Source organism: Carica papaya, chromosome 3, assembly GCF_054855325.1.
Source record: "Carica papaya isolate Zhongbai chromosome 3, ASM5485532v1, whole genome shotgun sequence".
NCBI lineage: Eukaryota > Viridiplantae > Streptophyta > Magnoliopsida > Brassicales > Caricaceae > Carica > Carica papaya.
In genome coordinates this window covers 19,256,497-19,400,675 of record NC_142311.1, presented here as the reverse complement: position 1 = coordinate 19,400,675, position 144,179 = coordinate 19,256,497, and the positions used below count along the sequence as shown (strand labels likewise).

The 144,179-nt window shown below is 34.0% G+C and overlaps 6 protein-coding genes, 1 long non-coding RNA gene and 2 other non-coding genes across 18 annotated transcripts; 5 read left to right on the top strand and 4 right to left on the bottom strand.

The window, feature by feature from the left end:
* The first annotated feature begins 10,360 nt into the window (after positions 1 to 10,360).
* LOC110812936 (transglutaminase family protein) lies at positions 10,361 to 15,080 on the top strand. 2 transcript variants are annotated; one of them, XM_022039870.2, is made up of 9 exons: positions 10,361 to 10,799; positions 10,963 to 11,152; positions 11,303 to 11,380; positions 11,573 to 11,936; positions 12,244 to 12,356; positions 12,552 to 12,716; positions 12,864 to 13,003; positions 14,491 to 14,583; positions 14,791 to 15,080. In XM_022039870.2, exons 1-9 carry the CDS (start codon positions 10,660 to 10,662, stop codon positions 14,951 to 14,953), a joined length of 1,446 nt encoding a protein of 481 aa, XP_021895562.1. In that variant the 5' UTR covers positions 10,361 to 10,659; the 3' UTR covers positions 14,954 to 15,080. The 2 variants fall into 2 exon arrangements, with proteins under 2 accessions (XP_021895562.1, XP_021895563.1); XM_022039871.2 differs by lacking the exon at positions 14,791 to 15,080 and having other exon boundaries at positions 14,511 to 14,571.
* Positions 15,081 to 36,679: 21,599 nt separating this feature from the next.
* Positions 36,680 to 75,895, top strand: EYA (eyes absent-like protein). Of its 6 annotated transcripts, none has more exons than XM_088216191.1 (7): positions 36,680 to 37,527; positions 55,463 to 55,742; positions 55,969 to 56,136; positions 61,021 to 61,114; positions 63,011 to 63,187; positions 75,051 to 75,091; positions 75,406 to 75,642. In XM_088216191.1, exons 2-7 carry the CDS (start codon positions 55,503 to 55,505, stop codon positions 75,490 to 75,492), a joined length of 807 nt encoding a protein of 268 aa, XP_088072317.1. In that variant the 5' UTR covers positions 36,680 to 37,527; positions 55,463 to 55,502; the 3' UTR covers positions 75,493 to 75,642. The 6 variants fall into 6 exon arrangements, with proteins under 6 accessions (XP_088072317.1, XP_088072316.1, XP_088072321.1 ...); XM_088216190.1 differs by having other exon boundaries at positions 75,045 to 75,091; XM_088216195.1 differs by lacking the exon at positions 75,406 to 75,642 and adding an exon at positions 75,179 to 75,398.
* On the bottom strand, positions 41,240 to 44,476 carry LOC148266774 (uncharacterized). Its single transcript, XM_088216061.1, has 7 exons — positions 44,057 to 44,476; positions 43,814 to 43,945; positions 43,208 to 43,717; positions 42,489 to 43,088; positions 42,282 to 42,441; positions 41,930 to 42,179; positions 41,240 to 41,318 (listed from the first exon to the last, which is right to left on the bottom strand). Exons 1-7 carry the CDS (start codon positions 44,474 to 44,476, stop codon positions 41,240 to 41,242), a joined length of 2,151 nt encoding a protein of 716 aa, XP_088072187.1.
* Positions 75,896 to 90,445: 14,550 nt separating the features above from the next.
* On the top strand, positions 90,446 to 92,583 carry LOL1 (lsd one like 1). Of its 3 annotated transcripts, none has more exons than XM_022039893.2 (6): positions 90,446 to 90,591; positions 90,740 to 90,896; positions 91,290 to 91,403; positions 91,595 to 91,708; positions 91,838 to 91,947; positions 92,302 to 92,583. In XM_022039893.2, the coding sequence occupies exons 2-6, from the start codon at positions 90,764 to 90,766 to the stop codon at positions 92,338 to 92,340; spliced, it is 510 nt and encodes a 169-aa protein (XP_021895585.1). In that variant the 5' UTR covers positions 90,446 to 90,591; positions 90,740 to 90,763; the 3' UTR covers positions 92,341 to 92,583. The 3 variants fall into 3 exon arrangements, with proteins under 3 accessions (XP_021895585.1, XP_021895584.1, XP_088072314.1); XM_022039892.2 differs by having other exon boundaries at positions 90,503 to 90,663; XM_088216188.1 differs by having other exon boundaries at positions 90,519 to 90,896.
* Positions 92,584 to 94,587: 2,004 nt separating this feature from the next.
* Positions 94,588 to 102,296, bottom strand: FDC2 (2Fe-2S ferredoxin-like superfamily protein). The gene is made up of 6 exons (XM_088216187.1): positions 101,932 to 102,296; positions 101,655 to 101,718; positions 96,126 to 96,214; positions 95,596 to 95,664; positions 95,312 to 95,356; positions 94,588 to 94,918 (listed from the first exon to the last, which is right to left on the bottom strand). The coding sequence occupies exons 1-6, from the start codon at positions 102,184 to 102,186 to the stop codon at positions 94,874 to 94,876; spliced, it is 567 nt and encodes a 188-aa protein (XP_088072313.1). The 5' UTR covers positions 102,187 to 102,296; the 3' UTR covers positions 94,588 to 94,873.
* A 2,135-nt stretch (positions 102,297 to 104,431) lies between these two features.
* LOC148266773 (uncharacterized) lies at positions 104,432 to 107,405 on the bottom strand. 2 transcript variants are annotated; one of them, XR_015817905.1, is made up of 2 exons: positions 107,202 to 107,405; positions 104,432 to 104,732 (listed from the first exon to the last, which is right to left on the bottom strand). It is a non-coding gene; the product is annotated as an uncharacterized LOC148266773 (long non-coding RNA). The 2 variants fall into 2 exon arrangements; XR_015817904.1 differs by having other exon boundaries at positions 104,432 to 104,678.
* Positions 104,902 to 107,205, bottom strand: IKU1 (VQ motif-containing protein). The gene has a single exon (XM_022039905.2). The coding sequence runs from the start codon at positions 106,546 to 106,548 to the stop codon at positions 105,550 to 105,552; it is 999 nt and encodes a 332-aa protein (XP_021895597.1). The 5' UTR covers positions 106,549 to 107,205; the 3' UTR covers positions 104,902 to 105,549.
* Positions 107,406 to 117,335: 9,930 nt separating the features above from the next.
* LOC148266772 (small nucleolar RNA U3) lies at positions 117,336 to 117,546 on the top strand. The gene has a single exon (XR_015818182.1). It is a non-coding gene; the product is annotated as a small nucleolar RNA U3 (small nucleolar RNA).
* Positions 117,547 to 130,083: 12,537 nt separating this feature from the next.
* On the top strand, positions 130,084 to 130,190 carry LOC148266771 (small nucleolar RNA R71). The gene has a single exon (XR_015818188.1). It is a non-coding gene; the product is annotated as a small nucleolar RNA R71 (small nucleolar RNA).
* Positions 130,191 to 144,179: the final 13,989 nt, after the last annotated feature.

The following is a 144,179-nucleotide window of genomic DNA, read 5'->3' as shown; positions in this document are numbered from 1 at the left end:
CCATGGATACTAGTAGGCTAGTAAATGAGAGGAATTATGCTGTTTAAAGATTTAAATGTGATTTCATGATGATGATAATGTTATTGCTTTCGTATATTGTTTTATGAATTTCACCGAGGTAAGTGGATAGCGATGATTTTATTATTGATAAAAGAATTTGTTGTAAACTATGCTCCATTAGTCTTTTGTATTTTCTACCCACCTTTACCTCCGTGACGGTGAGATAGTATGATGTCTTTGCTGGGCTGGTGTAGCTCATTCCTTATTTAATCATTTCAGATCAGGAAAACATTGTTCCCGAGCCTATTCCACAGGAAGACGGCGAAGGGGATGCATGAAGACTCCGTAGTCATATTTATAGCTTTTATTTTCAAGTTTCTCTTTTAATTAGTTTGTTCTTTTATACTTTGAGGACGTTTTTTGTTTTAGTGTAAGGGATGTTTAATCAAAATTTTTATTTCGCTTCCGCATTTGACATTTTTAATACACATGTTTCATTTCGAATTTCTGGGGCCGTTACAAATTAAATTATGATGGCAGTAAAATTTAGTTTGAAACATTTTCATTGATCAATTAAGTTATTAAATTAAGAAATATGGCGAACTATCAAAATTAATTTTGTAAGACGTTTATTTATTATAATTTGGTTCATAAATTTTTTTATTACAATTTGGTATCTATTATTTTCTATTTATTTTAAATATTCAGTTCTCTTTTATTTATTAATAAAGAAGTTAAATAGTTAAATCATATTTAAATGTTTTATAAACAGTTTAAAAGAATAATTTTAACTAATTAATTAAATTAATAATAATTTGTAAACGAGATTCTTTTAATTTATTTTTTGAAGCATCTAAATGTCGTGTAACTAATTTTTTCCATTAGTAATAAAAGAAAATTGAATGTTTAAAATAAACGAAAAATGTTAAGAGTGAATTTGTAAAGAAAAAATATTAAATAGCCACATTGAAATATATGTCAAACTTTAAAAACTAATTGAACAAATTTTTCAAAGAAATAAATAAAAGTGGAAGACATAGAATATATATAAAAAATAAAGTTATCCGGACTGAACAAGCAACCTTGAAGTGGTTTCAAATGAAAGCTGAGACTTTTAAAAATCTCATTGGTTTTAAGATCGACTTAACATTTTTAAACTTCTAATATGCAGATTAGTATGCTAATAAATTAATAATATCTAATATCACTAATTGCAATTAGTATTGTTTGTGGATGTTATAGATTGAAAAATTATGAATATCTAATTATATAAATAAGAGAGTGGAGAGGAAACAGTATGGAGAATGAAGAAGGAAAATACGATATTTATAGGCGACTATTTTTTCTTTTTCAAAATATCTTTACAATTAGAGGATACATTTTACACTCAAATCTATTTAATTTAACCCGTCCAAATTTGATCCGAAACAATTTTTTTGTTGAAATGAGGATCAGGTTGAATCAGTTTTAAGTTTGTAGGAAAAGATAGACGAATCAGAATAAGTTGAAATTTAATTTTCTAAAATATGTCTGAACCTTACCTACTAAGTATATATATATATATATATTAATTTATTATTTTATATTTTTTTAAATTTATATAAATAAATAAATTATGTTATATTAATAAATAAAATTATATTTATATTGATAAATATAATTAGCATATATTGTTATATATGTAAATGAACATATTTTTAATTTTTATTAATATAAATATATTTACGTATTAATATAATAAATAAAACAATGTAATTTTACTTAAAAGGTAAAAAAGTTCTTACATTATGATTGTTGGAAATGGTAAAAATGAACAAATAAAAGAAAGACAATGATGAAAACGACCAAAAAAGTCCCTAAATTATAGTTTTCTTTGTAGAGTTTAAAAGTAAAAAATGTTTAGTGGGTTGGGTTAGCTCAAATCGATTGTCATAACAGGTCATTCTATGTAAAAGTCTGGAACGTAAAGGAAATAAATTTATATATTAAATGCGGAAGCATACAATAATGTTAGGGTTTACATTCCTTATAAAGTAAATGATAATGTCCAATAACGTTACGAGAATATCCATTCTACACCAGTTCCTAAAAAGAAACGAATAAATGATTAAAATAAGTAAATAAATATCCTAAAGGTTTAACTTCCACTGGCACGTGATGGGGTCTGGGAAGTAATCTACTCACAATTCTCCTGCTGATCAAGATCTGGATCTTGGTCTTCTTAATATGAAATAGTTAATAGAATGGTGAGCTACACTAACTCAGTAAGAATATCACGCTAATCACTGATACGGAAACTGAAGGTTGGTAAAAATAATAAAACAACTAATAGAGCCCTTAATTTAAGTAAATTCATTTAACATCAAACCGTTTATTCCATATTTACCGTTACAAATTTTCCAAAAGTAACCTACAAAGACAAATACTCATATAATATTATGATTTCATATACAAGTGAGCGAGAACAAGAATTCTCTTTTTTTATCTGCTTACTAGGACCTCCAAGGGTCCATATGGATATTCCCTATTCATGAACCCAATATGTAAATTTGTCAATTAACTCGATCGTCCCCATATCCCATCCGGTAATAGGCGCTAAACACAACATCGCTTCGATATCCCGTCCGGTATGAGGGTGAACTATATCTCCTAAACCCTTCCGGTATGGGACTTCTCAGCTCCTTCCGACTGAGATAATGTCCAATAACTTATTTTTACAAATCAATAGTAAATCATGCATATAGAGGATACGTACATCAGAAGATATAATTGAAACATTTATTGCAAAATGAACCAACAAACGGGGAATATGTAGTGAGGTAAACCAAGTAACCGAGAGAGCAATTAGGTCTATCAATTTAATTCACACAATGTAATGATAAGCATTCTAAGCAGTACATGAAAAATAAATAGTAAACTAGAGCAATATGAACTAACTAGTTTCGACTCTATTTGTGATATATAATTATTCTTAAGATTTTTTAATTTTTACAAAATACAGTATTATTTATTATTAAATTTCAATTTACGTAACAAGGAATAAGGTGAGAGATTCTTACACCGGATCAGTGTTCGAAATACTGTACTGTCTACTGTGCCTCCTGTCGATCACCGGATTTCCTGAATTTTTTATATGAAAATTAAAATACCTGTCAAGTATTCAAACATACTCAAAAAGGCTAGAATAGATGTTTTAAAAAATTCTTCCAACAAATTTTTGGGTTCCGATAGAGCGGCACCGGCACCGGCTCCGGTCCACGGCGGTGGTTCGCCTCGGTATGGCTAATTTTGGCCAGTTTTACGCATAAACCTATGGAAAAATGGGTTAGGAAGCCTCAAATGGCCAAAAAAAGCAAAAATTCAAAACTTACTAGCGGGGGGTCCTCAGGTACGGCGACTCTACCGGTTCCTCTTCAGTTAATCGGCACTAAAAAAGGATGATGGACACGGTAGTTAAAAATCACATTAAACGAAAAACGATAAGGGGGTCATCGAAGAAGATTTTGAGTTTTGGCCGCCGCGGCTTGGCCGAAATTTCCCAGTTTCTGGCTCACCCATCGACCATTTGGCTCCAATTTGGGTATAGGGAGACTTGAGATCGAATTCTGAGTGAAAAGGGAAAAACTTAATCTTTTTTAGTAGTCGCCAGTGGCACCGGTGTGGCGGTGGCGGCTTCGCTCCTGTGGCTGGTTTTCCCTCTAGCTGCCTCCTTCTTCTTCTTCTCTAGCTAGGTGTCGGCTAGGTTTTAGGGCCAATTGAAGAAAGGTTTAAATACCTCTCTTTCCTTTGATCATGACTGTCCATTTGCGTCGACGTGGAGCAATGAGAGTCGTCCGATCGTTGCCTATTTAGACTGATTGCGTGGGCGAATCTGAATCATCTATCGCAATCAATCTCATTCGTCTGATCGCGTTTAAAGAAAAAATGCATTTGGACCGTTCATGTGCACAAGATGTGATCTGGACCATTGGATTGCTAGGCACGCAGATCGCCCACATGGCCTCCCGCGTGGTGCCGATGTCAACGTGTTTTCCATGCAGCGTGCTCTAGTTCGCCGTGGCTGCTGACTAGGTCATCCCACATGGCTAAATTTCTCAGTTTTGCGATTTTACTCCCTATTTCAAATTTTCTTTCAGAAATACACCCCTTATTCATAATTTAACCCATTTTTTTTAGAATTATTTTCAATTTCGTCCATAATTTATTTATTTTAATAATTTAAATAAAATTAAATTAAAATAATATTTTTAATTATGTATATATATTTTATAAATAGAAAATCATCCTGGGCCAAATTTCTGGGCCCAGGTGTTATATCCTAAGCTTGGGTTAGGCTAGGATCAATCCTCTTCAAGTTGTTATGGCTCGGACCCAGTAACCTATAATGACCTGTTGTAACAAGTCTAGCTCGGCTTTACAGCCTGCATGTTTTGACCCCTCCAAACTCGAGTTAGGACATGGAAACTTTACCCAAAGTCTAGTTGAGCTTTTGGATCCGATATCTCTAATTAAAAAGAAAACTATTTAAAGGGGAAACATGTTTATTTAAGAACCAGGAAAAAAAATGGAATTGATTCTTTTAATTGAACAGTAATTGTAACGTTGCATTTGTAACTTTCTAACAATTGAATAAAGCTTTTTTATATTTGATTCTTGTATCTTATTTTAACAAGAGCTTAAAAATTTGCATTAGTATAAATTTAAGTATTATTATCATTTAAACCAATATATACTTTCAACATATGTGCTCTCTGAAATCACATTATAAATTAGTGTCAAAAATAATATTAGAAATCTAACATACATCACCGTCAAAATCCATAAAGACATCTCACTTCTTTTGGTGCCTCATGTGTTTCATGTTACCAAGATATATAAGCCCCTCATCATGTTATTTTAATCTCATTAGCTTAGTCTTACACCATAATACAAGGGTAATAATAAGATATTAGTTACTAATGGCTAAGTTTTGAAAAATCTAGACATTTGCTCCTCCTCTTTATCCTCTTAAAACCATCATTTATTTCTTAAAAACCTATTCCATGTTCCTAGAATTCAAAAGTCATATTTCCTCTAAAAGATTCATAATGAATAATACGTGTTTTTAGGAATTTTATTATAATTATTTTTTTCTATGTGATCAAGCTACTAGAAAAATTCAACTTAAAGGATAAACTGAAGACGATCTCAACAATATGACATTAATACTTTAATTAAAGGTTTTTACTATAGTGGCTTCGTGGCAGATTGGCATACTCTTTAGTTATGCTCTCTCTTAAATCATTCATTACATAAAAGATTTTCACTTGTCTTGTCTCAAGTCAACCAGTAGGTCTCCCAATTTATGTTAAGCACGTAACTAAGAAAAATTATCTAAGACAACACTAAAATCAACTTATAATATCTTCAAAAATGCTCTTGATCTAATTTATTGCAATATGTGAGGTCCTACTGCAATCAAATCATCGGAATGCTACAAACACTTTTTTAGTAGTATTCTTTTATTATTATTCTTGGTTAACTTGGTTATATTGCATTAAAAATAAAAGTGATGTTTTTAATTTATTACCTAAATATTTGTTTATGGTTGAACATCAATTCAAGACTTTCTTATAAGGTAGTGAGTCTATAAAATTGTATGAATTTTTATTCTATAAAGGAATTCATCATTTTTATCACGTGTCCTCATACCCATGACCAAAATGAAACTCCGTTTGTCACAATATCGACATTAAACGTACAATACTTGCTTACGGGTCTATATCTTTTAAAGTTTGGCAATTTACTTTTACCACTATAGTCCATTTAATTAATTTTCTTTGTTTTTTCCGTCCTTGATAATATATCTTCCTTCTTCCATCTACTTCACACTCACCTATCACATACATACTTCAAATTTATTGAGAGTGTCATTTATCCTCTTCTTTGACCATATAATTATCACAAATGTGCTTTTCATACTATTATTTACATTTATCTCAATCCTATCCCAAATTGTCTTAGTCACTAATGTCTATATATCAAAAGTGGATGCCTTCATTTTGCTAAACATGATAAATTAGATGAATATTATTTTCCTCTAGCCAAACATACCCTTCACTTAATTCTTAGGCCTACGCCAAGTCATCCTGCCACCTTTTTTGTTGCTCCACCACAACAGTAACACAAACCCAATCTATTCTAGTAGAATCCTTAGGAAACATCGTTAGTGTATCCAATTCAGATGCACATCCAAACTTGAATGCACGTGAATTTTGCAGGGCCCCCAAATTTCTCAGCATTTTTAAACACAAGATTCACGGACAAGGACAACTCTTTCACACATCTGCATATCTACGTACGATCACACCATCTGTGCATAAGTGCACCTACTCTGGTTGAGATATGTGCACTTCTTCTTCAGTGTGTATCTCTGCATTTGTGCATGTCCAGCTCATCCACAGTCCGTCCCTTTCTTGGCACTTTTAGATGACAACAATGTTATGTCAACCCCACACTAAATTTCCTCACCTGATATGTGTATATATGCCTAACAAATCTCACGCTTTTATGTCGCATATTCCTTTCTCAACACTTCTAACTTCTGGCTCGCCCATGAAATCCTCAATATTCTTTTTAGTCTTATCTTTTTTTTTTTTTTTACACTCTTAATTCCACAAAATTCTCTTTTTATTTAATAGAGGATTCCTCTCCTGTTATTCCCACATCTCCATTATCTAAGAATTTAAAATTCAAATTCAAAACTTGTCTCTTCCCAGTTATCAATTCGTTCTATCCATTATCAAATAATTCAATTAATAAGCCTTCATAGCTTTTCTTTAGCGTCTTTTACCATAATTTTAATGTTCTCTTACCAACCCTAACCTCTAACTGCCATTCTTTTGTTTCTAACTTTTTCTTCGTTGTCTACTCTTCCTAATTCCTCCACTTTACATGACCATAGTTCCTTCTCTTCCAATCTCAACCATCTTATTCATTATCACTCAACTACAACTAAGAACCCTCCAATTTACACTCATTTACTGATAGTAAGTTTGTCCACCACTCACCACATTCAAGCTAACATCACTCATCTCTCCTGTTTTTCTTTTCTTGACTACTCACAAGTTTAATTGTCCGTTTATGCCCAAGCCAAATCCCTTGAGGTATGACAGACAACCACGATTGAGAAATTCTATGCCTTCCTTGCTAATCACATTTGGCTTTAGTACCAAATCTCCAAATTGTAATTAACTGATAATAAATGAGTATTTAGAATAGATAGATATTTTGACAACACTATAGATCACTATAAAACTCATCCTATAGCAAAAGGGTTTCATTAACTTAAAAGATTACTTATAAAGATACATCCAATCAAGTAGTCAAGTATACTACATGACTCTTATTTCATTGGAATATTTTGTAATTCCATATTTTAACATTTTTCTATAATGGTATATTGATTAAAAGAATATACATAACATATCTTATTGGTTTTTTTTTTTTTTTTCTTTCTGATAAAGAATTTCTTAATCATGTTTGCTAACTTTAGCACTCCATGTTCTAAAAATAAGTAACTCGGATATGGTTTAATCACCTAAGTTAATTTTTTAAGAAATTGACTTTGTCATTTTAAAAGTTTATTGTTATATTTTATTTCTAAACATGGAAAAACTAAAATTTTTATCCTCATTTATTTTGATGATTTAATTGTTAGAAAAAACTTGACCTCTATTATTTGTGACAAAATTTACATCTTTTAACCTCAACTATTAGACATCTCGGTGAAACTTCATTATTTCTTAATTTGGAATTCTTGTATAATAAAGATGTTGTCATTCTTCCTCAGTGAACATACCTTTGTGACTTACTTACCAAGATAAACATGATTGACTCTAATGGTTATTATACTCTAATGGCCGCTTCTTGCCATTGTCAAAGTTGGAGGTCAGACATTTCATGACCGTGAATGATATTGCCTTGTGGTTAGTGCCCTATAATATATAATCTTAACAATCTTTTAGGATTAATAAATTATGTTAATTCATGCACAATCCTCCTATTGAACATTGAACTGTTATAAAAAGACTTACACGATATGTTATACAAACCATACATCTTGATATAAGATTAATCTCTTTATAACATTTCACTTATACTAATTAGGGTAAATACTAGATGTGTCGATTTACTAATGCCTTTTACGGTATACCTTAATTATGACCTTATCTCTTGGCAAGTCAAGAATTAATCCACCGATGTCCATTCCTCCACTGAAAGTGAGTACGGATGCATTTCTAATACTACCACTAAATTATTGTTGTTACAACCATTATTTAACGAACTTGAAATTTTTCTTATTTCTCGTAAAACATACGTAGGTGTTGTGTATCTCGCTTCTAATCCATGTTTGTATGAAATACATTAAAAATAACTACTATTTTGTTCGTATGTAAATTGTTTAAAAATGATTTCAAAATCATGTTATCTCCTTTAAGAATTAAATTGCTAATTTTACTTCTAAGAAAACCTTTCGCTCAAGTTTTAGGAGAAGCTAGATCCATGTTCCGCACAGACATCAACTTGGGAAAAGGGGTATTTCGGTGTTTATAAATGGAGGCACAATCATAACGCAATATAATTCTTTTTCACTCTCTTAAATTGACAGCAATGTAAATTAGATATATTTACAATTAAATGTTATCATTGTATATGATGTTTCTATTAATGATAATAATTACCCATTTAATTAAGTACAAATCACACAAATTAGAAAACTGCTGAGTATAATAATTACTTAAAACTATTATTCGATATTTTGATAAAAATTGAATTTGAGCACACGTTTTTCAATGTGCATAATTTAAAAATATTAAATTAGTTAAAAAAATAAATAAATTTTAACCTATGTTTTTCTACGTGTAAGAGTCATATAAATTAAAAAATTATTAATTTTAAGAATTTATTTGTTAATATTAAATATTATCATACTATTAACAATAATAAATACTAACATTTATTTTTAAATAAATATATGAGAATACTAAAACATTATTGTTTTTATAATTTTATTTTATTTATTATTAATAACATAGAAAATAAATAACCTTTTATGTAAATATAAAGAAATATTAAATGAATTAAAAATTAACAAAAATATGTTTGTATTGCTCAAAGTTATTCGTGTGCGTTTTTCGTTTGAAATATATAATTAATGCAATTATAGCAAACATATTTGTTCGGTTTTGTAATCAAATATATATAGTATATAATATATATATATATATATATATACACACACACACACACACGCGCGCAATAATAGGTTTAAATATACGTTTTTCATATAATAAGCAAAAGTATAACATAATTTAAAACTTTATTAATTAAAAAAAGTAAAATTATAATATTAATTAAACATAACAATAGAATAATATATTAATTAAATAAATTAGATATTAATTAGATATATATTAACAATTAATGTATACATGATATATAATATACATCAATTAAACTAATTAAATTGTTATACGTAAATAATTAAATTAATTATAAATCAAGAACATATTTACCTTAATTGAATCATATTAATTTTTTTAGTATGATTGAATCCTATCAAATAAATATATAGTTAAAATGTATACATTAAAAAATAATTAAATAATTTTAAAATTTATTTATATTTTATTAATAATATGTCGTAATATTTATAGTAAACTATATATATACATATGATATAATAAGATTTATAACACTTATATTTTACTTTATTTTTAGTGCTAGTGTAATTCTCCACTAAAAATATCCTAGCTTAATTATTATATTTTTTCTTTATAAATAATTACAAAATTATGGATTATCCGATTCAGTATTGATCCAGTGCACCCGATCTCACTTTCTCCCAGTCTAGGCTCAACCCCTTTTGTTTCTTCTGGCCTATAATACTGCCATTTTAGTTTCTACATCCACCTCTAACCTCTTCACCTTAGCCACAATTTGGAGGAGGAAGAAGGAGCTTCCTCCTGCTGATCTGCTTCTGTTAATCTATTCTCAGTTCTATCTGGTCCTTCTTTCTTTTTCCCCCCCATGAATGCTTCCACCTTCAGTTTTTGTTGTTGTGAGTTGAAAACTCCAAGTGTATAATCATCAGATAATCCCCAATCCTTTGATTTTTGGTTAATGCGTTGCCATCATTCAGTGCTTCAGGGCTGGGACCTCAATACTATTATGGAATTGAGGAATTCTTGCATCTATTTCTCTGATCACTCTTCTTCTTCTTCTTCCTCTTCTTTTTCTTCTGCTTCTTGTTCTTGTTCTTCTTGCTTATCTTGTTTCGCCGCTTCTCCTTCTTCTTCTTCTTCTTCTTCTTCTTCTTCTTCTTCGTTAACATCTTCCATTTGGTTTACAAGTCAGTACCCTGACGCCGTGACCGTTGATTGTATCTTCAAATCTTTCTCCTCCAATATTACTGCTGCTCCTGCTGCTACTCCCTCAATCCATACTGACTCAGCTTCAAGAGATGCATGATTGAAATTGACTCCTTATAGTTTTTTTGTTACTGCTTCTTGTCTGATTCTTTCTCTGTTTCCTCACTTTGTCGATAATCCCAAATTAGGAGCTCTTTTAATCTCTCTTCTCCCCAGAAACGGGAATAGAGAATTGGAGAAGAAGGAGATGTGGTGTATATCTCAATCAATTTCACCGCCTCTTTTAAGCAATCTATCCATAGGTTGCCCCACAACGACAGCCATACGAGTAACAATGGCTTCTTCAGCTTTCTACCTGCCTACTGTCACTGAACATCGGCCCATCAGGTAATCAACACTTAAAATGTTAACTAATAATTGCTTTTGCTTTCTAGATCTCCTTTAGTTTAGCTCGTTTGGGGGTAAAATATGTATAAAATTCATTAGAGGTGGAAGAAGGATTTGTGGTAGACAACACCCAATATCCGTTTATATTCTTTACGATCATCAGGTATGATCATGATCAGCCTCGTTGTTCTTGGAATGGAGTTGAAATGAAGAGGAGCAACCGGAGGACCCCTTTTCCTCAGATTAGGACTACAACTTCTTCAACTTCAGCAGCATCTGCATCTGCTTCTGCTTACCCACTCTTTACAAATCAGCTTACCTCAGACACGTCCCGACAAAAAACTTGGCAGGAGGTTGATTTGTTACGATATGATATCCCCATTCTCATCATTTCTTCCTACCAATATAATCTTTTTGCTTTGAAGTTTTTTATTTTTGGTTATTGTTTTTATTATTCTTTACTCCTCTATCTCACTTTGCTTGGTGACTAATACGAATGTCAGGCTATTAAGGCTGCACGTGAAAAGTTCACTCAGGAAATATCATTCCAGTCCAAGGACAAGGACATCTCTCTTGCTAAGGTGCAAAAATGCCCGTCTAAATAGTCTATAATTGCCGTATGCTCATGCCTATAATGGAATTGTCCTTGTGTACTCTTTATTTACGTCATTGTGTTTTTTGCTGAAATTAAGAAATGTCTTCTTTCCCTTCACGTTATGATACTGATTCTTTTATTGCTGGAACATTCTATTTTGTTCTTTTTAATGGTGTAGGCTTTACTGTATATTGCTGCTGAAGATGAAGCTTTTATGGCTTTTAACCGGAAGATGGATGCTTGCTCGCTCATGAATGAAAGGAAAAATGTTCATATCCCATGTGATTCAAAAGAATGGAACACTGTGGAGGAAATGCCTTTGGCTGGAAGAAGCTTGTCTGAATGGATGACTGAGCTTGACACACTTGCCAAAGAAGTTGAAGCAGAGCTAGTTTCGAGAGATATAGCTTGCCACTTGGTTGAAGTTTTGGAAGCAGTGAATGTAGTTCTCTTTGAGTTAAGAGGCTTCAAGAGGACACCTATTCTTGTAGATTCTAAATATTCATACTTGCACTCAGTACTGAGCTGTAGATGTGGCAGTGGTAAATTATCATTCTACTTTTTTTCATACATCTGTATCTAGCTTCTTTACTGCAATTTCCCTGTTATGGAAGAACAGCATTCTCTTTCTATTCACTTTCATATATGTGCTTGTATTAAATTTTTCCCTTAAAACCTTCTCCAGACATTGGAGCTCATAGCTGAAGGTGTAATTCTCGTTTTTGTTATGGAAGCAACAGCATTCTCTTTCTATTCACTTTCATATATGTGCTTGTATTAAATTTTTCCCTTAAAACCTTCTCCAGACATTGGAGGTCATAGCTGAAGGTATAATTCTCTTTTTGACAGCAATTTTGCTTAGCATTATTTACATTGAAGTTTGTCGTCGACTTGGTCTGACAATTCTGGGATCTCGAGTTGGGGAAAATTTTTTGATATGGCCCCAAATGGAGTATCCAGAGGTATTTTAACATTTTTACTTGTCAGTTTATCTATTTTTATGTAGCATATATGATCCCTACTTCTATTTATACGTTTGAACATATTTTCAAAGAAGAACTATTATCTCGACCCAGAGAAATCCAATGTTTTATTTGGACATGGGGGATTGGAGGAGTTGATTGCAGGCTTGAATTCCTTAATTTTCCTCTTTGTAGGAGCTCTTCAAGGTAACTTCTGGACATAGCTTATTTGCGATCGTCAATGGAAAGTGTGTTGAGGATCCCCGGTCGATGGCATCAGACTTAACTAGCAATTCACTTTTAGGGCTTGAGATTGCTACGAACAGAGATATTATCGGGATTGCTCTTGCCAATTTGATTGTAAGTTCTAATTGTGCAGATTCAGAAGTTTGTATCTTTTTCTATAGTGCTTGAACTTAATTATGGTGAATAATAACTGATCATGCTTTGAAGTGTGTTTCTTATGTTTGCCTTCCTAGACATAAAATAGTGATATGAATTTTGCAGAGGCTTCACTGGAAACATGCTTCTAGATCCAATCATGGTTTGATGCTGACTTCTCCCCTTAGGGATGTTAATGATGCTAGTGAAAAGCTTGAAAAGATTGGTGGTTCTAACTTCCCATTGTTGCGACCTCGAGATCTCAGGTAAAAAGTCTGAAGCATATTAATCAGCAGCAAATATCTTTATTGCTTGTGTCAGTGGATGTCATTTTATGTAGTCCTTAACAGGTTTGCAATTAATATGTTCAAGTTGGGATTAATTTGGCAAAGATTCAGCATTGTCAATTCTTAGAATTGTTTTACTAGGCTCCAGTTACATAGCATGTGGTCTGTGTTATCATTCTGTGCTGGTTGAAGTTTTGTTGTGTAGTTGTGACAGACTAGTTCCTTTTATCTATTATCCTGTCCTATTCCAGAATATGGCTCCATGTATGTTAGCTGCATTTCTATTAAAAAATTGCCCTTAAAAACAAGTACATTGCACCTTTAAAGCATGGAGATGAAAGTATCTGCACTGTCCTTTTGAATATGGATGGTAGGTTGTTCCACCAGGTCACATGCCATAAATCTCAGCAATAGTTGCCCCCACAAATTTTAACACCAGAAATTTTGAGTCTCTTATTATGTTGATAAAATGATGGAGGACAATCACAGAATTCAACAGTCTTTATGGACTTTGTGTTTCTGTGGTGAGTTTAGAGACATAGATATGCCTAAAGAGCTGTAGGGCTTAAATGGGGATTGTACTTGTAGCTTTTCACCTTTTTTTTTTCTTTTTTCAAGTTTTGGTACCTCTTTGGTGGAATAATGTTCTTTCTGATCCTTGTTGCTGTTGTATCATGAGGCATATCCCTTGTACAGTTGAGTTGGCTCATTTCTTCTTTGATTCATTTTGTTTGTCATTTTGTTCGTCCTAACCTTCAGCTGCAACATCTTTCCTTGTGTTTGATTCTTCTATTAGATTTATTTTGGATTCTTGGTTTAGATTGTTAGCTCCTGGTATGTAACCTACTCCTACATATGGAACCAGATGATGTTTTCATATTGCTGTTCAAGACAATGTACAGTCATGGCTCTTTTATGTAAGGTTTAGGGGATTTTTTGAATGGTTGGCTTACATATGGCTATATGGTACTTGCACTGTGTATCAGACTAGGATTTTCTGTCTACTTTGAATAGAAAACAATTTCCTCTGAGTAGCGAAGCTGGAATGTGATAGAGTTGGAGGTAGATCTGGACAACATGATGAAGCATTACTCTGTTGATAAGGGAGAACCTGATTTGATATAGACATCAATGTTTAAACTATCCTCTCTGCTATTTTGATCTTCATTGATCCCAGAGCAATCCAAATATTTTCCTTTTGGTCTCTTAATTTTCTTATTTCTGTATGTTGAAACTAAATTGTCTTTCTTTGGGGTTTGATTCCTGGAAATAAACCTAGGTAGCCTAATTGGTTTGTCAAAGAATCTGTCTTTTTTGTTGGTTTCAAGCTTTGTTTATCTAGGTTGCTGGAAGCTAGGATGACTTGCTTGATTGTGTCTAGATTTTAGTGGACATGTTATTAATTGCTTTAGGTCCAGGTATCAAAATATATGATGTGTGTTATGTTAACTGTGATTTATTAACAGACTTGCTATAATGGCCTCAGAAAGATTGTTGATTCTACAACCTCATAATTGGGCGCTGAGGAGAGACCATGGCATGATGTTGTACTACAGCAGGTATTAATTTCCATAATTTGTTGCTCCTGATGGTAGGTCAGCGTAAGTTACTGTGTCTTTGTTTTTGTGTTCTAATTTATAAAGAAATCCAATGGCAAAGAAAGTATGGGTTACAGCTAAAGTTGCTAATCAGTTGGGTGCATTGCTTGTGCACCGTGTTATCCAGTTTAAATGCTTGGTCCTGAGTATTTGATATAAAAATGGCAGGGAGTATGGAAAGGCAGTGCAAGAGCTTAGCATTTGCATGGCATTTGCCCCCGAAGAGGAGGCAGAAATTCTAGAACCATTTGTTGAGAAACTGCACTTGTTGCGGCTCGAATCGTCATGGAAAGCTGCCTTGGGGCATGCAGGTCAACTTGCAGTTTCTTGAATTCATCTGTACATACTGTTTCCTCTCTCACTGTCTCTCTAGTGTAAGGAATACAAAACTCAAAACTCTGTAAGTTGACTGGGTAAAGCTTATACTGATAAAAAGATTTGGAGGCTTTGTGGTTTGATTTGCTGTGTAGTTACTCTAACCGGGTTTCAATGGCATACCATGTTGAGTATGAAAGAAAAATAACAATTTGTTTTTTTTTTTTGTTGGTATAAAGACAAGAAATATGCAGAGGTTGGTTCCTCATAGATTTTTGCCCTTTGTTTCCATCTCGGCTCTTCTATGCGGCCGTAGGCGCTATTATTTGAAGTAAAAATAGTGAAGCATATACATATAAATTTGTCTAAATAAAAATATTATTATTAGTCAATTTGAAAAAATCTAATCAGATTTTAGAGTTGTTATCAAGAATCAAATGGAGAAAACTTTTTTTGTTATCGGACTTCAAGCCTAAATGATGATATGATTCAGTATATCTCAATAAGTGAGACACGTATAAGATTCAGTATATCTTTTTTTTTTTTTTAATTTATTTTTCAGTTATTGACATCTAAAAACCTTAAGGATTATGTTTTTTTATTTTTGTTTTTACATGTAATCGGTTCAGGTCTATCATGCTGACGCTGCAATAAATTCCCTATTCGATTGAATAGAGGTATTATTATGTATCAATTTTACTGCTGTAATATTTTGTCATCAATAAAACTAGAAATTAAATCATTTTTAGTTTATATAGAAGACAAGAGTCTCAGTTTATTATTAAATCGATGATTCATGCTATATGGATTATATAATTAATCATTAGAAATTTAATGAGTTATATACTTGTTTTAAATTACAAAACCCTAATTCTAGTCATAATACGGCGAAAATCGCAAGTTTAAATATGTATTATGAGATTAGGTTTGTACTAATTATTTTTGTTTTTTTTTTTGATAACTTGGTAAATCGAAATTCTTTATAAAAAAAAAAAAAAAAAAAAAAGTAAGATGTTCATTAAACTTACTTTATTACTAATCTCTTTTTATTATAATAGAAATACTAATTTCTAATTATAAAACAATTGAAAATTTAGGATTATGTGATCATAAGTCTAATAAATTTCTAGAAAATAAAAAAAAGTATTTAAAAAAATGTCAACCAATGAAGAAATTGTGGATTAACTTTTTTAAATAAAAAAAAAACAGAAAAAAACAAAAATAAAAGTAAGCAAGAGAAAAATCAAAGAAGAATATAATAATGATTTAGAGAGAAGAAAAAAAAAAAAAAAAAAAAGGCGACAACATGAATGAAAATGACAAAATTTCATATCTACAAGAGAAAGTGGATGCTGATGGGATATTCCAAACTTAATTTCAACTTAATTATATATATATATTTCAGTCATCCTCGTCAGCATATTATCTCCATGTCTGGTAATATTCTGTTCTGTGAAGAGCTGATGATAAAGAGAGAACCATCCAAATCCAAAAGGTTGATGAAGCAAATGTCAAGTGTATTACGCCATCAACCTGCTTTTTGACCCAATAGTTATTTAAATTTATGTTCGTATTTTCAAATTCAAATTTCGATTACACTGTAATATATATATATATATATATATATATATATATGTTATAAACATGTATTTGCTTATGTAACTCACATTTAATAGATTGAGAATCTTAGGTTTTTTTTAACTTTTGATCAAGAAAAGATGAAACCTCTGCTCTTGTTAGAAACCTATAAAGAATTTCATAAACCCTTTAATTATTTATTAGCTATTAGGAAGAATTAAATTGCAAATTTGGTTTCTTAAATGTACAAAATACTTAATGATATAATTTTTATATGCTCTTAAAACATGTGTTGTTTCATGCTCCAAACATGTACATGCGTGCAATACATGTTTAAAATCAACCTTATTGTATCTTGAGATGGTGTGTTATGTTTGCCACAGTGGGAACCTTACTATGTTTGGTATACAACTCGACTAATATATATGATCAGCTCCTCAGTCCATAAGACATGTATGCACACACACACACACACACATATATATATTCAACCCATTGCGTAATAACCAAATATCATTCTTAAGAATATTTTAAAAAGATGAAAATCTAGTTTTTAATATAAGAGAGATTATTAATCAACAACAATTAACTTGAATATTCTTATTCGCCTCTTAATACCTACGTTTATCTTTTTCATAAAATCTCAAAAAAATATGTGAATTAAATTCAAAATTAAATTCCAATTAAATTCAACCCAAACCAACTCATCTGATCAACCCATTATAAACTCTTTCTTAAACCAAACGAAGAACATTAAACCCATCTTCTTCAAACAATTAAGCCCCATTTGAATCCAAAATTCAACCCAAGCAAAAGGTTCCGAGAACCCCATGCTCGTTGCCTCTTTCCTAAACCAAAACGCCACCGTTTTAAAAGGGTGCATGCGATTCGAAGGGGGTTGGAAAGAAGAGAGTTGGCCAAAATGAGGGAAAATTAAGGTATGATAGTTTGTTTAATGATGAATGTCGGCCAAGTGTTTGACGAAAGGTTTAAGAGAGGCTGATTTGGTGTTTTTGGTAGCAAGAGTTCAGTTGATTTTTTTCATGAACCCTTTCTACCACCATGTTGGTTTATTAGAGTGCTTTACTTGACAAGTACGCATGTATTTTTTAGTATGAGAATTACCTCTTTGACATATATGGTTCTTAATTTCTTAAATTTTTCATTCACTTTTTGTCATTTTGTTTTGAGCTTCCTGTTTTCTTTTTGTTAATGTTTATTTATATTATCATTGTCCCATTTTAAGTTCAAAAACATAAAAATTTTTAATCGAACTCAAAAAGTTTATGCTACCGGTAGGTGCATTATACCTTACCTTTCCGCCCGAAACTATTTTTTGAACTTAATTATTTTAATTGACTAGTGTGTATTTTGAGAATTTATCCAACTTTAAATGAGTTTACGATAACTTTCTCTTTGAATTTAAAAAATTATTATTTCATATTGTAATAGATAATTTTTGATCATTTGAAATATCACTTGTAAAAATATTTTTATTAATGACTATTTCTCCTGTCATTAAAAAAATTTCAAAATTTTTTGGTCAAAATTAATTAGGCAAACTTTTCAAAAGGCATTTTCAAAATAAATCCATATTATTTGATGAATTTCTAATAACATTTGTCAATATATAATGACCTTAAATAACAAATATGTAAGTATTGTAAAATTTTCTTGAAAATATGAAAACTCATAAAAATACATATTGGATATCAAATCAAATAACAAAATATTGAGAATTCAATTATTAAATATCAAATCATGTAGAAATATATGCTAAACAATATGTGTATTAACTATCAAATTAAATCTCAATATATTGAGAATTCAATTGTTAATAATGTGTATTAACCTTCAAATCAAATCTCAAAGTGTAAAAATTTTAAAAATATATAATATAATATTAAATCTAATTGTAAATATTGAGAATTTAATACTTAAAAAAAATATGTAGATTAAATATCAAATCAAATATCTAAATATATAAAGCGTTGTCCCTATGTAACTCAATCTATTTAAAAAAAGATTCTATTTTCGAAAATATTTAACTAATTCAAACTAAAAGTTATGACTGATACTTAAAAAATATTCAAATTAATTAAATTCATGCATAAAACAATATATATTAATACTATGATATTCATTAGATCCAATCTCAATATTTAAATATCAATTGTCTATAAATGATGTTCATAATAACACTCTATTGATTTGTCATTTGTTGGCCCAAATAGCAATGTGACTCAAGGGGGTGAATTAAGTTTGTTTAGTTTTATAACTTTCAATTTAAGTTAAAAACCCAACAACTTAATGTAACTTAAGATGTTAATTATATGAAGAGTAAAACAATGAATTTTATCTCAAGTTTGATAAATACAACAAAATAATAACAAATGCAAGTAACAAGAAAAATGCAGGGAGAGAGGGAGAAATAGCACAAAAACGATTTATAAAGGTCTAGTAACTTAATATAGGCCTTGTAACAACCCACTTTGTCTCAAAAGAAATGAGTGTTACCTCACATATAATTTGATAAATTTTACGCAATACTATACTAATATCTATAAATCAACAATACTACGGAATCATAATTCATTAGCCTCACATCAATCTTTTGTAATTACATCACAATAATATATTCATATTTACTTTATAATAAACGTTCAAGGTATCTAAAAGATTCTTCGAAGTCTTTCTTTAATCTTAAACTCACTCCTAACCTGAACTAATATGCACTGATGGGTGTGAATTAGAGTGAGTTTCACGAACTCAGTAAGAATAAAATAGTGTTCAAAACAGAGATATGAAAATGCACATTCATATAGATTTAATAAAACAAATGCAAATTTTATATTTATAAAAATCTAATTTGCAAGACAATCATACTTATCATCATTATCCCAAAGTATAACAAAAAAAATAATCAAGAACCAAATCTTTTTCATTACCCATTCCAACATATTTATATTTAAGTAGCGTACATATCATTCTCATTCATAAATATAATTATATTGTATTGGATTCATATTTAGATAATTTCGTTTCGTTCATAAATACTATCAACCACACCAGATATATAACCATCTCATTTCCATCACCGGTATCACTAGGGGCCTATAGGGATCTCTACTACACGTGGATGTACAAAAATTTCTTTTACATTTCACTGACCGTCCCTATACCCCGTCCAGTAATGGGCCCCACAATTATAAATCGTTTCAATACCTTGTCCGATAATGAGTGCCACAATTATAAATCATCTCAATATCTCATCCGGTATGAGTGTAATTAAACTAATTCCCAACCTTATCCGGTATGAGACTTTTCAGTCCTGTACGACTGAGGACACATCCACAGTAAAGTTCACCCCCTTATGTACCAAGTCTATACACTCTCTCCCATGATACTCGATAAGCTTTTTCATCTTCAAAAATTATCTCTATTTCATATCTCAATTTCAAAAACCCAAAGATTAATCACAAATATACATATTCTCACATTTCTATACTTACTGACTTGTTTGCATATCTATTGTACATATAATTTATATATATGTGGCACACTTCATATTATATATACATACACGCATAACAATATATATCTTAACTACCCCTACATATATTTCACATGTAATCATGTCTACCATTAAAATCTTATAGATTTACACCCACACTCATACAACAACTTTAATCACTAATTGATACATACACTATATTATATATGCTCACACATACACATCACTTATCCACATATTCTTACGTGTGTATACACAAATTTAATATATACATATGTTTGCACTTGCTATTAATACACACAACATGCATCAAAAACTTATATACACCTATACACATCCAAACACTCATACATATGCATTTTAAGTGTAATACTCGTGCCCAAAAATTAGTCCGAGGTAATTTTTACGGATTATAAATATATATATAATAATTAAAATATTTTATTTATTTGATTGAATTTTTGAGAAAAAACGAATTAGAGACGAAATTGAAAATAACTTTGGAAAAAAAAGAGTAAAAATTTGAGTTCATGGGATGTTTTTGAAAGAAAAATTAAAAACAGGGGGTCAAAGTACAATTAGAGAAAGTTCAGCCACATAGGACCGCCCAATCAGCAGCCTTGGCGAATCAGAGCGCGCCGCATGGCCAGGCGCATTAATGTTGGTGCCATGCGAGAAGCCACGCTGGCGATCCGCGTGCCCCGAGATCGGACGACTCAGGATTGATCTCGCGCGCGTGGACGATCTAGATCTACTTCTCCCTTAGGCGCAATTGAACAGTCGAGATCAAACGCGATGAACGGTGCAGATTCATTTTTTCCTTAGGTGTGATCGAAAGGTCAAGATCAAACGCGATAAACGGTTCAGATTCATTTCCTCCTTAGACGCGATCGGACAGACGGGATCGATCGTGATGGACGGCTCAGATTAATGCAAAATGGGTATAAATATTTTGCATCACACAGAACCCGAACCCTATCCGCGTGCCCACCCTGCCGAAGAAGAAGGACTAGACGTTGGAGAAGGAAATCGACTGCCGACCTCGCCGCACCAGAGCCACCTCTGACTGCTAAAAAAATAAAAATTCTCCTACCTGCTCGGAATTCAATTTCGAGCACCCCTATAGCCATATCAGAGCAAAACAAATGGCGGGTAAGCCAAAAATTATGGGCAAAGCCCAGCAGGGCCGCAGCGGCCCAAAGCTGCAACCTCCTCTGATGAGCTTCTTCCCGGTTCCCATTTTGTGCAAATTTTCCACCGTTGTGTTCAGCATTTTGTTTTCTGCAGGTTGACTGAAGAAGGAATCCCAGCTGTAAAGGAGAGCCGGCAGAGCCGCTGCACTCGGAAACGCCACCACCGGTAGGTTTTGGTTTTCTTATTTTTTCGACCAACCGAGGCCCCTTAACGTTTTTTTTGCATGGATATGTGTAAAGTTGGCCGAAACCGGCTTAAACTAGTTGAAAACGGCTAGGTCGAGGCCAACCACCGTGGCAGACGGCGGTACTGTTGCCAGAGCATGGCGCCGCCACTGTGTTGGAATCCCAACATTGGCCGAAATAGATTTTTAACACCGATTTTAGATTTTTTGGGTATTTTTTTAGGTATGTAGAGCGTGTTTAATCTCTACAAAAAAATTTAAAAAATTCGGGGACCGCAAGGAGGTATGGTTGGAAGTAGGGTGTTTCGGACACCAATTCAGGTAAGAATCCCTCACTCTATTTCATGTTATGGAATTGAAGCTTAAAAATTAATAATATGGTATTCTGTGAAATTTAAAAAAATTTAGTAATAATTACAGGTCATTAATAGAGTTAGAACTGGTTAATTATTTATTTGTCCTATTTAACTGATTATTTACTTGTACAGTTTTAAATACATGATAATATATAAAAATAGTTAAATGATTCAGTTGTGTTTCTTTATACATATATTGTTTTTTTTGCGTGATTTACGGTTGATTGTGAAACATGAAATTAATATACAAATGGAAAATTGCTTGATGATGTGAATTAATAAAGAGTTGTCTTACTAGATATCTTGAGAGATGGTGGGCGGATCAGGTACATAGAGAATTTTATCGTGAACATCACCTCATATCAGACGGGATATCGAGGGATGGTATTTTTGGCACTAATACCGGACAGTGTATGAGAACAGCCCGTTTCACTTTCATACCGGACAGAGTATCGAGGGATGCCATTTTTGGCGCTCATACCGAATAGGGTATGGGGACAGCCAAATAATTGACAAGTTTAGATATTGGGTTCACGCGTAAGGGGATATCCCTATGGACTCCCAAAGGTACTAGTAAGCAGATAAAAAATGAAAAATTGTTCTTCTTACTCATTTGTATAAGAAATCATAATGTTATTTGAGTTATTGTCTTTATTGGTTGATTTTAGAAATCTAATAACGGTAAGTATGCAATGAATGATTTTTTTGTGATAAATGAACTTGCTTAAATTAAAAACTCCATTAGTCATTTTATGTTTTTTTACTAACCTTCAGTTTCCGTATCAGTGAATAGTGTGATATTCTTATTGGACTAGTGTACCTCACCCCTATTAACCATTTCAGATCAAGAAGATCAAGACTCAAATCCTAATCAGCAGGAGGGCTGTGAGTAGGTGTCCCCCAAATCCCATCAAGAGCTAGTAGAGGTTAACCTCCCTACAATATTTATTTATTATTTTCATATGTTTATTTTATTTTTTTTATTAACCGCTATGAAATGGACATTTCCGTAACCCTATTGGGCATTCAAATTTATGTGTAAGGAATGTAAACTCTAATGTTATTATACGCTTCCGCATTAAATTTATGAATTTATTCCCTTCTAATTTCGGGTTGTTTCAATTAATATCAGAGTCATATTCCTCGGATCGATTCCTCACATAAAGACTTAAAAATACCAAATATAAAATTATCACTCAACCTTTTTTTTGTGAAATGCAGGTACAAGAAATAAAGAGAGGAAGACATCCACTAAACTGAGCAGCCCAAGATGGTTCACTTTGAAAGGATGTCGATTAACTCTTTGAGATGCTGGAGAGACTCATATTTGCCCAGCAGGCACAGGAGGAAAGGAGAGAGCTCCCTGACCCTCCCTCGCTGCCACAATTTGAGCCATCCTTGTATTGGGAAGATCCGGAGCCACCCCAGTCCCTGCTCCTCCACTGTATTATCTGGTACCACCACAACACAATCTAGTACCTCCATTGCATCATCTAATATTACCACAGTACAACCCAGTACCTCTACCATATCATCCGGAACCGCCAAAGGGCCACCCCAGCACAATTCAGTTCTTTTTCCATGGGATTCAGTTCCACCCATGATGGATCCAGACTACATTAAGAGGCACAAGATACTAAACCCATCTACCTTTGCAGGGGCATCCTCTTTTGAAGAGACCGAGTTTTGGTTAGCTAAGACAGAGAAAGCATTCGTGACTCTTGGGGTGGTTTTTGAATAGAATGTTATATTTGCCACCTACATTCTTGTGGGAGAGGCAAGCCGCTGGTGGCAGCTCAAACAGGCCACCCTACCCGTTCTAGTCACTTGAGAATATTTTCTGATGGCTTTCAATGTAGAGTATCTCCCAGAGCACCTCTGATATTTGAAAAAGATGGAGTTTGCACATATTGTCCAAGGTGAGATGACTGTGTCGGAGTACGCCCAAAGATTCCTAGAGTTGGGCTGGTATTTTTCTAAGATCATAATGAATGAAGGCAAGAAGGTAAAGAAGTTCGAGTGGAGTTTTTGCCTTGAGATCAGAAACAACTGTACGTATTTGAGCTCAGTACTTACTCAGTCGTTCTTGCCAAGACATAGCTAATGGAGAGGGACCTTCGTATCTTTCCTCCAGCAATGGAGAATCCTAAACCCCTGGTTTCACACCGTAGACCAGCACTTACTGCACCAGCTCAGCAAAACAAGAGGCTCAGGCTAGTGACTCAGGCTCCTCCTTAGACTCCAGTAACAGGACACAGTAGGACTTGCCAGCACTGTGGCAAGAATCATGGGGACTGACTCTACTATCGTCTCAATAATACTTGTCGCATATGTGGGAGTACCGACCCAACACTACGTGAGAGAGTGCCCGCGAAACCAGAATTAGGTCAGACCTCTTATCTAGGGCAAAGCTTACAACCTCACTCAATCGGATGTTGAAGCCAACCCGAATGTGATACCGGGTAGGTACACTATCTGTAATCACCTTGAACCTATTTTGATTAATATTAGTAATGCACATTCATCTATCTCACACACTTTTATACAAAACTTAAATGTATCACTAGAAAGACTTATTTCTGTGTTGTTTGTGTCCACTCCTGTAAGTAGGACACTACTAGAGGAGTATATATATATAGAGCTTGTATTATAGACATAACAGATAGAAAATTAAGTGTGGATCTGATAGAGATTTACACAGGGGATTTTGATGTTATCCTATGGATGAACTAATTAGCGGCGTACCAAGCGACTGTAGGTTGCTTCTACAAGAAACTTGTATTCAACCCTCCTAATAAAGAGCTGTTTACAAGTTAATGAAAATTTTAAATGTAATTTCCACATTTCATAGTGTTTAACTCTGTGGTCTTCTCTATATTAGGTAAACCTAAGAAAGAAGTCTGCATTCAAGAGATTCCGGTAGTTTGAGACTTTTTTAATGTGTTTCCTGACTAACTACCCGGACTGCTGGTGGATAGAAAAATTAAGTTCACCATAGATCTCCAGCTTGGTACCCAACCTATCTGGGTGGCCCCTTACTGTATGAGTCGTATCAAGATGGAAGAATTGAGGAAACAGATTAATGAATTACAGGACATTGAATTCATCCAGCATATTGTATCTCCTTGGGATACCGAAGTCACATTTGCAAGGAAATGAGACGGGATGTTATGATTGTGTATTGACTACAAGGGATTAAATAAAGTCACGATCAAGAACAAGTACCCCATCCCCATAATTCATGACCTCTTTGACCAGTTGTTGTCTGTCTAGGTCTTCTCTAAAATAGATTTGCTTTCGGGTTACCACCAAGTAAAGATCATGGCAGATGACATTTCTAAGACAGCTTTCAGAACCAGTTATGGATATTATTAGTTCCTGGTCATACCCTTTAGACCAACTAACGTGCCAGTCATTTTTATGGACTTGATGAACAGAGTTTTCAAAAAATTTCTAAATCAGTTAGTCATTATGTTTATCGATGATATCTTGATCTATTCAAAGAGTAGAAAAGAACACGCTCACTACCTGACTCAGGTTTTACAGGTTCTTAAGGAGAAGAAATTGTATGCTAAATTGAGCAAGTGTAGTTTCTGGCTCAAGCAAACTACTTTCCTAGGGCATATCGTATCAAGAGATCGAATATCAGTAAATCTCGAAAAAGTTGAGATAGTGCTTTCATGGGAGAAATTAACATCGGTTAAGGAGATTCTTAACTTTCTAAGGATGACAGCCTATTACCGCATGTTTGTAGAAAGATTTTTCAATCTAGCTGCTTCATTGACCCAGCTTGCAAAGAAGAACGTTAAGTTTGAATGGAATGTAGACTACCAAAGGAGGTTTACAGAACTAAAGAAGTGATTAACTACTGCACCCATGTTGGCCTTATCGAGTGGGACAGGGGGTTATATAGTGTACAATGATGCCTTCTCCCTAGGGTTGGGTTGTGTTCTGATACAGCACGCCAAGGTCATAGTTTATGGGTCTAGGCAATTGAAGAGCTATGAGAAAAATTATTCCACCCATGACTTGGAACTTGCTGCCATTATCCATGCCTTGAAGACTTGCCGCCACTATCTGTATGGGGAGACTTTTGAGATTTTTATTGACCATAAGAGTTTGAAGTACATATTTACTCAGAAGGATCTGAACATGCGTCAGAAATGTTGGATAGAGCTCTTCAAGGATTATGATTGTAATATCTTGTATCACCCGGGTAAGGGTAACGTAGTAGCTGACGCGCTAAGTAGAAAAAGTGCATGTATGTTAGCTTACCTAATGATTTCTTAATGCAAGGTAATAAGGGTCGTACAATATATACGATATTAGGACTTAAAAAGAGTTGCATACTTAGTCCACCTGACTGTCTAAACCCGAATTGATCCAGAAAATAAGAAAAGTACAATTAACCGATTCCACCATAACTGCCTTAAAAAAAGATGCAGAACAGGAAGTACGTCCAGAATTTCGAGTCTTTGTCGATGGATTACTCAGGTTTTAGGACAGAGTGTGTGTTTCAAATGATAGCAAATTAAAAAGAGACATTATGACAGAAACTCACAGCTCCAAGTTCGCCATATATCCCAAAAGTACTAAAATGTATCAAAGTGTACGATCCCAATTTTGGTGGAGCAGGATGAAAAGGGAGGTAGCCAATTTTGTTATCAAGTGTCTAGTATGGAAACAGGTTAAGGCGGAGCATCAACGCCCAAGTGAACTACTTCAGCCATTACCGATTTGGGAGTGAAAGTGAGAACATATCATAATGAATTTAGTAATAGGGTTGCCTAAAGCACGCCCAGGACATGATGCTATTTGGGTAATTGTCGACTAACTCACCAAGTCTTATCACTTCTTAGCTATCAAGATGACTGACCCATTCGACAAGCTAGCAAAAATGTATATCTGAGAGATAGTCAAGTTACATGGAGTTCCAGTATCAGTGGTGTCCGACAGAGACCCCAAGTTCACTTATCGATTTTAATCTAGTTTTCAGTAAGCCATGGGAACGAATTGGGATGATTACCTACCTCTGATAGAGTTCGCCTACAATAACAGCTACCAGACAAGCATCGACATGGCTCCGTACGAGGCATTGCATGGCTGACCATATAGATCGCCGATCTGTTGGGAAGAGGTAAATGATAGAAAATTATTCAGCCCAGATTTTACAGAGGAGACGCCAACCAAGATAGTTAAAATCAAGAAGAATATCCAGACAGCTCAGAGCAGACAGAAAAGTTATGCATATTCCCGGATGAGGAATTTGGAATTTAGGAAAAGTGACCGAGTTTGTCGACTAGCTCACCAAGTCTTCTCACTTCTTGGCTATCAAGATGAGTGACCCCTTGAACAAGCTAGCAAAAATGTATATCTGAGAGATATTCAGGTTACATGGAGTTCCAGTGTCAGTGATATCCGACAGAAATCCCAAGTTCACTTATCAATTTTGGTATAGTTTTCAGCAAGCCATGAAAATTAATTGAGATGATCATATACCTTTGATAAAGTTCGTCTACAATAATAACTATCAAGTAAGCATTGACATGGCTCTGTACGAGACATTGCATGGCCGACTATGCAGATCGCTGATCTGTTGGAAAAAGGTAGGTGATAGGAAATTATTCAGCCCACATCTTATATAGGAGACTACAGCCAAGATAGTTAAAATTAGGAAGAATGTCCAGACAGCTCAGAGCAGACAGAAAAGTTATGCAAACTCTCAGATGAGGGATTTAGAATTTGAAAAAGGTGATCGAGTTTGTCGATCGGCTCACCAAGTCTTTTCACTTCTTGTCTATCAAGATGACTGACCTCTTGAACAAGTTAACAAAAATGTATATCCAAGAGATAGTCAGGTTACATAGAGTTCCAGTGTCAGTGGTGTCTGACAGAGACCCTAAGTTCACTTATCGATTTTAGTCTAGTTTTCAGCAAGCCATGAGAATGAATTGGGATGATCACCTACCTCTGATAGAGTTCACCTACAATAACCGCTACCAGACAAGTATCGACATGGCTCCATACGAGCCATTATATGGTCGACTATGTAGATCACCGATCTGTTGGGAAGAGGTAGATGATAGGAAATTATTCAACCCAGATCTTATAGAGGAGACTACAACCAAGATAGTTAAAATCAGAAAGAATATCTAAACAGCTTAGAGTAAACAGAAAAGTTATGCAGACTCTTGGATGAGGAATTTGAAATTTGAGAAATATGACCGAGTTTGTCGATCGGCTCACCAAGTCTTCTCACTTCTTGGGTATCAAGATGACTAACTCTTTGCACAAGTTAGAAAAAAAAGTATATCCGAGATATAGTCAGGTTACATGGAGTTCCAGTATTAGTGATGTCCGACAAAGACCCCAAGTTTACTTATCAATTTTAGTCTAGTTTTCAGCAAGTCATGGGAACGAATTGGGATGATCACCTACCTCTGATAGAATTCACCTACAATAACAGCTACCAGACAAGCATCGAGATGGCTCCCTACGAGGCATTGCATGGCCGACCATACAGATCGTCGATCTGTTAGGAAAAGGTAGGTGATAGAAAATTATTCAGCTCAGATCTTATAGAGAAGACTACAGCCAAGATAGTTAAAATCAAGAAGAATATCCATACAGCTCAGAGCAGACAGAAATGTTGTGCAAACTCCCAGATCAGGGATTTAGAATTTGGGAAAGATGACCGAGTTTATCAACCAGCTCATAAAGTCTTCTCACATCTTGGCTATCAAGATGACTGACCCCTTGGACAAGATAGCAAAAGTGTATATCCGAGAGATAGTCAGGTTACATGGAGTTCCAGTGTCAGTGGTGTTCGACAGAGACCCCAAGTTCAGTTATCGATTTTAGTCTAGTTTTCAGCAAGTCATGAGAACGAATCGGGATGATCACCTATCTTTGATAGAGTTCCCTTACAATAACAGCTACGAAGCAAGCATCGACATGGCTCCATACGATGTATTGCATGGCCGACCATGCAGATCATCGATCTGTTGGTAAAAAATAGGTGATAGGAAATTATTCAGCATAGATCTTATAGAAGAGACTACAGCCAAGATAGATAAAATCAGGAAAAATATGTAGACATCTCAGAGCAGATAGAAAAGTTATGCAGACTTCCGGATGAGGGATTTGAAATTTAAGAATGGTGACAGAGTGTTTCTTAAGGTTACTTCCTTCAAAGGGATCAGTAGGTTTGACATAAAGAAAAAAATTGAATTCCTGGTTTATTAGACCATTTGAGATCTTATACTTGATTGGTACGACTATCCACAAACAAGCACTACCTCCAGAGCTATCCAGAGTTCATAATGTGTTCCACGTATCTATGCTACGCAAGTACAACCCAGACCCCTCATACATCCTGTCCCATAAGCCCCTTTTACTTCAAGAAGATCTATCATATGAAGAGGTATCAGTAGGCATTGTAGACCGAAAGAGTAGAACACTCCGCAACTGAGAAATTCTATTCATCAAGGTCCTATGGTATAAACATACGCAGGAAGAGGTCACTTAGGAACTGGAATCAAGCTTCAGGAACCAAATTTCTTTTAAGAGGAGGAGAGTTGTAACATCTGGGCCCGAAAATTGGCTGAGATAGCTTTTAAGGATTATAAATATATATATAATCATTAAATTTTTTTTAATTTAATTTTTGAGAAAAAAACGAATCATGGACAAAATTAAAAATAATTTTGAGAAGAAATGGTGAAAATTTGAGTTTGGGGGTATTTTTAAAAGAAAAATTAAAAACAGGGGGTCAAAGTACAATTAGAGAAAGTTCGGTCACGTAGGACTGCCCAGTTAGCAGCTTTGATAAACCAGAGTACGCCGTGGATGGCGGTGCTGTTGCCGGAGTACGGCGATGCCACCGTGTTAGAATCCCAAAATTGGTCTGAAAGGATTTTTAACACCGATTTTAAATTTTTGGGATAGATTTTTAGATACGTGGAGCATGTTTAATCTCTGTAGTAAAATTCAGAAAATTCGGGAACCGCTAGGAGGCGCGGTAAGAAATACGGTGTTTTGGACACCGATTCGGGTAAGAATCCCTCACCCTATTTCCTGTTATGGAATTGAAGCTTAAAAATTAATAATATGGTATTATGTGAAATTTAAAAAAATATGGAAATAATTACAGGTCACTAATGGAGCCAAAATCGGTTAGTTATTTATTTGTCCTATTTAACTCATCATTTACTTGTACAACTTTAAATACATGATAATATATAAAAATAGTTAAATGATTCAATTGTGTTACTTGATACATATATCGCTTGTTTTGTGTGATTTACGATTGATTGTAAAATGTGAAATTAATATATAAATTGAAAATTATTTGATGATGTGAATTAATAAAGGGTTTTCTTACTAGATATCCTGAGAGATGGTGGGCAGGGTACATAGAGAACCTTACCGTAAACGTCACCTTATACCGAACAGAGTATCGATGGATGATATTTTTGGCACTCATACTGGACAGGGTATGAGAACAGCCCGTTTCACCCTTATACCATATGGAGTATGGAGGGATGACATTTTTAGTACTCTTACTGGACAGGATATGAGGACGGCTGGATAATTGACAAGTTTAGATATTGGGTTCACGTGTAGGGAGACATCCCTATGGATCCCCAGAGGTACCAGTGAACAGATAAAAAAGGAAAAGTTGTTGTTCGTACTCACTTGTATAAGAAATCATAATGTTATTTGAGTTATTGTCTTTATAGGTTGATTTTCAAAATCTTACAACGGTAAGTATACAATAAATAATTTTCCTTATGATAAATGAATTTACTTAAATTAAGAGCTCCATTAGTCTTTTTGTATTTTTTTACTAACCTTCAGTTTCCGTATCGATGAGTAGTGTGATATTCTTATTGGGCTAGTATAACTCATCCCTATTAACTATTTCAGATCAAGACTCAGATCTTGATTAGCAGGAGGGCTGTGAGTAGGTGTCATCCGGATCCCATTAAGAGGTAGTGGAGGTTAACCTCCCTACAATATTTATTTACTATTTTCATATGTTTATTTCGTTTTTTATGAACCGTTATAAAATGGACATTTCTATAACCCTATTAATCGTTCAAATTTATGTATAAGGAATGTAAACTCTAACGTTTTTATACACTTTCGCATCAAATTTATGAATTTATTTCCCTTATAGTTCCGGGTTGTTTCATTAAAACACCCATTGACTTCACTCTCTTTCACATATGTACATATGTCTATATAATAGTGTCCATATATATATATGCATATTTATATATATTTACTTATGCTTGCACAATTAAGTTATATATGTACACACACTACCACACGACTTTCATTACATATAAGTCAACACACACGCACACACAAATGCGTGTGCACCTAATTTATGCATATGCCATCCTGCACACATGCATTCATCTTACCTATATATTGTATATATTTAACATATATCATACATATCCATACGAAATCATATACTGCTCATTCAAAATAATTACCCATATGATCATATGTATATGTATGCCAAGACATACAGTTTGTAAACATACACTCCCACCCTTTATCTCCTATACATGTATCTAGTGGCACACACACATACATTCAAACACACTCAGTTATGGATTCATATAGGTTCAACATTATTTTTAATTACACAACACAATCATAGGAAGTCATTCACACACTTTCATAGATAGATGATAATTTGTAAGAAAGTACATTCTAAAATCATCTATTAAACTTGGGTCTATCATTTTGAAATCAAAAAATTATTTTACGAAAACGTAACATTCCCGAATGAAAACTAACTTAATTCTTACCAGAATCTCTAATGAAAGAAGAAATTAGAAAGCTTTCATACAACTTTAACTCCATACAGTCGGCTCCCTTTTCAGTTTCCTATTCCCAATTTTCCTAAAAATTTCATACACATGATTAAGGATATAATTTAAAGTAATAACCAAATGTAAAGTGGAAGAAAATTTACCGAAATTGGTGTCGAATTTGGGCTCTCTACCTGAAAGAGTGTTGTTTCGGTCTCTCTCTTCGGCTCCCTATTTTTGGCCTCACACAGGTCTTTAAACGGATTGGGATCGCCACACTATGGTCTGCCTCATGTAGATCAGGTCTACCCAACACATAATTTGTTTCTTCTTCTTTTGCAACGCACACCGCGTGCCCGACATCGGGCGCCGTATGCCTAGCACAGCTCGTTGCGTGTCGTGCACCCAGTATCGCGTGTCGTGCACCTAACACTGCGCACCACGTGCTCAACATTGCACGCCACTCTTCCTTTCTGACCGCGTACACCATGTGCCATGTTTACTTCCTCCTTCTTCTCCTTCTCCTTCTCCTTCTCATTATTATTATTATTATTATTATTATTATTATTATTATTTTCATCTTTTTCTTCTTCTTCTTTCACAGCACGCGCCGCGTGCCGGACATCCTCATGTACTTGTAAAAAGCCAATTAGTTCATCAAATGAAAAAATAAAAACAAAATTGATTCTTCAATGGCAGCAACTACATGATCAAATTTAGGAGTCAAACTCCTTAAAAAATTTTCAACAACAGTTTGATCATGAAGTTTCTTCTCATAGGATCTTATTTGACTCACAATTTCTATTGCCCTTGACAGAAAATCTTGCATAGTCTCATTATTTTTCATAAATAAAGTTTCAAAATCATAATATAGAGATTGAAGTTTAACTGTAATTACCTTGTTGAGCCTTGAAATTCCTTCTTTAATGTCTCTAATGCTTCCTTTTGTTGTAGTTGTAATTGAAATCCGTGTAATTTTTTTTATCATGAATAGGTTATTGGATGAAGAACAATGTCTTTGAGTTCTTCTTCTTAGCTTCCCTCAATCGATTGTCCTCATCTGGGTTAGCATACCCATTTTTCACAAGGTCCCAAAGGTCTTAAAACTTGAATAAAGTCATCATCTTGATGCTCCAGAACTCATAAGAGTCTCCTTTGAAGATGGGAACAAAGAGTATAACATTCATACTACTCTCATTTGCTCCCATGAAAGCTTTCTCATAAATTTTATCAAACAGCTCCTGAACAGTGAACCTGATGTGCTATAATAGCAATTTTATTAAAAAATAAAGATAGATCAGCAAAAAAAGTAAAAATCATAAAGGAATTTTATAGAATATTGAAATAGATTTTTTTAAATATTAATCAATGAAGGAAAATGTCTATTTATAGGCTTACAAAGAAATTGCATATTCTAAAAAAACACTGCACAAAACCTACCACTATGCTCACTATCTAGCTAAGAAATGCCCAATAATTAGGAAAAAACTTATCACAACTTACTAGACTAAGTAAAAGATACTTAATTGTAATAACTGTAATTTTGAATCATTCTTCAACATAACCCTTGTCGAAGTTGAGAAAACTTGAGGAGAGAGAAAAATTGAGGAAAGAAAAAGCTAGGGGAGAAAGGAAGCTCAAGGATTGACTTTTTGGATGCACATGGAGGATAAAAAAACCTCGATGAGAGAGATAAACAAAGTATAAGGTTGACTTGCTCGAGGCACACTAATGAAGGAGAAAAAGCTTGAGGAGGAGGAGGAAATTGATGAACATGGGGTACTATAGGTGTGAGAAGGGATGAGAGAGACACATGAGGAAGCATCTAGAGGCACACGACGCATGGACAAGTTTGTGATTTTATTTATTTTTTCTTTTTATAAAAAAATTCCATTTTCATTTATTTCCATATAACCTTAAATATAGATTATATGCAGAGATGTTTATTTTTCTTCGATGTGCCTTAAGAAAATCAATCCTCAAGCCTCTTCCCTCGTCAAGCTTTTTCTCTCGTCAAGCTTTTTCTCTCATCGAGCGTTCTTTGCTTCAACAATTATCTCTCCTCCACTCTCTCTCTCTTTTGTCGAGCTCTCTATGTTTAGCAAATGTCTCTCTCTCCTCAAGCCAGCTTACAAACTTAAGGTTTATGTGTGTTTATGTATCAAATGAGGGGAAGACTTGTCTTCCAAAATCACCCAACCTGGTTGATGACATGGAAAATATAGTAAGTTAATGCCAAGTGGCCTCTATATGTAACATTGTAATTTTTCTATTTAAGCCTTTAAACAACTTTTATGTTCTATTTAAGCCCTTAAACAACTTTTTTGTTCTATTTAAGCCCATATTGTTTAAATTTTTTCTAAATGAACCCTTAAAACTAACGTTTACTATTTAAGCCTTTCGTAATAAATCGATTTTGATTAATTATATAAACTTATTTTCCACTAATGATACCTAGTGAGTTGTTTAATTGACATTGACTCAAGTAAGAGGAATAAATTGAGATGAGAATGTCAATGAGAAAACATATGATTAAAGACCAAAGAATAAAACATTTACAGTCCTCTATCTTTACTTTCACTGTAAAATTAGGGAATATCATAGCTTAGGCCTTGAGAAGTTTTTTCTTAAAAAAAGTTCTTTTAAAAATCTCTTTAAAAATATCAACTCTTTAAAATTTAAATTTCTTAATATTTTAAAGAGGTTTGTGAAAGATGATTCTTGAAATTATTTTTGAAATGAGATTTATACCTTTAAAGGAAGTTAGAAAAATATTTTATAAATTTATCTATTTCAAAGAATCAACTTCATATGTTTAAAGAATATCTTCTTTAGAGATTAATATAATCTTAGAAGTGATTCAACATAACATAACTCAAAAGATATAGAAAAATATACTTTTTAATGTTATCGTGTGATTTGATTTGTTATTGCATTCTATCATAGCATGAATCACAGCCAATTTTCGAGTCAAAATATCATTTTAAACATTAAAAGTGTTAGAAGAGCATAACAAAGATGTGTCAAGAAAAATTGTGTGTTGTGAAAGAAAAACATTGTTTTAATCAAAATAACTTTTTCAGAGTTAACTACCATTTTAAGATTAAGTTGTCAGTATTTTATAACATATTGTAGAAAACTTTTTGCACATTTTTGTATAAAACTCTGTAATACATTTTTGAAGTCAAAACGATTTTAAAATTGTCTGTAACAGTTGTTTTAACATTCCTTTCTATAAATACTACCTCCAACAGATTTAAAAAATAAAAAGACATTGTGTATAAAAGTTTAATTTGAAAATAAAAAATTTTATTCATTATTTTGAGCCCTCGTTGAACCCTTATTGAGCTATCCATTTATACCTTTATTTTTAATGAGAGAAATCTGTAATTTTTTTATTCTCATTCTTTTAAGACATTTATAAAAAAATTTTGTGGAAACCTTTTGTAACTATTGTATCGAGGGAACACAAGAAAAACGTGAATTTGATACCTTAAAAGACAAGTTGTAGCACTTGGTGGAATATGAGCTATATGTGAATTTGAAACCTCAATAGACAAACTATAGTCTTCGACTTAACATGAGTAGTAGATGAACGTAACACCTTAATATATAAACTATAGTATCCGAAAGAATACGAGTGATTAGTCAGTCAAACACCATGACTAATTAACTTGTTGTAATACTTTAGAGAAAGTAGTAGAAATTTAAATTGTTGTCTTAAGAGAGAAAACCTATATGTAGTGGTGTTACCAAACTTCTATAAAAAAAGTTCACACTCTCTTTTATATTCTCTTTACTTTAGATTAGTATCTATCATTACATGACATCACATTACTATTCACATTGCATATATACACACTGAGTTGATCATATGTGCTCTTGATTACACTCACTTATTCATATCATTTTTACTTTATGTGAGTACTTAAGTAACATAAACGAACTTGACTATGTCTTTTTAATTATTATACAATTAAACAGTAAAGATAAATGTATGTCAAGTACCTTGTCTATCATATTCTTAGAGTTTTGTATAAAAAAAGTGCGAAAAATGTGCTTAAAATCCTAAAATTTTGTTAATCTAATTCACTTCCTCTATTAGGTTGTCTTAAACTTCAGGGCAACATTTGTTTTTTTCTTTAATAACTCGTAAAAGGAGTTATAATCTTTGAACCTCCACTCTTAGTCTAGAGAATAGGAGAATAATCACCCCACCATAAATAGGTTGGTTATGTGAGTCTTTTATTTGGTAAAACAAATGGATACTTGAACATGACAAAATTTGTTAAATCATGTATCAAATTTCTTTCAAATAAGTGGGACTAATTTGTTTCATAAAAAAAATATAACTCGATTTGGTAAATTTTCATAATTATTTGTACAATTATAATTGTTTAACTACTAATCCAACATTTTAGAAATAATTTAATACCACATCTTTTTATTAACCCTTCAAAAATAATATTTTATTTTGCAATATTTTTAATGTAATAATTTTTAACTTTAATTAATAGTTGAGGTAGTTGTTTACTATTTACTGTACTTCAAAGAAATTATATTAATTTATTTTAAATATATTAATAATAGATTTATTGGTTTAATATTTTATCTTAAATTAATTTTAAATATTAATAATTTAAAAAATATAATTTATTTGAATTTATTAATTTATTTTCTTTCAATTAAATTATTAATTAAAAATAATCATATATGTATTAACGGTAACCGATTTATAATATTTGGTTCAGTAAAACTAATGAATTAATTTATTAATACTTTAATAATGTTATAATAATTAAATTCAAGTAAATTTTAATAAATTTATTACATGTATGAGTGAAAGTAACATTATTTAACGTTAAATTTTTTTAATTAGAATAGTTCTGATGACTTAAAAAATTCTTACTATTATTTTTTTTTTATAAAATTAGTGGTATAATTTAAAATATTGTAAGTCTATAAACTATGAAAGATAAAAAAATTTATTTATATCACAAAAGAATTGAAATAATTAAACATAATACATACTACTTATTCAGTAAAACTTATATAAAATACATCATTTTGTACAAATTATTAATTGTTCAATTTTATTTGATCTTATTCATTGTTGTGATAAAGTTGCACTAAAGTTAACGAGCAAGCACGAATGATTTTCTAAGAGCCTGGTTCATGGCAAATTGTGCCTTTTCGGGCTAAGCTGAAGAGAATCGAAAAGAGAAACGATCAAGGGGGAGGATTTCGGCTGAGAGAAAATACAAGGCACTGGGTCGGGGGTGAAGAGACCAGGGAAAGAAGGGTTGACCGAGAAGGGGAGACCGAGAAAGGGAGAGTAGCGAGGATTCTTTCTTTTCTGGGTTGAGAGGTGGCTATGGTTTTCGAGCTTGAGGGAAGAAATCGGGAGAGAAATGAGCGGGCTCTGATTTTGGGCTTGAGGAGATGAAAGACATAGACGAAGAGAGAAGATATGGACTCTTCTTTTAGCTTTCTATTAGTCTCTGATTAGGGAGAACAATAGGAGGGAACTGAAGAATTGAGGAAGAAAGGGCCAGCGAGGAGCTGAGAGGAGATTGAATTGGAAAAATAGAGAGGCTCTTGGTTGAGGAGGAGGTTTGGCTGCGTTGCTTCTAGTATTGGGTTTTGGTCTGGGGGTCGAAATTCCTTTCTTCTTCTGAGGAGCTAAGAAAAGAGGATTAAAGGGTAAATTGGGTTTTTTATTCCCTTCTAATCGGATATTTCTGGTTCTGTGGAAGGAAGAGAGCTTGAAATAGAGAGAACTTGGAAGGGAACTGATACAGAGGCAGCGAACTGTTTTAAGGAACAGAACTAGATAAGGGAAGAAGTTAAGAAAAAGAAGGGACCTGTTATAGCCGCTTGATTCATCAGAAAAGAAAAAGACTTGTCAGGCTAAAAAAATTGGTTCTATAATAGGTAAGAATCTAATCTATCCTTGGTGTGAAAGTCTGGTAAAGAGCTCTAAAATTTGAAAATGTAGTAATATTTTTCTATAGATTGATTCTGTATTAGTTTCTTTGTTTTTAGAAACTCTCACAAGGTGTTGGGGGATGTTTGGTTTTGCTATATGAATCATATTTAGAATTGGAGCTTGGACATGCTCTAATGCGATGGATCACCCCTTGTTCCAGAGATATGGTTGTTGTTTTATGTGCTCCCTTTTTATGAATGATGGATTTCTGCTGTGAGAATGATATTTTCATTTAAACTTTTTCTTGTATAGCCTGCTTTAGCAATATAAGTTGATAGGTTCGTTTGGACAATGCCTCCGTGCTTTGCCCCCTCGTTCATTTAAAGGTAGAAGGGTCTTTCTACTTGCAATACTTCTGGAATTTGGGTTAAAATTATGAGATTTAAGCTTGCAGCTCAATGTATGTTGAATTCTTTTTATTAGTAAGATTGCTTCATGTTCTGTTTTCAAATGAAGGTATTATTTTTGGACTTTGGAATATGATTTTCTGTTTTGCATTAAGCTTTGATGATAGAATATTCAATGGTGGTTTTGCTGCTGTAAGGTGTCAATTAAATATCATATTTTGTGGTGATAAGCTTCTCTGTAAAAACATGTTTTGAGATTGACTTAACGGCCATGTTGATTGATTCCTTGATCTTCTGTGCTTTTCCTTTTTATATGTTTTTAATTTCTTTTGAGTAGAAGATATTTTGTTTTACTGCAAACTCCTTTCATTCTACTCTTTGCATCATTAGATTTCTTTAGTTGTTTGCTCTAATATGCCTTCTGCTTTACTATCTTATGTTTTGATGATTATGAACATTCTAATCATATATGGTGCTTACTTTTCTGGCATCGGGGAATGTATGTTTATTTATTTAAAAGTATATCTAGGATATAGAAAATCTTTAGCCATTACTTAAAAAGCCAATATCTAGGTGCCTCATCGTTTATTATCTTGTTCTGTTTTTCCTACCTATTTTCTCTTTATTTTGACCATTAAATCTTAAAAGCTCAGTGGTGACTCCATGTTCTAGATGGTTTTCTGGTGCCTTGCACCGCCTCCATTGCAACAATACTGAACGTTGTGGTCCTTCGGATCTTCTTATGGGATTTTGATTGATAACATGGGCTCATTAATAGAGCCCCAAGGATCTTCTTGAGTTTAAAGAATTCAGGAAGCTTTTTCTAAAATTTTCTATCTCTTTTCATGAATCCAGAGCAAAATTTTATACTTAAAATATACTGAAACTTTTTGGCAGTAACTACCTTGTCTTAGACAGCAACAGTTATAAAATTACGCAGATCATAAATAATGCCGTCTTAACAGGTGGCAGAAAAACAACAGGAAACACTACTTTTTTTCAACAACACAGAAAATAGAAGCCAAAAAGAGAACATAGATTATAGCTACATAAACAGATAAATAGACCACTTAGTTTCTTCTTTCATGTCTTCTTCTTCCTCTATTAAACACTTGATTAAAAGCATCATTTTCACAGCTTGGACAGACTCACGAAGTTCATGATAGGTATGTGCTTACTAGAAGAGAATCCAAAGATCTCCTAGAACTTCAAGAGCTCAAGAAAGTTTTATAATTCTTCTCTTACCTTTACATAACTGCAAAACATTATTTATACTTACAGCAAACTGGCTAACTTCTTTCTAGTAATTACCTTATCCTAGACTCAGCAATTATAGCATCACTAAAATTATAAAAAAAGCCAACTTAGCAGGTGGCAGAAAAACAACAAAAAAGACACTACTTTTTTAGTAACATATAAATCAAAGCAGAATGAAACATAGAAAACAAACACATAAAACAATTTGTGTTTATGTCTTCTTTTCCTCTATTTATATACCCAATTAAAAACATTTTCTTCACAAGTTGAGCAACTCTTCCAGGCTCATAAAAAATATCTTCTCCCCCTTTTGGGCAAAACAGACTTACAATCCAGAAAACTTGGATTTCTGATCCTTAAGATTTTTTACGAGATTTTGTTCATAGGTAGAAAAAGAAGCGTTATTAAAGATGAGAACGATATAATTACATAGACGGGAATAAGATATCCCAGAGTCTTCTTATTGAAAACTTGAAAACACAAATTAGTTACAAGCAAACTCACAGAGGAATAAGAATCACCCTTCACTTCCTGTATAACATAGAAATAGCGATATCTGAAAATTTACCATGGGTCTTCCCCAAAAAGTGGCCAAAAATGTCATCCACTTCATTAGACCTTGGCTTAGAGAAGAACAATCTTAGAAAATACTACAATTCTGTTCTAGCCATAATGATCAGAATCAAACAAAAAAATAGCCCTTTATTAGAGTTGTTTAGCAACTTCTCTTATCTTAACTCCATGAAGACTGGAACTCACAAAAAGTCCCCCAAAATTATGGAGGGGGAGGGTGATGCAAGACAAGTAGTGATTGAACAAAGATCTTAGAGAAAATTTCTTAAGAATTAAAATTGGAGATCTCAGATTGCAAGAATCAAATCAATAACTTTTGAATAATAATCGTGACTAATCTAATGAATAAGTAAGGTATGATATCTTATCTATAGGCACCAAAATACAGTCAGAATAGGAATGTTGAAGTTAATATTAGAAAATCTACTAAATAGGAAAATAAACTAACCGATCCAGTAATCTAACAGAAAATAACTGAATAACATCATAATTAAATAAAAATGATACTAATAATAAACCTATAGTTAATAATTCGTAAATAAGCTAAATACCTTAGTAATACATAAACATTACCATCATATAAATATCTTTTATCATTAAAATATGTCCACTTTAGGATCTTTCTGTTCTGCATTGAGGGGTAACCTAAACCTATTTAAACAGATCAAATAACCTCGTTCACAATTTCGAAGCCATATTGCATTGAAGAAATAAGTGATTTTGTGTCTCCCTGTATTTTCAATACGTAGCAGAAATATTTGGTGAGAGAGCTCTAGGCTTGCCGATTTGCAGCAAACTCATTTTTTGTTGAGCTTGTACAGAATAGTAGTCCAAATACCTTCTCTTTTAAGGAACTTTAGCTTTCCGAAATTCATTGGCAAAAGGAAGATGATAACAGTTGGAGTTTTGGATTATATGTTAAAAAAAAACTATCATGTAAATAACCCTGAGGGATCCCATGTGCAAATTCTCCAATTGGCTGTGGTGTATATTGTAGAGGCTCCAATGAATTTAGTATTGCCAGTGGGTGTAGAGTGTCTCTTTGGGAAGAATTAGGTAAGCCTTTGGGATTCTTATTCACTTCTTTGTATGGAGGATAAACCATCATGGAAACTGACCAAATATGCTTCTCTCTTTGTCATTTTTTTTTGAAAGTAAAAGTATAAAATGTATTGCTATAAGCACCAACATGGTGCAAATCATATACAATTATTTACAGCTTAATCCTCCAAACAGAAAGTGTTCATAAATATTTGAACCATAATCGGAGGATGACCCAAAAGCAAAAATTCTAGGGTCCTAAGCCATCTATTTTTCAGTACATCTATCCCCTATTCCTTCAAAAGCTCTACAATTCCTAACTTTCTATACAACCCACAAAATACTCAGCGGAATAATGTCTGCCAAAAAACAACGCTTTTCAAACTCTCCCAAGCCCTAATCTCCTCCTTTATCGAGCCCGAAATAATCTAGTTGATCCCTAAGCATCTGTACATCTCACACCACAGTGGATAAACAGCAGGACAGTGAAGCAGAAGGTGGCAGCAAGATTTTTCAGCCTGTTTGCACGGGTAACAAGCATTAACCAAAGTGAAACCACTTCTTTTTTATATATCAATTGTTAAGTTACACTCCCTGCTAGCTTCCCAAGCAAAAAAAGAAACTCGAGGAGGCACCTTAACTTTCTAGATCTGTTTGAACGGGAATAAGTTCTTTTCACCATCAATCATTTGTGCTGACACATCATGCTGCATCAATATTTTGTACCTGGATTTTACCATGAACAAACCTTTTTTATTGATATTCCACCAACGCTTATCCATATTGTTGCCCAAATTGACTCCAGCTAGGATCTTCATCAAATTTTCGTACTTTAGCGACTCCTAGTCATTTAAATTACGGCTCACCACCACCTCCCAAGACCCTTCACCATTCTGATTTCTCTCAAAACAATCCGAAACATGGGTTGCCTTGTATGTGGAGATAGCATAAACATTGGAAAATCTATCTCTGAGTGGACCCCCTTCCAGCCAATGATCATTCCAGAAACTGATCCGATTTCCACAGCCTACCTTCCCAGTAATTTGGTTCAGAAACTTTTCTTTGCCATTTTCAATTTTTTTCCACAAACATTTACTATGAGCTCTCTGCCCCCCCAAAAGTCAGCCACCCGAATGCATCCAGCCCATATTTGGAGGCAATCACTTTCCTCCACATAGCGTTATCCTCATTCATGAATGACCATAACCATTTGCCCTGCAAAGCTTGATTCATCTCAATTAAAGACCGTATTCCGAGTCCACCCTTCTGTAGCAGTTTTTTCAATTCGTTCCAAGCAACCAAATGAAACTTTGTAGCATCCACGCTATCTCCCCAAAGAAATTTTGACTGAATAGATTTCAATTTTTTTGCAACACTAGCTGGAATAGTAAACAATGATAGGTAATAAATTGGCAAATTGTATAGTGTGCTTTTTTACTAGAGTCAAACGGCCACCTTTAGAGAGCAGCCCTTGCTTCCACCTTGCAAGTCTCCTCTCAACGCGGCTGATAACCGGTTCCCAAACCCTTTAATCTTTGTAATTAGAACCCAACGACAACTCGAGGTACTTAATAGGGAAATTTGATGATTTACAGCCCATAACTTCAGCCAAATTCGATTGTTGCTCCATTTCACCCATCCCTAGAAACCACTTGGAAGCCCATTAAAATACATCTAATATTCATCACAGCTGTGTTCTCCTGTTTACTGAAAAGCAGGACGTCATCTGCAAAAAATAGATGTGTGATCTCTTCCATACAACTTCCATCACCAACATGCAGACCCGAAAATAAGTTCAGTTTCCTAGCTTTTAGAAGCATTCTATTTAAAGCCTCCATTACCACAATAAGCAAAAGTGGTGATAATGGGTCCCCTTGTCTCAATCCTTTTGAAGATCTAAAAAATTCTGAAGGTCCTCCATTTATGATTACCGAATAAGACACCGAGGTGATACAGGATATAATCCATTTTCTCCATTTATCTTCAAAACCCAATCTTTTCAGCATGTAATCGACAAAAGCCCAATTCACGTTGTCATACGCCTTTTCCATATCCACTTTACATTGAACACCTCTCCTCTTCTTTTTAAGCATCTCATCAACAATCTCATTTGTTATAAGTGCAGCATCTAAGATCTGATGACCTCGCACAAAGGCGTGTTGCGGGCCTCCAACCAATCTGTCCAAGACACTTGCCATTCTTCTAGCTAAAACTTTTGCAATTAGTTTGTACAAGCTGCCCACCAAACTAACGGGCTTGAACTCCTTAATTGAAGAAGCCCAACTCACCTTAGGAATAAGTATGATGAAAGTAGAATTTATAGCCTTTACAAATCTACCGGAGCTATGAAATTCATCAAACATTTTCATCATATCATCTTTGATAGCAGACCAAAAAAACAGCAGACCATCAAAAAATCATCAGAGTCAGAAGTTTTATCCTTCTTACAAGCCTTCAGACCATCCAATACCTCATTTTCAGAGAAATTCCTTTCCGAATCCAAGCTGGTATCCCTGTCAAGACAATGAAAAGATAAACCATCCAGACAAGGTCTCATATTCATCTGTTCAGAGAATAATTCATCAAAGTGAAGCTTGACCCTATGATGCAAGTTCTGATTTCCCTCAATTTCCTCATCCCTAAACAACAGAGAACCAATAAAATTGTTTCTTCTATGGTGACTAGCAAAACAATGAAAATATCGGGTGTTTTGGTAACCCTCTTCAACCCAGTTAGCTCTAGATTTTTGTCTCCAGTTGGCCTCCTCCATTTGCATAAAATCTCCCAATGTTGTTTTCAACTCCTCCCTCTTAATCAACTCCTCAGTCGAAATTAAACTCACCTCTTCCTTGACATCCAGAGCATTAAGAGCCTCCAATAAAACATTCCATTCTAGTTCATTTTTTAAACCTTCCACCTTACACCACATTTAAATTTCATTTTTCAAGGAAATGAACTTCTGCACAAGTCTATAGCTAGCCATACCATTTGGGTTTGTTTTCCCCCACCAAACCTTGAAATTCTCACAAAACTCAGTCACCGTAAGCCTTTTGACATCAAACGGGAAAGTACAAGGGTCCCAGCTGATGCCATTTGCCTCTAGGCAGATTGGGAAGTGGTCAGAGGTAATCCTGCTAAGCCTTTTCTGACATAGATTAACAGAAATAAATTGTATATTAATTGAAATTAAGAACCTGTCAATTCTGGAGCATGCAGGGGCTATGCGTTGGTTTGACCATGTTTATTTACCACCAACCATCGGAAGGTCAATAAGATCAAGTTTTTCCATGGTATCCCTGAACTCATTAGCACATTTATTATGAACAGATTCACTAGACCGCTCCTGTCTATGCAATACCATGTTGAAATCACCTCCTACTACCCAGGGACCCTGCCATTTCACCTTACAAGCATCAAGCTCCTTCCAAAGCTGTGCTCTCTCGCTGCCTCCATCCTTATTATAAATGCCAGTGAACATCCATTTTGTTCCTTTCCTGCAATCTTTGAAAATGCAAGATAGAGTACACATACCTACTGTGCAATCCACGCAATTTATCAATTTATCATCCCACATTGTGACAATAACCCCAGAAGCCCCAATGAAAGGTAAAACTCTCCATCTCACCTCTTTACAGCACCATAAATTCCTGAGTGTTTTATCATCGAGAACTTCCATTTTTGTCTCGTGTAAGCACACCAATTCCAGCTTCCACCTACTAAGCCCACCTTTGATGATCTGCCTCTTTTTGATGTCGTTCAAACCCCTCACATTCCATGATATTGTTTTCTCTGATATTTTAGACTTCATCCAACTTTCCTTCACCCCTCCCTTTCTCTTTTTTGGCACCATCATAGTTAATCGTTGATATCAGCCTCCACAGTTCCCTTGACTCCTCACTGCCAAGTTCCCCCTTTCCTTTTCTTTTAGCATTCTCCTCCCTTTCTTTCTCAAGACGACTCCTTTCAATATCCCTGAATAACTCCATCACCCTATCTTCGAATCCTTCGAACACAACTCCTACAAGCTCATTCAATTTTTGAACATTTTCTAGCACCCACTGCGAGCTTTCATCGTGTAGGCAGTCCCCAACTCCAAAATCAGCTTCCCTGCTGATTGGGTTCTCTCTAACTTGAAGAGCCAGATGGAGGTGCTGATTATCAAACTCAAACCCACCATCCATGTATTCCTCTTCCACTGGGCCACTAATCATACGAAGTGGTTTACTGACATCATCCTCAAACAGTGTGTGGCTCGGAAAAAGACAACTAACACTCTCCCCAAATACATGGGCCTTGTCAACACACTCAGTTGATACTTCATGCTTCTCTTCCATAAATTTTGCGTCCTCTATCATAATACCCGCCATCTCTGTTTCACTCTAACACCCATAAGCAGCTAAGATTTCTTCCTCGTCTCTTCCCAACTTGGCCGAACTGCAAATGACCTCCAGAAATTCATCTTCTCCCCCAATATGCACAGAGAATTTTAACTTCTCGCCTTGTCTTTCATCCACGGCAGCAACACCCTTATCTAGGGCTCGAGATCGAGAAGGAAAAAACTCAGTTTTCCTTTGCTTCCCCTCCATCATTCTTCTTTTAAATGCAGCATTCCTTACCGGTGCCCCTACATTAACTCTATTCATCTGCCCACTGGTATTTTTGGGCCTCTTGGATGGGCCAGCTTTATCATCTCCAATTGGCCACTTTTCTTTCTCCGCCCAAGTATACCTTTGGCCAGCACTTGGCCCAATCTGTCCTGCCACCTTACCCCCTTTTGTCTTAGTAGGAAGACCCATCTGACTTTCTTTTTTGCCCAGCCCATTATGGGTTTTACCCGCCTCATTCTGCCCATTTTGAAAACTGAAAAATGCGGGTTGGGTGCTGAAAATGGGTCCTTTCATCTCAACCCGGTTAGGGTTACTTGTGCCCTTCCTTAGGATTTAAGGAAAAGAGTCAAGCGTCTGCTTCTCCAGACGAATCACAAGCTCCGAGTTGCAACAAGGACAATAATTTAATATTAGTAAAACATATGGATTACCTGTCCATGGAAGAAAGCAAATCTGAAGTACCTTCTTCTCATTCTTTGTTACCCATTCCGGTGGTGTTAGTTTTACTCCAAAAATCTCGTAAATCGCCTCCATTAGATTCCACCACCCTTCTGTTTTCTCACCCTCGGGGATAAAGATCCTCGTGCATCTGTCGTTCTTTCCATTCATGACCCGCGATAGAACCACAAACTTGCCTTTTTTATTGTTATTCACTGCCATCCATAACATGTATCCCAAATTGCCCCTACTCCTTCCCCACGATTTCCCTTCTTTCTCCCATCGAAATTCTCAAAAACATTTCATTAACCATTCCACTTCTTCCTTAAGGTAATATATTGACTTCCTAAAAGTCCTCCCATTCTCATAAATCCTTAGGCCTTGCACCTCTGCCACAATGTCGAACGACTTCCTATCTATTGACAGAAACCGGCGTCCTCCCGTCAATATGCCCTTAGTAAGTATGGTTGATGCCGTTAGTAGAACAACGACGACAGAGAAGGAAAACGACTCTCAGAAAGAGAGAAAAGAAAGGGGAGTTTGGATTTTTTTTTACTAACGTCATTTTTTTTGAGATAAAAGTGTAGAAAATATATTGAAATAGGGCGCCAAGGGGGCATCAACCCATATACAAAAGGATTTTTCATTGCTTGGCTAGTCACCATAGAAGAAACAATTTTATTGGATCTCTGTTGTTTGGGGATGAGGAAGTTGAAGGTAATTTGAACTTGTGGCAGCGGGTCAAGCTTCACTTTGATGAATTATATTCGGAACAGATGAAGATGAGACCTTGTCTGGATGGTTCATCCTTCAATTGTCTTGACAGGGATAGCAGCTTGGAATTTTTTTTTTTTGAAAGAAAAATTATAATATTTTTATTAGCAAGGTACCAAAGAAGAGGGGGTACTGCCCCTTTACGAAAGATTCACAAATTTGTTAGTGAGTCAATGACATCTCCAAAATCCTTAACCTGAATGATATCATGCCCCAACACAAGACAACAGAAGTAGTTAAATCATTTCTCTCTTAGTTTGCTAATATTATTCACAATCCCCTCAAAAGCTGTTAAATTTCTTTCATTCCAAATAACCTAAAAAACAGACAAGGGAATCATTCTTGCAATTTCAGTTTTCAGCTTTGCCCCATCCCAAGTCCAAATCTCCTCCTCAATCGAACCAGTCTATACCCAGCAGATTCCTACCAAGCCATACACCAAGAGTTCATAGGCAGTAGGGCACCTAAACAGAAGGTGATGATAATCTTCCTCATTTCTCAAGCACATAAAATAGCCATTCACCAAAGTACATCCCCTAACCTTCAATTTGTCCAGGGTTAAAATGTTTCCCTACAGGCCTCCCATGCAAAGAAAGCCATCCTTGGGGCCGCAGAGTTTTTCCAGATTAAAGTGCTGGGAAATCTGGAAGAACTATACTTTGTATGACCCATTAGCTTGTAATAATAAGAGCTCACCGAAAACTCACAATTTTTGCACCCCCTCCATAGCACCTGATCTGGATCACTGCAGATTTGAAAGTCAGATATGTTTTTCAACAGGTTTACATACTCCTCCACTTCCCAGTCGTTCAAATTTCTACAAACATTAACGTATCAGATACATCTGTCATTATCCCTCACATAAGCCTCTTCTGCCAACATATTTTTGGATTGTGTAAGTGCATAAATTTTAGGAAAATGGACTTTAAGACACCCCCCCTCCAACCATTGATTGTGCCAAAATCTAGTTTCATTAACTCTACCCACTTTCCAATTCAGGTTCTCCACAAAACTAGACCAATCCATCTTTATTTTCCTCCACAGACCGAAGCCGTGCCCTTTTCTATCCACCCTCCCCAAACCAGTAAGTGCCCAGGTCTGCCACCTGGCCAAAATCACCCTCTTTTACACACTATCATCCTCTCTCAAGAATCTCTACAACCACTTGTCTTGTAAAACTTTATTAAATTCAACCACCGATCGAATGCCCAAATCACCGACATAAGTAGGCTTCTTTATTTCGTCCCATTTGACAAGATGAAACTTCTTTCTATCCCCTCTATCGCCCCATAAGAAATGACATTGAATAGTCTCAAATCTTTTAGCAACACTTACCAGAATGGTCAACGTTGAGAGATAATAGACGGGTAGATTTGCAACTGTGCTCTTTATAAGCGTGAGTCTACCCCCTTTAGATAAAAAATTTCTTTTCCATCCCACAAGTCTAGTCTCAAACATGTCAATTACCGGTTCCTAAGTTTTCTTCTCCTTGTACTTAGCACCAAGAGGTACCCCAAGATATTTAATGGGAAGATTTGTAACCTTATAACCCATCACCTTCGCAAGGCCGCATTCATCACCCTTATCCCCTAATTTGACAAGTTCGGATTTACCAAGATTGATATTGAGTCTTGAAACACCTTAAAAACAAAGAAGGATGCACTTCAAGTGGAAAAGAAATTACTTTTCAGGATGACAAAACAGCAAGGTGTCATCCACGAAAAATAAATGAGAAATTTCCATCTCCTCATCACCCCTGCCAATCACCACTCCCTTGAGGAGCTGATACTGTTTTTCCTGTTCAATCATACCATTTAACGCTTCTATGACAATGATGAATAATAATGGTGACAATGGGTCTTCTTGCCTCAACCCCCGAGAACCCGTGAAAAACCTTGATGTCCCACCATTAACCAAAACAGCAAATGATGTGGTCCTCATACAAGCCTTCATTCAATCCCTCCATTTATCCCTGAAACCAATTTTACATGGCAAGTAATCCAGAAAATTCCAGCAAATGTGGTCATATTCCTTCTCCATGTCTAGTTTACAGATTAAACCTTCTTTGCTATTCATGACCAGATCATCAACAATCTCATTAGCGACAAGAATAGCATCTTGAATTTGTCTGCCAGCAACAAAAGCATGTTGGCACTCCCCAATGATTTCCTCCAAAACTTTAGATAGTCTGTTCGCTAACACCTTCGCAATGAGTTTATAAATGCAGCCCTCCAAACTAATAGGCTTGAAATCTCTAATATTATCCGTACATTTATTCTTCGCAATCAATACCAAAAAATTAGAATTCAAAGCTTTAATAAACTTACCCCTAGAATGAAACTTATGAAAGACATCCATGACATCCTTTTTAATAATATAGCAGAAGGTTTTAATGAAATTCATGTCGAATCCATCCTAGTCTGGAGGTCTTATCCACGTCACAAGAATTCAGGGCAGAGATTACCTCATCCTCAGAGAACTTGGCTTCTAACATCTTTCTGCTGGGATAGCAGCTTGGAATTGGAAAGGACTTCCACTAAATATGAGGTTTTGGATGGTCTGAAGGCGTGTAATAAGGATAAAGCCCCTGATCCTGATGGTTTTCCAATGGGTTTTCTGTTATTTTTCTGGTCTGTGCTCAAGAATGATCTGATGAAAATTTTTGATGAATTTCATAGCTCTGGTAAATTTGCAAAGGCTATCAATCCTATTTTCATTGTATTGATTTCTAAAGTGAGTGGGGCTTCTTCAATTAAGGAGTTCAGGCCCATTAGTTTGATGGACAGTTTGTACAAACTAATTGCAAAAGTTTTAGCCAGAAGAATGGCGAGTGTCTTGGACAGATTGGTTGGTGGCTCACAACATGCTTTTGTGGGAGGCCGTCAGATCTTAGATGCTGCACTTATAACAAACAAGATTGTTGATGATATACTTAAGAAGAAGAGGAGAGGTCTTCTCTGTAAACTGAATATGGAAAAAGGCATATAATAACGTGAATTTGGTTTTTGTTGATTACATGCTGAAAAGATTGAGTGTTGGTGATAGATGGAGAAAATGGATTACTACTTGTATTACCTTGGTGTGTTATGCAGTAATCATAAATGGAGGACCTTCAGAATTTTTTAGACGTACAAAAGGATTGAGACAAGGGGACTCATTATCACCACTTTTGTTTATTGTGGTAATGGAGGCTTTGAATAGAATGCTTCTAAAAGCTAGAGAACTAGAATCTTTTTCGGGCCTGCACATTGGTGATGGAAGCTGTAAGGAGGAGATCACCCATCTATTTTTTGCAGATGATGTCCTGCTTTTCTGTAATCCGGAGAACACTGCGGTGATGAGTCTTAGATGTATTTTAATGGGCTTCCAACTAGTTTCCGGTCTGAAAATAAATTTGGCAAAATCTAAATTTATAGGGATTAGTGATATAGGGGTGAGTGATATGGAGCAACATGTGAATTTGGCTGACGTTATGAGCTGTACATCATCAAATTTTCCTATAAAGTACCTTGGATTATCTTTGGATGCCAATTACAAAGATCAACGGGTTTGGGAACCGGTAATCAGCCGTGTTGAGAGGAGACTTTCTGGTTTGAAACGGGGGTTGTTTCTAAAGGAGGCCGTTTGACTTTAGTAAAAAGTATACTAAGCAACTTGCCAATTTATTACCTATCTTTGTTTACTATTTCAGCTAGTGTTGCCAAAAAATTAGAAGCTATACAGTCAAGATTTCTTTGGGGTGATTCTGTGGATGTCAGAAAGTTTTATCTGGTCGCTTGGAATGAATTGAAAAAACCTTTACAGAAGGGTCGGCTTGGGATTCGGTCTTTGATCGAGATGAATCAAGCTTTGCAGGGTAAATGGTTATAGAGATTCATGAATGAGGATATAGCACTATGTGGAGAAAAATGATTGCCTCTAAATATGAGCTAGATGCATTCGGGTGGCTGACTCTTGGGGGACAAAGGACTCACAGTAAATGTTTGTGGAAAAAAATTGAAATGCGTAAAGCAAATTTTATGAACCAAATTATGTGGAAGATTGGCAATGGGTTGCGGATCAGTAAAGGGGGTCCACTCAAAGATAGATTTCCCATTGTTTATGCTATATCCACCCACAAGGTTGCCTGTGTTTTGGATTGTTTTGAGAGAAATCAGAATGGTGAAGGATCTTGGGAGGTGGTGGTGAGTCGTAATTTAAATGACTGGGAGTTGCTGGAATATGAAAATTTGATGATGATCCTAGCCAGTATCAATTTGGGCAACAATGTGGATAAACCTTGGTGGAATATCACAAAAAAAGGGGTGTTCATGGTGAAATCCTGATACAAAAAATTGATGCAGTATGATAAGTCAGCAAAATTGACTGATGGTGAAAGGAATATTTTCCTGTTCAAACAGATCTGGAAGGCAAAGGTGCCTCATCGGGTTTCTTTTTTCGCTTGGGAAGCTAGCAGAGAGTGTATATTAACAATTGATAAATTAAAGAGAAGGGGTCTCACTTTGGTTAATGCTTGCTACCTATGCGAACAGGATGAAAAGTCTTGCTGCTACCTTCTGCTTCGCTGTTCTGCTACTTATCCACTGTGGTGTGGGGTGTACAGATGCCTAGGGATCAACTAGGTCATGTCAGGATTGGTAAGGGAGGAGATTGAGGCTTGGGAGAGTTTGAAAAGTTGCTGTTTTTTGGCAGACATTATTCCTCTTACTATTTTGTGGGTTGTATGGAAAGTTAGGAATTGTAGAGTTTTTGAAGGAATTGAAGATACAAAGGGTTTGGATGTACTGAAAAATAGATGGCTTAGGACCCTAGAATTTTTGCTTTTGGGTCATCCTCCGATTAGGATCCAAATGTTTAGGAATACTTTCCGTTTGGAGGATTAAGCTGTAAATAATTGTACATGTTCTGCACCAGTTGGTGCTTATAGCAATACTTATTATACTTTTACTTTCAAAAAAAAAAAAAAATTAACATATCTACAATTGACCCTAAATCATCAAAATGGTTAATGTTATATTCAAGCACAATGGAACCAAAAATATGGAACCATTTGTTCAAAATGTTACTAAAAGTGTCTTCCTTTCTTTCAAAAGCTCTGTTGTTCCGTTCATTCCAAATTATTCAGAAGATAGTAAGAGAGATGAGTCTGAACTTTTTGTTCTTTATGCTTAACATTTCCCAAGCTAGCAATTCTTCTTTAGCAGTACCAGTCCTGACCCAACAAATGCCAAAAAGACCATAGATCAGAGACCATAATGAATAAGTGTTAGGGCACCAAAGCAACAGATGGTTACATGATTCGGAATTGTTCGTGCACAAAAAGCATATGTTGGTTAGAGTAATGTCTCTTTTCATGAGATTGTCAATGGTAAGGATACGATTTTTGGAAGCTTCCCAAGCAAAGAAGGAGATTCTTGGTGGTGCACTAGCTTCCAAATCACTTTTGCAGGGAAAACCGGTTTGTTCTCTCTGTTATGGCCAGCAATATGATTTTAGAAGGAATTGACAATAAAAGAGCCACTGTTGTCCAAAGACTATATCAGCTTGTCTTCTTTGTTGCTAATTCGGGTAGTTTCCAGTAATGGAATTAGATTTTCAAATTCCACTAATTCCCAATCATTTAAATTCCTGTAAACCACAATTTTTCAGCTCCTGTCAATGCTATTATCGAAAGCTTGTTCAATGCACATGTGTTTGTCCATCATCATGTCTTATTATCATACTCTCCTCATTGAAGATTTAATCTTGAATTGCTGACCAAGAAAAAAAGAAAGACTTAATCCTAGAAATTTTCCCTGAATGCTCATTTGGAAATGCAAAGCTTCGCTTCAGGCTGCTTTTCTTTTTTAGGCAGGCTCTTGAGGTTGCATTCTTATTATGGATAATTTGAGAAAGAAAGGTTGCATCATTGCCAAGTCAGTGCCTACTTTGTCAGGTTAAAATAAATCTTCTAACTGGCTTCTTCTATGTTACCCTCGAGGAAGAAGGTTTGGGATTTGATTCTCAATCTTCTGGGAATCTTGTGGGGTGTTAGTGGGCTCTATTTAAGGAGAACTTTTGACTTGGGATGTTTTTTTGGTAGCAAGAGGAAGAAAAGGTTTCTTACCCTTATTCCTAATTCCTTTTTCCTCGTGCCATCTTCTGGTCCTTTTGAGAGTATCAAATCTAATTTTACTACTTTTGGAGATGGTTGGTTTCAAACTCTACATATTCCACAAAAGGGCATTCTCTCTTGGTTGGAGAAGTCTTAAGGATGTCTGATAGGGTCCTGGGCTTTGGATCTGGTCACAGGATCCGCTAGTGTGAAATCCTAGCGTAAGCAAGCTGCTCGTTTCCGAGTTTTTCGGCTTTGCTGACTTATGGTGAGGCTCATTTAAGAAAACTTTCGATCTTTTAGAGATAAACTCTTTGGATTAATAGCTTGATGATTTTATTTATGATAGTAGATGCATTTATAGGGAAGCTAATTGAATTAGATCCCTATTACAATTCTAGAATATAGTTCTAGTTTTATTCCAAGTCCTAATCTAAATCTAATTATAATTCTAGAAGCCTAATTCTTGTCTTGTTCCAATTTCCTAATATAAATTAACTCTAAATAATTAATTTAAATTTTTAAATAATTCTAACTCTTATTACTTCCTTAAAGAAAACAACTTCCTACTAGACTTAAACTCTTCTTTTTGTTGCTTTGATGAGTTTCATACCCTGTTATTTTTCGTATTGTAACATTTCTCCTCTTCTTGAACTGAAGCTTATCTGTAAGCACCAATGTCGTTTTTTTGTCTCTTGCTTCCTCCTCATCTCTTGCCTCATCATTGTCAAATTCCAAGCAGAATATCTTTTCACATGCTCCAGAACAAACGATTCATGATAGTTGAAGCAGAGACCCTTCTTCCTCCTGTCTTCCATCTCGTTCCTACTCAATTTCTTGATAAATGGCAGGTTGGATGCTCGTATGCTTGCTGTTGTCCTCCTGTTTCTTTTGATCACTCCTTCTCTCATTGAGCCTTTACCAAACTCATAGCAGTTGTGATGTCAGGTGGTTGTTATAGCTTGACTTCAACAACGATACATTCTTGAAGACTACTCATGAAGATCTCAACTTCCATCTCAGGGATGAGGGTGGATGCACGTGCCGAGAGCTGCTAGAAATATTGTTAGTGGCTACCATCTCTCCTGCTTTGATGTGACCAAATCTCCCAATTTGTTCATGTGTAGCCGGGAGCTGAATCTAAGGTTACAGTGAGGCTGATTGGTTTCTCTCCAACTTTAAGAACCATAGTTGGGCGTCATCTTCAAGGTGGAAAGAGGTTAAGCCCACTTTGTCTTATTTAGCAATCCTTTGGTGTTGGAAGAAGTGTTGGCACCTGTTAATCCATCCCAATGGATCAGCTGAACCATCATATTTAGGAAAGTCTAACCTTGCAAATCGCGGCACCATACTTTCCCCTTTTGTATTGTCACTGGAATCAGCTAGCTGCTTGTCTTTTTTTTTTAATTGAGCTAGTGGTATCGGCAGTCTTCCTCCTCATAGTTGACAGTTCCCAGGATAAGCTTTCAACCTAAGCAGCGAGCTCGTGTTGCGTTTCTTCCAAACGGATACGTTCCTTCTGGTATTGCTTCATGAATGTCTCAAACTGCTGTTGGAACATTTGAAAAATCTTCCATGACCGCCGACTCTGATATCAATGTGATGGGGTCTCGGACTTTAGATCTGGTCACCGGGCACACTAGTGTTAAATCCTGGAGTAAGCAAGCTGCTTGCTTCCAGTTTTCTGGCCTTGCCGGCCAATGGTGAGGTTCGACTAAGAGAACCTCCGATCTTTTAAAGATAAACTCTTTACATTAATAGTTTACTGATTTTATTTATAATAATAGATGTATTTATAGAGAAGTTAATTGAATTAGATCCCTATTACAATTTTAGGAATAATAATCCTAGCTTTATTCCAAGTGTTCATCCAAATCTAATTATAGTTCTAGGAATCTTAATCTAATTTTATTCTGATTTTCTAATCTAAATAATTAATATAAATGTTCAAATAATTCTAACAACGTTTATTAGTTCCTTAAAAAAACCAACTTACTACTTGACTTAAACTTGTTCCTTTTGCTGCTTCCATGGGTTCCACGCCTTATATTTCCTGTACTGTAATAGTATCATTAGTTTTATGTCTGATTCCTTTGTTTAATTTTGATCCTTGCCTGCAATTCCTATCTAAATTCAAATCTAAATAATTAAGATAAATGTTCAAATAATTCTAACTCTTATTAGTTCCTTAAAGAAACCAACTTACTACTAGACTTAAACGCCTTCCTTTTGCTGCTTCTGTGGGTTCCACACCCTATTATTTTCTGTATTGTAATGATATCATTATTTTTATGTCTGATTCCTTTGTTTAATTTTGATCCTTGCCTGTACATGCATAGGACTTCCTGGATGCTTCTGAATATACTAAAATCTATTAAGACAATTTAGTTCATGAAATAACCTGTGAGTGAGCCTATTGAAAACAGCACTAGAATGAAACATGTTTTTCTTATTATTGTACTTTATCTGAACTTTTTAAAAACTCCTTTTATATATTTTCAGTTTTTCCATCCCTTATTTTTTATTGCAAATACTGATTTTACTTTTTTTTCAAGTTCTTTTGTGGATTTGGACTTGATGAATGATGAACAGAAAGATGCAATGTTCACAATATGAAGGACAAAGGAAATCTCTCCTTGGCCCTGTAGATTGATTAACTACTGAACTGTGGTTTCTATTTCATGGATACATGATTTCTTTTTCCGAATATCCTTATAACACCTAAAACATGGTTATTAATGCAATGCAGGTTCCTGCAATCTGAGTTGGCACGAGAAAAAAACAAGAACATGAGTGGGGATGCAATATTTTATGATGGAAAAAGCATATCTTCTGCTAGTAAAGATCAAATGATTAATATATATATATGGGACATGGACGAAACTCTTATATTGCTTAAGTCTTTGTTGAATGGGACATATGCAGATTTGTTCAATGGTTTAAAGGATGTAAAAAAGGGTTCAGAGATAGGAAAGATGTGGGAGAATCACATCCTTAAAATCTGTGATGATTTATTCTTTTATGAGCAAGTAAGCTAGTCTTTCTGACCTGTTTTTTTTATGGATTTCTAGGTTCAAGCTTTTGAATTACATTTAGGTCATTCTTAATTGTCATATTGTTCTATAAAGCAGTTGAACAGTTTTCATTTTACGGAGTTCCATCATTGATTTCCAATGCATTTATTATTCCATAACGAATAACAAAATAGAAAACCTCAAATGAAGTATCTCAACTTTGACAATCTTTCAATTGCAGATTGAGAACTACAACAAGCCTTTTCTTGATGCATTAAGCCAATATGATGATGGGCAGGACCTTTCTGATTATAATTTTAGTGAAGATGATATAAATTCTCCTACTGATGATCCCAACAAAAGAAGACTAGCATATCGGTATCGAATCATAGCTCACAAGTACAAACAGGTACATTTAACCTATATATAAATATTTGTCATCCATAAGATCCTTTTATTTATGAGGAATTAGCTAAATATTAAATGTGTCTAGAGTTAGAAAGTATAGAGGACCCATTAGGCCACATTTTTTTTCACTTTATAACTCTTCAAGGCATTGGCGATTTCTTCCTCAGAGAAAGGCCTCTCCATTCACTCCCCATCCTTTTGACTTAGAGAAGTAAAATCCAAACATCAAGAGAAGGTCTCCCTTCCTCAGGGTCATCACTAAGATAAAAAAAGGGTCTTCCCATATGTCTTTAAGGCCCTCTTCCGAGCAATAAACCCAATTGCTTACCTCTATCTCGATAGCAAAATTGCATCTTATGAGGTGACTAGCTATTATGTCTAAAATCTAGTATTCCTGTGAACCTCGTTTACCTATAATTATCACAACTCTATCTCTATGTTCTTTCCTTTACCAGGCTTAAGAATTAGCAATTTCACTCTAGTATTGCATCAGATTTCCCTTGCTAGAATCCGACACTCTTGTGATATCCAACCTATCGAAGTCCTGGTAAGGAGATTCTACATTTCCTCTGTGTCTTCAAAAATCTCATTGCTCCAATTATTTAGTTATGTCTTTCACATGAGACAGTTTTTTAGCCACCTTGAAGAGGCTGATTTGTGAAATTAGCAGCAGAGGTAGGAGAAGGAAGAGGGGAAGAAGAGAATAAAGGGAGAGAGTTATAGAGGATAAAACTTAGAGTAGATTTTCATTCATTTTCTTCATGATTTTTTGTTATTACAATCCCACAAAAATTTATAGAAGTGCCGTCCTACAAAGAGAATGAAACAAAAATAACTTAGTACTACGTGCAGACGATGGCTGGCATATCATGTCCTTTCATACTAGAATCCTTCTGGCTAATTCCTAACAACTGTTTATTCGTGAACATAAAACAGAATAACATTATTGATATCCCTAGCCTTTCTGGTCCTGACATTTTTTTCCACTTAAGCTTGCTATCATTTTTTATCCAATGAGAGGTGGGCTGGTTCGAAACTTCATAGATTGGCAATTTATTGTAGCGACCATCTCTAGACCCATGAGAGGGCACAAGTTGGCAGCTTGTTGTCGCCGCCACCTTTGGGTCATTGAAACGTTAACACCTGAAGGACAACAAAAAACAAGCTGCTTTATCTGATGTAAGCCAAATATGATTGATTTATCCAATTAGGGATTTGGTGATAAAAACCTAGAATGACACCTAATGTTTTCTAGGCAGTACACTTAAGAAGTCTTAAATATTATATTTAAGGGTTTGATTGTATCACATAATCAGAAAATTAAGAAAATCTCAAATGTTTTGTTGAATAACTGAATGCTCCTCTGAAAGAGGTCACATGCGTATTTATAGATTAGGGAGTACCAAAACTAATTTAGGATACTACTAATAAAATAGAAATATTAATACTAAAGAGATTAGGAATAATAATCCTAATATAAATTGGAAATATTAAAACAAATAGGGAGACTAAATACTATTAAGAGTAAAATTATAAAGTTATAAACTAATAATCCTCCTAAATAGTAGAGTAATATTGCATCTAATAGAATTGTAATTTTTGATCTATTTAGGCAATTTTAAACTAACTCATTCAGCATTATTTTCTCCTAGTTGGATAAAACTCATCCATGAGTTTTGAAGTGACAGATGATGTAAAATCTTAATGCTTGAGCTCTCTTTTGAAAATTTAACGAATTATGTGCGTGGTCATTTTCTTCGGCCTACGGTGCGTCTTATCTGAAGGGAGCACACTTTGGTGGTATGATTGCTGGAGCCTCTCCTTGTTCTGCTTGCTGGCCTATCGGGGTAGCAGCCTTCAGGCTTTGCCTTTATAATAAGAAATTCCGGTTCGGGCCAGGAAAGCTCTGGAAAAGACAGAAAGGAAGGGGTCCATGTAGCTGCTGCGTCCGCCCCTCTTATTAGTCAATGGGGCAGCAGGTTCGGTATCTACTAGAAAACAGAGAATCCACCTCAGATAACCACACCTCTGCAGACTAGGCAGCGTGTGGAATGGCCGAGAGAGGACCTTTTCGGATAAAATAGTATGATGGTAGCATGGAAACATGAATGCTTGATGGTATAATGAAATCAACATATTGACTAATTTACACTTCAAATTCATCTTTGAGTTGGATATCATTAGACCCAATTATTGGCTTAGGTTCCTTATTGTATTGAACTTTCATAGAACTTTCTATGGGGTATGAAAGATCTTGAATAACCTCAATTTCTTTACTCTTAGGAACATATGATATTTATTCTTGATTCTCAACTTCAAGGGGTTCCTTCTCTTTATTTTTTTCATAAACTGCATGTGCTTTTGGACGTTTATTCATCTCTTTGTCGGAGGTTTTAAAATTACATCCATTATTTCGAGCATAAAAAGATAAGTATTATTAGTCTCATCATGCTGAACATTTTGATCATAAAAGCCAAGGTTGACCTACAAAAATATGTGTGAATATCATAGGAACAATATTGCACAAGATTGAATCACTAAAGTTACCGTGATGAATAAAAACAGGAATCTGTTGAGTTACGAAATGGTTGAATTATCCATTCAAACTAGTCTATATGGTTGGAGATGCAGTTGCATTCAAAGATTGAATCATTCAACTGTAGATATTGAAATAAGATTTCTGCAACATTCTTCATGAATGACAAGTATCTTATATTTATCTTCACAGCAAGCTACAGTTTGAAAAATTGGAGAAACTTTGGATATTTTTCCACTTAAATTGCATAGTTGTGCTTAGTTATAGTTGAAAAAGATATGTTGATCCTATCGTTCTTGAGTTGCGATAATTTTTTTCTCAAGATTCCATATGTCTTGTTCACTCTAATTTCTGTGAAGAAACTACAAAATAAGAAGAGTAGATAAGAATATCTTGCTTTGCATTACTGAAAACTGGTCTTAAAGGAGATAAACATGTCTCGATTTGGTGAAACCCAGTTCAAAAAGTTAAAACAAAGGCATGATATTGAAATGCTCTCTCGCAACTGCGCGTGCTTGGTCCATCAAGCGGCTTCTGGTCACTAGACAATGGTGAGCTTTTGCTAATTGAATCAACTAGAGGTGCTGGTTGCAGATCAGAGGGTTTTTGTAAGATATTGATTATGCAGAAGCCTGGGATCGCAAGAGACAGTGGCTGGGAGAGCCTGCGCCAGCAAGTGTGGAGGTTTCTGGCGGAGTTTCAAAGTGGGGCTGTTGGGGTCTATCGATTGGAACCTTTCAAGAGCAGTGGTAGAGGTAGTGTCGGCCACCTTCTAGGGCTAGTTGGTGGATGGGTTGACAGTGTTTTAGGGTTTCTGTAATTTTTTATTTTCATATGGTTTTGGGGCTATTTAGGTGTATGGTTTTGAGATTTTATGTAGGGTTCTTTAGTTTTGATATCAAATTAATATAGGACAAATAAGGTTGATTTGTCCTATTAAGGATTTGAGAGTAAAGATTTAGATATCACACCTAGGGTTTTTTAGACATCATATTAAAAAGTTGTAAGCATCACATTTAAGAAGGTATCACAAGTTGAAAGTTGGGAAACTCTTAAAATATTTTGTTGAATAATTGCATGCTTCTCCGAAAGAGGTTACAACCGTATTTACAGAGTGCTTAATAAGCCTTTCTCAATTAGGTTAATAAATACCAAAAATAATTTAGGAAGACTACCTCTAATAAAATAAGAATACTGATATTAAAAAAATTAGAAATATTCACTCTAATACAAATAGGAAATATTAAAACAAATAGAAGAACTAAATACGAATAAGAATAAAATCTTAAAGTTACTAAAACTATAATAATAGATTCCTTATAGTATAATCATTTTTTCATTTAATTAAATTATAGTTCGTAATCTATTTAGGCAATCTAAAACTAATTCATTCTACATCAATATCATTCTATCACTAGTAAGATGCCACCTTATTGTAAAAAAAAGTGAATAAAAAAGGTACAACCAAAATAACTCATAAATTTAGATAATTTTCCTAAATAGCCTATATCTCTCTTAAATAGGCCTGATATATAAGAGTTTTAAAAAAATTACAAACTATTATAGCATCACATTTTAATGCCAAAAACATTTTATCTAGCTTGTGCCCATTATACATCAATTCTCCTTGACTTTTTTTTGAAACAAAAAGTGTGAATATATATTAACAGGGTACTAATGAGGATACCACTCATTTACAAATTTACAAACTTGTTAGGGTGTCAATAACATCTCCAAAATTTTCATCTTTAATGATGTCATGATCCAAAACTATGTATCCAAAATAATTAAACCATAACTCTCTTAGTCTATTAGTATCCATCTCTATACAATCAAACGCTCTCCTATTCATTTCTTTCCAAATGACCCAAAAAATGGTTAAAGGGATGATCTTAACAATATTCTTTTTCAGGCTAATCTCGTTCCAAGCCCATATCTCATCAAAAACCAAGCCTAAAACCCAATTGATCCCGAGCAGTCTATATATCTGGAACCATAGCTTATAGACAGCTGGCGAAGAAAGAAGTGGCAGCATTCAACTCTCTTTGACATCATCAGGCCGATTAGTGATGGGACAAAAGCAGGGGTTTTTCTTCTCCTTGGGGGGTGTCGGGGGGTTTCCACATTATTTCTTTTTCTTATTTCTTTTTGTGTATCTTGATTGTCTTTTACTTTGGTATAATATAAAGCTATTTTCTTTATAAAAGCTATTTGACAGGGTGCACATGAAACATCTCAAAGTATCTTTACAGTGGTTATGTAATATTACTAAATAAAAGACTACTTGAGATGTTACAATGTGAACAAATACACAAGAAAAAGCTCTAATTTTCTCCTTTGCAATTTTAGGGTTTGCGTAATATTATTGACCAAGAGATGATGGATCATTGTGATGAGTTGTATGATATCACAGATGAATATACAGACAGATGGCTTTCTTCAGGTAGATTTTCTTACTATTATTTTGCTCTTGATTAGTTTCATAATTTCCTTTGAAATCTAAGCACCTGGGCTGATAGCTATTTGTTTGTCATGTGATTATAGTTGTCAAGTACTTTCACTCATTCATTTTAAGAAACATTCTTGAATAATCAAAACAGAATGGATTCAGAATCTTCTTCAGTATAGATGGTGAGCAGTGGCTAAGAGGAATCATTCTCAGTCTGAGTGGTCAAAATGAGATTGTTTTTTTAGGAATTGAGCTAACTAGTATATTATTGATCTTCTGAATGAGGCAGGGAGATTTGGATTTAAACCAGTTGATGCTCCTATAATCCTAATCTCAAATTGGCTATGGATGATTCCTTAAAAAAAAAAAAAGTATAGGTGAGGGAGAACTATTGGAAGACTGTGATTAGGAGGCTAATTGGAAACATAAAACTAGAATTAAGGAGAAAATCCTGGCCTAACTATAATAATAATCCTAGTACAAAGATGTTTCAATAAAAAAAATACTAATACAACACTCAAAGGAATATAACATAAAACTAGAATCCTAAAGTTACTAAAGACTAATCTTAGCCACTATTAAATTAAATTTGTAGATTTGCTAGAAATACAACTCCTAAACTTTTGAGAGATTTAAGTCTACATCCACTTTCAATCATGGATCAGATATGTCATGTGCACCAATCATTTTTAGGAATCAACTTCTCATTAGGTCCCCTGAAGGTGTTGTAAACATATTACTAATGTTCACTGTCCCTGACATGAGTAGTTCCAATAATGTTCAATAGAAGTTCTTCTCAAAGAAAATTATGAAGAAACCGGTTTAAAGCAATATGGTTGATGCCTGGCTCTTACAGAGTAATTCCTTTGGTATCATCCGATGCATAAGGAGACTTCTGCTTATGGAATGCGAGGAAGATTGACCATGAACACATCTCACTCATAAATTTCTGTCCCTAGAATGTGTTTGGCTCAATGGACCAATGGTACTCGTTTGCATACATCGCCAATCACCCATCTTGTGTTCAACTTTGTTCAGTATTCTTTATTGATCTGAAACTCAGTGGCAATGATGTTTGAAGAGATAGGTTGGCGTCCTCAGACCTAAGATCTTTAACCAAATTCTGAGATGGGCCTCAAGCATAAACATGGCAATTACCCATCCAGTGTGCAACTCTGATTGGTGTGAATTATTGATCCCAAACTCAGTGGCAAAGATTTTTGAAGAGATATCTGGTCGTTCATCCTTGCATGTAAGACTGAAACCAGGTTCTGGCTTTTTTGTTTGCATCTGGAAATATATTCTGCATTTGAAAGAATTCCTGAACACAATAAAAAAATGCATAAAATATTGCCCAATAGATTTCATGACACAGCACACCAAATATTCATATCAATAACTTAGGTGGTTAATTGAACATGATTCATAATAAAAAAGGTATAGGCATTGCAATATGCTCTCAAAAACCTGTTAATATATTTGTATAGGCATTGCAATATGCTCTCAAAACCTTATTGTTCTCATACTTGCTAATGAAATATGTTTGTTCTGGTCAATCCTGTAAAAGCAGAAAAGCACAAAAGAGGGACCAATGATCCAAAAGTAAGCTCTCTAACAGTCCATAAGCACTAACTCTACTTATTTCTATGCCGTAACAGGATCCATAATTTGGGACTGTAACATGGTTATTTCACTGGTCCTTGTATTTTGTGCATTATACCCTCTCTTTTTTTTTTTTTTGGGGGGGGGGGGGTTAAAATCTGTGGCCATTGACATTGTTTGTCATCCTCGTTGTAGTCTTTATATGGTTTCTGGAGCTGATTGAACTTTGACCATATTACTTCATATTTCTCTTGCATCGTTTATAGTGTAATCTTTTCACAAATGCAGCACATGCCTTATTGGAAGAGTGTTTGGGTCGGAAGGAAGACTCTGTGGACGGTGACATCAGTTCTACCAGCCGAACAGTTGGGCACATAAATGTTCTTGTGACTTCTGGAGCATTGATACCTAGCCTTGTCAAATGCTTACTGTTTCGACTTAATGATTTCATAGCTCATAATAATGGTTAGTTCATTTAATTTTATTTTTTTTTTGGTAAGCATTTAGTTTGGATTTTGTTTATGAAAGATGTGATACTCCATATGCCTTGACTTTTGATCCCGTATTCATACCTATGAGAGCGCTCGACAAAAGGTAGTTGTGATTTAAAAATTGGAGATTTTGATTTTTTTCTGGAGATAAACACTGAAACAAAGTACGGGTGGCAGGTTGAAATCAACGTATCATTAGGATCCTGGTTCATTCACGGCTGGAGGATCCTTACTTAGCAAGGGTTAGGGTTGTGAAATGAGAACAGAAAGTTAGGCAGAGGAAAATCAGAGAGCAGGAAGAACAGCGGGAGAATTTAGAGAGAGAGAGAGAATGAAAGAGAAATAGAGAATTTGATTTATAGTATTTTGATAATTCCTTACAGCCTATATCATTCCCCATATATAGTAAATTCTACTGTTATGATTGGATAAAATAATAACAAACATGGAAGACCGAGTACAACATAGCTGGCACATGGTACAGAGTTGGTATAATAGTAATGGGTGGGATGATTTTGGGAGGGTTTTCGATGTATTAACTGACATGTAAATATTTGGTATAGGGGCGCAACCCCTTGGTGCCATATACATGATATACAAGTTTTTATCTAAAAAAAAGGTAACGACTGTGAGCCAAAAGACAGAAAATAGAAATTCAAAGGAAAAGTGATCGCTAAAATTCCCTATATTTATTTGGCACCATTTTGGTTCCTAGCACTTCTCCTGGCTTGAAGAGCAACTTTATTCTTAAGGTTTAACTGTGGAATCTGCCCCTTAAAAAGTTCCAATCCTCCCAAGAAGTCTCATATGATGCTATATTTAGCCATTTAACCACAGCTTGCTCAATTGGCTTGCATATGAGATGAATAGTTCTCTTTTATAAAATAAGCTCAAGCTCCACCTATACTGTCCTTGTGAATCAATGAGTGACAACTGCTTCTGAATTTATGGGGTACTTCCTATATATTTCTTGAGCATGGAGACGTGAAAGCCTGGATGTATGGCACCGCTGGCAGACAATTTAAGTCTGTAGGAACTGTTCCTATTTTCTGTTTCACCTTGAAAGGCCCATAAAATTTTAGAGCCAATTTGAGTTACCTTCGAACTACATTGAGGACTGCCTTTGTGGCTGTAACTTAAGCAATATCCAGTCTTGCACTTCAAAGCTTCTTCCTGTTCTTCTAGCGTTAGCAAATTGTTTGGCTTGATTTTGAGCCTCCATTAGGTGCTCCCAGATTATCCGATTCATTTCCTGTTGATCTTGCATCCATTCCTTCAAACCTTGTGCCTTAATATCAAGGTCTTGTCATTCCATGATGTGTGGCAGGGGGTAACCATACAAGGTTGAGAATGGTGGCATCTTGAGGCTTGAATGATATGTGCTGCTTTACTACTAGTCAACAATAGTTGGCCACTTGGACCATGATCTTGATCTCCTGAAAATCATGCACCTTAGGTCGCCTTCCAAGCACTGATTAATCCTTTCTGTCAGGCCATTGGATTATGGATGGTAGGCAGTACTTTGGTGCAGTTTGGTTCCTGTCATCTTCACTAATTCTTGCCAGAATTTGCTTGTAAAGACATTGTTTCGGTTGGTCACAATTTGTCTCGAGGTCCCATGAAGTTTGTGGATTTGTCAGGAAATATGTGCTGTGAATGGATGTGTCAAGGCTATGGAATGGCTGTACTTGGTAAATCTGTCAACTACCACTGAAACAATGTTCCTGCCTTCCAATTTGGGAAGCTGCCCAATAAAAATAAAATCCATGGTGATTTCATGCTTGAGTGCGAATTTCAAGATGGAGTAGGCATGGATAGGACACGTGCTCTACTTTGCACCTTTGACAAGTATCACAATTCTTAATCTGTTCTGTCACCTGCTCCTTCATCTCGGGCCAATAAAACTGTTGTTTCAATTGATGGTAAGTACCTCTAGTTCCTGAATGACTTTCCAGTAGGGAATCATGATAGGCTTGAAGCAACTGCTCCCTCAAGTGTCTTCATTTATCCATGAAATTTCTCTTCTTTGTACCTTATCATTCCATGCTCAAAAGAATATAGGGGTTTACCCGTAGAGTCTGTGGGTAATTCAGTAAGAAATTTACCTGTTTCTTCATTATTTTGGTAAGAGTTCTGCACTTGTTGACCCATGAGGGAATCACCATGTTTGCAAGGCTGCGAGCTTCCCCTTCATCTGGAGTTTCTCATCTGGATAGTGCATTTGCAATGCTGTTATCCCTTCCCTTCTTGTATTGAATTGTATAAGTCAACCCTAACAATTTGAAAACCTCATTTTGTTGGATGAAGGTCTTAAGCCTTTGCTCAAGCATATGCTTTATGCTTTTTTGGTCAGTGCAGATGATAAAGGAAATGCCCTCTAGGTAGTGCCTCCACTCGCTCGCTGCTATGATGATAGTTATCATTTCTTTCTCATAAATAGATAACAATTGGTGTTTGGTGCTCAAGGCTTTAGTAAGATAACAATTGGTGCTCTCTGCTCCAATGCCCTTGTCAAAAGCATCAGTCTCAAGCTCAAATGATTTGGTGAAGCCTGGTACTGCCAGCATTAGGGCTATTGTCATGGCCTCCTTAAGCCTTCCAAATGCTGCCTCTGCTTCATCATTCCATCCAAAGGCATTTTTTTAGTAGCCCCATCAATGGTCTACTTATTTTACCATAATCTTTGACAAATTTGTGGTAGTAGCCAGTAAGACTCAAGAATCCTCTCAAGGCTTTAATGTTCGTCAGTCTTGGCCAGGTCATTGTAGCTTCTACCTTACTTTCGCCTGTCTGCACTGCTGCAGAAATCCAGTGCCCTAGATACTCCACCTGCTTCTGCATGAAGCAACGCTTTGATTCCTTGGCCAACAATTGTTGTGCCTTGGAACAGAAAATAGTGTCCAAGTGGGAGAAGTGTTCCTCCAAGGTTTGGCTGTAGGCTAAAATATCAAGGTGTGACTGTAAACTAGAATATCACAAAGAACACTAGGACAAATTTTCTCAAATGTGGTCTAAACACACAAATCATGAGATATTGAAATATAACAGGTGCAACACTTAAACAGAAGGCATCACTTTAAACTCAAAGTGCAGGTGGTGACTTCTAAAGGCCGTTTTCAGCACATCTTCAGCCTTCACTCTTTGATGATAGCTGGACCTTAAGTTAATTCTGGAGAATGTTATGGCCTAGGGTAGCTCATGCAACAGATCGTCAATCACTGATATAAGAAATTTGTTTTTCACTGTAATTGCAGTGAGCTGGTGATAGTCTACATATTATTTTTTGAAATAAGGCGGTGTGTACATAAAATCTCCAGTTATCTTCATTCTTCTTCACTAGAAGCACCGGTGAGAGAAAAGGACCATGACTTGGTTGGATAACTGAGCTTATCCAGCATAAGGGTCACCATTCTTTGAATTTCTGTTTTTTGAAAAAAGGGTATCTATAGGGTCTTACATTCACTGTTGCTGTTCCAGGAAGAAGAGTTATTCCATGATCTTATTCTCCAATTGGTGGTAGGCTTCTTGGCACTTCAAAGATGTCTTTGTTGTTGGCCTCTTGGTTCTTCAAAGGTGTCTTTATTGTAGGCCTCTTGGCTCTTCAAAGATGTCTTTGTATCATCTCATCAGTGCATTAAGTCTGTCCTGAATATCACTTGTTTTATGTGAATTCCAGGCTGTTGTAGCTGCCTGAAGTTCCGGGGAACATAGGGCACTACTAAAGCTCTTCATTTCCTTGTGTACTAACTTAGTCAAATTGACTGAGGTCCCCTTGAATCAGCACCTTTTGGTCTCCCTTGTCTCCCTTGGTGACGGAGACTTGCATATGGAGGAAGCGAAAGAGACTGGGTTGTATCTTTTCATCCAATGTGTAGATAGGATCACATCATATGGCCCACCTCAATCACTCTAAAGAGTCACAAAACATGCCTTTTCTAGCTTCCTGTTCTGATGCCGGGTCTTGTATCGGTTTTCATGCTTCAGCCATTGGCTGCCATGCTTGTAGGGTGGTGATTTTGATGAGTGGGATGTCACAGCGCCTTGCCATTTGAGCATCTATGAACGTCTGAGTGCTTCCACTATCCACCAATCCTAGCAGGCATTCGAAGAGATTTCCTACTTTGGTTGTGTTTCCTTCTCTTGTTCCTCCAGAGCATTCGAAGAGATTTTCCCTGTGACCTCTTCTTTCTCCACCTCTTCTTTGGGTTCTTCCTTCTCGTCAAATTCTTTGTTTTCTTTTTATGTGGCTTCCACCACCAATTTTGATATTTCATGGTGGTGCATTCCTGTTTAACTTATTAAACTTTTCCGTCATGTCAGCAATTGTAGGGTCTCCAAGACACTGACATAGCTCTTCCTCAAAGTGAGCTCACTCCATCTCTTCATGTCAAGTTTGCCATCCTTGGTACCAAGTCTCTGCCTTTTCTCCTAAAAATATGGCAGCTAACTCAAATTTTTGCTCTTCCAGAACTCCATAAACTCGAAAGTATTCGTTCCACCTCCACACCCATGATCGCGGATTAGATCCTCTGGATATTGGTATGTCTACTTTGGGAGCATTCTGTCCCTGTATGTTGTTTAGGGTTCCTTGGGTGTTCCTAACGATGTTGTTTTCTCTTGTTATGGGGGTAAAATTCCATGAGAAAGGAGATAGTGGTAGGTTAGTGGACTGGACTTAAGCTGAGTTGTTTTGTTGGTGTAAGTAATGGCTGAGATGGTCCTGTAGAGGGTGATGGGATTATGGCTCGTATTGTTTTTGTCAACATGGCCTGGAGTAGTGCATTGTTCCCTGCTGTTTAGCAGTGAGTTTGGTCTCCAGCCAGGAGTTTATTTGTTCATATATCTCCTTCATGCACTCAAGGAGCCGCTAGTTAATAAAGCAGACATATTCTTCCACCTGAGCAACCCTTAGTGAATTGGTCATGGTGGCCTTTCCTTTATTCTTCACCAACTTAACAATGAAAGTGAAGGATTTGTACAGTTCCATAGGTTCTGATACCAAGTTGTTAGGATCCTGGTTCATTCACGACTGGAAGATCCTTACTTAGCAAGTTACTGTTAGGATTATGAAATCAGAACATAAAGGAGACAAATTAGAGCAGGAAGAACAGAGGGAGCATTTAGCGAGAGAGAAGGAGAATGAGAGAGAAATAGGGAATTTGATTCATAGTATTCTGATAATTCCTTACAGCCTACATCATATCCCTTATGTAGTAAATTCTAGGGCCCTTTCTTTATTTACATACGAAATACGGTTTTGAAAAATGAGAAGAGCAAGCAAAAAATTATTGGGAACCACTCTGAACTGCTAAAACTGATCCAAGCAAGGTTGAACTGGTTCGGAAGAACCAGTTTGGTCAAATTCCGTTAAAAAACGTCCACCAGAGTAGGAAATTTTGATGCCCTCTCACGGATCAGGCATGCATGAGGGTCACACACTGATTGCCGTCACTGGAGAGTGGTAGCAGTGTGAGACACGGATGTGGGAAGTTTGAGAATATATATAGAACAACTATATGTAGAATTCTAAATGGAGGCCGTACATTGATCTCTTTTCCTTTTTCCCCCTAATGGATGGAGCTGTTTGAACACAAAATTTGAGATTTTAGGCATAGGATCTTTTAACTCTGATACTATTTGATATAGAACAAATTAGGTTTAATTTGCTTCCTTAGTAATTTGGGGATAAAAACCTAGATATAGGCATCATGTTAGATTCATACTAGAACCACGATGTTATAATAAAACCTTCAAAGTCCAAAGATTCGCTGAGTAAGAACCCTTGGATGATCAGAAATAGGATTGACTACAAATTCGAGCCATAGCCCATAAAGTACAAAGAGTAATTGATTAAATTTGTTGATGTTCCTATGAAGAAACACTTAAGATACTAGAACTCATGCCTTATCGAACATGTTATCCCATTTTAAAATTTGTTTATCTGGCAGCAGCAAACACTAGTTACAATATGAGTTTCAACGTTATGAATGTCGTATTACTTTTTGCTTTAGAGTGAAAGGAGTTGGGTCGAAGTTGCTAATAATAGATTGCCCAGAGAAATAGGTAAAAGAGATTTCTATTCAAGATTTAATAGTTGGTCCATAAGAATTCTTAAACATCATGTCTTACAAGTTTGATTGCATAATAAAACAAGAAAATTGAGAAACTCTAAAAGTATTTTATTGAATAACTGAAGTATGTCCCAAAAGTAAAATTGAAAAGATCATATCAAGAAGTGACACTTTTTCTTTGTGGTTTGAGAGCTTCTGCTTGGTGCAGGTGGAGCTACATTATCCTATTAATTTGACGACTACCGTGAGCCTCATTGGATGAGATAACACATAGGTAACTGTGCTAAGCTAAAGACTTATTATAGGTCTCTTGTTGGTGCAAAAATAAGTAGAGAATTAGAATAGGCAGAGGGGGCAATTGGCTTATTAGAGATTGGGAAAATTTGGAACAGGCAAGATTTTGGTGCAATTTTAGGCAAGCAGATAGTCATCTCTTGGCAGAGGGGAAAGTAACTCATAAAGAAGGTTTCAAGTTACAACTGATGGAGACATCTTGAGACATCTTTGGTAGATTTGATGCTTAAGAGAGCGGTGATGACTAATGACGGTGAAAGGATCTGTTATCCAGATAAAGGGCAGCAAAGCATCAGTAGAGAACAGTCAGCAATATGGTGGCACATGGATTTAATCAGAGAAGAACCTGTAGACATTTGATTTTTACACCCACGATTAGAAAGCCTGATGACGTTCTCGAACAGGAGTTTCTTGTGTGAAAATTAAATGATTCCAGAATGTTAGACCAAAAGATGTCTGAAAGTGAACCAGAACATACAGAACTGCCTGAACCTAAAAAGTTAGAGGCATCCTCCCTTTTGCTAGGGGCACGCTCTTGTAGGTTGGGAAGCACACGCCTCTCTAGGTGCATTGATCCTTACCTTGTGTATAAGATGCTGAATGTTTGTTGGTACCAGGAGAATATCCTGTCCGTCTGGGTGCAGAAGTGCACTGAATGTCTATCTTGGTGAAACATTTCAAACTGTAATGTTGAAAAATCGGACTCTTAATTAACTAAATATGTCAGTGACAAGTACAGTTAACCTCGCATATTTAAATTATCCAAGCAGATTAAATGGAACATCATAGCTCAAGATTATAAATAGGGTTACTTCTTTCTTTCTCAGAGACCAAATGAGCACTACTATAGTAATGTTGTGCCTAGAGATTCACTACCACCCCCATCTGACTGCTGACACCTGGAAATACTTCTATCCGGCACTTGAAATAGCAACATCCCCTAAGGGTTCAATCTCAAGTTACCCTTCTGTCGATAGAGAGTTTCTCTTATAAATCTCCAAGAGCTAGTTTTAAGCCTGAAGAGAAAGTCAATTAGATAGAATATTCTCATGGAAAAGTAAACCGTCTAAGATGATGGTTTTCTTTCTTTTTGCCCCCGATCTCCTTCATGTCTCTAACCCAACCAGTAAAGAAATGCCCATCTCCAACTTTCAGCAAGCAGGCAAATGAGATAATATACAGCAGCAACTGATCCAACAAAGCAGCACAGTATGTTGGTTTTCATTGAAATAAAAACCTCTCGTCATCAATCAAATTTTCATCAGATTAACTTTTAGGTTTTTAGAAATTCATTCCTCAAGTAGAGCTAATGTTTTTCTAGCTGAAGGATGATTACAAGGAAGAATATGTGAAAACACCTGTTTCTATTATTCTGTACAGACTCAATGTTTTCTTTCTCCTTAAACCTTTTTCTTCTCTTATCTTCTTCTTCCTGATCATTTTTGCAATACAGTCGGCACTCTTATCTCTCCTAATTGTCATTGAATTAAAAAAATAAGTGTGAATTTTGAATATTGGTTTGGAAAAAGTGCCATGCATTTAAATAGTAATAAATTGTCGTGACCTTGAAAATCTAAGTACAACACTAGTGCAGGAGGTTTTTCTCCTCAAGTTCCAGGCAAATTGAATCCAATTAGAAAAACTGTCTTCCTTCTCATTTCTGATTCTTCTAAGAGCCGGAAGTTTGTCGCATTGCTCTGAGACTAAGATTATAGGCATAAGCTACCTTCATATTCATTAAACAGATAATCTTAAGTTCATATTTCCCTTTTGCTTGACTTAACACCCTTCTCATTGATCTAAGGTTGCAATCTCCTTAGCTCACTACCCCGTCCTCACTTGGTCTCTCTTCCTTTTCCCAGAGAGTTCTGGTGTTTACTTCCCAAAAAAATCTGTCTGAACATTCAAATTGGTTTCCTGCAAAACTTGATAGCTTGGTCCTTGTAGCCAGCAAAGCTAATGGTTAGTAGTTACAAATCCAGGCAATATAATCAAATGCCAAGCTGATGTCAAGAGATACTCAGTCTTGGATGAAAAAATAGATCCCTAATCTCTAGCCCCTTCAGCATTCACTAACTCGTCTCCATTTACTGTATCTAACTTTCCTCCACAAGGGACCTAATGACCAACCTGCCTCCATCAATCACAATAAGTAGTAGGACTGCCAAAGCTTCTGGCTCCTCCTAAGAAGCAATCGGCCTAGTTATCAGAATTAACCCCACTCGAAAATGACAAACTCCCTCAGCCTGCTGCTGCTAGGACCTCCTTGAGGTGGAACCTGACCACTAATCATAACACACACAAGGAGTCAGAGCCACTCCATTCTCTGCTTAACAAGGGATATGGAGATCTAGCATCTCTTTCCATTCTTTGAAATACACAAGCAATCCACTTACACCTTGTTATTGACATATTTATAGGGTCTAAATAAGATGTTAAGTTCAATTAAAGATAAAATTTTAATTAGTATTAAATTTCTAATAGTAATTATAGAATTCTTATCAGTATTAGACTCTTAAATAACGTATGATTTCTCATTAATATGGAATTCTTAAATAGTATAGAATTTCCAATATTTTAATAGAGTATTATTATTATATTTAGATTTCTAATTATATTAAGATTTCTAAATAAAACTTGTAATTTTTATATAAAAAAATATGTTTGCTACTAATAAAAATAAGTCAGAATATTATTTTAAATTACAATATTGGAGCGTCTAACGAAGTCCACGATAGAAGCTCTCTTTGATGAGTTGTAATCTATTTTCGCAAAATAGGTCGATCAAAGAACTGCAACAAGGAGAAAAAGTAGATTCTAAAACCAAAAATTTTAGAGAACCATTCAATGACAAGATTCTGGTATCAGGAATATAACAAATTGGTATCAGAACTTAACACGATAGGTGACTCTGCAATAAAAGAAGATCTGCTATTGATGCTTCGGGAAGCTTTGATCGCAAACGAGGCACAGACCACAGAGATTGAAAGACGATTGGGTAGCCAGTTGTAGGAGTTATCCTTGCAATTCAAACGGATACTGACAAATTTTAATTGTGACAGATGAATAGAATCAAAAGGGATTGCAAGCAACAACCATCCCTAAGAACAACCACCTCAAGCGCTTCACTCCGAAAGTCAGTCGCAGAATGTAAACAACCCTTTAGGTAATGGAATCACTCCCTGCCATACCAAGTTAAACTTTCTAATGTTCGATGGCTCTGAAGATCCTCTAATATGGTTGCATCGGTGTGAAAAGTTTTTTGCCAACCAACACACGCCAGAAAGGGAAAATGTAGGATTGGTTGCCTTCCATATGCTTGGAGAGGCGCAGCTATGGTATCACCAGTTAGAATCTGAATAATCTACACTCAAGTGGACTGAATTCAAAAACTATTGTTCTCTGAGGTTTGAGCCACAAGCCGAAACTAACCTGTTGGGGGAATTGGTAAATTTAAAACAGATGGGATCGGTTATAGACTACCAGAGGCAGGGGAATTGGTAAATTTAAAACAGATGGGATCGGTTGTAGACTACCAGAGGCAATTCCAAGAAAAATTGGCAAGAGCAAACAAGTTCGTTCAGGTTGATCAGCATGTAAGTTTATTTACTGTAAGAATGATCGATTCTCTTCGTTTGGAGGCCGAAATGCAACATCCACCACTCTTGTGAATGCAATGAGTATGGGCAGAGTTTTTGAAAGGAAACAGCAGTTGTTGAGTATGACCGAACACAATTATAGTGATCTTTCTCAGTCCGTGACCAAGTCTAACAATTCAGTTCAGAAAATACCGACTCTACAAGGCAACAGCATTATGACACAATCTGGTATCGTTTCCTCTCCACTTATAAAAAAAATAATAAGGACAGAGATGACAGAAAGGAGGCTGAAGGGGTTCTGTTATAATTGTGATGAGCCGTTTATTCAAGGTCACCAATGTAAACGGCTATTCTGCCTCGAGATTAAAACACTAGTCTTGAGCAATAAGAAAAACCTGACAAGACAGTTATATCCACATTTGAAGTTTCAGAACAAACTTGAAAACTAAAAGGAAGTAATGTTATGTACATATTTATAGGGTCTAAATAAAATGTTAAAGTTCAACTAAATATAAAATTCTAATTAGTATTAGATTCTTAAATAGTAAATATGGAATCTTAATTAGTATTAAATTTTTAAATACCATATGATTTTTTGTTAATATTGGATTACTAAATAATATAAGATTTTTAATATTTTAATAGAGTATTTCTAATTAGATTTAGATTTTTAATTAAATTAAAATTTGTAAATAAAGATTGTAATTTTTATATAAATTGGTATGCTTGCTACTAATAAAAAAAATTACAATATTATTTTAAATTACGAGATTAGAGCTTTCTCTAATGAGATTCAAGGTAGAAGTTACATTTGATGAGTTGTAATATATTTTCATAAAATAAGTTACTCAAGAAATCACAGAAGGAGAAGAATTAGATTCTGAAATTAGAAATCAGAGACCGCTCAATGACAAGATCTTAGTCTCAGGAACATAACACACCCATCTAGAGCAGAATTAAAATTTTTATATTGGATGGCCAAGAATCGCCCTGATAGTAAAGGGAAATTGTAAGTGAAGTTACATTCTTAACAACAAGGGAAGCCAATCAAGCAAGCACATCGCATAAAGATCCTCTTGAGCTCACACTATCTCTAGATGTAATTATCATTACATGAGCAAATGTAATCATGATTACGATATAACCATTACGAGGATGAATATTTTAAACAAAGGAATGAACTTTTGGACCTTGAGCTTCAAACACCTTCCTGGGATTCAGTTAACCACTTACCTTTTCGAAGGCAAACGGTTTAAGTTCAGAAAACTGGGACCTTCATTAATGCAGAACAATCTTATCTTTTGAATTACTACTAGTATGGAGTACTACAAGAATAGAGTTATTATATTTTATTAGGAGTTTTTGTAGTTATTCTATTTCAATAGGCTTTTTATTTATTATTCAGTTAGTAGCATTATACAAGTCATGTTAGTATTTATATTCACCGTATAAATTATGTGATTCTTCATTGTTAACAAGACTGCTTCTGAATAAAATATGCATTCAGTAATTGTTTCTGATACCTGATAAAATATAGTCTTTGCAACTGTCATTTGGTTGGTCTTAATGCTCGTCATTGTGGATTAGACATAATTGCTTGGCATCAGGAGCTGTAGCTATCTTGAATAGCACCAGTTTTGATGTCTAACCTTTTGTATCTCCCCAGCCAAATGAAAGTTTCAAAGAACCGCTAGAATCAGGAGTTCTAAGGAGAAAAGGAAAAAAAAAAGTTAAAAAAGAAAGAATAGAGCAACAAAATTTCAAGCAGTCATAACTTTTTCATCTCTGAACTTTTTCTGCATTCTTATATCATGCCCGAGAAATGCAACAATTCATCCTTCTAATAGGTTTTTGTTATTTTTACAAGAAACAGATAATTCAGTTGCATGCACAGCGATATTTGAATGTGAACAGGTTTGTGTTGAGATGTGAATATGAACTACTAGCGCTGTTAAATTCCACATTCTTAGTCTGTGCTAACTTATAAAGTGTAAATTGCAGGTGTATTTTTCATGAAAAGTTAATGTACAATAGTGAATATATTACTTCACATTTGATACATTTACGTGGGACTGCATGAAGATGTGATGGTCTTTCATAGGAAAGTTTTTTGTTATATTTACTAGGGTTTAACATATGGATCTTATATACCAGTGCAACATTTCCCTTCTGGCTTTTATGCTCTTTTCTTGAGGGATCTGGTAATTTTCAGTGATTATTTTTTTCAGTATACAGCTCATGGGAGGTTGGTAAACTGCAATGTTTCAAATGGATCAAGGAACGCTATGATAATCAGAATATCCGTTTCTGTGTAATTGGGGATGGATGGGAAGAATGTGTAGCTGCACAGACAATGCAATGGCCTTTTATTAAGATTGATCTGCATCCCAGAAGCTCTCACAGGTTTCCAGGCCTCACACTTAAGACAATTGGCTATTATTTTTCTGTTGTTTATGGAAGTCCGGAGGCTGAAGATGACAAAGAACAGTCCTAACCCCATCTGTGTCTTGTAAGCTCCTTTCATGGATTTCTCTATTCATGGAATCAGAAATTAATTATGGCTAAGTTATGTCAGAAAGGAATTTGTATAACTAAAAAGGAACAAATAAATTGTTACTGCATATATGTTAAGATCTTATAAAATTACAAACAGTTGTAATGATTGATAAGAATTTTTATGTTTTTAAACTATTATAATAGTTGATAAAATTTTTTATATATTCTTTCATGTCTATATATATTAATTGTAAATTAATAAAAAGATGTAACTTTTAGAATAAAATATCATATTATATTTTCTGTTCTCGATAAATTTTTTATCTTTCTCTGTTATCTTCTCTTTCTAAAATATTTTTTCTCTATTCCTATAAAATCTCCTCTCCTTATATTTCTCTCTCCATTTCCTTATTCCTCTAAAAACCAATCTCCCTCTTTCTATCTCTCTTCCTTTCTCTCCTAGACTTCCTTCCTTATCTCTTTATAGAAATATTATTTTCTTTTCTAAAATTCTACTCAATCTTTCAAATTATCTTAAAATTAGTTTAAAATCAATCAAACTTCAATATTTTTTCTAAATTATAGATATGATAAATTACACATTAAAGTCGGGTCTTAACAACTTAATATCAAAGTAAGGATTCAGATTCAACTTGATGATCGACCACACTGCAGAACTCTTTGATCGGATTGAGTAACAACTCAATCTAATGATTAAGATGTTGGGTGGCGATGTTCTCTATCCGGAGGCTATAAAACCCACAGCCTTTGTTGCAGTTATATGCTTAGTGCAAAGTGGGACTTCTCTTCTCCCTCTACGGCACAATGAAAAAGAAGAATATCTGTCTAAAAGAATTGCAGAAGAAGAAGAAGAACCATTTGAAGATACTGTAGAAGAACCAGAAGAACAAGAGGAGGAAAAAAATAGGAGGCAGAAGAAAAAGGGAAGAAGAAGTATTGGAAGAAGAAGACATTATCGCGCCAATGGTATGCGGGGCATGCCGAGAAGATCTGATTTCTATGGAGTAGAAATTTGCTTTTAAAAAAATATATCTATATATAATAATTAAAAAGAAGAAAACAAAACTAAATATATATGTATATATACATGTTAAGAAAAAAATAAACTACTTAAAAAAATATGTTTAAAATATATGTATATATGATAGTTAAAAAATATACAATTAAAAAAAAAAATTAAAGTTGAATCTAAGGTTGATGTCCAATGTGAGGAAATTGTTGAGATTTTATAAAATTATGAACAATTGCAATGATTGATAAGAATTTTTATATATTTGAACTGTTGTAATTGTTGATAAAAATTCTCAAGTATCTTTTTATATCTATATATATTAGTTGTAAATCAATATAGAGATATAATTTTTGAAATAAAATATCAGATTATTTCTTTTTTTCTCTTTAAATTTTTTATCTTTCTCTTCTTTCCTCTTTCTAAAATATTCTTTCTCTATTCTTCTAAAATCTCCTCTCTCTATATTTCTCTCTCCATTTTCTTCTTCCTCTAAAAACCAATCTCCCTCTCTCTATCTCTCTTCTTCTCTCTTTTTAGAAATCTTATTTTCTTTCCTAAAATTTTAATTCTGTCTCATACTTTCTTAATTTTAAATTCCATCAAATCTTTTAAATTATCTTAAAATTACTTCAAGATCATGCAAAATTTAATATTTTTTTTAAATTATGGGTATAATAAACCACATATTAAAGTTAAGTCTTGACGATATATCATTGTTCTTTTATTATGTTTAAAAGATAATACATGTTATATTATTCATGGGTCATGTTTGGTGCATTTTTTTACCTGATCCTACTTAGTATTTAATCTTGTACTATTTTTTTATAAATAAAGGTATCGAGTTTTGACAAAATTTAAATATAAATCTCACAGTTCTTTTTTTAAAATAAAAAAAAAATTTATTAAAAGATCGGACCAATAGAGTACCACCCAGTTACGCGTTATTACATCTGCATCAAATGATCTAACACAATTCTTAATTTATTTATATCTAAAATATCATGATTCAATAATAGAGAACTAAAAGAGCATATCTATCTATCCATAATACAATTAAAATTATTTTTAATTCCTTCAAAAGATTTTGAATATCTCTCTTTTCATACTACCCATAAGACCGATAATGGAATGAGCATAAAATTGCTTTTCTTTTTGCATAAACTTGTCCATGCCCATATTTCAGCTTTCACCAAACCAGCTATTACCCAGTTTATTCCCAAAAATCCGTAGATCATTGTCCAGAATTTGTAAGTCAGTGGACATCCAAGCAACATAATTCCTTATTAGCTTGCACATGAAGCAGCGATTAACCATGCATTTGCCCCTTCTCTTCAACATATTAATGGTTAGAATATATTCTCTACAAGCTTCCCAAGCAAAAAAAAAGCGGCCATTCTTGGCGGTTCCTTTGTCTTCCATATCTGTTCCCATTATTCTCATTGTCTCCATCAAGTTGTTTGTAGAATGATTCTACAGTAAATATTTCTGGAATCCTCTTGATGCCCCAATTCTTGCTTGAGAGACCAAACTGATTAATTGTTGAAACTCATCTATCTCCCAATCATTCAAATTTCTTTTAACTTACACATCCCAGAATTTATATTCCCCATGCGCGATCTCAAATATTCTTGGAAATGTATTTTTTTTAATTTGAAATTTCCAACCCATTCATCTTCCCAGAAATTTATTTTATCACCGTTTCCAACACACCATTTTGTGCATGCTGAAACCATTAAGATTTTCATCCATAAGACTTTTGCTATGATATCCTCCCGTCATTCTCCCTCCAATCCCCATTCTTCTATTACCCCACCTTGACTCAACCACTTACTTTCTCCACAGCCACTTTCCTAGCAATGCATAGATCTCTCAGCCCCAAACCATCTTTATCATATGATTTTTTCACCTATTTCCACCTAACCAAGTGATACTTTCTTTTGTCTAGCGCATCACTCCATTAAAATCTGCATTGAATCATTTCCAGCTTCTTTGCAATCTTGATTGGCACAATGAATACGGACATGTAATAAATCGGTAGATTAGCAAGCATACTTTTGATAAGCGTTAATCGACCCCCCTTTGAAGGAAATTCATCTTCCATCCTGCCAATCTTTTTTCAACCAATTCAACCACACTGGATCCCAAGTTCTTGACACTTTTACCTTTGCACCCAAACGGAGTCCAAGGTATTTCATAGGTAGATCTCCCACTCTACAGCCCAATGCCCCTGCCATTTACATTTCATTTCTTCTATTTCTAATTTTAACCAGCTCCGATTTTGACATATCAATTTTTAGTCCCAACACCATTTGAAAATATAACCAAGCTGCAGCATTGTCGACTCCCCCGGTTGACAGAATATGATACCATCATCAGCAAAAAATAAATGTGACACCTCAATCTTAGAATTCTCATTGCCGAGCATAACCCTTGTAATCACATGTAGTTCTTTTGCCCTTTCCAATAATCTGCTAAAAGATTCCATAACTATTATAAATAAGAAAGGTGAAAGAGGATTGCCGTCTCAAACCTTTAGAAGCTGAAAAAGAATGATGAAGTTCCACCATTAAACATGACAGCAAATACATTGTTTTATCCATTTCCTCCATCTATCACCAAAACGCAGTCTTCCCAACGTATAGTCCACAAAATCCCAATTTGCATCGTCGAAAGCTTTCTTCATATCTAGTTTACATAGAACACCTTCCCTTTTATTACTTACTAATTCATCTACCACCTCATTTGCTACCAACACAGCATCAAGAATCTATCTTCCTTCAACAAAAGCATTTTGACTCTCCCCAATCACCTTCCCAAGAACTTTTGACAATCTTCTAACAAGCACTTTTGAAATCAGCTTATAAAAATACCCCACAAGACTAATAGGACGAAATTCTTTCATACTCGATGCCCCTTCGTGAATTCAAGGATTTGACAAAAGACCTGGATTCATAAAACTCATTAAAAACAGCAACAATATCACTCTTTATGATGTCCCAAAACTCCTGAAGAAATCTCATGTTATAGTCGTCAGGCACCGGCGCTTTATCCCCATTGCACGACATTAATGCAACATGAATTTCCTCTTCTGTAAATTCTTGTTCAACCAGATTTCTACTGCCCACTGTGAGAGATTTGAATTGTAAGTTATCCAGACTCGGTCTCCATTATGTTTCCTCCTTGTACAGCTTTGTAAAATACTTTTTAGCATGCCCTCTCATTTCCACATTTTCACTAATGACTCTGTCATTGTTGGTGAATTGTTCAATGTAGTTTCTCTTCCTTCTAAAGTTTGCCAAATAATGCAAAACCTAGTGTTCTGATCCCCTTCCTTTAACTATTTTTCTCTTGCATTTTGTCTCCAAGAGATAGGATCCATATTCAATTTGAAAGCTATCTATTTCCTCATTGTTTCTCTTTTATTACATTCCGGTGCCCCAGTTGTTCCATTTCCCTCAAGCCTATCGATTTCTGTGATGCCTCTAATACAATTGTTTATATCTTTATTTATTCTCCCTTCCTCTTCTTTTGCCCATTTTTTGATTTCATTTTTGACATCCTTCAACTTGGCAGCAAACTTGAAGCTGACCGTTCCTTTTGCCTTGTTATTTTACTAAATTTCAAAAACCAACCTTCCACACCCATTTATTTCCAATCATTTGTTATCAAACCTAAAAGGCACGGGACCCCATTTTATGCCATCAGGAGATAAACAGATTGAGAAATGATCTGATATAGGTCACACCAACACAGGTCGAATCAAACCGTCATTTTGCATCATCGGATCTTGTGATATGAGAAACCGATTAATTCTCGAACATGAAGGGATACTCCTCATGTTTGACCATGTCCATTTCCCACCCATTAGCAGTAGATCAGTCAAACTTAAATCTTCCACAATCTCCCTGAATTCCTCAATTTCATTATCATATTTACCTTCGCTTGTCCTCTCCCCTTTGTTTAGTTTCATATTAAAATCTCCTCCAACCACCCATCTATGCCCCCAACTTCTTCTGCATTCTTTTAATTCCTCTCAACGTGAATTTTTCTCCTCCTTCATTGCGCTGCAATACACCCCCGTGAAGACCCAACTTTCCATTCCACCATAATTGTCTTCAAATAAGCATGAGATTGAGGTCCTTCCAACCACCACTTTTTTGCAAATTAGTCTATCACCTCTCCATAGTATCAAAATGCCCCCCGTTGTCTCCACAGCTAGAAGGGAGTTCCAGCAAAGGTTTGGCTCCCCCCCCTCCCCACACTCCTTACCTCTTTCTCCCCTATTTCCTCCATTTTAATTTCTTGTAAGCATATCACCTCTGGCTTTCACTTTCTAATACAACCACTAATAACACTTCTCTTGGTTTTATCATTTATTCCCCTCACATTCCAAGATATTATTTTTCCAATCATTTGGCAATAATTAAACTCTTACCTTCCTCCCTCCTTTCCTTCTCGCTTTTGCAATCATAGTTCACTGACGATTGGAGTCATTTAAGCTCCCTACAGCAGCTACTTTCCTTTTTTTTTTCTTTCCCTTTGCTCCTGGAGTTCCACCTAAACCACCCCTGCCATTCTTTGATTCCATTTCTTCCATCAAGTTCATCACACGATCTTCAAATCCAACAAAGTACAATCCCAAAAGTCGACTAATTTTTTGAAAATTTGTCTTTACCCACGCCAAGTGATCTTGTATACCCATATTAACATTATGTAGTTGCTCACTCAATGCAACAATAATCCCCTCCATATTGCTGTCAAAAGCAGCTACCTCTTTGACCAAATGAGCCTCTTCCAATACATCATTGAATAGGACCAGATCCAATCCATTGAGATTTTGATCTTCAAATCATTCTGATCGTCTTCAATTCCTCCTCCTCCCTTACCTTTCTCCAATTCATAACACCCATTACAAATCGGATCTCCATCATCCATTTTGTCTTTGTGCCCCTCAATAAATACTAATTCAGAGTTTTGATGGATACCATTTTCCAAAACCACAACATCTTTAGACAGATTTTCTTCCCCTTCAAATTTCGTCTCCTCTGCATAGATATTTTGATTTTCTTCCCCATCATGTTCCTCATCCTCTGCCTCTTCTGACAGTGCTTCTTCTTCCTCGTATCCAGAATTTAGTTCCCCTTCTTCAAACAAGTCTTCATTTACCATTAGGCCCACCAGATCACCAAACTTGCCTATGAGGATATTGAATTTAATTTCCATGAGTTTTTGGGCCTCCACAACCTCATGGGGCATTTTCTTTGAGTTGCATCTTTGTTGGATTCAGGAATATCTACCCACTTACCCTTCTCGGCCCAAGAGAATTTTTTTGAGCCAGATGTAGCATTTAATTTCCCTTTGACTGCCTCTTCAGCTCCTTGTCTTTTCGTTTTTTTCCCTCCCATGAGTGTCAGATCCTGTCTTCTCAACCCGGCTTCCATTTCTTCCATCGCCACCAAGCACCTCTGCATGGGACTTCTAGCATTCAACTTCCATAGTGTATTTCACAATGCGGGCATGAAAATCTAGCGTTCGTTTCCTTCTTTGATCTGACTTCTTTAACCACTTTGGAATCGTCAACAGCTGTCAACTCCTTTTTCTTTAAGTTCGAGTTTGCTCATTGAATCTCGACCAACTCGAAGATGGATTTCATCAGTTTCCACCATCCATCTGCCTCACAACCTTCTAGAATGAAAATTTTCTTTCTGATTCTACCTGCACCTCAGTCAAAACCAGAAACCTTCCACCTTTATTTCTTCCTAAAGCAAAGAACAAGTTGTCTGTTACCAATTGTCTGTTTCTCCCAAACTTTCCCCCCTTTCTCCAGTAGAAATCTGATAAAGCGTTAATAATCCATTTTTTGTTTCCAAAACAATCTCGACCCTTAGGCGCCTTCCTTTCTCACAGATGTGCAACTCTTCATTTCTCCTCCCACTTCTGATAATATGGAATGTTTTGTGGTCCACCATGAAGAACCTTTGCCATGATGAAGTCATATCCTCCCCCATGAAATAAGCCAGGAGGCCCGCCCTCTCTTGCTCCGGCTAACACACTCTCTCTCTAAAGCTCCTCAATCTAGAAAGATCATAGAGCCTCCTTTTCATAAATCTCACGGCTCTCAATGATTACAAATCACATTATGTCATGAGGTCCTAGTCTAAAACTATATTTAAATCACATGATATAGGTTCAAAGATATATGCATATATATCGATAAATTCTCCATTTAGTTTTTGAATTTTGGCTCATTTTTCTTTTAAGTTCTAAATATTTTTTTGCTTTACGAAATAGTTCCTGAACTTTCAATTTTTCCGGAAACAGGAGCTAACATAAACAGTGTTAAAATTTTGAATAGAAAAAGTTTTAATTTTTTATACCTTATTAGGTTTTTCATCCTAAAACTTAAGCAACTTAAAATTTTAAACCTTAGAAATATTTTCTTTTTCTTTAATCTTTCCTTCTTCATAAAACCAAAAAAAAAAAAGAAAAAAGAAAAAGAGTTCTATATAAAAGTTTGAATCAAGATATATGAAAGAATCAATTAAAAAAAAAAAACTAAGAACATAAATTATAATAGAAAAGCAAATATATTACCATATTTTCAAATCTTATCTTTATAAATCTACCTTTTTTATATTCTTCATCTCCCTTTTTTTCTTCTCTAAAAACACATAATAAATTAGAGATCCCTACACTTAAATCTTGTCTTTCTATCTGATCAACGCTTCAAAGCATTTTACTGCTATGTTGTTATAGTTCTCTAAGTATTTGAATTCTACAAGAAGTCTTGTTGGTTCTTTGCTAATTATTCAATTTTTTCACAAAATAAAATGATGTTATTTTCGAAGAAGAAGGAATCTTACATCGTGAAGCTCCACTTGAAAACTACTAACAAGTTAGGGTTTAGTGAATAAGACCTTTTCAGACGACCTTGGCGATCGTGATTGGCTTGTGAAACATCGTATTTAAAGAGTTATTGTACTTTTTTTATTCCAATGTTTTTGTTTGGAAAAGATTCTTAACCTGCAGCTTAGTATCACTCCCTTTAATCTCTATCACTCTCGTTATTACTTTTTTTATAAGTTGTTGATTTGAAATTTTTTAGAGAAAATAAACTTTGAATTTTTATTACTTATATATTATTTACATTTAAAAATATATATTTAGACTGGTTATTCTTATTCTAACTGGACTCTAATTATATAATATAGTTATACTATTAGAACTCTAATTAATATAGTATTCTACTTACTATGAAAGCTTTATCAACACTCCCCCTCAAGTTGGCGCAAAGATATCACACATGCCCAACTTGCAAATCAGGTTCTGAAAAGATTTGTTGTATAATCCTTTAGTGAAAATATCAGCCACTTAATCGCCAGAAAATAGATGAGATAAGCATAGAGAGCCAATAACCACCTTCTCTTTTATGAAGTGTTAATCAATCTCAATGGATTTTATCCTACCATATTGAACTGAATTATGAGTAATATTAATTGCTGCTTTATTGTCACAAAATAGGGATAATTTCTTATTTTTAAACAATTTTAACTCCCTCATTAGCTTTTCTAACCATAATACTTCATATATTTCTTAGACCATTACTCTATATGTATCTCAACACTAGAGCGAGTAACCACACTTTATTTCTTATTTTTACATGTGTCCTATAAGTGTGCAGTAACCTGTAATTGATCTTCTATCATTTAGGGACCCAGCCCGATCGACATCTGTAAATGCTTCTATTTTAAGGTAATCATGCTTAGAAAAGAGCAGATACTTTCCTAGTGTAGACTTCAAGTATGGTAATATGCGGAAGACAATATGTAAATGAGTCTCACGATGATCATGCATGTACTAGCTCACAAGAGTAACTGCATATGCTATATCAGGTCTAGTATGTGAGAGATAAATGAGTCTTCTAAATAGTTTCTAGTATCCTTCCAAGTCAACTGATGTACCACTACCTACTTGCAATTTATGGTTGCTCTCAATAAGTGATTCTGCTGGCTTGCAACCCATCATACTAGTCTCTTCTAGTAAGTGTATGATATACTTTCTTTGAGAAATGAAGATCCCTTTATTGGATCTGGCAACTTCAATCCCCAATAAGTATTGTAGTTTTCCTGAATCTTTTATTTCAAACTCTTGAGCAAGAAGTTCCTTCAACTGAGTCATCTCCTTGTATCATCTGCAGTCACCACAACATCATCTACATAAATAATGAGAAGAGTGACCTTACCCTCATGATATTTGACAAACAAGGTATGATCCCCATTGTTTTGTTAATATCCAAAAGAGATCATAACTCTTCTAAACCATTCAAACTATGCTCTTGGAAACTACTCTATATAAGGCCTTTTTTAATTAGCAAACTTTTTCTTGCATCCTCTTATCTTCAAATCAATTTGAAATTTCCATATACATATCTTCCTCTAAGTCTCCATAGAGAAATGTATTTTTTATATCAAACTGTTGTAGATCTCAATCAAACTTAGCTGCGCAAGACAAAAGTATTCTAATTGTATTCATCTTTGCAATAGGTACAAATGTTTCCTGATAGTCAATCTTATAGGTTTGAGTAAATCCTTTAGCCACCAATCTATTTTTGTACCTTTCGATTGATCTGTCTACTTTGTGTTTTACGATGAACACCCATTTGCAACCAACTATCTTCTTTCCCTATGGAGGTGAAATAAGTTCTCATGTTTCATTCTTTGTCAATACTCTTATTTCTTCAATCATGGCTTTCTTCTACTTAAGATCTCCTAGAGCTTCTCTCCAATCCTATGGAATAGATATAGTGGAAACAGACAAGGCAAAAACTCTATAGGAGGGAGACAGAGAGTCATAGTAAATAAAATTAGATATAAGGTGTTTAGTGCAAGTTCTCGTTCCCTTTCTAATAGCAATAGGTTTATCTGATAAATCACAAGAGAAAGATAATTCACTAATATCTTCTGAAACCAGAGAAGATTCTTGACCTAGAACAGACTGCATGATGGCTTTTTTAGACTTCTCTCTCCATGAATACCTTTTCAAGTTTGATTTATCTAGACGTCCAACATTATCTTCTTAATTAAGATTTTCTATAATAGAATTCTCCCCCTAGATATGACTCTCAATTGTTACTCAATTAGGTATCACTTCTTCCTTCTCACTCTCCCCCTGAAGAGGTATTGGGTTTGAGTTAAAGTAAGACTCATTCTCCCTAAAGGTAACATCCATAGTTATAAAGTATTTTCTAGATGGTGGATGATAACACTTGTAGCCTTTTTTGTTAGAAGAATATCCAACAAATAAATACTTAAGAGCTATAGGTTCTAATTTACCCACATTTCTAGCATGAACAAAGCACACACATCCAAACACCTTTGGGGGGAACAATGAAGGAATTTTTTCCTTACAAAACCTCCATAGGACTTTTAAAATTCAGGACTCACAAAAGCATTCTATTGATAAGATAGACAGTTGGGAGAACTACATCTCCCCGTTAATTCTTTGGTAAATTTATGGTTAACATTGGTGATCGAGTTACCTCAGTATGTGTCTGTTTTTTCTTTCAACAACCTGATTTTATTCATTGGTGTAGGCACAACTTGTCTGATTAATCATCTCATTTGACTCCAAGTAAGCACAGAACCCACTATTCATATATTTTGTATCATTGTCAGTTCGCAGAATCTTAACTTTAGTACCAAACTGTGCACATATCATTTTGTGTAAAGATTAAAAATATGAAAATACATTACCTTTTGTTTTTAACAGATAAATTCATGTTAATCTAGTACAACAATCAATAAAAGAAACAAACTATCTATGACCAAAAAGAGAGGTATTCTGAGTAGGTCCCTACACATCAGAGTGAATAGTCATAAAAGGATCAATACTTCTATTATTACTTAAATGATAAGAGCTCCTCTTATGTTTAGTAAGTTCGCATATATCACAAAAGAAAGACTCCATAGAAGTTTTTTTAAATAACTTTGGATATAATTTTTCAAAAATAAAAAAAAAAGGAGTCCCAATCGTCAGTGTCATTGTAGTATCTCCATATTGACTTTTTTTATCTTCAATGGTTGCTTGATTTTCAATTAAGTTTAGCTGTCTATTCAAGATGTATAAGCCATCTTGCAGTCTACCAATGTCAATCCTCTTTCCGGTTTGAAGATCCTGAAAGATGCAATGATCATAAAAAAATTTAATTTTACAGTTGTTGTGGCACTAATAGATAAAAGATTATCAGAAAAATTAGACACATATAAAACTAAATACAATGTAATAGTAGGAGTACAATTAATAGAAATTATTCCCGACACGAGGGTGTATGACCCATCTGCTATACAGATATTATCCCATTCAGTACAAGAATAATAGGTTAAAAATTCTTTAAAAGAGCCTGTCATGTGTTTGTTAGCTCTAAAGTTTATGATCCAATTATCAGGAGTGGAAATAAGATTAACAATACTTGATTTTACCATATTTGATGTGCCAACAGTTGATGGAGAGCTAAGTTGACTCAGAAGGCGCTTCAGATTTTAAATTTCTTTTTTGGAAAAGGCTCCAACAGATGGTGAACTAAGTATTTCCCTAGCTTCAACAAAATTTGCTTGAGCTCTTATTGTTCTACCTTTTCTTCCTCTTCAACCTCTAAGTGGTCTTCCATATAACTTCCAACAAATTTTCCTAGTGTGTCTTGGCTTGCTATAATAGTCACACTTCTATATTTCTGTAGATTGATCAAACTGAGCAACTAATCCAGCCTTCTCAATTGGTGCAATGTGAAACACGACATTTCCTTACTCTTTCTTACTGAACATAAGCATAAGTTTGTTCTAATGAATGAAAGAGATCTTTACCAAGTACTTGGACCCGTATTTGATCATATTCGGTGTTCAGATCAGCTAAAAAATTATATATTCATTCTTTTTCTATCAATTTATGAAATTTGACTGCATCTGCAGGACATTCTGCTTGAAAATCTTGATAGTAATCTAACTCCTGCCATAATCCATTCAGTTCAGAAAAATATTAAAAAATAGTCTTTCTTTATCTCTGATACCATGAAATTTTTTGGAGAAAATAAATTTCTAATTTTTATTACTTATGTTTTGTTGACATTTATAAGATATATATAGACTAATTATCCTTATTCTAGTTGGACTCTAATTATAGGATATAATTATACTATTAGAACTCTAACTAATATAGTATTCTACTTAGTATGAAATCCTTATCAACATGATTTATCATCCATAATTGCACTTGAAACTTACCACTTGCAGCTTACCTCTTGTCGATGCAAATAGTCTCTCCCAAGCTTTTTATTTTGGCTAAAGTGTCAAAATACCACTTGAACTATACAAATATGTTTAAAATCCTTCCTGAAGTATTTTTTTTCTCAAAGGTCACCTTAAACTTTCAAAAATGTGACAAAATTTCTCGTTTTCGTTATTTTTTCTTAACAATATCTGGCCTTACTAACACAGAACATGATGTGGGCAAGTCAAGTTACAACAATTTCAAATTTGTTAACACATCTAGACCTATATGGATGCCATGTCATTGAACTCTTTTTACCTTTTTTTACTCCATTCATCAAGACTTTTTACAATCTCTAAGTTTCTTATTCCTTTTTTAGATACATATTTTCTGTGTGCCCTAATGTAAATAACCCTTCTTTTTTGTCCCCATTGCAAGCGGCGGCGCCGTCGCCGGAGCACGGCGGAGCCGCCGTGCCGGAGTTGCGATATTGGCCGAAAGGGGCCCTGGACCTAATTTGGGATTTTTTGGAACACGTGCAGATACCAATAGTGCATTTAAGTTCCCCGAGAAAAATTCAGGGAAAATTAGGGACAGCCTGTAGGCGCACTGTGAAGCCGTGTTCGGACCCCGAAACGTGTAAGGACCCCTCACCCTATTTCCTATCACGGTTTTAAAGTTCAATAAATGATAAAACGGTATTTTCATGAATCAACGAATGTGTGAAATTGCTTAAGGTCGCTAATGGAGTCCGAGTCTAGTGTGTTTGTCGGTTAACTGTTATTTGGCCTGTTTTACAGTTTTCAATGCAGCATGAGGTTCGATGTTTTCATTTTATAGTTTCGTGTGCATATTTTACTGTTTTATTGATTATGGATTGAATGACCGGGATATTGATGCTGTATGTTGTCTGTTTGACATAAATTATCGTTTTGCTTGTTTGTATGTGATTGATAATGCTAACTGAGGGAAAAGGAGAATGAAAGATTATATAAATGGAAATTGTATACTGTGGTCAGCCTGACTAGATATCCTGGGAAATGGTGGACGGACCGGGTCCGTAGGGAACCCTACCGGGATTGTGGTCTCCCATACCGGACGGGGTATGGAGATCTTATGTGTTTTGGCGCCCATACCGGACGGGGTATGGGGACGGCCCGTTTCACCCTCATACCGGACGGGATAATGAGGTCTATGGTTTGGTGTCCATACCGGACGGGGTATGGGGACCTGGAATGTGGTTTCAAGTGTTAAGGATTAACGGGTAGCGGAACCCCTATGGATCCCCATGGATACTAGTGGGCTGGTAAATTAGAAAAATATGTTGTGTAACGATTGAATTACGAAAAGTTTGATAGGTATTATGTTATACAGTTCATATATATGGTTTCATGATGATGATGATGTTATTGCTTTCGTATATTGTTTTATGAATTTCACCGAGGTAAGTGAATGGTAAAGGTTTTATTATTAATAAAAGGATTTGTTGTAAATTATGCTCCATTGGTCTTTTTGTGTTTTCTACCCACCTTTACCTCCGTGACGGTGAGATATCGTGATGTCTTTACTGGGCTAGTGTAGTTCATTCTTTATTTAATCATTTCAGATCAAGAGGACATCGTTCCCGAGCCGGTTCCGCAGTAGGATGACGAATGGGACGCCTAGAGTCTCCATAGTCATATTCGTAGCTTTTACTTTCAAGTTTTTCCTTTAGGTAGTTTGATCTTTTATATTTTGTGAGCAAGTTTTTGGTTTTAGTGTAAGGGATGTTATTCAAATTTTGACTTCGCTTCCGCATTTGATATTTATAATATAAATTCCATTTTAAATTTCTGGGGCTGCTACACGTTATGGACCCTGGATAGTTCTGGAGGTAGTGTCAGTCTGTAGGCGACAGTAACAATTCTGTTTGAGATTTCAAATGACCCAATAAAATATGTTTGCATATTTGAAAAACAACACATTTTAAATTTCAAAATAATAAAAAATAAAAAGAAAAATAGTTTTTTTATATATAAAATTTTCTTTTAAAAAAATTGTTTCGTAATTATTTTTTAAAATCTATAAATATTTAATCTATTTATTTTAATTTATTCTATTAAAAATTATATAAAAATTGATTGAAACATTTAAAAACAAAATTATAATGAAAAGAATATTAAAAATTAGACTGTAATAAATATCAAAATTTGAGAATTAAATTAATAATTTATTTATTTATTTATTTATAATGAATAAAGTAAAAAAAGAATAACTGATTCGGAATATACCTCCGGTACAGCCACAACTGAGAAAGAGTCATATAAAAAGGTAGACAAAAAAGGCTTTATTGATTTGCAATCCAGATCTTAACCTTATCTTCACCTTCTTTTTCTTCTTTTTTTTTCAAAAATAATAAATAATAAATGTTTTTGGAGTTGAGACAAAAAACTAAAGAAACTTTGTTTTTTACCCCCTCAAAAGCAAAAAATTTAGTTTTATGAAATGCGGAAAATGGAAAGTCACTTTTTTTTTTTTACTTCTTTTTAGAGTCCAACTTTCTCTTTCGTAGTCTGCTTTTTGTTTATTGTCCACATATCTCTCTCTCTCTCTCTCTCTCAACTCCATCTTCAACTTGCTAAGGGTATGTGCTTGCCCCACTCCACACTACTCCGTTAAACGTGTTCAAGTTCAACTGAAACCTTTCCTGAATTGGGTGGGTATTCTCCAATCTTTTCCACTTTATTTTCATGTTATTTAATTTTTGATTCTTGGCTTCTTGCCTCTTGCAGATTTGGTTAGAATGGGAAAAACAAATGGGTCTATGTTTTTTAGGCCGTAAAGCTTGGAAGAGAGAAAAAATTTTGGGCGCTTCAAATTTTATAATGCCAGTTCCTCTTGCTCCGTATCCAACTCCACCGGCTCCTCCATATACCCCATCTGCAAATGGTATATTTCTATCAAACGGGTCTTCCCAAATTATTAATATATATTCAATTTCGGTTAACCTCACTTGCTTGGTAGCTAATTTTCTGTTAAAAGCTTATTTCTGGTAATATAAACAAATGGGTTTATATTACCTATTTGGAAATGGCACTTCAACTTGGATTTGCCTCATTTGTTCATTTAACAAGGTGCTATGTTGTTGGTGTGTGTACATATATGAAAGATGCAAAGCTGGTTTGTGGTGTATGAAATATTATTTTAGTTTAAAAAAGTAATACCCAGATGTAGTTTCAGGTTTGAATTAATAAATTGACTGATGAAATCAATGATTGTGACCTTTATAAATTATTGATAAAACGTTACAGAAGATAATTTGTTGTGTGGTGTAACAAGTAGGTTTCCAAAGTCAGCTTGTGTGTTCCGGATGTCGAAACCTTTTGATGTATCCGGTGGGAGCAACGTCTGTATGTTGCGCCGTCTGCAGTGCAGTAACAGCTGTGCCTCCACCAGGTACAAACTATTTTAACACTAGTTTTAAAATTCTAACTCACAAGTACTACTACTTTTAAGGCAAGTTTTTAAGTCTGTACACTTATGGGTGTGTACATATATATATATATGTGTGTGTGTGTGTGTGTGTGTGTGTGCGTGCATGCATATGTTTGTACATCAGAGTAATTTAATTATGACACTCTAAACAGGCACTGAAATGGCCCAGTTGGTTTGTGGAGGCTGCCACACATTACTAATGTACATCCGGGGAGCCACAAGCGTGCAATGTTCTTGTTGCCATACAGTCAACCTTGCCTTAGAAGGTAATATATATATGTAGTATGCATATGCATATGCATATGCATACATACAGAATACACAAAGCTTCATGTATAAATAAATATTTGGTTCTCGTTTGTAAAATTAAATCCTGCTTAAAATGATGATGGCAGCGAATCAAGTGGCACATGTCAATTGTGGGAACTGCAGGATGTTACTGATGTATCAATACGGAGCACGATCTGTGAAATGTGCAGTTTGCAATTTTGTCACACCAGTTGGGGTTAGTTTATTCTTTTTTTTTTTTTTTTTTTTGTTCTAAATTCATAATTATACAAATTCTTGATTTAGGGTTGAGTAAATTTTTGTTATTAAAGATGTGGGAATGAAGATAGAAACTTTGTTGTTTATTTTCATCTATATCAGTCGCATCAATCTACACATCTGGCTTGTTTTTCTTTCAAATTCTTTTTAAGTTAAAAATTCATATGATGAACTTAAAAATTTCATTCACACATGATATTTTATTCCTATAAGATTATTGAATATTTTAATATTGTTTTTTTTAATTTTTTGCCATTAGATTCTTTATTACTTGAATGAAAAAGAGAAAATGTTTGCTTGTTGAATCATACAGGCATCAACGAGCACGACAGAACAGAAGTACAATGCGTGAATGGGTTTATTTACAGAGTGGGATACTACTCTGGTTTTCTATTGAATCTATGAATGTTGGTAGAGAAAGAAAATGGCCTCTACTAACTCCCATGTATATATTTTTCTCTCTTCTTTTTTCATTTTTCACTGCGTGATCTTCTCCTCCATGAATCTATTATGAGAAAATATATTTCGAGAAGGCTTTTTGAGTTGTAAGCATGTTCGACAATGTTGAGATGAAATTTGCTTTTAGTTTTTGTTATTTCTTTTTGACGTGCTACCTAAATTAGAGTATGCAAGTCTTATTTAGCACCTCTACCAATAAACTTGTCAAATCTAATAGTAGTAGAGTATATATATATATATATTTTTTTTTTAGCTTTGTCTTTTATGTTTTAATAATATTTATTTTTAAAGACTGCCAAAAGAAGTAAATCAAGAAGTATTTTTTCATGAAAGTCAAAAGTCAAAATCAAATTTTTTTTTTTTTTAATAAGTTTAAATACAGACAGAATACTTTTAGTTTGTAACCTTTTGGAAAATGATTTTAGCTTTTAATAAAAAATTATATTTTAAAATTCAAATGTTATGAAACTTGGACTGAAAGTGGTAAATGAAGGAAAACACTTTGATAAAATTATTCAGGATATTTTCTTTTTTTTTTTTTTTTTTTTTTAATTAATTAATTAATTGTTTTAGACCAGTATTTTATTAAAAACAAATGAATTAGAGAGATGAGTTGTATTCCATTTACACTCTTTGCGAATCAAAATTCATCATATTTGTCTTTTTTTTTTTTTTAAATAAATTGATGCTAACAATAGTAGAGATTAACATTTTTCTATTAGTGACTAATCAAATTAAGACTAACGATCTCGATTATTAATTTTTAAAATTGTAAATATTCTTAACATTAATTGACATTATAGGAAATTTAACTAATAAAATTGTAAACTAATTTGGATTTAGGTTAAGTAGTTAGTTTATAGAAATTTAACTAATAAATATTTTTGACAAAATTCAAACTAACACTAATATAGAGACAAACGCGGGTCATGTTAAATGAATTACCATCAAAACACACAAACTAACTTATTTTATATAGGATTTGACACACACGTGTCTTATCTCGTGTATGTTTCATACACGAGTCTAGTTTTAATTAAAAGTTCAAGCTTAAAGAAAAATAATCAACTTTATCAAATTCTATAGCCGAATTTCAGATTATACAAAATTAATCAAAATGTAGACTAATACAGAATGAATGAATAAATAAAAAAACAAGCTATTATATAAGAAGATTCAAAGACTTTGATAAAAGCAACTATAGAAGGAAGAAGCTCTCCCATTATTTTGTTTTTGTAGAGATTGCAACTTTTCTGGAAAGATACGATGTAGAACATCTAAGGAACCTGATCTTTGAGAATCAGTAAAGAAGAAACGAAAAACAAACACATAGAGAACAAGAGAGAATTGGTGATTTTAGAAAAAATCCTATATTTTAATTCTAGAGATGCTTCTTATAAATGAAGAGGAGGTTTTTATACCTTCGAAAAATTGAGGCATTTGTACACCTATTATACGTTGGAACATTTCTCCCTTTAACCTAATATATATATATATATATATATGTACATACACACATACACATACACATACACATTCTTCACATAGTTACCTTCAATGGGGCTCCACCACCTGTTTCAACCCACATGTTCGGGTAATCATGCACTTTGACATCTGGGACTGCTTTGAATCCGCACAAATAGAATTGGAGGAGAAAGAAAGAAGAGAAATGGAGTACCAATTTCAATCGTAAACTCACTGTTGGATGGTTCACTTGAAGCAGGTGAAGGGAGAGATTTGTATTAAACATTCTGAAATCAGTCGTAGGGTAAAGGACCAAAATAACAATTAATTGTGTTTTCTACCTATTAAATCTAATGGGGTAGATGTGCTCAATCCAATGGCTGACAATCAAAGCAAAGTTATAAGTAGGCAACTGGAAAATACCACCTCTTATGAAAACCCAAATTAACTATTTTGTAAACTGTTTCTTTCAGCAGAAAAGAAAAATAAAATACTATTGAGAAACGACTTGTTACAAACTGTTTTGCCTGTAACACAACTCCTTGTTTACTTGAAAAAATGTCTCCTCATCATCACCAAGAAATCCAAAATGGTGAAAAAGAGCATAATACATCTGTGTTATTGTTTTACACTCGAATAACACAAAAATTAGAATTAGAAATTATGACAACTTAGGTTGATATATCAACTCAAGTCATGATAGATTTTCCTTAAAATGTGCATAGTGATGGGTCAACATTTTTGAGGTAAAATACACAGCACGACTCACAACAGATATGAACAGAAGAGATATAAAATACAGAGCACATATATAGCACAAATAATTACTAGCAATTATACATAAATGGCAAAAATGCATCTGAAGAGATTGATGTCACCAAGATGGAGAGAGATATAGGATATGGAAGAAGCAGCCTTGGTGCTAGAGATAACTCATTTTGAATTCAAAATTCTGCTTAACCTTATTCGTCACCCATAGCCAACTCCAACGCATAATCGTCCCTTTCCTGTGACACAAGCAGATAAGCAAATGATATTATAGAGTGCCAACGAGAGTAAGAATACAAGGTTCCATCTGTACAGAAAACTCTTTTTTAGTTTTTATTTTCTAAACTTATATATATTTTATTCACAATTAAAAATTAGTTAACCACAAGAATAACAATATTTTGAAATGTCATTTTTAGTGGTTTTAAAAAATTATTTTGTTTATACTTCAGTTAACCGGTAGATATCAAGCTTTCACATATTTTCGTAGACAAAAACTTCATAAGCATGTATGAATTTAGAAAATAAAAACAAGATAACATTTACACCTACCAAAAAGAGCCCAGAATTTATTTGCATTAAAAACTCCAGATATTCAAATATTTCAAGAAGGTTAGAAACAACCAACTTACAATTGGACCACGTGCAAAATATCTTCCAAATTGAAGCCAATATACCTGAACATTTCAATCATTTCAAAATGTAACTAATGATCCAAGTAAACACAAATACAAGACAGAAGTTCAATCAGGGTAACTCCATATTATTTAACTCAAACTTTCTTCTCCAAATAACATACTAGGCTCAAATAACATTAACGACGTTCTTATATTATGCTTAAAGTGAGAATTCACAGCAATAACTTTTTATGTATTTCGAGCTTAACCCAGTGAACAGCTGTCACTTAATACATTACCTCATCCTCGTCTTGTGTTTCTACTTCAACATCAGAGGATGGGAAGCCCACACAGAGAAGTGCATAGCCCTGAATTTATGAACAAAAGCTCAGATACAATCATAACATCAACTAATTGATTGCAGGTATTATCTTGATCGCCTAATCTTTTCCTTTTTTCCCTCTTGTGTTGAGGTACAAAGTTGAAGTTACGGCTGCAATTGATATAACTAGAACTTTTTTATATATTTACATCCATGAATAAAAATCTATAGGTAGAAAATAAAAACAATATTTAGAAAATAAAAATATGATACGAGTTTTAGAAAATAATTGTTTGAAAAACAGATTTTCCAAAAAATATCTTCTAAATATAATTACAAAAATGTTACAGTACAATCTTCCATTTTTAGCTGCAATTGATAACCCAGAATTAACAAAATTCTTAAGAATGGAAAAAAAATATTATATATTTTAAGGACTCAGGACCCGGTTCATCGTTAACTTTTTCTTGGCGCATTATATAAGTAACTACGTATTTCTAGGCATGCCTTTGATTTTAGTTCAGCAGATATTCCCAGGGCTTCCGGCTGTCTAATTTCTCCAGATTTAATACGTACAGCACAACTAGTACAACAACCTGCCATGCAGAAAATTTTCACCAGGGATAAATATATCAGTAAAGTAGGTTTGCATCGATCCTTAATAACAGAATTCAAATTATCAGGAAGAAGAAAAATTAAATTAAAAGATTTAACCATAGAGCAACCCTTTGACAGAGAGGAAGAATAGCATTCCAATTTTAAACTTGGAAAGGATTTTATTTTCTTTGTTTAAGAAATCAGTCAGATTTTAATTAATTCTAATACTAAACCCAGACTAAAAGAAACAGTGTTATAAATACAAAATTATCACTTAATTAAGCAGCAGAAATGTGATCAGAGAATGGTTCGGGAAAAAAGGGACCAAGTGGATAGATAGCTCACCAGAAATATAAGCAAGAGTTCTGTTTCTTTTCTAAGCCAGTGGCAAGGCTGGCACAAACCTAAGATCTGGAGTCCATCCTCACAAAGTTTTCCACCAAGGCTATCTTAAACCATCTAATTGCTCAAATTTAATATAAGAACCAAACTTCCTCTTCTTTTCCAACTTATATAAAGTGGTTCTGCAATGGATATGACAGGACTACAGAGATTAATGTTCTTAATCCTAGGTGCACGTGGAATTTCAACTTAAATTCCCGACAAGACTCAAGTTGTCAAATGCTCCGGGGATCATGAGATGTGTTCTACGATGGGCTATGTGATGCAGAAAAAAAACAATTTTTTTTTTTTTTTGAAATAGCAGAAAGAACATAAGTTAAGACAACCTGTTTTTAACATTATAATTAATTGCATAATATTTATGTATTTTAATAATTTCATATGTTTTCATTGTATAGAGGTTTAAGAAATATTAGTTAGATTTATGATTCATTTTGATTTTACAGTTTTGCATTATTTTTCTTTCTTGCTATGAGATAGCATTTATGAGTTCCCTTATCAGCAAGAAATTGAGTACTTTCTACATTTATATACAATATTTGAATTGTAGCATAAGAATTGGAAGTCAAGATAAACTTTAACTCTATAAAGGCTTCTCTTTCTTTAACAGAGATAAGACATGCAGTTTCCTTTAGTCCTTCACAACAAGGAGAACAAGTAAAAGAAATTGTACTCTTAATCCAGCTATTTCTCAACAATCTTGATCAAATGGTCAAGTGGAACCTAGAGCTATGATCAACCTTTTGTTTTCTCACGGGAATCATGAAGTTGCAGTTTTAAGACTTTGAACTACAACTGGTATAAGTGACCAACTTCATCTCTCACTTAATACAGAATACATATGAACTAGATTTTCTAAATTGATAAGGAATTGTATTTCTTATAATATACAATTTGTTGCAATAGTGTTGATATAACATAGATAATCACAGCTTATAAGCCAAAAAAAAAACTTAAGCTTTTCAGATTTTTTTTTTTTTAAATTTATAGAACAAAACAAAAATTAAAAACCATCTTATATAGTTAGTTTCTTATTCAGTTTTGTTTTACTTAGTAGATGGATCCCTATAAATAAACGTGTGTTTTTCTTTCTAACCAATAATAAAGTTACAAGGTTTTTTGGCAAACTTGGTATTAAAGACTGGTTAGGCATTAAAAGAATACGAAATAAGAGTTGTTAGGTGCCAAAACCCTAGGAGATAGAACAATTAGTTACTATCTATATATGCTTGTTTCCAGTGCGTCCACCCTAAGTCCAATGTTGCCAGCCTCTTTGTTGGTGGACTGACCATGGTCCAACGTGTCACAAGCTGCCTGTCACAGGCGTGCCCCCTACTCTATTTTCTAGAGATTGGTTCTATGTTAGATTGGGCCTAGAGTGTTATGTCAGTTTCTATGGAACATGTTCTCGTTGGTTTATAATGGAGGTAGTTTTTATGATGAAAGTAATTTCAATTGATGTAGGAAACACAAGCTGCCTGTCACATGTTCTCTTTTAGCCATTTTAAGGTAAAAACAGAAAAGATTAGGAGGGGAAGAGAGAAAAGACTGAGGCAAGGGGGAAGAAAAGAGAGGAAGAGAAAAAGAAAGGAAAAAAAAGACTTGAAGGGAGAGAAACCAAAATTTAAAGAAGCAAATGCTTCAAATTCTATTCCAATATAACAATAAATCCTCATTACACCAAATATTTTGATATAGGCAAAAAGGGTATCAAAGAGCCAATAGCAATCTTTGCAACTAAACAAGTTAATCAATTGAGATTGCTATCATTTTTTATGCAACAAGAGGTGGTACAAGTTATGCGACTTTTGGTTGCTACCTCTTTTGGCCACCATCTTTGGATTCATGAGGGCAAAAGTTGACAACTTGTGATTGTCAACTCCTTTGGTAATTGAAACACTGGACCTAAAGCACCAAATAAAATAAAGTGCTATACTATTCTGCATAATAAGATGCCACCTCATCCTAAGAAAATGAAGAAACAAAATACTACGAGAATAACTCATAAACTTAGGTAATATTTCTAAATACCCAACATATGTCCCAGACAGTCCATATAATGTAAGAAAAAAAAAGAATTACATAAATACTATAAAAAAAACACTTTCTAATCCTAAAAATATTCCATCTTAACTTGTCTGCACCATGTACACTTTTATTTTTCGAAATTAAGTCTTCTGTCTTAGCAGGCTTTCAAGGGTGATTTCATTTTATTATAAGGTTTTCTTCTTTTGCTATTAGGTGAGTACGGCTTCAAATAACTTCGATGATTCTGTTGATGTCAAGCACTGGGATTCCCTAATTACTACCCAGCATTTGATTGGAAATAATTACATCCCATTAGCTAAAGATGTATCTCAAAGGACAAGACAAGAATTGATGTCTTATTTGCTCCAGTAACAACAATCCAAATCAGATCTTCAGCAATATGAAAAATTATATGCAAATTGTTAGTCTCTTGTGAAATCCTACAGAACCTCATGTTTTTTCTAATATCAAACCTCATGTTGCTGACATGTTGACACAACCAATGCCGACTCCTCTAATCAAATTCACTGGCTATGTGATATGAGCAAGGGAACCATAGCAAGAAGAACAAATCTCCTCTGGGAGGCTGATTTATTTACTAGATTGCTACATAAGCTTATCCTAAAAAATAGGAGCCGGTTCAGCTTCCTCTAACATACTGCCGATTGGAATATGGCCAATTGGAATATGAATAAAACATTTGAACATTAAATCTATTGAGTGCAGTCTCAAGAAATTGAGGGTTCTCTTGGATGAATCTTAGGTTAGCAACATAGGGCAACAAGGCAAAAATTCTAACAAAGAAGTGTCTCATTTTTGGAAGATTTGGTCATGACTGGTCTCATCACAAGGTCCCTGACCAAGGGCCATAGCAATCTGGTACATGAGTAGGTTGTTATGGGAACTTCGAGGCTTTCCAGGCATAGTTCAACACCTTGATAAGTATCTGCCAGGATGACCAAGCAAGAATGGAAGAGAAGCAAGAGGAACTCACAACACAAATAGAAAGACTTTCTAAGGGCTTCTTGGCTGGCCGAATAAAAGGGAGCAAGACAATAGAAGACTAACCAAAGGAAGAACAAACTGCTCTATGCCAGCAATATGACTTGTCTGTGCAATTACCTGTAGAATTTTTTAATATTCTGCATGGCGAGGAAACTACAATCAAATATTTGATTTAGCTATAATGAGTTTATGAAGAATTATGTATGACCCAACCTGTAACAGTTGACATGAAGACAATGCAAAAGAATTGGGAGAAATTAGTTACTATGTGATGAGATTAAAACGAAATTTGAGTTTGCTAAATTTTACTGAACTTCCTTCTTTTGCTTAAGTCTAACCATGACAGTTGTGGTTTTCGTTCAAGGATACCTCCTCCCAAGATAGTAGTTGTGCCAATTCTGATTCAGCTTTAGGGGAGGCATACCTAACGGATGGTTGGGCAAGAGGTGAGAAGGAGAGTCTAGAGGATTCAAGACGGCAAATCAGGTGAGAGCCAAGAACCTATGAGTCACCCATTGAGAGTCAAGAGGCAAGAAGAGAGGGCTGAGTTGAATGAGTGCCAGTAATGATATGCTCCATGTTTATTATTCAGCTAAACACTGATAGAGCCAATAAATGCTTTAGGTTCCTCCTTGTACTAAACATAGTACCACCTCTCTTTAGGTGAAAGATATTGAGCAATATCCAATTGCTTTCATGAGCTTCTCCTTTCTATTCTTTTTATTGCTCCATTTCAATGGGTTGTTCAAAATTTGATCTGAGGGTTCCAAGCTTCAAACAGTTCTTTCTTCCTTATTGCTAGCCTTTTCATGGACTGTTGTCTTTTGTGGGCATTGATATTTATGCATCTATACCATAGTCATTGGTTTCTAGACCACAAGTCTTCTTATCAACTAGAAGATTTAAGTTTTATTACTCTCGTCATTCTCAACAGCGTGTTTTTCTGGTTGGATGAATGGATTGAGGGTAGAACATTGGTACAAAACCACCATTCTCCTTTATCCTCCCCATCTTCTCATTATTAATTAACAGGAAACCAAAGAAATTGAAAAAGAAAAAAAAAGTTTCTTAAAAAAAAGGTATTTTCAGGCTTAACAACCAGACTGAATTGGTACACGACAGTCCTCAGTCTGGTCCAGACTGGCTACTGTTTGGGATAGTCTTAAGTCTAGTAAGGACCAGCTACTGTTCACTAGAGTCCTCAATCCGAACAGATTCTGAAAAATGATGCCAGTAAAGTATGGTTGGCTTCCAAACTAATGGCCATTCTTACCAAAGATATAAAAACAATTCTATTTCATTTTAAAATATTAAAAAAAGTTGATAGTTTTATCACTATCAGATAAATAATGAAATTTTGAAAGAAAAAACAGTAAATTAGAAAGGTGAATTTATAATATTTATCCCACAAAATAAAGATGGTTTTACGAGTAACCAAATCATTCCATATAGTATCATAACTAACGGTCTACCATCAGATCTTGAAAACCTTGCTCATCTCTTGTTATTACTCACAGACTTTGTAGCATCAAACTATACAACTCTTAAATAATTAAATAAGATGCTTGAGTTTTCACAAACTTGATAACTTTCCATAGAAATATTGCCGGCCTATCAATTATGTCAACTATCATAATAAAGTTAACGGACTGCTAAATAATTAAATAACTTGCCAATTATCTCAAAAAATAATACTTAAGATTTCAGAATCTTAATTCCCAACTCAATATTTTCACATACAAATGCGAATACGTGTTAGGCTGTCTTCTTATCTGGGCGATTCTTTAGCCTATCTCTATTAGCTGCCTGAATTGTTTCTTATGCCTACCTACTACTTGATTATGCAGATAGGGAAGAAATAGCCTTAGCTGGTTTTCAATCCACACCAAAAAGGTATGCCGTCAAAAGATGCTTAATGTGCGTGAATCCGTTCGTTCTTATTAGCATTCATATTTAGTGGCAGAAAGACACTATCTGTAATTAAAGTGAATGGGAGAACAATACCGTGCCTGCAAGCAAATGGAAGAGTAATATTCTGAGATTCAGCGGTGTGCAATATGTACTGATCCTGCATTCCGAGGAAATTTATTCCCAAAATATACATACATAGTCAATTGAAATACACAAGGTCAAACTTCTGCTTAAATCAAAATTAACATTTATTACTTTCAACTATACGATAATTGCCGAAATTCTACTTAAATCAAAATTACAGCGTTTCTCTTTCCATAGCTTTCAATCTCTCATTTCACGAAGAAACAAATAGAGGCCAGTGCCGTACCTCGGGAACGAGGAACTCATGGACGACCCCTCGTTGTCTGTCGTGCACGGTGATTTTATGCGTAGGAACTGTGGAAGAGCCATTACTGGTTACACTGGTTGTACCTACTGAAGCTTGGAGCTCCGACGAAATGTCAAGGCGGCATTTCAGGGAACTTACATTACAAGTTCTGGTGGTTGTCGGAGAAAGTCGCCTGTGAAGCGACGGCTTCCGGTGGAGTGGGGCAGAGAGATTGCAGGTGGCGAGAAGGTCCATGGATATTCTCCTTACAATGATCCTTACTGGTCGCTCGTTAAGCGAGGATAAAACATGAAAGCTGGAAAGGAGTTATTAAGGTGCTCCCGGGTGTAGCAATATATGGTGAACTGGTGCACTAAGATTGGGTTCCTCGCCGGTACACGCCCAATCAGCTGCACTGCAGTGGCAGGATGGTAACGGGAAAAATAAAAGAAAGAAGAATTTATTATTAGATTAATTCAAAGTAATTCGATTTAATTTTTTATTTTCCCTATTTTTTAGACGAATTTTTATGAATATTTTATAGAGAGAAGGGATGTTCAAATTGATGTTAATAAACATATTCCTTTGTGCTTTTGGATCGAAATATATTTAAACACCAATAAAATGTACGAGACAAAGTTGAAGTAACATATAATAAATCAAAAAAATTTAAAATTGAGTTATTAGTATATAATTATAAAATATTTAAAATATATGACAGAAGAAAAGTATTGAAGATATATGTTCATTAGGTTTACATAGTGAAAGGATGTCAACAAGTAGGGATTAATACTCATTCATAAAAGATGGACTCATGATCTCAACAATAACTAATATTTACGATCATTATTGAAGGAATGAGTGCCAAAAGTAATTGTAATACAAATTTAAAAGAGATATTAAATAAATTATCTAAATCTTTTACTAACTCACAAGTTAATTGTAAGTTAAAACGACAGAGCACCTAACAAAAAAAAAATATTGCTCTCAGACTCAATAAGAAATAAATAGTTACACGAACGAAGATATTTTAGAAAGTGAATAACCGGTCATTTTAGTAAGAAAATTCAAAAAAAGAAAAAAAAAACATATAATGTTAACAAAAAAAAAAAGACTTCCTAATAAAAAAAAAATATATATATATATACATAAAAGAGAAACTCATATATAGAAACAACCAATTTAATTATCTATAATATAAGAAAAGACAGTGATAATCACATAGTTAAATACTAATATGTATGCACATGAAAAATGACCTTAATTGAATTAAACAAATTTTTATGTGATGGCATTCGATGATAAATCATGTTGGTATCCACGTCTTTAATTAATTTTAATAAATTATTTAAGTTATACGTTAGAGTTCAAAAAGGTAGGTAAGAAAGATAATGTTCTTAAAAAAGTTTTCAATAAATTTCTAATCTTGTGCTGATTTGTAGAAAAACTTTGATTAAAAAAATTCATCAGCTCCACACCACCTTTTAGCTTGGAAAACATTAATGGATATGCTGGCATTTAAAAAGAAAAAAAAAAAAAAATTGTAGCCAAATTAATCTTGGGCTCGATTGAAAATACCTTTAAATATGTCAACACCTCAACGACTGCTTTTAGTTTACATTTTATCCAGACTATGTTGTTTTTTTCATCTATATTAACCTTAAAATTTACAACTACTTTAACCTAAATTGTTCTTTTTTTTGGCCAAGGGGTTGAAAAGTAGCTCTAATTTGCATTATTAAAGATTTGTTGCAGCTAATTGTTACACAAATACAGTTTTTAAGTTTTGAATGTGTCTTACAGATTTGTGTGCATGTACGTGCACGCTGGCGCTTGTACGGACAAAATAATGTTCGTGTTTGGGTGCGCATCTACGAGTTTCATGCTTGTTTATGTATAATCCACTTGTGTGCGTGTGTGTGTGTGTGTGTGTGTGTTTTTCTCATGCCTCTGTCTTGATAGACTTCTAATCCATCCAAACATGTTGTAAATAGTTATGAAAGTGCAAGGGGGTTTAGATATTTGGATTCTTTTACCATCATGCAGATTCTTAGCTTTCTTACTATGATTCTCTCTAATTCTTCTGGCAACATTCTCTCCACACTCATCCTTCAATCCTGGTTTTAACATCATTTCATTTGTTTTTAAAACTTTCTTTTTGGGTTTTTATTGGCATTTACAATTGAGATTTTCAATATTAATTCTTTGGCTGTAGTAGACAAATTCTTCATATATGATTCCAAGTAGTTCACCACTTCTGGTGGATTTTGAAGCAACCTCAGTTGTCTCTAAATGGAAATTAACAACAAAATTGTACTCAAGCTGTATATGATTGATTTAAGACTGCAACAATAAAACCATTGTTCTTTTTCATGGAAATCATATTAAAACTCAAAAAACATTTACACATGCTTATATGGTTTCATACTTTTACTAACAATAAATCTCGTTCCAATCAACTTACTTTTTTCAGAATATTGACAAAAAATTGAAAGCAACATCAACAAATAGTTCTTTTTTTGGTTAAGAAAATTGCAAATTCATTGATCAAACTGGATGAAATCCATCCTGCTCAAACATCAGCAAATACTTGTATCACAAATTAGCTCCAAAAGTTCACAACGGCACTTAATGCAGATACTACTATACTTACAAACCACGTGTGACAAAAGGTGGAGCATCAGACAGGAAGTAGAGAGAACAAAGCACTATTACAGTAGACGAAAAATGGGCTGATCATAGTGCAACTGGACCACAAGCACAACCAACCAACAAACGAAGAAATGAAGATAAATCTGTAACTTCAGAAAAGAAATGAAAAATATTCATGAAAGATGAATCTTGACAGCAAATGCATTCTGCTTTAGTGTCAGAATCTATGTCGATTTATGGAAACAGACTGAGATGATTGCCGACAAATCATTTTCTTTCATTTGAAACTTTAAAAAGTAGATAGCTAAAGAAAACAAATTAACAAATATCTGCTTCATTCATGTTTCAAATCAATTAGAGTAGTAAAATTGAAAAAACAACAGGGGCTTAGAACATCTTGGCAAGTTTCTCAACATCTTTTGGAAGTATCAATCCTTCATTTTGCATAATGCAGTCCAAGTTGAAGAAAAAAAAAGACTAAGTTGGGAAAAAAGTTTCAAAGATAATCAAGCTGAAAATTTAACTTGCAAAAACTCTGGTTAAATCCACATTAGTACACATGACTAATTCCGCTAGACTGCCTATATATAGAAATCTGATGTTCGTAAGCCTACTCCTTCAGGTTACAGCTCTTTTGACTTTCATTCTGTTTACAGCTCCTCCCCATGTGTCCAGTTGAATTATCCAGTCTACATCTCCTAAAAACCAACTTCCCTAATATAAAATGTTCCAGCTGTAACAAAAACTAAACCCAATACAAGTTGCAGAAAGGAACCACAAAAGTGAGGAAAAAATAGTAAACAAACGCGAGTGAAGAAAATTACAGATTTTTGGAGGACCCTTTTAGACTATCAATATACAGATTTTCACAAAATGAAGCTCCAGGAAAACAAATGAATCAGCAAAGAAGGTACAGCTCTTCGCCGATCATATGGAACTGTAAACATGAAAATTTTATGTCTTGGACTATTGATCTCTCCATCTTGGACTAGAGATGGGGAAAAACCCAGAAGGTGAAAACGGAAACACGAGGCCTGGAGATGGAGGCGGCTGGGGCCCAGGACCTAAAATCCCTGAGTGGGCCATGGGTGAAAATGCGAAATTGGGTGTCAATGGAGGAGGATATTGAATTCCAGGTGAAAGTAGAGGATACCGTGGAGACAACAGATTCATGTACGGCGTTGGTGATGGCAAAAGATACTGAGAAGTTGGTGAGGGTAGAAGGGCAGGACCATTCATTCGTGGTGAAGGAAGATTAGGATAAGGGCGAACTAGACCATTCATCTGTGGAGGTGGGACATTGGGCATAGGTTGGACAGGACCATTCAGTCTGGGCGAGAGGAGTGCAGGCACATGTGGATTAGGAAGAAGAGCAGAAGATGGTGGCTGATTCTGAACTTGACCTAGAAATTGGGGTTGAATAGGTAATTGAGATTGTGGCTGAGCTTGGTTTCCATTTAGACCGGGATCCATAATGGAAGTTTGAAGGTACCGCACATAGGCCGAGATGGGAGATTCAGCTGTATTTGTCCAAACTGACTCCCCTGGTATCATTGGTGGCATCATTGAGGGTGATGGCTGTCCAAATTGAGCAGGCCTCACTAAGCTATTGTTATAAGCAGCTGGAGGTGGAGGCATAGGTGGTGCTGGGACAGGTATTGGAGGGGGCATTTGGGGTCGATTGATTTGTGTTAACGGGGTGGGCCTGATTCTCTGCAACCGCATACTCTGGGGTTTAGGTGGATTTTGAGGAGGCCTAGGTAACGGTTCTTGGGATGGGGAACCAGTAAGCTGCTGAACAATATTCCGGAACTCATTCTTGCTTATGTTATAAACCTGAGGATGAGGTTGTTGCCTAGCACCATTATTCGAAATATTAGGTTGGTGCAATGGACTCTTCTTTATGTTCTTCCCAATCTTGTTCACACCCAAATGATCAGTGTGCCTATTTTTTGAATTATCCATTTCAGGAAGCCAAACCGAATTCACACCGACAGTTTATTGAACAATAAAAACTTCCAAGCACTCAATGCTCAAAAAGATTCCCAAAGCTTCAAGAATTCAAGCTCAAACACCAGTAGCAACAGTCTTTTCCAGTAACATGGATAATCAAATATAATGTCAGAATCAAAACACCTGTTGCTTCAACAATCCAACTATTTCATTCTGAACACAGGCGGTTAGAAAAATCCATGCATAAGCTTCAAAATGACACCCATCAGATTTCAAGCGGAGAATCCTAGTGGTGAACCATAATTCAAAGCACAGAACATATTAAATCCCACCAGAGCCAATAAAATGAATTAGCATCCCTTTGCTCTATCCAAACAAAGAAACCCGAGATGGTTCAGCAAAAACTCAAATATCAAGCCCAGATCCAAGTCAAACCAAATCAGAACCCCGAATTACAGCAGCAAAGCCACTCTCCCACGAAAACTTAAACCAATCCGCAGACAATATCACCAAATTATCTAGCTCAAACCTAAATTATTTCCATAACAGAATGAAAATGACCCCAGAAGTTCTGTTCTCAGCTTGATATGCTCAAACCAGTAAAAGACATAACTCTACCATACCAAGAAACGAAAAGAAAAAGATAGGAGATAAGAGATAGTTACGTGTTGAACTAGAGAGAGGAAGCCGAACAACACCCAGGAAGAGGAAGAGACAGTATAGACCTTTGCTCTCTCCAAAATCACAAGAAGCAGAAGAGAAGCAAATCAGAGAAACCCTAAGATGGTAAATTGCAAATGTGTGCGGTCGGGTCAACGAAGAAATGAATACAGATTTTGTTTTCTATTTTTTTCTTTTAAGAAAAAAAAATTAGGTGTGCGGGGCCCAGCACAGTGTCCAATTGATGCTATGCTGACGTGTAAAAACTGTAAAATTCTTTGGAGCTTCAGTCAAAGTCAACGGAATCAACGTCCAAGTTTCCAACTGTGCAGCTTTGCGGAAGAGAGAGTAATTAATTGTAATTTATTTATTTACTATATAATTACAAATATTGTTATACTTTTAATTCTATAATTATATATTTTTATTCTCATATGTCACGGGAAAACAGAAAAACGCATAATTTAAATAAAAAATTAATTTCGAATTGAAATGTTATTTTCATTCAAATCACTATCTTATGTATTTATTATAAATTATAATTTGAACCAAATTTAAAGTGATTCCATAAAAGTAAAGAAATATTCCTTTTTTAATGTTTTTATTTAATATATATCTTTCAAGCTTTTAGGAGAATAAAGCGGTGAGCAAACCTAGTCAGCTAAAGAAAACAATTAGACATAGATGTTACACAATTTAGGTTAGAAAACACCAATGATGTCCTATAACGACTCGAAACTTAAAAAAAAATAAATTATAAATAGAATACGAAAGCGCAATAATAAAGTTAGGGTTTACATTCCTTATACAATAATTTAGAATACTCGATAGGGTTACGAAAATGACCATTCTAAAAGAATAAATGAAAAATTAAAAAAGTAAATGAAAAGTAAACAACTAGGCATCTTATTCGCAATCCTTTTGTGGATTGGGATCTGGATCTTGGTCCTATAATCTGAAATGGTTAATGAGAGAGTGAACTACACTAACTCAGTAAGAATGTCACACTACTCACCGATACAGAAATAAAGATTGGTAAAAAATATAAAAACTACTAATGGAGATCTTGATTTAAGTAAATTCATTTATCATAAATAAAATCATTTATTGCATACTTACCGTAGCAAGATTTCCAAAAATCGACCTATAGGGACAATGGTTCAATAACATCATAATCTCATATTTAAGTAAGTAAGAATAATAATTTTCCTTTTTTATCTGTTTATTGGTATCCATGGGGATCTATAGGAATATCCCCACTACACGTGAACCCATAACAAAACTAACTGACCGTCCCCATACTCCGTCCGATATGAGAGCAAAAAATGTCATCACTCAATACCCCGTCTAGTATGAGGGTGAAAATGGTCGTCCCCATACCCCGTCCGATATGTGGCAACGTTCACAGTAGGATTTCTTATGTACCTAGTCTGTCCACCATTTCCTAGAATGTTCAGTAAGGTTACCATTCATTTATTCACTTAATCAAGCAATTCCTGTTTACATTTAATTTTTAGTTTCACAATTTAACTGTAAATCACGTAAGACAAACAATACATGCATCAAAGAAACACAACCAAATTATTTTACCAATTTCAGTGTATTATCATATATTTAAAACTATCAAATCAAACAATCAGTTAAAACAAAATAAATAATGATAACTAACCGGTTCTGCTCCATTAGTAACATGTAATTAATTATCAAAATTTTTTAAATTATACAAAATACCATATTATTTATAATTAAACTTCAATTCTATAATAGAGAATAAGGTAAGGGATCCTTATCCGAATCGATATTCAAAATACTAAGTTTTCAGCTATGCCTACTAGCGGTTCTCGAATTTCCTAAATTTTCCTACGGAGATTGAAACACGCTTCATGTACTTAGAAAAATACCCCAAAAAATCTAAAATCAGTGTTAAAAACTTTTTTCGGCTAATTTCGGCTTGACTAAATTAAAAAAAAAACATTGAAGGATTAATAAATATGATAAATAATTAACTTGTTAATTATAAAGTTAGATTTTAAATTTAGTACTTTCAATAAATACGCATACGATGTACACAAACATTTATGAATATATCATACATGCATATTAGTGCACACTAAGGCAAAAACATGTATTCATATACATATAATCATATTTAATTCTTAAATTTATATCTAAGAGTAAAATAAAAAAGAAGACAAATCTAGGGCTATAAGGGGGAGTTGATTGAAAATCTCTAATAGATTGAAATACTCCCCCTCTTGCCAAACCTATTGATTTTCTTGAATGGAGTGACTTTAAGGAACACTCGATCACCTTTCTTAAATTCTAAATCTCTCATCCGAGTATCCGCTTAACTCTTCTGTCTGCTATGAGCCGTCTAGATGTTCTTCCTGATCTTAACTATTTTGGCTATTGTCTCCTCCACAAGATTTGGACCAAACAATCTTCTACCACCAATCTCTTCCCAACAGATTGGCGATCTGCATGGGCGGCCATACAATGCCTCGTACGGAGCCATGACAATACTTGTTTGGTAGCTGTTATTATAGGCGAACTCTACTAGGGGTAAATGATCATCCCAATGACCTCCGAAGTCAAGAACACAAGCTCGGAGTATATCTTCTAGTGTGCAGATCATCTTTTCTGATTGTCCATTAGTCTGATGGTAGAATACAGTACTAAGGGACAGTTTCGTTCCTATGTCCTGCTGAAAACTAGACCAGAACCAAGAAGTGAACCTGGGGTCCCTGTCGGACACTACTATCACTGGCACTCTATATAACCTGACTATCTCCCGAATATACATTCTTGCTAGCTTGTCCAATTCTAGTACGGCGGCACCGCCGCCCGCGATGGTGGTTTGCCTCGAACTAGCCGTTTTCGGCAAGTTTTGGACGATTTTATACTCATCCCTACGAGAAAATATGTTAAGGGATCTCAGTTGATCGAAAAAAGTCAAAAAATAAAAACTCACCAGCGGCGAAATTTTTCGGTGCGGCGGCTCCATCGGCTCACCTTCGCGGTTGGACATTTTTCTTCGGTTAACCTGTAGAAAATAGAATGGCGAATACAATGGTGAAAAAATCGTACGAAATGAGAATCGAAAAGAAGCTCATCAGAGGCGGTCTTTGGTTTTTCTTGCGGGGTACTGCCAAGTTTTACCACGGTTTCTGGTTCATTCATCTGTCATTTTGCTCCGATTTGACCATAGGCACGTTCAAAATCAAATTTCGAGCGAATATAATTTTTTTACCTTTTTTGGCAGTCGAAGGTGGCTCCGACGCGGCAGTAGGTGGCAACTGGTTCTTCTCCAGCGGAGGGCTAGCGGTTAGGGTTAGGGTTAAGTGTGAAGTGAGATATTTATACCCGTTTTTCTTTAATTTGGACCGTTCATCGCGTTTGATCTCGACCGTCCGATCGCATTTAAAGAAGAAATAAATATAGACCGTCCATCGCGATTTGATTAGGACCGTACGATCATGTTTAAAAAGAGAATAAATTTGGACCATTCGTCGCGTTTAATTACGACCGTCCGATCGCGCCTGAAGAGGGAACGGATCCTGACCGTCCACGAGCGCGGAAACAAATCCAAACCGTCCAATCGCGGGCACACAGATTGCCAGTGTGGCCTCTCGTGTGGCATCGAGTTAGCATGCCTTGCCACATGACGCGCTCCGGTTCGTCGGGGCTGCTGACTAGGCGGTCCTAGGCGATATATTTTTCTTAAATTGTGTTTTTACCTCTAATTTTTTATTTTTCTTTTAAAAATATCCCCCGAAACTAAATTTTTACCTCTTTTTCCTAAAAATTTTTGCAATTTCATCATCCACATATTTTTTTCCTAATTTTTACATTAAACAAAGATTTATAAGTTTAAAAATTATATTTATATATTTTTATTTTTATTTTTATTTTTTAAAAAATTAATCTTGGGCTAAATTTTGAGTCCGAGTATTACAACTCTCCCCTCTAAAAGAAATTTGGTCCCTCAAAATTGTCTCTCTATTACTCAATCAAACAGTTGAGGATACTGGACTCTAAAGTTCAAGTCTGATTCTAGCTCCCATGTGGCCTCTCTCTATGTGTGATTCTGTCATAGGACTTTAACGTAAAGAATTTGCCGGTGGCGGAGTACTCTACTCTTTCAGTCACATTAAATACACACCTTATCCTGAAATCTAAGCAACCCATTGGCAAAGACTCAAAATTCTAAATTTACTCCATGTTCTGCATCTTTCTTGAGGGCTGCTAGGGTGGAATCGGCAGATTGGATTTCTTTTATTCTCTGAATCAATTCAGGCTGAACAGTCAGGTAGACCAAGCATGTAACTCTCTTCAGGTCTTGAAGTTATACTTGTTGTGCAGCCCCTATTGTCTTACATTATGAAACTATTATGTGAGCTAATATACCTGTGTTTTTTCTACTGAGTGCATTGGTTACCACGTTGCCCCTACCCGGGTGATACAAGATGTTGCAATCGTAGTCTTTGAGGAGTTTTATCTATCTTCTATAACGCATGTTGAGATTCTTTTGAGTAAATATGTGTTTTAAGCTCTTATTGTCGGTATAGATATGAAAGGTCTCTCCATACAAGTAATGACACCAAGTCTTTAAGGCGTGGATAATCTCGGTGAGTTTTAAGTCATGGGTGAGGTAGTTTTTCTCATGACTCTTGAACTGCATGGACCCATAGGTTATGACCTTCCTATGCTGTATCAGAACACAATCCAACCCCAGGTAGGAGGCATCACTATAAGCTGTATATCCATATGTCCTGCTTAGAAAGGCCAATACAGGTGCAGTAGTCAAGTACTTCTTCAGTTCTAAAAAACTCTTTTCACAGTCATCGTTCCACTCAAACTTGACGTTCTTCTTTGTGAGCCAAGTCAAAGGAGCAGGTAGACTAAAAAATGCTTCCATAAACCTACGGTAATAACTTGTCATCCCTAGAAAGCTATGAATCTCCTTGACCGATGTTAATTTTTTTCAGCCAAGCACTGTCTTAACTTTTTTTGGGTTCACTGATACTCTATCCCTTGATATGATCTGCCCTAAGAAAGTAGTCTGCTCGAGGCAGAACCCATGCTTACTCAACTTTGCATACAACTTCTTTTCTTTGAGAACCTGCAAAACCTGAGTCAGATGGTGAGCGTGTTCCTCTCTGCTTTTTGAACAGATCAGGATATCATCAATAAATATAATAATGAACTAATCCAGAAATTGTCTGAAAATCATATTCATCAAATCTATGAAGATAGCTGGTGCGTTGGTTAGTCCAAATGGCATGATCAGGAACTTATAGTGTCTGTACCTACTTCGAAAAGCTATTTTGGGAATGTCTTCTGCCTTGATCTTTGCTTGATATAACCTGAACGCAAGTCTATTATAGAGATGACCTGGGTACCCAGCAACTGATCAAAAAGGTCATTGATCCTGAGGAGGGAGTACTTGTTCTTGATTGTGACCCTGTTCAGTTCTCTATAGTTAATATATAACTTTAACGTCCCATCCTCCTTCTTTGCAAATGTGACTCCAGTACTCCAAGGAGACACACTATGTCAGATGAATCCACTATCCTGCAATTCATTGATTTATTTTTTCAACTCCTCAATCTCAACACGACTCATACGGTAATGAGCAACCAAAATAGGTTAGGTGCCTAGCTGAAGATCTATGGTGAATTTAACTTCTCTATCCACTAGCAGTCTGGATAGTTCATGCGGGAACACATCTAGGAAGTCTCGGACTACCAGAATCTCTCAAATACAAATTTTTTTTTTTATGTTTGCCTAGTTAGAGAAAGCAGGCGAGTTAAAGCACTTAATAATAGAAAAAATTACCATAAGAGAATAATGTTTAAAGAATTTTATTAATTTATAAATGACTATTCATTAGGAGGGTTGAATACAAGTTTCTTATGAAAAGAATCTATGGTGGCGTGATACACCGTTAGCTAGTTCATTCCTAAGATTACATCAAATTCTCCCGTATCAATCTCTATTAAGTCCACACTCAATTTCCTATATGTTATATTTATGATACAGACTCTGCATATAACCTCCCCCCAGTAGTGTCATACTCTCAGAAGTAGACACAAATAACACAGAATTAAGTTTTCAGGTAATACATTTAAGTTTGGTGTAAAAATATATGAAACAAATGAATTTGAGACACCAATATTAATCAAAATATGTGCAAAATATTTACAGATAGTGTACGTACTCTATATCACGTCTGGGTTGGCTTCTACATCTTGTTGAGTGAGGTTGTAAGCCTTATCCTGGATAAGAGGTCTGGTCTGGTTCTGATTTCTCGAGCACTCTCTCGCGTAATGCTGGACACTACTACATATACGGCAAGTATTGTTGAGACGATAGCAAGATCGGTCCCCATGATCTTTATCACAGTATTGGCAAGTCCTACCACGTCCTATTGTTGGAATCTGAGGAGGAGCATCAGTTATTGGCCTATTTCTCTTGTTCTGCTGAACATGTGCAATAGGTGCTGGTATGTGGTGTAAAACTCAGGGCCTGAAATTCCCTACTACTAGAGAAAAAATGTGAAGGTTCCTCTCCACTAACTATGTTTTGGCCAGAACGGCCAAGTAAGTATTGAGCTTGAACACATACAGCTGCTGTCTAATCTCAAGACAGAGACCCCACTCTAACTTTCTTACCTTTCTACCCTCATCCATCATGCTCTCAGTGGAATACCGGCCCAACTTTAGGAACTTTCGGGCATTTTCTGATACAGCCATATCACACTGGACCAGGTGTACAAACTCTATTTTTTTCAGATGTCGAAGATGCTCTAGGAGGTACTCTACATTGAATACCATAAAGAATTATTCTCAAGTGATTGGAACGGGCAAGGTGGCCTGTTGAGTTGCCACCAGCGACCTGCCTCTCCCACCAACATATAGGTGGCAAGTATGACTCTCTGTTCGGGAATCACCCCATAACCAGTACTCGGCCTCTTCAAAGGAGGATGCCCCTACAAAGGTAGATAGGTTTAGTTTTTTATATCTCTCAATGTAGTCTAGATCCATCATGGGAGGTAACTGGGTCCCGTAAAAGATGGAATAGATTGTGCTGGAGATGGACTAGATAGCCCTGTGGTGGTACTGGATGATATAGTGGAGGCACTGAATTTTACTGGGGTGATGCCGAGTGATGCAGTTGGGGCACCGAACTATACTGTGGTGGAGTTGGGTGATGCAGTTGGGGCACTGGACCATACTGTGGTGGTGTCGGATGGTAATGTGGAGGAGTAGGGTTTTACCGGGGTGGCTCAGGATCCTCCTTATGCAGGGGTAGCTCAACTTGTGGCAGCGGGGAAGGGTCAGGTAGCTCTCTCCATTCCTCTTGGGCCTGTTAGGCAGCGATGAGTCTCTCTAGCATTTCAAATAGTCAGTCAACATCCTCTCGAAGCGAACCCTCTGGGGATGCTCGATTTAGTGGGGGGTCTTCATCTCCTTATCTATATGTACCTGTATTTCACAAGAAATGGTTGAGTGATGATTCAATTTTTTTTTTTTTTGTGTTTCCTAAGGTTTTTCTGTAGGGAATTATTTTGAGGAATGCAGCTCTAATATCAACTATAACTACCCGAAACTTAAAATGAAATAAATTATAAATAGAATGCGATAGTGAAATAATAAAGTTAGGGTTTACATTTCTTACACAATAATTTAGAATACCCAATAAGACTACGTGAATGACTCTTCTAAAAGAATAAACGAAAAATCAAAGAAATAAATGGAAACTAAACAACTTGGCATCCTATTCGCAACCCTCTTGTGGATCGAGATTTGGATCTTGGTCCTCTAATCTGAAATGGTTAATGAAAGAGTGAGTTACACTTACCCCGTAAGAATGTCACACTACTCACCGATACAGAAATAAAGGTTAGTAAAAAACATAAAAACTACTAATAGAGCTCTTAATTTAAGGAAATTTATTTATCATAAATAAAATTATTTATTACATACTTACCGTAACAAGATTTTTAAAAGCCGACCTATAGGGACAATGGCTCAACAACATTATAGTCTCATATTCAAGTCAGTAAGAATAACAACTTTTCCTTTTTATCTGCCTACTGGTATCCATGGGGGTCCATAGGGATATCCCCACTACGCGTGAATCCATAATAAAACTAACCAATTGTCCCCATAACCCGTCCGGTATGAACACCAAAAATATTATTCCTCAATACTCCATCCGGTATGAGGGTGAAACGGGCCGTCCCCATACCCCAATCCGGTATGAGCGCCAAAATACCAATTCTCGATACTCCGTCCGATATGAGGCGATGCTCACGGTAGGGTTTCATATGTACCCGTTCCATCTATCATCTCTCAAGATATCTAGTAAAACTACTATTTATTCATTCACTTAATCAAGCACTTCCTATTTACATTTAATTTTTAGTTTTACAATTTAACTGTAAATCATATAAGACAAGCATTACATGCCTAAGGAAACACAACTGAATCATCTTACTAATTCCAGTGTATTATTATGTATTTAAAATCTTAAAATCAAACAATCAGTTAAAATAGGACAAACAATGATAAATAACCGATTTTACTCCATTAGTAACCTGTAATTAATTATTGAAGTTTTCTAAATTATGCAAAATACCGTATTATTTATAATTAAAACTTCAATTCTATAACAGAAAATAAGCTGATGGATCTTTACTCGAATTGGTGTTCGAAATACTAAACTTTCAGTTATGCCCACTGACGATCCTCGAGTTTTCTAAATTTTTCTGCAGAGATAGAAACACGGTTCACATACCTAGAAATACCCCAAAAAATCCAAAATCGGTGTCAAAAATACTTTTTTATCCAATTTCGCATTTTCGGCATGGCGGCACCGCCGTGCTCTAGCGACGGAACCACCGCCCACACGACAGTTTACCTCAGACTAGCCGTTTTCGGCAAATTTTGGCCAATTTTGGCTGGTTTTATACTCATCACTGCAAGAAAACACGTTAAGGGGCCTCAGTTGACCGAAAAAAGTCAAAAAATAAAAATTCACCGGCGGTGGAATTTTTCAGGGCGGCAGCTTCGCCGGCTCACTTTCGCGGTTGAACGTTTTTCTTCGATAACCTGTAGAAAACAGAATGGTGAATACAATAGTAGAAAAATCACACGGAACAAGAATAAAAAAGGGGCTCATTGGAGGCGATTTTTAATTTTTCCTGCGGCGGTGCCGCTAGGCTTTATCTACAGTTTTCAGCTCATTCGCCAGTTGTTTTGCTCTGATTTAGCCATGGGGGTGTTCAAAATCAAATTTTGAGCGAATAGAAGTTTTTTTACCTTTTTTGGCAGTCGTAGATGGCTCCGACACGACGGCAGTCGACTCCGTTCTCCAACGACTAGTTCTTCTTCTCCGGCGGGGGGCTGGCGGCTAGGGTTAGAGTTTGGTGTGAAGTGATATATTTATACTCGTCTCCCTTTAATCTTGATCATTCATCGCGTTTGATCTCGACTATTCGATCGCGTTTAAAGGAAAAATAAATTTTGACCGTTCATCACTATTTGATCTGAACCATACGATCGCGTTTAAAGATGGAACGAATTTAGTCCGTTCATCGCGTTTAATCGTAACCGTTCGATCGCGTCTGAGGAGGAAACGGATCGTAACCGTCCATGCGTACGGGAACAAATCCAAACTGTCTGATCGCATGTATGTGGATTGCCAACGTGGTCTCCCGCGTGGCACCGAGTCAGCGTGCCTTGCTATGCGACGTGCTTTGGTTCGTCAGGGTTGCTGACTGGGCAGTCCTACGCGGCACATTGTTTTTAAATTGGGTTTTGACCATCAATTTCTTATTTTTCTTTCGAAAATACCTATCAAACCCAAATTTTCATCCATTTTTTCTAAAATTATTTTCAATTTCATTTTCCACTTATTTTTTTTCTTATTTTTACATTAAATAATAATTTATAAGTTTGAAAATTATATTTATATATTTTTATTTTTTAAAAAAATTAATATCGTACTAAATTTTGGGCCCGGGTATTACATGTCCTCACAAAAGAATGCTTAGAAACCCAAGAGGGGGATGTAATAAAAGTGGCCTCACATAAGACCGTCATAACCCAAGATATGTTCTTGAGCAATAATTTATGACCTTACTTGAACAAAATCTGTTTTATAAGTTCGTATCTCTATGTTCTTGAGTTCTAAGAAGACAGGATTTCATATCTGGTAGATGAATCATAGCTGTGTGATCAAAGTGTGATTAATGACAAAAACCGTTCTTGAACAATTGATGTTGTAGAGGATCGTTCCCAGTTAGGATTTGGTTGGGGTTGTTACCTAATTATTTGACAGACTAATTAAAAATACCCAACTATTTTTTTAGAACACTAAATTATTATTTATAAGTTTAAATTATGATGCCTTAATAATTTACTAAAAATTGACGATGACTTAATGATTTATAAAATATCAAATTATTTATAGTTGATTGACCAAAACCTTAAAAACACATTTAATGTAACTATAATTTATAGTGTAAATTGTAAAAGCAGGTGAAGAAAGTATTTGATATAACTGTCGTAAATTGTAAAAGTGTTATTAAAATAATTTATTGAGTGAAAATATGTTTATTAAGAAAATATTAAGTATTTGGTATAAATAGTTGTAAAAAGTAATGTCAAAACAAAAATAATACATTTGGTTAAAATCGTTGCTGATGGTGTAGAAACTTTGTTAGAATAAAATATTAAAATAATATAAAATTAATTATATATATACAAATATGTATTTATATATTAAAATACATACAATTTCTTTGTTATATTCCCTTTATCAGAATTTATTCATACTCTAACTAACTATATGTGTTGTATATTTATTAATGAAGAGAATGGATCCTCCCATCCAACTACATAGAGTGGGAATGTAACATCTCAAGTACTCAGTTGTCAAGGAAGGATGACAATGGAATGAGTATTATCAAAATCCCAATTTGAATACTTCTATAAAAAAAAAAAAAAAAAAAAAAAATTTAAATTCAGAGTATATTTGAATTATTTTAATCATGTTGAGTTTAAAGGTTATTTAATTTGAATTTAATCCGGTGGTTTTTACTTATCAATATAAATAAATATGATTATATTTATTAATATAAAATATTTTTTCATATATTTATGATAATAAATATTAAAAAATATATATATACATAGAGAGTCAAGATATATAATATAAACTCAATTCGATTTGAACTTGTACTTTAATGAAAAAAAATCATATTGAATTAAATTTAAACAAATCGAATTAAGTGAGTTATGGTATAAAACGTTATTTATATTATCTTTAATTTGATTAAATTCGAGCTTTATATCATTTTTTTTCTTTTTTTATTGATCCAATGTTATTTGATTATCAAGATTAAAAACGATATTTCATTGATGGGTGCTTTTAGGAGGATCATAGACTTTTCTTGCTAAAGTTTCAAAGGGGCGCCAAATTTTGGCTATATTTCTTCATTAACAGAAGTAAATCCACTTCCCCAAATATAAAATATCAAGGAGGACCCAAAAATCAACAAGAGCTTTTACCAAAGCCAATCTAGGCCACTGTCTCTATGATGAAATTTTATTACTCAGTCAGAGTGTTATGTGGCGGTAGAAATATTTAAATTTTTGAATACGATCATTTAGTCAATTTTTCAAATTATCGAAATGTTTTGAAATTGCACATAAATTGACATGGGCAAAAAAAAAAAATAAATAAATAAAAGTAATTTAAATATTTCCCCTCTTTCCATTTTTAACTCTGGGAACATTATGAGACAAAATTATGTCTTTTCCAGCATGACAATTCCCAAAGGGAAGTGTATTTGGGAGAGATGGGTTTAAGCACTTGCTGGAGGAACCGAGCCCGTGCCGTGCTTCTTCTATTCGTTTCCAAATTTTCCAGTGCCCCGCCCCATCCCTTTCTCCTTCTCAAGTGCTGTAGAATAGAAAAGATTCAAACGAGAACAATAACCACTGTGATAAATCTCAAAATTATGGGTAAATTAAATTTGAATTTCTTTATTTATTTTTTTTCGATAGGAGAATTTATCATTAATTAATTTATTATAATTATTATTATTTATTTTGATCAAATAATATTAGAGTATGATCACAAGTTAGATTCGGTTCCTTGTCTTTCGGATAATTAAAAAATCAAATCCATTATTTCATTTATCTCAATTAGCACAAAACTATAATTATTCGATCAACTATTTTTGAAGTAAATTTTCTTGTAATTTTTTATGCAAAAAATATTTTAAAATGTTCTTTTAGAGATAAAAGGAGTTAGAAGAAAATTTAGAGTCAAAAATTATTTGTGTAGAAAACAAAAACAACAGGTCATGTAATGAAATACGTGACAAAACATGTATGGAAGTATGTAATTACATACCTTAAGATGTAAACATCACATTTATCGTAACCTACATTATGCAAACACGCATTTTTGTACGTTCTATGTATGTTTAATGTACAAAATATTTCTTTTGTGCCTAACAAATAGTTTGATTTTCATACTGTAAGTAATTTTTCGTAACTTTGAAGAGGGAAATTTCAATCTTCAAAGTAAAAACCTCTCTACTTTTTCTTAAGCTTAAAGTTTGAATCTTCTTGTACTTAGTTTTGCTATCTTAAATAAGAGATTTCTTGAGTTAATATTTAAAGGTTTCTTTGGACTTTTAAATATTATAAATATATTCTGTAATATAATCAATCTTATGTCGACATGGCAAAATCTACTTTAGAATCCTTACAAGAGCTGAGAATGGTAAGATTTTTAGGTATGTGTCTATGTTTTAATGTTTCCTCATTAAAATCATATGCAAGCATGCGTGTTCCCTAGATAATTGATGCTAAACCATCTGACTACATTAGTCACACACCACAATTATATATTAAAATCACATAAAATATTATTTTTTAAGTTATATTACCTAATGGTGTAAAGACTGATGTCTCACATATTGATATAGTCAAGTAAGGAAATAGTTCTTAACGATATATTGTGTGTGCCATCATTTAATTTTAATTTAATTTTTGTAAGAAAGCTAACACAAGATTGTAAGTTCTGTTTGATTTTTTCATAAAAATATTGTATTACCTAGAACCTTATGACTTGGAGGACAATTGAAATGTGGGGAATTAAAAATGTATTATACTAGTTCAGTTCTACCGTACCATTAAAAGAGATAACCGGACCATCCTTCATAGGTGCAACTTGAGCCCTAGAGGAACGAGTATGACACTATAGACTTGGACATCTTTCATAGTCTAAGTTAATTTTTCAATAAAATATATTAAAAGCAGACAATTGTAAACTTTATTATGTTTACCCTCTACCTAAGATGCATAAAGTTCCTTTTGATAATTGTAATAATAGAGCTTTGAAAGGTTTTGATTTAATTGATTGTAATATTTGGAGACTATGTAATAAGACATCTTACAATGATGATAAATGTTTTTCTTTTATCAATTCTTGATGACCATAGTAGATGTACTCGGGTTAATTTGATAAAAAAACAAGGTTAAGACCAGCTTGCCTTACAACATTTTTATGTGCTTGTTGAAACCTAATTTAATAGGAAGATGAAAGTGATCAGAAGTGACAATGACAAAGAATTCGAGATGAAGAAATTTTATGCCGAGAAATGGGTTCTGCATCAAACTTTCTGTGTGGAGACACCACAACAGAATGGTAGAATTAAAAGGAAGCATCAACATATTATCAATATTGTGAGAGTGCTAAAATTACAAAATGGCTTACACACAAGATATTGGAGTATAATCTCATTAAAAGAATTCTCCCACCAGTTATAAATAACAAAACAATTTTGAGATATTGTATGGAAAGTCACTAGGATATAACCATTTGCGAATTTTTGGGTGTTTAGCCTTTGCATCCACCTTAACAGGGAACAGACACAAGTTTGATGTAAAGGCCAAGAAATGTATATTTCTGGGGTACCCTTTTGGTACCAAAGGATACGAGCTGGAAGATATTAAAACATGTAATATTATCATATTAAGAAATGTTATCTTTTATGAGCATGTATTTCCTCATGAGGACAAAAGCTGGATGAAGACATCAGGAACCTTGATAGGATCAAGGCATGAGTCCATAACCACAACAAGAATGGACGTCGTTCCAGAATTGGAGATAATAACTAGAGGAACACAAAGATAAGAGTAGGACACTCTGTTTAAGATATTTTGCATATATTTTCTGATTTTATGCAGAATGGTTTTTTGTAGATATTTTATAATTTTATGTAAAATAGATTCCTGCTTTTGTTAATTTGTTATTAGTGGCAGAATTTCTAGAGATTAGGTGAGGATTTTAGCCTTTCAATTTAGTTGTAAGCTTATATAAAGGCTTGTTCAGTTCTCGAATAAAATGCAGCAGATTGCAACAAGTTTTTCTGCAATTTTGTGTGTCTTTAATCTACAAAAGTTCTATTCTTTCATACTATGTTTCTTAAATTATTCCAACAATTTTGATATCAAAGCCAAAATATTGAGTTTGTAAGGGAAGATAAACACGTAAGGTGAGTGAAACAAAAGAGCAGAAGGTCATGGCTAGCAATGGGAATGCAATGAGTGCTACACAACCACTTATTCCCATTTTTAAAGGAAAATGTTATGATTATGGAATACAAAAATGATAATTCTACTAAAATCTCAAGATTTTTGGGACTTGGTATAACATAGCTACGCAGGTCCAGATGAATAAAGCAAATTAAGGGACAATAAGAGGAAATACTTCAAGGCCTTAGTAATCATTAAACAAGATATCCATGACAACATCTTCTCATATATTGCAACAACAACCTCATCAAAACAGGCTTGGTTGATTCTACAGAAGGAGTTTCGAGTGATTTAAAGGTGATCATGGTGAAATTGCAATCACTTCGACATAATTTTGAGACCTTGGTTATCATTGCAAGAGATATGACCATATAAAAGCTTATTGTTAGTATAAAGATCAACAAGTGAATTACAAAGCAGAGAATAGAGAAGAAAGTAAGCTTTTTATGGCTCATTTTGCTACTAAAAATACTTCAAGTGATGTGTTTTTTTATAGATAGTGACTGTTTAAATCACATGACTAGCACAAAATCCTTGTTCAAAGAGCTTGATGAAACGCAAAAGGTAAAGGTTCAACTTGGAAATGGAAAAGAAATTCAAGTTGAGGGGAAAGGTACGGTGGCATTTGAAATTAGCAATGGTAAAGTAAAACTCATGCATGATGTTTAAATTGTACCTGATTTGGGATATAGTTTATTGAGTGTCAGACAACTAATGGCTGGAGGTTTATTCAATATTATTTGAGGATGGTGCATGTGTTATTAGAGACAAGAAATCAGGACAGGTGATGATCAATGTCAACATGACTCAAAACAAGATGTTCTCATTGCAAGCCTTAAGTGTGAAGGATCTGGTTCTTGTTGTTGCCTGATTAGATGACTTGCAGTTATGGCATCTTCGGTATGGGCATCTGCATATCAAAGATCTGAAATTGCTGTGACAAAGGTATGGTTCTTGGGTGCTAAAAATTAATTTTATTGAGTTGTGTGTAGGGTATATTTATGGGAAACAAACTAGAAAATCATTTCTAGTAAGAAATGGTTGTACTGCTTCAAAGTGTCTCAAATTAATACATGTTTGTTTATGTGGACTTATGCATACTGCATATACTTTGGTGGGAGTCATTATATTTTGCTATTTATTGATGTTTGTAGTCGCATGGGTTTGATTTATTTTTTAGAAAATAAGTCGGAAACATTTTATAAATTCAAGTACTTCAAATCTACCATTGAGAAACAAAGTAGTATTACATTAAATTTTTTTGCACCAATAGATATGGAGAGCTTTTGTCCATAAAATTTCAATCTTTTTTTTGCGTGTGAAAAACATGACATTCATAGGGAGTTGACAACCCCTTACACTATGGAGCAAAACGGTATCTTCGAGTGGAAAATTTGAATTTTTGTGGAGATAGCGAAAAACATGTTACAAGGAAATGGGCTATCCAATCTATTTTGGGTTGAAACTACAGCAACATCAATTTATTTATTGAATCTGTCTCCCGTAAGGGATACCATGAATCAAACTCTATTTAAAGCCAGACATGGTAGAAAACCATTTGTAAGTCACTTAAGGATTTTTGTGTGAATTACTTATGCTTTGGTAAATTTTCAATTTCTTTATAAACTTAACGAGAAATCTGAAAATTGTATTTTTATTGGTTACTGTACAAACTCTAAAGCATATAGATTATATAATCTTTTTAGTGTCCAACTTTTAATTAAGAGAGATGTATAGTATTTGACAAAAACGTAGGTGGAATTGGCATATAAGTATGAGAAAAAACAACAAATTCCTCTCGGAATCTTTCTAAATAAAATTCAAGAGTCAACTCCTACAAATTCACTAACTAGTTCCTTTATGGCATCACAAAATTCATCAAACTCAATATCACCAAGTTGAAATTCTTCAACATATGAGATGCCACCTAGGAAGTTTAGATCCTTGAGAGACATATATGAATCTTGCCAATTTGCTCTTACTATTTCAAATCCTATAACTTATGAAGAAACAACTGAAAACAAAAAAAGAATGGTAACAAGCAATTATGGAAAAATTGACAACAACTGAAAAAAAATTGAACATGGGAAATGGTGGACTTACTGCAAGGGAAAAAATGCTTTTAGTTTAAAGTGGGTGTTCAAAATAAAATCTTGTGTTGATAGAAGTATATAAAAGCACAAAACTCGACTTGTGGTAAAAGGTTATGCACAATAACATGGTATTAATTTTGAAGAAACTTTTTATTTGGTGGCTCACTTTGAAATTGTGAGAATTGTCTTCACATTAGCTGCACAATTACAATGATTGTTTAATTTAAGTTGAAAATTTTAAATTGTGATTTATAAGAAGAGGTTTATGTAACCCAACCAGAGGGTTTCATAATTCAAGGCAAAGAGAAGACGGTGTACAAATTGAGGAAGACATTGTACACTTTGAAATAAGTGACGCGTGCATGGTAGAGTGAAGTTGATGAATATTTCAACAAAATGGATTCTTGAGGAGTGAGATGAACCCACTCTATTTGAAGAAAGAAGGTAAAAATAATTTTATCATTATTTGTCTTTATATTGATGACATCATTTATACAAACTTCTCTAATTATCTAGAGACTAAATTTAAATCACATATGATGCATGAGTTTGAAATATCATATATGGGTCTGCTACATTATTTTACGGGTCTTGAAATTCAATAGGCTAAAGACGAAGTTTTTATTTTCCAAAAAAAATATGTTAAGGATTTCCTTAAGAAATTCGGTATGATTAATTGAAAATATGTAGCTACATCCATGAATGTCAATGAAACATTGTAACGTGAAGACGGGAGAGAGATGACTGATGCTAGAAGGTTTAGAAGCCTAGTTAGAAGATTAATTTATTTAACTCAGACTCGACTTAATATTACATTTTCTATTGCTGTAATTTATAAGTTTATGCAAAGTCCATCAAAATTTTATTTTGGAGCAGCAAAGCAAGTCTTGCATCATGCTGTTGAAATTTCCACTTTCAGTTTATATGGGTTCATGAATAGTGACTAGGCTAGTTCATTGGATGATAGATGGAGTTTTTTAGCAAATCTTTTTGCTTTTGGATCAGGAGTAATCATTTGGAGCTCAAAGAAGCAAGCCACTACAACATTATTGATGGATGTTTTCGCAAGTGCACGAAATTGATTAAATAATAAAGTAATAAGTAGAGTATAGTCCTACAAAGATTATGTATCAAATACCAAAATTGTAGAAAATTTTACTATTATATAGAAATCAAAATTAAATTTTTGTAAAAATTAAAATAACTTAATCAAAATAAAATAATTAAATTTGAAAAACTATCAACAGAGATGCACCAGAGTAATTTTTTCACCTGAATATTGGGTATATTTGAGTTTTAATTTTGTAATCGATTTAATTTAGCCTGGAAGTTCGCACTATTCTAATATACTTTCGGTTTTCCTCCCAGTATTTTCTTAGTCTATCAATTAACAAATGCTAATGTTTTATAAAAATTATTAATTTGATTCAATTAAATATGTGATAATTCGGTTTCTTCATGTCAATTCGATTATGTTCCTCCCATTCAAATTACAATTAATGCTTAACAATATCTGTCTAATTAATAGAATTTCACTCCCACTACTTTAAAACCATCGATCGTAAATCAAGTCGTGAGTTGGTCAATTCTTCCTTTTCTCTTCTTTTCTTTTCAATCTTTTTTCTTTTTCTCTTTTCTTCATCAAAGCACATGCATCACAAATTTTTACTCATTAAATTGATTTTTAACTCACATTTTTGTAAAAATTCTTCTAAGTTAAGTAAAAAGGATATTAAAATAATGATCAAAATACAATACATTAAATACCCCCAAACTTAAATTTTCGCTTGTAAAAGAAACACTTAAAAGCACAATTTTTTACCATGTTCATCTATTTAGCTTGATAATATTAAAATTCTATTCCTTTCTTGCAATTGTTAGTTAGTTGAAAATTTAAAAAAAAATGTTGCAAAATAAAAATAGACTATTAGTTCTTATGTCTCTCAACAAAATATGTATAATTTCAACTCATAAGTTCGTTTTCTAAGTCTCTATCATTGATTCATAAATTATACTTTGTTTAAACTTACCTTTTTGTTATTTCAACTAAGGTGGTGAACTTAACACTTCACTATTTTTTTCTTACAATTTTTTTCTTTATTAGTGCGTTTTATACACCATCTCACACTTTTACCTGCATATATGTTTTTATATGCATACACTCTTCCCTTCCAAATATGCATACCTTTTTTCAAATTTTCTTGTCTTGCCCCATCCTCTTTTTGATCATTCTCTTCATTTGATTTGGTTGCTTCTTGGACATTAATGTCTTTTTCTATCTTGGGGAGCCTTTTGGACACATACTTATTAATTATATCAGGATTAAAGAATTTATCAGTTTCCAAAGGAAATTTTGTATAAAGACCCAAAACTTAAATAGAAATAAAGTTATAAATTAAATGCGGAAGCGAAATAATAGAAGTAGACTTTACATTTCTTATACCATACTTTAAAATGCCTAATAGGATTAAGAGAATGTACATTCTAAAAGAACAAACGAAATTTAAAGAAATAAACGAAAGATAAATAACTAAGCAATTATAGGACGATCTTCATTAGCTCTTGAAGGGTGTTCGGATGGTAAACTTTTCACAACTCCATTGTTAATTGGGATCTAAATCTTGGTTTTCTTGATATGAAATAGTTAATGAAGGAGTGAGCTACACTAGTCTAGTAAGAATATCATATTAATCATAAATACGGAAAACTGAAGATTGGTAAAAATAAGAAAAAAATCAATGGAGGGCCCTTAATTTGATGTAAATTTATTTACTATAAAGAAAGACATTTATATTCATATATTATTATTTATCACATAGAAGATTAATAAGAAATGATTATTTTATATTTTTACCCACTTACTAATATCTCTGGAGGTTCATATGGATGTCATCCTACTCATGAACCTAATATCCAATTAAACAATTAACCAGCCATCCCCATACCCCGTTCGATAATGGGCGCCAAACATTCCATCACATCGATACCCCATCCGGTATGAAGGTAAACCATATCTCCTAAACTTTACTGGTAAGGGACTTTTCAACCTCGTTCGACTAAGATAACATTCACGGTAGGATTCTCTATGAACTGAGCCATCCACTCTTTTTCGGGTACCTAGTAAGTCTTTTCCATACAGATTTCTATCAGTATAATAATCAATCAAGCAATAACTGTATCTCATTTTATATTTACAGTTCATTTAGATAACAATAGAATTTAACATAACCAAATAATCAAAAAGACCCTAAAAATCATCAATTAAGTTACGCATAGTATAATAGTAACTAAATATAGGCAATACAAGAAAATAAATAGAAAATCGAAATGACCATGAACTAACTAGTTCCGGCTCTACTAGTGACCTGTAATTATTTTTAAGATTATTTAATTTTTTATAAAAATACACAATTATTAATTATTAAGCCTCAATTTATTGTAACGGAGAAAAGGATAAGGGATCCTTTCCCGAATTGGTGTCTAAAACACTAAATTTTCTTGTGGAGATTAAAACACACTTTACATACCTAAAAATACTCCAAAAAAGATTCAAAATCAGTACTAAAAATCTTTTCCAACCAATTTCAGGGTTCCAGCACGGCAGCACTGCCGTGCTCTAGCGACGGCACCACCGCCTGCCGCGGTGGTTTGCCTCGATCTGACTATTTTTGGCCTGTTTTGGCCGATTTCGGCTGCCTTTATACATATCCCTGCGAAAAAATACGTTATGGCTCCTCAGTTGGCAAAAAAAAATCAGAAAACGGAAACCTACCGGTGGTGGAATTTTTCGGGTATGGCAGCTCCACCGGCTCATCTTCGCAGCTGTAATTTTTTTTTCGGTCAACCTGTAGAAAATAGAACAGTGAACACAACGGTGAAAAAATCGTACGAAATGAAAAACAAAAAAGGGCTCATAGGAGGAGGTTGCGAGAACCGCCGCGGGCTTTGCCTACGATTTTCAGCTCACTCGCTGTTCATTTTGCTTCAATATAATCATAAGGTGCTCAAAATCGAATTCCAAGCAAGTAGGAGAATTTTTACCTTTTTTGGCAGTTGGAGGTGGCTTCTGTGTAGCAGCGGTCAGCGATCGGCGATTGGCTCCCTTCTCCGGCGACTGGTTCTTCTTCTCCGGCAGGAGGTTGGCAATTAGAGTTTGGGTTTAGTGTGATGCGAAATATTTACACCCATATCGCATTAATTTGGGCCGTTCATCGCATTTGATCTCGACCATTCTATCGCGCCTAAGGAGGAAATGAATCTGGACCATTCATCGCATTTGATTTCGACCATCCGATCGTGTTTAAAGAGAAAATGAATCTGAATCGTTCATCGCGATTTAATTTTAATCGTCCGATCGCGTTTAAAGAAAAAAAATTTGGGTCGCCCACGCGTGCGGGATCGATCCTACGCTGTTTGGTCATGGGGCAAGCGAATCGCCCGCGTGGCATCTCACGTGGCATCAACGTCAACATGGCTTGCTATGCGGCATGCTCCGGTTCGTCGGAGTTACTGACTGGGCGGTCCTACGTGGTAAAATTTTTTTTAATTATACTATGACCCTCAGTCTTCAATTTTTCTTTTAAAAATACTATCCGAACCCAAATTTTCACCTCTTTTTCAAAAAATTATTTTCAATTTCATTGCTAACCTATTTTTTTCTATAAATTCAACAAAAATTAAAATAAATTAAATTAAAAATAAATTTTTATATATTTAAAATGTTAAAATTGATCCCGGACCAAATTCTTGGCCTGGGTATTACTTTTGAGGCATGAAAAATATTAAAAGTTACCTTTTAGTCCTTAATTTGCAATATTAACTTACCATCCTACACATCAATTAATATTCTTCTTGTTGTGAGGAAGGTCTCCCAAGTACAAGTGGAACGTCTCTATTAACTTCCATGTCTAAAACTACAAAGTCGACAGAAATATAAAGTTCTCCACCTTTATTAGCACATCCTTTACTATTCCCAAATGATATCTCACTAATTTATCTACTAGTTGTAATGATATTATTGTGGGCTTCATCTCGCCAATACCTAACTTTTTAGACACATAATAAGACATTAAGTTAATACTAGCACCAAGATCACAAAGAATATTTTTAAAATGAGAATGGTCAATATTTCATAGTATAGTAAACCTTCCTAGATCTTTCACTTTTGACGGTAGCTTATTCTAAATGATGGCATTGCACTCTTGATGAGCATATAGTCGCATGATCTTCCAAACTCTTCTTTTTTACTAGAATCTCTTTAAGAAACTTCGTATACTTTGGCATTTGAGTAAGAGCCGCTGCAAAAGGAATATTAATGTAAAGTTTTTTTAAAAAAATATATCAAGAAATTTAAGGAAATTCTTATCTTCATAATGCTTTTTGAGGCATTGTGGAAATGAAACAGGTGGCACATAGGGCTTGAGCACAACTTGCTTATTCTTCCCTTCTTGCTCCAGCTTTTCTTTTTCAACATTTTTCTCTTTGGTTCCTTCATCCACTCTTGCATCATCCACTTTTGGATTCATCTTGGTGTTACTCGATAAAGTACCTTGAACTCCCATTGATCATGTTTTCTAATTGCCCCATTTGGATTTCCAAGTTCTTGATTGATGGTTACTGGTTTTTCAGCATTAGCTATTGATTCTGAATGATTGCTTTAGTCTTCGTTGCAAACTCTGTTGTATTCTTGTGAATGACCACAATCATATCTTCAAGTGAGACCTTTTCTTGAGGTTGAAATCTTGGGGAAAGCTCGACCACATTTTGTTGATTCCTCCATAAAAAAATTTGGATAATTTCTCATCCCAAGATTATATGTATTAGAGTATGGATTGTAAACTTACTTGCTCCGCTTCATGTCCTTAAAAAGGATCATCAAATAAACCCTGCACATGAGAAAATATTAGCACTCTTTTAATCAATTTTCTTAAATAAAGAATAAGTTTTTACATTAAGAATAGTTAAAGCATCAATCTCATATAATCCAAAATTCATTTTGAGTTAACATCTTTCTGTTGGCCATTGATAGTTTTCAATGATCATCTCTTCTAATAATTCATAAGCATCATCTATGGACTTCCCCATCAAAGCACCCCCAGCAGCTGCATCGATTGTAATCTTGGTTTGGTGGCTCAATTTGTTGTAAAAGATTTGAACCAACAACCACTTAGGTAAACCCATGATGAGGACATCATCTAATCAATTTCTTGCATCGCTCTCGTGCCTCATACAATGTCTCTCCATTCGTTTCATAAAAATTAGTGACGTCATTTCTCATCTTTGCTGTTTTGACTAGAGGAAAAAACCTTAACAAATTTTTTGAGTTAAGTCTTCCCATATAGTAATTGTACACATAGGAAGAGAATGCAACCAATTTTTAACTTTATCTCTTAAAAAAAAAAGAAAGAGCCTAAGTTTATTGCATCACTAGAAACACCATTCTACTTAAACGTATCACAAATTCTAAAAAGTTAGAGAGATGTGCATTAGAGCCATCATTTGGAAAACTCGCAAATTAAATTGAGATTTGAATTGTTTGAATAACCGTAGATTTGATATTGAAGTTATTAACATTGATACTCAGTCGAACGATGTTGGATGACACTCCTACAAGTGAGGGAATAACAAAGTCCTTGAGTGCTCTCTCGTTATTGTCATTCAAAACATCCCCTGCTCGTCAAATTTCTTTGTGTTCATTCATCTCAACTCTTATTGTCTTTTTGCTGCTAAGCGTTCTCTTCTCTCTCAATTTAGTTGTCTACGAGTCTTTTCGATCTCTGAATTTTTATGAATCTATTCTGCATTATTCGATTGACTCATATACCAACTGAAAACAGAAAAAGAAATTACATAATTTACTCATAAAAATAAAAGACAACAAATAAATAAACAAAATAAAAAATACAGTTAAAGTAAAGACAATAAATAAATAAAATTAAAATTAAAATTAAAATACAAATAAACTAAAAAATAAATAAATAAACTCTACATTAATAATAGAACTCTTAGTATTGATATTGATGCTAATAATCCCCTACAACAACGCTAAAAACTTGATGGGTGAATTTGTTAGTACACTAAATTGTTCAAGTAATAAAGTGATAAGTAGAGTATCTCTCACATGAATTATGTATCAAATACCAAAATTGTAGAAAATACTACTATTATATAGAAATTAAAAAGACTTTTATAAAAATTAAAATAACTTAATTGAAGTAAAATAATTAAAATTAGAAAAATTATCAACGAAGATGTGCTAGAGTAATTGATTTCACTTGAATTTTTAGTATATTCGAGTTTTAATTTCGTAGTCAATTTAATTTAATTTGTAATGGTCAAAGTATTTTAATGTACTTTTAGTTTTCTTCTGAGTATTCTTTAAGTCTATCACTTAATAACTGTTAACTTTGTAAACCAATTATAAATTTGATTCAGTTAAATATGTAATAATTCGATTTATCCCCGTCAACTCAATTATATTATTCCTGTTCTATTTGCAATTAATGTTTAACAATATATGTCTAATTAATAAAATTTTATTTCCTCTATTCTAAAACTATTAATCACAAATTAAGTTATGAGTTGGCCAATTCTCACAACCAAATTAAGTTCAATATTTCTAAATTACAATCAGAAAAAAAAAAGTTAAAAATTAAACCACAAATTTAATTTTGATTTAGACCACGTCAATTACTCTAACGAAAAAAAAAAAATTAAGAAGCAAGAATTATATTTGAGAAAAATATAATTATATAATAATTAAAAATAAATATTTGAAAATTTTCATTCAAATTTTATAGAAAATTCCTGAAATTTCTACCAAAAAACATATGCTAATTGAAAATATATTACTTAATTATCTATTTTCTCTTCATTTTTTTTTTTTTATCTCAACTGCTTCCTCCACCCGTGTCTACTCTTCGGTGCCACTTCTCCTTCTACGCTTAGCTTCTGTGTCTGCTTTTGCAAGCTCGCTCCACCAACATCCTTATCTCCAAGTTTTCTACTTTTTTGGTTCTTCCCTAAGTCTCCACCAAGCTCGCAGTTGTTTTTCTGCCACTTTCGCGTTGAATCTACACCAGCTCGCATCTCTAGGTCTCCCATCAAGCTCCCCCCCTCTCTCCTGTCAAATCTCGTCCTTTTTGCAGGCAGTAAAAGGTTGTGTTTCATCCTTTCGCGCACATCATCATTTCCTTTTCTAGCTACCTCTTTGTGTTTCTGCAAATTTTTTTTTCATAATTCAAAATGACACCGTTTTCATCGCTGCCATTTCAAGCTCCCACAACAACATCGTTGGAGTGTTGGTTTTGGGCTGAGTTGCTACTGTGGGTCTAGGCCGACTTCTTCCTCTTCCTTTCTTTTTCTCTTCAGGCTTTTGTTTTTTGTTTTCTTCGTCAAACCACCTGCATCACAAATTTTTACTTGTTAATTAATTTTTAACTCACATTTATTCAAAACTTCTTCTTAGTTTAAGTAAGAAGAATATTAAAATTATGATCAAAATAGAGTGCATGAACAATGCTCATCAGAAGTTGAGGATATAGCAACCACTTCAGTAGCTTGTTAGGCCATTTGGGTAAGGAGGATGCTAGCAGAATTATAGTAAAAGTAGGAAGGAGCCACATAGATATTCTTTGATAACAAAGCAGCAATTTCCATGACAAAGAATCCAACTTTTAATAGCAGAACAAAGTATGTTGACATTCGGTTCTATTTTATTCGTGATTTGGTTGCTAAGGAGGAGATTATTTTGAAATACTGTTGCACAAAAAGAGGAATTGGATGATATACTTAATGAAGCATTATCTAAAAAAAAAGGTTAAATCTATTTTAGAAATAATCTCCTTGGTGAATGCAATTTTGAATCAAGGGAGAGTGTTGAAAATTGATTCAAAAATTAGTAAAAAATATATTGCAGATACTTCTTGATTTTATGCAGAATACTCTTCTGCAGATATTTCCTAATTTTATACAGAATAGTTTTCCTTTTGTTAATTTGTTATTACTGGCAGAATTTATAGAGATTACTTGAGGATTTTTAACCTTTACTTTGGCTGTAATCCTATATAAGGCATGTTCAATTCTAGAATAAAATGCAATAGATTGCAACATGTTTTTATGCAATGTTATGTGTCTTTGATTTGCAGAAATTCTCCTCTTTATTACTATGTTTCTCAAATTGTTCCAATAATGGAGAGTCTAAAATACTTCATTGAGATCCAGGTTGCCAGATCTAAAAAGGGAAGACATACCCGTCAAAGAAAATATGCATTAGATTTATTAAAGGATGCAAGTGTTGTATAAAATATTCGCACTACCCTTAGAATGTAATAGTAAATTGCATAGAGATTTTGGTGAACCAATTGAGAACCCAATGATCTACATAAGAACAAACAGAAATCTTATGTACTTACGATTAACTAGATCGTATTTGTCTTACATAGTGTAGGTGTTGAGTCAATTTATGAAAAGCCATAGAAGTGATTATCTTAATGCTACCTATAAAGTACTGAAGTATAAAAAAGTACACTTGAAATAAAATTTATTTTAATGGAGCCCCTATAATTTAAGATTAAATGCATATACTGATAGTGATTGAACAAGATGACCTGATACAAGAAGATCCATCACAAGATAATATGTACTCCTTGGGAGCTCCTTAATATCTTAAAAATCAAAGAAGCAACATATTATTTCACCTGCTATAGAAGCATAATATAAAAAGATGACAAATGCATGCTGCAAATTAACTTGGATTAGATATCTCTTGGAAAGTCTTGGAATCGAACATTTGGAAACAATAATGCTCTATTGTAATAACAACGCAACCCTTCATATAGCCGTCAATCAAGTTTATCATATGTACACAAAGTATATTAAACTAGATTATCATTTGATCAGAGAAAATATTCAAAATGGAAGCGTAATAACAAAACATGTCAGTAGCAATCAACAGTTCGTAAATATCTTCACCAACACTTTATCTAACTGGCTACTCAAGCAACACATGATCAAACTGACAGAAGAGAACAACTACTCTCCATCTTGAGGGAGGATGTTATTAGGCCCCAGGCCTAACATCTGTAGGCCCGTAGGTCGAAATCCAACGGCCCAAGTTGTGAGCCAAAAACTCGGATACACTCAACATCAAAACACATCGTTTCATTAACTAAGGAGATGATTTAGTGCATTGCGGGTGTGCATCTCACCAAAAACTCTAATATCTTTTTCTTCTTTGTTTTCAGTCGTTGACACCAGAAACCTTGGGGTTTTTGCTTTTTTTCTTTTTTTTTAGGTGATCAGCTCGAGTTCTTTATGTTCTGTTGTAGCAAATCACCTCTCTAATGGAGTAGAGGTATTATCTATTAGTTTTATTTTATTTCACTAATGTAATAGACTATTATCAACAAAATTAGAAATTAATCGATTTTTGGTGTATATAAAATAGAAGAGCCTTAATTTATTGCACTAGTTTGTTTGAAAATTCTAGTAAGATAAAAGAACACAAATTATTTCATTAAATAAAACTATATTTATGTTAAAAATATGCATGAAAATATTCATAAATCTATAAAAATTCACTCTAATATTATAAATAAAATAAAAATATAAATTATTTTATAAAATAAGAGGAAAACAGTAAGTATAAAGCAATTTTCTCGACGGTGAAACCATAAAATACTTAGACAGTATTTTTAAGTAATAAGAATTCTTATATGTAATTTTGATTTTTAAAAATAAAATAAAATAAAAATAAAAATAAGATATTTTTGATTGAATTGATAATAGATTTTTTAATTATAAAAATTTAAAAAAATAAATAATTAAATTAGATGATATATACCAATACCTAAAAAATAAAAAGACGTAATTAAAATTAAAAGATTTAAGGTCTACAATTATTTAAGTCTTCATTTAAATTTTGATTCTTATTTAAAATAAAATAATATATTATATAAAAAAAAATACCATTAAAAATGTTCAGAACTAAAAGGTATGATGATTGGAGAAAATAAAAGCAAGTGGTGTGGGTTAATCACATGGGAAAGTCATTTAAGCACGTGCCCGACACAAAGTTATTTCTATATACAAAAACGTTATTTTCACTGCACGCTTCAACCAAGGCGGGTCCTAACAACTCATTAGATCTACGGTCAGGATCATTTCTTATTTTAAATAAATAAATATATTATTCTCATTTCATTGTTCACTAGACTTTAAAAAGTTTACGACGGCGATTATTTGGATTCATGTCGCCGATTTTTTGGGCTTTGTTTTTTTTCCTACGGCGGCTCATTAAAAGAAGCTTCAAGCCTTGACTTTTCTTTTCACATTCAGCATGTTCGAATTTTTTTTTTTTTTTTTCTCACTAAATTACTATTTAGTTTCCAAATTATAATCCACTTCTTAATTTATTTTTTTATATAACCTGATTCCCCAAAATTTTACAAGATATAAGGGTGCATGTGCAATTAGATATGTTATAAATTAGCTCTTTCTAAACAATAGTATTTCTATTACAAAATTGGCAAAACCTATCCTAAACAATGGACATGTACGCCTTGAAAAATATACATAGCTCGGTCCCAGCGATAAAGAAGTTTATATAAACAAGAGGTGATATGATAATAATCTCAATATATAAGCAGACTTAATAATAGGAGGAGTACGTAGATTAAGCTCAATGATAAAAGAGTGAAGAACAAAGGTTTTATTTCTATTGAATAAATGTGAAGTACATATACACAAAAAAGATGAGAAAGTAACAGTCAGTCAAATATTCTATTTCTATCAATTATCTAATTTGTAGAATTTATTATCAATATCTTAATTTGACAGATTTGCACAAATAACCTAATTTGTGGGTCAATCAAATTATTTACAATAATTACACAATTAATTAATTTCTCTGATAAATAAGAGCTTGAACAAAATGTTCAAATAACAAAATTACACTTGTAATCACATCTAGTATAGAAGTTGCTTCCTACTGTGTTATAATCTTGCCCCAACTTGCACGCCAATGGGACCCTCCAATAAGTCTGTTAGAATTGACTCTGTATCAATGATATCTCATCATCTATACATAACGAATTTGTGTTGTATATTCATATCATAACGTATGAACAGTAAGAACTAACATTCTTATTAAGATTAAAACTCATAGAAAAGAAAATAAATTTATGGATGGAATTAATGAAAAGACATCAATTCAAATTCTATATTTTCGAATTAAGAGAAATATTGAGAGAGATCAATAATTTTTATTATTTCTTATATTCATGGACCCGATTCAATTTAGTAGAACTTGAAGTCGAGACATTATTGTTGTTGCTACTCCTCCAAAAAGTATACTATAAAATCATCTTAAAATAAAACAGTTTCAATTTTTACTCATATAGTTTATGAGTTCTATGGTGAATTTTACTTTGTCTAAGACAGTTTCAATTTTTGATAGTATCTTTTAACTTGATGGTGGACTTGTTTGATTTTGAGATATGCTTTGTTCTTGTTAGAAAATAATTAATTGAATAACTAGTCAAAAGCTTATTATTTCTTGATCGTTGAACACTTTGGATAACTTTGAAGGGAGAATCTCGATTTACAAAGAATACTTAGATCTTTTGAAACATCTAAGATGATTATAGAACTTACTCGATTTTTGGTTGATTTGGAGGAATAACAAGAAAGATCTATGTCTTGCTCTTGAAAAGAAGATGCCAAATAAAAGGCTTCATCTTGTTAATAAGGAATAAGACTTTATAATAGTAAAGACCAAAATAAGTGCTTTTTTTTTACCGTACAGAAGAGATGTTGTGGTGTTATCGGATTTCATTTGAAATTTTTAGGACGTTCTATCTATGATTGCATTTGGGACTCTAGTGAAGTACTACGATAGGAGACGAGCTGCCATTAACACTCTTGAATCTTCTAAAATGTCCTTGCTAAAGAGCAAAGTTGTTGTCATGCTGTTTTAACTTCTAGAAAAGGTAAATGTTATTGTGAAGAGAAAGGGGGTCATCATACACTAACGAATTTGCTAGCGGAGGTAGTAGGGGCTATTACATTGCATGAGGAACATTATCTATTGTCCACTCATAGAAGTGAGCAAAAATTGACCAAAAATGAAAGATCAAACAAATAGAATCAATTAAGGAGATAGATTTGGATTGTTCGATTTTCTAGTTAAATTATTAAAAATAAAAAATAATATCTTAATCAATTTAATTTAGTTTTAAAAATTAAAATTGAACTGATAAAAAAAATGCATTAAAATTTTTAGTTTTTTAAAAATTACTAATAATTATATATACATATAATTAATAATCACATATAAGTACAGATTTTTTTAAAAAAATAAAAATTATATAAATATATGTACCAATTTAATATTTGTACTTATATGTATAAATAATATTTTTAATTAATATGATTAATTTAATTTTAATTATTATATTATTAATTGAACCACCCAAGTTTGATTTCAATTATTACGTATCGTTTGATGAGTTTAATCAATTCGGTTGGTTGAGTTTTCATAAACTATTTTAAATTTTAAATTTTTTTTAAAGAAACCAACAGAATGCTACACATGCCAAAGAGGCGACTGTACGGAGAGAACATTGAAGAAGAAGAAGAAGAAGATGAGAAAGTGTCGCTATTTTATTTTTCTATCTATACATGTACATAACAGTATATATATATATATACACACGCACACGTACACACACACACACAGGCTGCAGTATACATATATATGTATATATATGTACACACACACACACAGACACATAAATATACCTCTATATATGGATATGAGGAGACAATGTAACTGTTTTTTTCATTCTATTTTCCTTTTCTCTTTACTTTTGTTTTTCTTTGGTCAAAATTTGTCTTTTTTTTCTTTTTTCCTTTTTTCTTTTATCAACCAGCTTTTTTTTTTTAACAAAGAAAGCATCTATTATCATGATAGACATCACTAAATAAGAATGAGAGGTTGTACTTACATGATATGGCAAGACAAACTATGAGTACTACTTGCCCTATAGCCTTTTGATATTGGCGAGTTGGTGGAGGTCATACTTTAAGCATCTAAGTTTATTTCTCAAGTCATTTGACTTTGTTGCAAGAGATAGAGATGAGAGGTATTATAGTTCCACTATGCGCACCAAAGTTGTAACAACAAATTTGATGACCAAAATAAATAGAAATAAAAATTCATTATAACCTAATCAATGTATAAATTAAGTGTAGAATGGAGTACGTATTTTGGGTTCTAATTTTTCTTTGGAAAAACAAATCTGTTATTCAATCTCATTAAACAAATTTTTATTTCAATTTCTAAATCATTTGATCTTGAATACAGGTGATCTTCTTTGTGTACATTTTAAGTTTGATGGTGAACTTCATTTGATCTCGAAAAATGTTAATCTTTGGCAACATTTTTTATTTAAGGGTGGATTCTCTTTATCTTAAAATGATATTTGTTCTTGATGAAAAATAATCAATTAAACAAATAGGTGAGAACTTGTTGTTTCTTGATTGTATAACACTTTGGTTAATTTCGAACGGAGAATCTTGATTTATGAAGAGTGTTTGAGTCTTTTAAAGACTTTATAATGGTTATATAGATTTTTTGACTTGTTAGTATATTTGGAAGAATGAAAAAGATGAATACTCTTGTTCTCGGAAAGAATACACTAAAAGAGAGGCTTATTTTTGCTATCAAAAGGAAGACTATAGAAGTAGAGGCCTTATAGAGGAGGCATTCTTGCTTTTAGAGGCTTTTTATATTTTTTCTAAAATTTTCTCTCAATTGTCCTCCCATATCTTGGTGGAGGACTTCCATTATAAGTAGTACATATGGGTAGGATTTATTTATTAATCCTACATAAATATGGTAATGAGTTTCTATCTTATCCGCGGACTTAATAGAAACCACATTTAGTTATAATTTGACTCATTTAAAAATAGAAAAACTTTACATCGTAGCTAGGTTTAATTTATAAAATGAATATTGTGGTAATACATATCCCCCTCGCGTGATCCTATAAGCTTATTAAACTTGGTCTGTAATTTTAATTTGGTTCATATGAAAATAAGCCTAACTAGGTGTTGTCAAGTATATTTTAGACATAAAATAAAGCTAATTAAATATTAATGTTTAATTATTTTATTATTTCATTAATTGTCTAAATATTTATTTACTAGTTAAATAATAATTTTGGTTAATATGGTATGTTTTATAGGAAAGAATTCCTTTGAGGAAAGAGAAACAAGAAACAACCTAATGCACTAGAGTTACATCATACAAAAAGATACTGAGCAGACAAAAATCCATTCCTCAGGCTATAAAATATATTCTTCAAACAAGAAGAAAAGTAGACCGAATCGATGCATAACCATGGCTCATTTATAAATTTCATCAGAGAAGCGAATATGCAAAGCAAAAAATTTAGAATCCACAGCTAAATCAAGCCTGTCTCTTCAAACACTAATCAACATTATAACGTCTAATTAGCAACCATTACTGAAAATCAAAGGTGAACAAGGACAAACAAGATGCTAAACAATCTAGATTTCTCAATCGTGAGTATTAAAAAACCAAGATTGATTCTAGTTTTCTCAAACTCAATTATAATCCAGAAAAAGTGAAATGAGGAAGGAGATTCAATTTACCTTCTCTGCTCTTCTCCCGGCAACCGTAAAGCCAGAAAAACCAAGTTCTATCTGCTGTAATCACTTCCTCTTCGGTTAGCTTTGAAAAGAAACCCTAACTGAGCCCCTTCTGTCAAAACACTCTCTCTCGGTTCTCTCCATCGCCTTTGAAAATGAAGCTCCCTTTTATAGTCGCAACTCCGCATGGTCTTGCCAGCTGTAGCTCGAATTTTGGAGCCTTTTCGGATGAATTCCCGCGCTCCCCCCCCTCCTGCCACTTTCTTTTCTTTTACTTTTACTTGTCACACGAGAGCCCCCGTGCCGTCTTGAGTTCAAGAGACACTAAAACGGTGGCGTTTCTGTGAAAGAATGGAGTGGGCTGTAATTGGTTAGGCCCAGCTTGTTCAGTTGGCTTAAGGTTTAGGGATTTGTGTAATGGAAATAGAAATGGCGGCCTGACGGGTTGGGATTTTGATATTGAAAGGGATTCAGCTAATGGAAATGGGTTAGATGGTTTTGGGGAATTTGGTAGACGAAAGAGAAAATAGGTTTCAAAAAGGATGGAAAGAAGCTTTAGGTAAATTATGTTGAATAAATTCTCAATTTAATTATCGTGAGTGCGACCAATATTATATTTTTAGTTCTAAAATTTTTATAATTTTCTTTGTTATTTCGGATGTCTAATGTCCTTTAAAAATAAATGAAAAATGTATAACAGTTTACAAACTGAAGAAAATTAGAATAGTTTACATATTAAGGTTTATGAAAAAAAATCAAGAATTAAAAAAACTCCATTAGAAACTAGTGTGAATATTTTTCTTTCTTAAGCTTAAGTGTCACACAATCCAATATTAACACAAAAGAGAAACGAAATTAGAATTTTTATATCTATCAACAAAACAAAGAACAAGAAACTAAACATATATAATAAACCATATCCAGAGTCTAATGTTGTATGTAGGTCAGCAGGTGGCGAAGGCAATATGGAAGGAAACTCTAATTTGTTTTGGTAGATTTTCTTGTGCCATAGCGGCGCTTGTTGAGATGAAAATTGGAAAGGCATATTAGTTGTTAAAGAAAATTAGAAGAGAAAGAGATGAAAGAAAAAACAATCTCTAATGCTTCAGAAAGAAATAATGAATTTATTTCATATATATTTACAAAATTTTTCCTTCTTTGAATTTCAAATATTCTTTCGACCAATCAACCAAACCGACTTTTTTAAGCTTAGCATCTCAATGATGCTTTGGTGAGTGAAGACTTCAACTATTTGTTTCATGTACGACGATGCCTTCGCCTTGAATGATTAGTTTTGACACTAGTAGCAACATGCTCCTATTTTACATTGATTTTAAGATCTCCCCCCACCTCACGAACCTCTGTTTAGAGAAATTAATTAATTTTGATAAATGACGTACACTTATTTTTGCACTAACGACGCTATATAAGTTTTTGAATTAGTATGCAAGACCTAACCCAAGAAAATTGTACAAATCATAAAAGATCACAAGGGCATTAATAAGAAGAGAAACCAATTGAAGACCAAGAATAAATCTACCTTCAAATTTGTTTATCTTTTATGTAAATTAGGAAACTCATGATTGAAGGCTCAAGAAGATTTTCTTTAAAAATTTTATTGTTTTAAAAATAAAATTTTCATTATTTTTAAAGATATAGTAAAAAATGATTATTAATTCTTTTTTTAAAAAAATGAGTTTTATATTTTAGAGAAACTTCAAAAGTAAAAGAATTTAAGAGAACATTTATTTGTGTGATTAACATATATAATTTGAAGAATCATTTTTGTGTGTTTAAAGGATATTCCTTAAATAGGTTGTATAATATATAAAACAAAATACTTTGTTAAACACAAAGAAATGACACTTTATGTTATGTATCATTTATATCTATATAAATCACTTAGGTTTTCATATCAAAATATCTTTTCCAATGTTAAATGTAGTAGAAAAAAATATTTTCAAAATATCAATCAAATATCATTGTGTTGTTAGAAAAAAAAAATAGTATTTTAAAAGGTCATAGTGTTTTTTATAATTATGTTGTCCTTGTCAGGTTAGCTATAAATGTAAATGATTTTGTCATGACACACCATACAAGAATTTTTGCATATTTTAACTAACGTTTTTGCAACACCTTCTTAACATCAAAACTAACTTCAATGTGTCTCTAATGGTTATTTTGAGAAATACATACTCCAATAAATTTTGTAAGTAGTTTTTGAGCTCAAATATGAAAATAAAAAGAGAATATTCTTTCATTCTCTTGAGTCTCTATTGAACCCTAAGTGTGCTTTTAATTTTCTTTCATTCTCTTAAGCCTCTATTGAGTCGTAAGTGTATTTTTTATTTGTAAATTTATTTTTTAAGAGGGACAGTTATAAACTTTTTATCTAAAATTTTGAAGGTACTATAAGAAATGTTTGAGAAATTTTTTGAAAGCTTTTGTGTTGAGAAAATACAATTTATTAATGAATTAAACATCATTAATAACTAACGAATTTGTGAGTTAGACATCAAGAACAACTAGTTGACTAATGAGTTGGGCATCAAGAATAATTAACAATGTAATAAAGGTTTAAGTACGAGTTTTCGTGTGAGGAATGGACAAGTTTTTGGTGAAATAGGCACTGTGAACAACTAGTATATAATAAAACTCTGAAGAAAATAGTAGAATATCAAGTGATTGGCTTGGTTGTAATTACTACTTATGTAGCATAACCTTTACAGAAGAGTTCGCACTATGTTTTTTTTTTTTTTACTTTATTCATTGTTTACTATTACTTGATATCATATCGTAGCTCGCATCTTATATACATACTTAAGAATTTAATGATAAAGCATACAAGTTATTCTCACTTGTTTACATCATTGTTATCATTATTGATAATTGAATTACAAAGTATAAAGTCCATCATTATTAAGGCACTCTACACGTAATAATTACTAAAGATATTCACATATTAATACTCTTTTAATTTAGACCATATATGATATTAAAAAGAAAGTCGAGAAACTTGCTTAAAAATCTTTAAAAAATTTTAAATGCAATTCACTTCCTCTCTTGGGTTGTTTTAAATGATGAGCCAACAATTAATATTAGAGTCGCTAATGACTTAATTGTTTAGAACAAAGATCATTTATGATAACCCAACTAAGTGAAGGTCAATCTTCAATAGATCTCCTTTGTTTAATAATACTCATTACAATTATTATAAGAATAAAATAAAGATATTTATATAAGCATCGACTTATAATCTCATAAAATCATTGTAAATAGACTACATATTCATTCTAGAAGCTTAGGGGATTAAGTAGTAATAAAATTAGAAGATAAGTGGGATTAGATTGACAATATACTAGTATAATTAAACCTTAGGGCAACAAACTTTTTACATTATGAACTTGATGTAAATAAGTATACAAAATATCAAATTATGAATCGACTAAAGAGATTTAGAATAAACTGGAAGTGATTAATGAAGGAATAAATCAAATAAAAGAATATAAATAAATATATTAGTGTATAATTATAAACTTTTTGAAATGTGTGAAAGTGAATCCATCACATATATGCTTATTAGATTTACCGACATCATTGATAGTTTAAAATCTCTTATAAAAATCTACATTAATGCTGAATTACTGAGAAAGGTTTTTAGGCATTTACCAAAGTCAAAGAACGCTAAGGTAATTGACATTCAAGAAGTCAAGGATCTTAATAAATTGAGCCTTGATGAAATTTTTTGATCACTTCTCACTAATGAACTCACGATAAATAGGATGTAATAGGAAGAAAATAATAAGAAGAAAGTCATAACACCAAAATCTTCAACTCCAAGTGAGAAGAGTGATGATGAAAATGAGGATGATGAAGAACTGGTGTTGATCACAAGAAGATTTAGAAGCTTCGTAAAAAGAAAGAAGCTTGGTGGAAAAAAACTACTACCTAAGGGAGAGTCAAACAAAAAGCAAACCATGATTTGCTATAGGTGCAATAAACTGCGACACATGATAGTCAATTTCCCTTAAGCCAAAAAGACCTCCAACAAGTTCAAAAAGAAGACAATGTGATTAGAGTAGCTTTAAAGATTATGAAAAAAATGAAGTTGTCAACTTGTGTCTCATGACCATGGATAAAAGAAGAAATGAGATACACTCTTTCCTTATTTACTCTTATGATGAATTATAAGATGCCTTTGAATATGTTTATAGTGAATTAATAAAAGTGACTATGAAGAATGTCAAGCTCAAGAAACATGCATCACTCATTTGTAAAGAGGTGAAAAATTTTTAAAAGGGAAAATAATGAATTGACAACAAAAATAGATAAATTGGACTGTGCAAACTTGATGAATGAAAATCTTGTATTGAGAAAGAAGATTGAAGACATGAATGACACACTTTTCAAGTTTGTACAAGGAAGAGAAAATTAAACATGTTATTGGCAAGACAAAAAAATTGTATATGACAATGCGGGACTTGGATATGGTCATATTAAGAATCAAAATTTTCTTAAAAATTTCTTCATAAAATCTACTAACTCAAATAATTCTTCTATTATTTTACTTTTTGTGGTAGAAAATATCATATTT

Bases quoted from the DNA above. Each gene is read 5' to 3' on its own strand.
- LOC110812936 (XM_022039870.2), top strand. From the start codon at position 10,660: ATGTGGTGTATATCTCAATCAATTTCACCGCCTCTTTTAAGCAATCTA. The intron at 10,800-10,962 runs GTAATCAACACT...TACGATCATCAG, and splicing joins ACTGAACATCGGCCCATCAG to GTATGATCATGATCAGCCTC. The intron at 13,004-14,490 runs GTAAAAAGTCTG...ATTTATTAACAG, and splicing joins TTGCGACCTCGAGATCTCAG to ACTTGCTATAATGGCCTCAG.
- LOC148266774 (XM_088216061.1), bottom strand. From the start codon at position 44,476: ATGGAAGTTCTCGATGATAAAACACTCAGGAATTTATGGTGCTGTAAA. The intron at 43,089-43,207 runs GTCTGCTGTTTT...CTTATTCCTAAG, and splicing joins ACTCTGATGATTTTTTGATG to GTGAGTTGGGCTTCTTCAAT. The intron at 42,180-42,281 runs GTGGAAGCAAGG...TTACTATTCCAG, and splicing joins GTTGAGAGGAGACTTGCAAG to CTAGTGTTGCAAAAAAATTG.
- EYA (XM_088216189.1), top strand. From the start codon at position 55,503: ATGAGTGGGGATGCAATATTTTATGATGGAAAAAGCATATCTTCTGCT. The intron at 55,743-55,968 runs GTAAGCTAGTCT...TTTCAATTGCAG, and splicing joins ATTTATTCTTTTATGAGCAA to ATTGAGAACTACAACAAGCC. The intron at 56,137-61,020 runs GTACATTTAACC...TTGCAATTTTAG, and splicing joins TAGCTCACAAGTACAAACAG to GGTTTGCGTAATATTATTGA.
- LOL1 (XM_022039893.2), top strand. From the start codon at position 90,764: ATGGGTCTATGTTTTTTAGGCCGTAAAGCTTGGAAGAGAGAAAAAATT. The intron at 91,404-91,594 runs GTACAAACTATT...CACTCTAAACAG, and splicing joins AACAGCTGTGCCTCCACCAG to GCACTGAAATGGCCCAGTTG. The intron at 91,709-91,837 runs GTAATATATATA...TGATGATGGCAG, and splicing joins AGTCAACCTTGCCTTAGAAG to CGAATCAAGTGGCACATGTC.
- FDC2 (XM_088216187.1), bottom strand. From the start codon at position 102,186: ATGGACCTTCTCGCCACCTGCAATCTCTCTGCCCCACTCCACCGGAAG. The intron at 101,719-101,931 runs GTACGGCACTGG...CTCGGAATGCAG, and splicing joins ATGAGTTCCTCGTTCCCGAG to GATCAGTACATATTGCACAC. The intron at 95,665-96,125 runs GCATGCCTAGAA...TCATAAATTCAG, and splicing joins CTGCTGAACTAAAATCAAAG to GGCTATGCACTTCTCTGTGT.
- IKU1 (XM_022039905.2), bottom strand. From the start codon at position 106,548: ATGGATAATTCAAAAAATAGGCACACTGATCATTTGGGTGTGAACAAG.